The 143,555-nt window shown below is 39.4% G+C and overlaps 10 protein-coding genes, 1 long non-coding RNA gene and 3 pseudogenes across 15 annotated transcripts; 7 read left to right on the plus strand and 7 right to left on the minus strand.

Moving 5' to 3' along the window:
• Positions 1–1,834: 1,834 nt before the first annotated feature.
• LOC133738963 (serine/threonine protein phosphatase 2A 57 kDa regulatory subunit B' kappa isoform) lies at positions 1,835–4,765 on the plus strand. Its single transcript, XM_062166665.1, has 2 exons — positions 1,835–3,751; positions 4,080–4,765. Exons 1-2 carry the CDS (start codon positions 2,519–2,521, stop codon positions 4,434–4,436), a joined length of 1,590 nt encoding a protein of 529 aa, XP_062022649.1. The 5' UTR covers positions 1,835–2,518; the 3' UTR covers positions 4,437–4,765.
• Positions 4,766–5,261: 496 nt separating this feature from the next.
• Positions 5,262–9,241, minus strand: LOC133739341 (cyclin-A2-2-like). Its single transcript, XM_062167092.1, is given in 12 exon segments — positions 5,262–5,674; positions 5,676–5,708; positions 5,948–6,082; positions 6,170–6,319; positions 6,413–6,446; positions 6,528–6,604; positions 6,778–6,853; positions 7,170–7,303; positions 7,545–7,637; positions 7,889–8,022; positions 8,432–8,705; positions 8,933–9,241. Coding segments are annotated over 12 exon segments (1,521 nt in total). The 5' UTR covers positions 9,236–9,241; the 3' UTR covers positions 5,262–5,596.
• Positions 9,242–13,183: 3,942 nt separating this feature from the next.
• LOC133738150 (photosynthetic NDH subunit of subcomplex B 3, chloroplastic) lies at positions 13,184–15,794 on the minus strand. The gene is made up of 6 exons (XM_062165599.1): positions 15,610–15,794; positions 15,398–15,511; positions 14,926–14,979; positions 14,368–14,430; positions 14,082–14,144; positions 13,184–13,759 (listed from the first exon to the last, which is right to left on the minus strand). Exons 1-6 carry the CDS (start codon positions 15,769–15,771, stop codon positions 13,724–13,726), a joined length of 492 nt encoding a protein of 163 aa, XP_062021583.1. The 5' UTR covers positions 15,772–15,794; the 3' UTR covers positions 13,184–13,723.
• Positions 15,795–15,997: 203 nt separating this feature from the next.
• On the plus strand, positions 15,998–19,281 carry LOC133738149 (pentatricopeptide repeat-containing protein At5g11310, mitochondrial). Its single transcript, XM_062165598.1, has 2 exons — positions 15,998–16,574; positions 16,919–19,281. Exons 1-2 carry the CDS (start codon positions 15,998–16,000, stop codon positions 18,145–18,147), a joined length of 1,806 nt encoding a protein of 601 aa, XP_062021582.1. The 3' UTR covers positions 18,148–19,281.
• Positions 19,282–20,131: 850 nt separating this feature from the next.
• On the plus strand, positions 20,132–24,937 carry LOC133740539 (protein TIFY 8). Of its 2 annotated transcripts, XM_062168496.1 has the most exons (6): positions 20,138–20,706; positions 21,416–21,606; positions 21,709–22,160; positions 22,260–22,347; positions 24,068–24,296; positions 24,622–24,937. In XM_062168496.1, exons 1-6 carry the CDS (start codon positions 20,439–20,441, stop codon positions 24,708–24,710), a joined length of 1,317 nt encoding a protein of 438 aa, XP_062024480.1. In that variant the 5' UTR covers positions 20,138–20,438; the 3' UTR covers positions 24,711–24,937. The 2 variants fall into 2 exon arrangements, with proteins under 2 accessions (XP_062024481.1, XP_062024480.1); XM_062168497.1 differs by lacking the exon at positions 24,622–24,937 and having other exon boundaries at positions 20,132–20,706; positions 22,260–22,449; positions 24,068–24,207.
• A 14,795-nt stretch (positions 24,938–39,732) lies between these two features.
• Positions 39,733–42,519, plus strand: LOC133739915 (gibberellin 3-beta-dioxygenase 1-like). Its single transcript, XM_062167731.1, has 2 exons — positions 39,733–40,621; positions 41,689–42,519. Exons 1-2 carry the CDS (start codon positions 40,143–40,145, stop codon positions 42,278–42,280), a joined length of 1,071 nt encoding a protein of 356 aa, XP_062023715.1. The 5' UTR covers positions 39,733–40,142; the 3' UTR covers positions 42,281–42,519.
• A 2,451-nt stretch (positions 42,520–44,970) lies between these two features.
• Positions 44,971–45,732, minus strand: LOC133738029 (uncharacterized). The gene has a single exon (XM_062165469.1). It carries the CDS (start codon positions 45,730–45,732, stop codon positions 44,971–44,973), a length of 762 nt encoding a protein of 253 aa, XP_062021453.1.
• Positions 45,733–48,383: 2,651 nt separating this feature from the next.
• Positions 48,384–51,476, plus strand: LOC133738030 (gibberellin 3-beta-dioxygenase 1-like; annotated as a pseudogene).
• A 7,870-nt stretch (positions 51,477–59,346) lies between these two features.
• On the plus strand, positions 59,347–81,870 carry LOC133738031 (gibberellin 3-beta-dioxygenase 1-like; annotated as a pseudogene).
• A 9,246-nt stretch (positions 81,871–91,116) lies between these two features.
• On the plus strand, positions 91,117–94,338 carry LOC133738033 (gibberellin 3-beta-dioxygenase 1-like; annotated as a pseudogene).
• Positions 94,339–96,447: 2,109 nt separating this feature from the next.
• LOC133739072 (uncharacterized) lies at positions 96,448–99,770 on the minus strand. The gene is made up of 8 exons (XM_062166786.1): positions 99,561–99,770; positions 99,334–99,447; positions 99,079–99,249; positions 98,905–98,984; positions 98,420–98,567; positions 98,137–98,217; positions 97,273–97,395; positions 96,448–96,851 (listed from the first exon to the last, which is right to left on the minus strand). The coding sequence occupies exons 1-8, from the start codon at positions 99,585–99,587 to the stop codon at positions 96,807–96,809; spliced, it is 789 nt and encodes a 262-aa protein (XP_062022770.1). The 5' UTR covers positions 99,588–99,770; the 3' UTR covers positions 96,448–96,806.
• Positions 99,771–114,102: 14,332 nt separating this feature from the next.
• Positions 114,103–115,834, minus strand: LOC133740454 (probable 2-oxoglutarate-dependent dioxygenase AOP1). Its single transcript, XM_062168413.1, has 3 exons — positions 115,306–115,834; positions 114,694–115,009; positions 114,103–114,468 (listed from the first exon to the last, which is right to left on the minus strand). Exons 1-3 carry the CDS (start codon positions 115,683–115,685, stop codon positions 114,208–114,210), a joined length of 957 nt encoding a protein of 318 aa, XP_062024397.1. The 5' UTR covers positions 115,686–115,834; the 3' UTR covers positions 114,103–114,207.
• A 7,215-nt stretch (positions 115,835–123,049) lies between these two features.
• On the minus strand, positions 123,050–130,039 carry LOC133736676 (transcriptional corepressor LEUNIG). Of its 4 annotated transcripts, none has more exons than XM_062164266.1 (19): positions 129,892–130,039; positions 129,499–129,771; positions 128,950–129,047; positions 128,735–128,844; positions 127,691–128,104; positions 127,529–127,614; positions 127,154–127,232; positions 127,002–127,071; positions 126,738–126,787; positions 126,225–126,536; positions 125,880–126,065; positions 125,529–125,774; positions 125,321–125,420; positions 125,079–125,188; positions 124,746–124,895; positions 124,290–124,445; positions 124,069–124,185; positions 123,601–123,807; positions 123,050–123,503 (listed from the first exon to the last, which is right to left on the minus strand). In XM_062164266.1, the coding sequence occupies exons 2-19, from the start codon at positions 129,528–129,530 to the stop codon at positions 123,360–123,362; spliced, it is 2,667 nt and encodes an 888-aa protein (XP_062020250.1). In that variant the 5' UTR covers positions 129,531–129,771; positions 129,892–130,039; the 3' UTR covers positions 123,050–123,359. The 4 variants fall into 4 exon arrangements, with proteins under 4 accessions (XP_062020250.1, XP_062020248.1, XP_062020247.1 ...); XM_062164264.1 differs by having other exon boundaries at positions 125,321–125,447; XM_062164263.1 differs by having other exon boundaries at positions 125,303–125,447.
• Positions 130,040–135,210: 5,171 nt separating this feature from the next.
• On the minus strand, positions 135,211–136,342 carry LOC133741123 (uncharacterized). The gene is made up of 4 exons (XR_009861630.1): positions 136,020–136,342; positions 135,875–135,941; positions 135,371–135,469; positions 135,211–135,274 (listed from the first exon to the last, which is right to left on the minus strand). It is a non-coding gene; the product is annotated as an uncharacterized LOC133741123 (long non-coding RNA).
• Positions 136,343–143,555: the final 7,213 nt, after the last annotated feature.

A 143,555-nucleotide genomic window follows, 5' to 3' on the forward strand; every position in this document is an offset into this window, starting at 1 on the left:
CTGCAATTAAAATCAGATTTTGTGGGTAAATAAAAGGAAAATTTTATTCGCACATTCCTAAATACTTAATTTTGATTTCTTATCCTATCATTTTATTAAATACACCACTCAAACTACGTGAATTATCCTCAAATCTCAAAATTTTATATGAAATCACTATATATAAATTAATATTAAAATCATCATGCTAAACTTTATCATAATCACAACATTCTATATATATCATAATGAATTTAAATACGTTTAATTATCAAAATCATCATAATAATTTTAATTTTCTTTCAATTATTATCATGAGAGTATGAGACCTGTACAATTTTAACAATTTTGTTATTCAAAATTGCTGGTAGTCAAGATTGTTGAAAAATAATCAAGAACACATGAAAAGGATCCCAACTAGGTTCATAACTACATTATTATTATTTTCTCTCTACATACTCAATTTCACTACCACCACAATGCACATACTCACCATGAGCCTAGATTTTCTTGTGAATTTAGGTTTATGATTGTACATTTGCATATTCTAGCTCTCCTTAGGTTAACACCCTAGCTAGTGAAAGGAATCCAATCCTCGTGGGTTCGACAACCTTTCTTAAATCCCTATACTATTACTTGGACCCCTAGTTATACTTGAGGGTAGCTATTTGGCTAATAATTAGTTTTTTTTTTATTATTCATATAATACAGTAGATTGCCATATATGTATACACACACACACACACACACATACATACTTTTTTGTCACTGATTTAGTCATTTAGCATTATAGTTGGATCCATATATACATCCATTGCTTTTAAAGAAGAAAAAAGAAAAAAAAATTAACCTATAAAAAACATCATAAGGACTCGTAAAATATAAATAAATACTAGTAAATCAATCCATTATAATCAATCAGAGTCCATATAGAATTTAAACAATCCGTTGATTAAGTAAATCTATGGATTATAAAATCTCAAACAAAATCTTTTAAAATCTAAATTGAATACACCCCTAAGAGACTATATGTAAGACCCCATGGTTTTACAAACCCGGTCAATGGTATGCTTTTCTAAAACCCACGACATCTATAGTTAGTAACCTAATTGACACATATATCTCAAGAACATGTCGTCCTCGATGAGTTTATATATTACTTCATCTTTATTTAAGTGGATAAAAAACATTAAAACTATTAAAACTAATAACTCAATTTCCATACCGCCTCTTACCACTTGGGCTAAAGCTAAACTCAGTATCTAGCTATTATTCCAGGGAAAACACCAGGCTGTGCCATTGCTAAATTCCTTACATGGACCATTTGGTGTTACGTGCCACTTATATGTGTGTTCTATCCATATACACGTACCATCTCTCTGGTACTCGTAGATATCAAAATAGTGACCATTGGAGAGCCACGCCATGAAAGACAGGACAATTGATAAATTTGATGAATGAAAATTGTCAGTCTCATTATATATCCCCAACCCAAGTTCTTCAAATCTTCGCCAACGAAAAGCAAACAACCTACGTTTTTTAAAGATCTTTGATCTTTTACACATCACCAATCTCTATTATATCAGAAAGCATTTCAAGATGTCAAAATCCCTCCTATTTTTTTTTATCAAACACAGTGTGATCTACAAATTGAACACTTTGCCTGTCAAAACAGCACAAGGGAATCTACCATTCTATCTTAAGTGGTACCTTTCCATCAATCTAATCACCCAGCTCACACAAAATGGCAAAACCCATTTACACCCACCAAATAATAATAATTAATAAATAAATGGGGGTAAATAATATCATGTCAAAAAAAAAAAACAAAAACAAAAAATTACACCCAATTTGTCTTCATTGACACCACTGTCCTAAAGAAACACCCTGCATTCTCCGATAAACCGCCACCATTTTCTCGTCCACCGTGGATCCCAAAAACAAAAACCAAACAGAGAGGTCAAAAAAAAAAAAAAAAAAACCAAAGATGGGTCAATTTCATTTCTCTTTCATGGAGATCGATCACCCTGCACAACCCACAATAACAAAACAATAAAGACTCTCCTTTAGATCTCCATCTCTGAAATTCTGTCTCTTTTTTGTTTCCCTCCCTCTCTCACTTGCAAAATCTCCTTCATGCCTTTCAGATTCAAACATTTGCAATAATCCCTCTATGAAATATCTCCCCCATGTACATTTATATCTCCTCCTCTCCCTTTCCAAATTTATTGAGAAGTTGTTTCATGTTTGATTGGTGAGCTAGGCTTTCAATCTCTAATCTTTGGTTGTTTTCAGAATCAAAATCATAGGTAACACCACGTTTTCTCAAGATCTGAAATTTCATCAATGCCCTTCCTTCCCAATTTCGAATCTTTACCTCTCCATCACTTCCAAAATCTCCCACATTGCTTCTGTGGTTTTTGGCCCAGATCTATGACGGCCATCTAGGTTAGGTTAGGTTAGGGTTTCGCAACATTTCATATGGGTTTGATCTGAAAAGCCTTCATCTTTGGTTTGATATTTCAAGAATTCCTCCACAATGCTGAAGCAATTCCTGAGCAGACTCCCCCGGAAAGCCGTTAAAGGCGACTCCGGCGACCGGCCCGAGTCGCCGCGCACCAGCACGCCCCGGTCCAGCTCCCGGACCGGCCCGTCGGGCCTGAGCGGCGGCGGGACGGGGACGCCTCGATCCAATGGTAATGGTGGTAGTAGTAATAATCATAATAGTAATAGTAATAACATTTCGGGCCAGGCCCAGCAGCGGCCCAGCGGCCCAAAACGCATGTCCTCGGCGGTGTTCCCGGCGAGCGTGGTGGCCGGAATCGAGCCCTTGGTGCCCTTCAAGGACGTGCCGGGTTCCGAAAAGATGAACCTCTTCGTGAGCAAGGTGAGTCTTTGCTGTGTCACATTTGATTTCACAGACCCAACTAAGAATTCGATTGAGAAAGATGTGAAAAGACAGACATTGCTTGAACTTGTGGAATTTGTGTCATCTGCCTCCATGAAATTTAGTGAGCCTGCTATTCTGGCCACCTGTAGAATGTGTGCTATTAATTTGTTTAGAGTTTTCCCGCCTAATTATCGATCGAATTCGGGTGGTGGAGAGAATGAGGATGATGAGCCAACCTTTGATCCTGCCTGGCCACATTTGCAAATTGTGTATGAATTGCTGCTCAAGTTTGTTACTTCTTCGTGTTTGGATGCCAAAGTCGCAAAGAAGTATATAGACCATGCCTTTATTTTGAGATTGCTCGAGTTGTTTGATTCCGAGGACCCTCGGGAGAGGGACTGCTTGAAGACCATTCTGCATAGGATTTATGGCAAGTTCATGGTTCATAGGCCGTTTATTCGCAAGTCGATCAACAACATATTTTACAAGTTTTTGTTTGAGACTGAGAGACATTATGGGATTGCCGAGCTTCTGGAGATATTTGGGAGCATCATTAGTGGGTTTGCATTGCCGTTGAAAGAGGAGCACAGGATATTCTTGTGGAGGGTTTTGATTCCCCTGCATAAGCCAAAGAATCTGGGGTCTTATTTTCAGCAGTTGTCATACTGTGTCACGCAGTTTATAGAGAAGGAGCCGAAGTTGGCAAGTGTTGTTATAAAGGGTTTGTTGAAATACTGGCCGATAACAAGTAGTCAGAAAGAGGTGATGTTCTTGGGTGAGTTGGAAGAGATTTTGGAGGCAGTTAACATGGTGGAATTTCAAAAGGTTATGGTCCCCTTGTTCTGCCGGATCGCATCCTGCATTAACAGTTTCCACTTCCAGGTAATTTTTCCCTTCAACATGTCTACAATAGTATAATGTTATGTTTGTTTCTCCTTCAATGGAATATGCTCAATTAGAGTTTGCACTTACTAGTTATATAATCTTTCGGAATCTAATACAGTTTGTTAAGGAATTTATGATCGCTTCATGTGTTTGTGGAACTTTAAAGGATTATGAGGATTGTGTTCACATCAAGTAGAACTTTAATGTCGGTAACAAGTAGAGCAGGACTAATGCCAAAAAGTCAGCATTTTGGAATGCTTCAAACTTGGTCTAAGCTTATTCCCTTGAAACGAATTTTCAGTTTATGTATTCTTAATTGTTACAGGTGTCTGAAAGAGCGCTCTTCTTTTGGAACAATGACCACATTGTCAACTTAATTGCACATAATCGTCAAGTCATTCTGCCCATCATTTTACCAGCCTTGGAGAAGAATGCCAATAACCACTGGAACCAAGCAGTACTCAACTTAACTCTTAATGTTAGAAAGATGTTTGTGGAGATGGATGATCAGCTCTTCCTCTCCATCCATGCCCAATATATGGAAGAAGAAGCAAAGCAAAGCTCGGAAGCTAAGAAGCGGAAGGAAGCATGGGAACGGTTAGAGAATGCAGCTAGTCTCCAGCCGGTAACTGGAAATACTGCTGTTTTGGTAACTCCTCTGGCAACTTCAATTGCCTGCTGAAATTAACTTATGAACTGAAATGACATCCCCAAGCATTCTTTTTCCCTCAATATCCTCTCGTTTATTGGTGGCGGTGGGAGAATCAGAAGAAATGTATGGAAATGGCTGTAGTTTGGGGTGGGATTTTGTTTTTGTGATGGTCCTTTGACAGCCAGTTGTAACCTTGTTTCCATTGTAATCCCCAGAAAGGTTTCTGGGCAGGGTCATGCAGTGACATTCCACAGTTTTCTGTACTAATAGCTTAATTGGCTGACCCGTTTTTGCCCTCTGTAACCTTGTATCTTTTTCCGATGCTCAGATATGATCAGCTATTTCTTTCTCGGATCAAATTATACATCCATTATAGACAAGGCTACACTAAATTTATTTCATCAGGCGCATCCTAGAGGGACTCGAAATTGAGACTTCTCCCTTAAATTCAAGCTTTATTTGATGTTTGGTAACTTTATCTGAAAAAGAAATGGAGAAGTATCTGTAAATACTTGTTTCTTAATTCTCAAAAATTAAAAAATTGGGGGGATAAAAATAAATAAATAATAATAATAATAAATAAAAAAACACTTTGGCCTTGATTATATTCTCCAACCCGAACATAAAAATTGAAAGTTGTGATTTTTCTGTTGAGTAAGAAAAGTATAACACTCTTTAACGGAAAACAAAAATTTGATGGAGGAAATAGGAAAGGGGTCGATGAAGAACTATGGCCATTAAAAAAGTTTCTTTGAAACAGTGGCCAAGGAGCAAGGACAGAGGTCCTTGAAGAGATGTGTCAATGTCATCCAAGATAGAATGCCATTAATAGGCTACATTAAAGGAAAACCAAGCTAAATAGAACCAGAATTCTTCTTTTTTTCATACATGTAGGTTTTGAGTACAATAACAATGAAGGAGCTACATTTCTTGTTGCAATTTTGCAACCCAGCACATATTGCTCTTAGAACTTCCCATGTGCTGAGATGAGAAGTTTTAGTAAATTATTATGCCGAAAGGGCACATACATAATTTGGTCTGTCCTAAACTCTAAACAATGATGTTACAAACAGAGATCTGGAAGCACCAGAATGAGATAATCTAACAACAAAGGACGGACAGAAAGTTAGATGGAAAGTCAATGCAACTTTCAGTTTGGAGTTCTGAATCGCCCTCAAAGTACCGGACTGTTAAATATACTGCTTCGATTCCTCAGGCCTTAAAGAATAGTCAGCAAATTGTTGATCTTCAGAAGAGTGAACCAACCTTTTGTGCAGAGATCAAAGTAGCCACGGATTTGAACTGCCAGGTGAAGAACTAAATCAGAATACTAAATCTCAATGATGAAAAAGTAACCATTACTTTTTAACATTAAGTACTGTTTTTCAGGGATCTATTGATCCTGCAGTCCTATTGGTAGTTTTTGTCTATATTTTGTGAAGCACGAAAGGACCGTCAGATTTTCTGAGCTGAAATGAAATGTAACGTATTCTACCCAAAGTTGGTCACTTGGAAACAAATTATGATATATAAAGTCATACCTTCTGGTGTCTATACTTCTCACGTATAGCATTTAGGCAACAGCCTTTGGTGTTCAATTGCAAATCTTCAAGTGCAATAACTGAAGTGTGGAGCTCTGATGTTTTGTAAGAGGTATAGTGTTCTAAAGTCGGGTTCTGCCAGAAATAAACATGAACATTTTTCTCAGACAGTTTTGAATTCAAATAAAGAGGAAAACCTTGAATACAAGGAGAAAAACAGACCCATGGATGGTCTGACTGATTAAGTGTCCATCTGGCAAGGAACACAGCAGAGGCAGCGATGACGGAAGGTAGGAACTTCAAGAAGCCATATTCAACAATAGTTAACTCTGCTAAATAATTTGCCAAGAACTCCAGTTCAACACAAGGAACCTGCATATATTTAATTAAAAAGCAATCATTTTCCTGTATGGCAATTATTTTATTACAATGTAAAATGGGGACAACAAATACAATTTAGAATACCTTATAAGAAGCTTGTGCCGCTTGAACAAACCTCCTGAAACCCAAAAATTGGTTTACAAATCCATCTGAAATGGCTTTTTGTGAACAATATGGATAAAATGTGGTGATGCATTACCTAAGAAATGTTTTCGTGGTTGGAACAGATAACTGGAAGTGCAAGAAATTTAGTACTTCACTCTCCATTTCTAATACCTGCAAGAATTAAATAGGAGCTTCACATATCAGTATATCTTAGTACTGATATCATTAGAAAGGAGGAATATTCAAGCATGACTTTGGGGATGCCCATGTGAACTATAGAACTAAAATTTAATTTGAAGCAACTTAGAACTGCATAATTGCATGTCATGTAGCCAAGAGCATACCTCTTCTCTTGAGTAAGTATTGTCCGTGATGAGACAAAATTCTTCCACTCGTGGTGCAACAATTTCTTCATACTTCCTTCAAGTCATAACAAGAAACACACCTTAGGTGTCAGAATGAGGCCATATTAAGAATTTAGATATAATGACAGTATGATGAAGTGCATTCAAGCTATTAAATATATATATACACCTCAAACAATATAATGCTACAATATTCTTATTGCTCCTTATTTGACACATGTACACACACCACATGCATGACTTCATCAAATAGCCTAAGTAAACATTAATACAAAGAATTTTTTTTTTTTTTAATGAAAGTAAACCTAAAATTTATCTATGTAACTACTACTACTACTACAGTCCACCTATTCACCAATTATAGCACTTACGAGGCAATTAACATGCAAGTGACTCCAAGCAGCTGGAGCCTTTGCTTTTCAACAAAGTTCTGTGAGAGAAAGCGATCAATGAGATTCACAGTGAGGTAAAGTGTATCAGGAACCAGCTTATATTCTTCAGAAACCTGAAAGAGACGCAAGTTATTAACCGCAAAGCATATCTGAACTCAAATATGTATCATAATAGTAAATGAAGTTTCTTGACCAGGATAAAATCCCTTTAGAATCAGGTAAGCAACAAGCCGAAGGGAAAAGACATGGCCTCTATTCAGTAAGAGGAGTTTATTAGGGGTGCCTTCATGCAAGTGGAAGCCATATCATAGCAATTTAATACCAATTTGGATAAGAGCATGTAAGGGTACTGACCTCCACAAGCCAATCAATCAAAATTCCTCGCATGCTTGGAGTGATATCTTGCTGCAAGGTTTCCATATAATTAGTTGATGGTCTTCGCTCTATCTGAGAAAGTAGAATTTCGCTAAAAGTCAGAATCAGTTATGTTTATGAAGGACAGAATGTTAGTATCTGAGAGGTCCTTTTTCTTTCCCCATCGCATTAGAAGCTGGATATTATGTCGTATTGAAATCAGATATTGCATATTTGAAAACCTTGTGTTTGTCTCATACCTCAATACAAATAATCATTGAATTTGCAAGAATCTTATTACATTTAAATAACTTCATGCTATAGTAAATGACTGCAACACAAACCTCTGTAAGCCGTATATTACTGTATATATCAGGGGCATACAAGCTGCATGCTAGAGGATCTTTTAAGTTTGCGTCAATGTCCACGATGTCCAAGTCATTTGAGGATCCCAATCTCTCGCAGACCATATATTCTTCTGCATAGTCCAATCAAAACATCATCATAATTTGCTAATATGAACGTAAAAACAGAAGTCAGTAAACTAGAGATTATTACTGCAACGGATCAGTAATATTCCTTGTTTAACAAAGGACATTTCAGTGTTGCCAAACTCTTTACCAGCTGGCTGATTCAATTTTCACGTCCCCTTTAAAACAAATTCTTAACTATGTAACTGAGATTCAACACTAACAAGGTTAAGTTTTTCAGTATGAAGTCTCAGGGCAAAAGGCATGTATAGGTTTTATTAGCCATCCATGGCTTAGGAAGTATCCCTCTCTTATAAAGTAGAGGCATGCAGAATGGCTAGTGTAAGTTGGTCAGTTGACAATGACACAGCATATACTGTTGCACTCCAATAAACAAATCGAAAGCACCGAATTTACCTTTCTTTTGAGGCCTCTGAAGTTGAGCAGATTTAATGGAATGCTGTATTAGGTCTGCTCCTCCATGTTGTCTCAAGGCATGACACATGCTCTGGGGTAATAGCTCTTCTTTCACTTGCAACTTTTCTGGTGGTTCAGCCACCCTTATTTTGGATAATTCCTCAGCTAACTTTGTTTTTATGTCATCCTGTGCCATTGGAAAATGTTCAGCAACACTTGGATTTGAGGCTACCTTCACCTTCTTTGCAGGCCCTCTTCTCGCCTGCTTGCCAGGCTATCAGCAGAAATACCAATAAAACCATGAGTCAGCTGAATGTTGATGTATGTATGTTGGGTTTGATAGGAAAATAATGAAGCATATCTGATCCTGTGCATGCTTAAATAATGTTTACAGTCATTTAAACTTATCCGATCCGATGTTTATATACATGACATTCACTGACAATTCAAACTTGCATATACATGACATTAGCCATTAGGAACTGAAATCTCTGTACGTACCTGAAGTTGAGATGCATCATCAGTCCAGTCGACATTTGAATTCGTTACATCTTTAAGCACTGCCCTTCTTTTGTGCTGCAAGCCGATGGTGGAAACTAGAGAAGCTGGTGCCCCCCCGTGTTTGGAATTTGCTGGAAGAGCTCGTTTCTGGCCTTGGCCTTGTTTAAGAAGAGATTTTGAGGAGGAGGCAAGGCAGAGGCCCTCTGCTGCTGATGTGGCAAAGGCTTTAGCCCGTGCTCTTGTGATTCGAACAGTAGGCTCTTCAACTCTGGCAGCATGCCTTGTATTTTCCTTATTCTTCATCTCTTTGCACCTACGCCGCCTCTCGCCTTGTAGACTCACTGAATTCCTGCGAGTTTTATTTTGAATAAGTCAAATTATATAGTGTAGTTCAATGCAAACAAACAAGCATAACAAATCAGGGAATCAGATATTCGATAACTTGTAATCTCCTCCTCATTATCAATATTACCAATCCAACCATTTCCTAATCTTTCTTCTTCTATATATTATACTCTGTTCTGTTTTCCTTTTCACAAAAATCCATCTTGATGACTCTTTGACAAAAGGATCGATCTCATTCCATAACCAAACAAGACTTCTTTTAAGCTCACCACTGCACTAATCAGTCAGTCGATTGCTGCTGTTTATTTTTTTTTTAATTTAATTTAGATGAGACTTCAAACCCGGTTCTGAGCCCTTGATCGAGAGACAACTCTGCCTCTTTTTCTCTGACACATTTTCTTTACCAAACCAAGCTGAAAATTTTACTTTACCAAACCAGAAAAAAAAAAAAAAAAAGGAAGAACCTCCTAAAATCCAACCCAAAAACCCTAATTTTCTCCACCAATATATCTCACCCCAAAACCAAAAGCATTTGACAAATTTCAAAACCTCAAAACAAACCAAAAAAGGAAAAAACAAACCAAAACAAAACAGCCAGCCTCCAGATCTACGTACGCACCCCGCAAAACGCCGCCGTTTGGGTCAGCATCCGGCGAGGACAAGGCTCGAACACGTGGACTGCATATATGTGAACGAATGATACATGCGTCTCTGCGTTTGGCCGTGAATAGTATCGGAGCTGAGGTGCTTATAGAGTCGGATCGGAGCTCCGACAATGCCTGTGACGGTCCGAATGGCTAGGTCGGAGCTACAAGGCTCAGCCTCGGAGACCGAGAAAATGTGTGGAAATGAAGGAGTGAGAGGGAGTGAGAAGGAGAGAGTGTGTGTGTGTGTGTTTGATATAAGGGGAGAGAGAGAGACAGAGAGGAGCGTGAGCGGGACAGGTTACAGTTTGAAACTTGAAAATTCCATATGGAAAGCCAAATATTAAATTTTTTTTTTTGTGGGAATTTTATATTTTTATTTTCTAAATTCTGAAAAGAAAAACAAAGCAATATATTTCTGTCTTTTCTGTTTATAGTCTTGGAATTATTACTGGTTTTCCTTGTTTAACTCATGTGATTCATATGAATGATTTGATTATGTGAATGTGAATGTTACTTTTGCACATAGTCATCCCTCTTGCATCATTAATCTAGACATAAATATCGTCTTAATAGATATCGTTATGTCGGTTTAATTTCAATCACTTCACCAGTCAATTTTTTAGATTTTTAAAATTTTAGAAATTGCTAGTGTAAAAGGTTTTTTTTTTAATTGAAACTCGAGAGCTAAAAATGTTTGAATTTTCATAAACTGATATGCGCGGTTTACAAAAGAACGCAAATGTTCGGCGATCCGCGCGTTTATGACTTGAAAATTGGTTTGAATCTGAATACAATGTGTTTGGTAAGTATGATCTTGAGAAAACGCATCCACCTAACAATATATTTCGTAAAAGCATTTCTTCAAGCGCTAAAATCTTTCAAATTTATAAAACAACCTAATACACGAGGTTTATAAATGATTGTACACATACTTGAAAATTGGTGAATTGAATACATTGTAGTGGGTATGTAATCTTGAGAAATACACCTTAACTTTATGAATAGATTCTGTAATCGACAAAACTTAAAACTCATCAGTCCACTTAAATTTGATTCCTTGAACTCTTATTTTCATTTTCTTTTTTCCTCAGTGTTTCTCCCATCCCTTGAATCATGGATTTTCCATGTTACTACATTATCTTCATTCTCATTATGGTCATAATTTAAGCATGATAATGTGAAATGGGTTTTGCTCAATAAGTCTAGAAGTCTAACCACCAATTTGATTATTAACATAATAACATTTGAATCATTTTATTTTATATACCATTGACTCTGCTGCAAGCAAGGGCACGCTGACCCTAAATTTTGGGGGTCTTTGAAATTTGAAAAGGGATCTTCCAATCCTTCTGTCTATCACTCACGCTAGGCCGCTAGCATAGCTAGATGCCAATAAAAAGGGGCAAGACTGTCCCAGCTCCCGAAGTAGGACCCTTGAATGAAGGCTCAAGCCTACCCAACCTAACCTCACCATATCTTATACCATGTCTAGTCTTCATCACATCGTTAACCACGTCTAGAACAACCCTTTAACCTAGGGAAAGCTATGCCATTTTAGTTTTTACTCAGAGTAGATTCTGTTAAAAAATTTCAATTTTTGATTAATAGTTTTCACTTAATATTGTGAGGCCGAAATGAGAACTAACGTCATCTAAGATGGGAAACACGGGCTTGTTATAATCTTATTATTGATTAAAATCTATGCTTTCTTTTTTTTTAGCGAGAACAAATCAATTATAGTTTTACTAAATGTGTTTTGAAGTAAGGATTGATGCAGATCTAATTTGTACTTTAGTAAAGATCGAACTGGTCAAAATTGAAGTTGCATGAACTAAAGAGGAAAATATAGCTTTTTTTTTTTTTTTTTGTTGGTCTGAAAGAGTAAAATATAGCTGAAACTACAAAATCGAAGATGTAGTTTAACATGACAATGATTATCGGCGATTCTACGACAAATATAAGTAAAAATTTCGATTATGATTTGATTATGCAATTTTTTATGGATATTTTTGTTAAACAGATATAGAAAATTAAGCTTTGACTAATGCATATTGATAATGGTTGATCAAGACATGTATCCAGACAAACTGATTGATCGAAGACAAATTGATACTTTCTTTTTTATTCAAAGACAAATTGATGATGACAATTAGAGTGCGCCAACACTAATACAGACAGTTTTGTGATGTAAATTATGATTGGTTTTAAAACTTTTTTCCTCATTAGGGAGGGAATTGAAAAACAAAAAAAAAGTCGATCAAATTTCATATGATTCTGAGCTTTTTGAACCATCAGGCCTCTCATTTTGGCCAATTGAGGATTGGAATCATAAATCAACTCAACTCAACTCAATTAGATTTTGAAAATCTAACTCAGCTAAATTAGGGTTTTTCTTCTACATTGGAATATCATGTGTGGGATTATTGAATTCATTGCTTTTAATTTGAGCATAAATGGAAAGGGTTTTAAGTTGTTTTATTGCTAATTATTTCCAAAATTCAGGTGGATATGCCTAATAAATTGGTTTTTGTGGTTGTTACAGCCTCTGATTAATTGGTTTTAATGGCTGTGGAAATGGCACATTCAATGTAAAATGTTCATGGCTTAAATAGGATTTAAAGATTTTGTTTTGTCCAAGGAAAATGGGAATTTATGGTAACCTTAGGTTACGGATGATCCAGTGATCCACAACCACAGAGATTAAATGATTTTGCATTCAGTAATTTATGGATAGCTGAGTATTGGAGTGAATCTATGGAAGAAAATCTAACCTGAATCTAACCTAAACCCTAAACCCTAAACCCTAAACCCTAAACCCTAAACCCTAATATGTTAAGCAGAAGTAAGAAACCTCCATCTCGCTGGTCACAAAATCCCGTCGTTATTAGCTAGTGTGTCTGAAACCCTAGCAGAGCGATTAGACTATTTCGCTTAAAAACTGTTATAAGGCTACATTTGTACTTGACAAATACCACTCATTACATGTATAAGACAGAAAACAAAAAATGTTCCAAGTTTCTTGTTATTATTCATGAATTTTTGCCTTTATGGGATCTCTTTTTTACTAACCTACCAGCCCATTTAAACTTTGCAGATCAAAAAGATAACAGTGGTCCATTCTATCTACAGTCATATGTTGTGGGCCAACAACTTTTCTCACCCACTGAAAGTCCAATTGAAATGAAGTCTCTCAAAGTCAGTAGATGAGGAATTCTAAATAGACAAAGAAAATTTATGAAAAAAAAGGGTACTTCAAAAGTTCAAACAAAGGACTAATTTATTTGAATGATGAATGTAATACAAACATTTCAAACCAAAAGAAGATATTAATACAGATATTGACCTATAAAGGTAGGAGTTATAGGGAAGACAGTGGATGTGGGCTTTTGTCATACCACAACTTTACAAGAGCCAAAGACACCCATGTTGCGCTCCTCCCTTATCATCTTCTACACTCCACATGCATCATGTTTGAACTCAGAACCCTTTTTTTTTATGAAACTTCTAACTTATTCACAGAAAGTATGGAAGCTTACATAGACACTGGTAGGTTTTGCAGTTCAAATCGAGCTTTCGAGATCATGGATTACAATACATTTTGTAGTGACAGATGATGATATTGTCTTATAGATGTCTACAAATGGTATTGTAATAGTGATACAGACCTTCAAACAAGAACACTAATTCTGTTATGTTGGTACTCAATGGAGTAACCAATAACATATATATGAGAACATTTGCATTCCAGGCTAAAGCATTTTACCATAAGGAGTAATTATAACAATGGCATGATACTCGGTTACTTTTTCCACTGGGGAATCCTCTGAACAAGAACCTGCAACCCAAAACCAGAAGCATCTTTTAGAAGAATAACAAGAAAAAGTAACCCTAGTTTCAGATTCACAATTCACACAAGTTAAACGGATGCAGCAAAACTAAATGAAGTCTGATAAAGTAGATATTGTTTTTCCAGGAAATGAAGATTCTGTAGCGCATAGAAGAGTGTTGATTTCTTAATCGTCAACACGTAATGACAACATTGCTTTTCAAAGGGGATTATACAATTTGTAAACATATTATGGAACTTTTAGTGCACTAATTGTCTCAATGCATTACATCAAATGGATAGCACATAAAAGGAGAAAAGTGAAAAGTACCTTCCCAGAATTTTCTTTATTTCCCACTATAGTTTGGCAAGCTAGTCTCCAAGATTCAGGTTTCTGTGTGTTTAATTTAACCAATTTCAAAACAACCAGAAAGTTCATTAGTATGGGCCACCAAACGAGAAAATCCAAACGCCAACAAAGTAATTCACATGATTTGGGATTAGCTAAGTGCCTCATTTGTTATATCACATTACAACTAATATTTTCTTTTTTTGTTAATGTTCATTGTAAAATAGGAAAGAAATGTCAAAATTTTACTGTCTTCGGAGAGACTTGCCTTTTTCAAATATTTGAGTTCAGTATTCGTTCTTTCATTCAAAAGATCCTTCCCATCAATAATCTGCACAAAAATCATGGATGCCACATAAAGATGAAGAATTGAAGACCATTATGACTTGGAGCTTTGCTTATGGATTATAAAAGCCACAGAGTCAGTCATTGATTTTGATGTTGATACTATATGTATTGACACTTTGGCAGATGAAGCAAATCCTACATTAATATTGTAATATGAAAAGCAAATAATCCATTTGGACTCTTAGTTCGTTGAAAAGTAGTCCTTGTTAAGCTTCAAAAGTAAAAATGCGAGTCGAGTCATGTGAGGGTAACATGGAGCTTACAGAAACTTCTGTATCAAGAAAAGAACCAAGCTACCCTGTTCATCAACTTTGCCCAAACACTTGAAACATTATCTTTAGTATCACTAGTAGGCTAACTAGTGATACTAGAATGTGTAGGAAAACTCATAAATCACAACCTTGCACCTTCCCCAAGTGTCAATTAAAAAAAAAAAACTAGAGGAAAAGTAATATTACGAATGCTAGAATATTCGTACCTCTACAATGCAAGTCCCACAGCTTCCTACACCTCCACAGTTCATCAGCTTCCCCTATTCAAAATTGGAATACCCTTTCAGAACATTCAATCCCCGGACACACAAAGTGTCCATAATGTGTATCATGTAAATATAAGAGTGCTAAACATGTAATTCTCTTGTCACTGCCAGATGTGTATAATGAGAGACGTATCATAGTACTCTAAGTAGCACACCTGGATGAAACAGAAATCACTTGAGGCTTTTATTACACACTAAATATGGAATTAAACATGCTATAATCATCTCTGTGATTGTGGTATTTTTTTGGGCTGGCTACATCAGCAGGCCCAGAAGTCATAGCATAGCAAATTGTACATTGGGCCGGCCCAGAAACACACAAGCGCATTGTCCATATGGGAAATGACTAAAGTAGGCGGTGGGGTGCAAAGTGAGGTGGTTAAATAATGACCAGTGAAAGCAAGGCACTCACATACGTGGCGTAAAGCTGGATCTTGTTATCCGACATTATGCTCCTCAGGAGCTTCTCCCCACTAATCGCCGTCGCCTTCTCCACCGCATACGACCCGTCGTTCGCCTGCTTCGGCTACATCCACCACCACCAACAACCAAACTCTCACAATTTTGCTATAAATTACACCAAATAGAAATTTCGGGGTTTAACTAAATGTGCGCAGTGTGTACCGCTATGAATTCGAGCTCGATTTCCGGCGAACTTCCCGCGCAGGAGACCGACTTCCTTCTGGCAAGAAAATTGGTTGGCTTCTGGTAATTTCCGGCGCCGGAGAATCGGACTGGCCCGAACGACGTGGCGTTAGCGAAGTACATGCAAGCCGCCATCGCCATGCTTGCTTGTTTTGCTCTTTTTCCTTTCGCTCTTTAAAGTTTAAAGTTTAAAGCTTAAAGCGAGCAGCAGCCAATTTACGAAAGGGGGTATTTTCGGAATTTCACTTTTGAAGCAACAGATTTTGGAGCTCCGTCACTGTGAGACAGTTAAAAAGTCACGGAGAGCAGCTCATCAGCGTGTAGAGAGAGAGACAGACTGTAGTTCATCTTTCAGTTGTTGTTTGTTATGCCCTCACAGAAACCCCGCCATTTTCTCTCTCTGGCCCTCCTCATCTTCTTCAAGCCAAACCCTAACCCTAACTTTAACTTTCGTATTCTCTCTCTTCGATCCTTCTCCGACCAATCATGGCTGTCCGTACCCGGAAACCCCCTAATCCAGTGGCCCTCGCTCTCACCGCCTCCATCTCTCCCTTCCCCTTCCCCTAACCCTAATTTTGACCCCAAATTTTCACAAAATGACTTGTCCGCAATCGCTAACCTGCTCGCCGACCCACCCGGTCCATCGCTTCGGACCGCATTGGACCGGGCCGGAATTGACCCGAGTCCGAGTCTGCTACAGGCTGTGTTCGACCACTTTGATTCGTCTCCCAAATTGCTGCACACGCTGTTTGTTTGGGCTGAGAAGCAGCCCGGGTTTCGATGCTCTGCGACGCTCTTCACCTCCATGGTCAATGTGCTTGCCAAGGCTAGGGACTTTGAGTCTGCGTGGTCTATGATTCTTGATCGAATCGGCGGACATAAGGAGCCTGGGTTGGTTTCTGTAGATGCATTTGTCATCATGATCAGACGGTATGCTCGTGCAGGTACATTTCTTAACCCAATGTCGTTGTGATTCTACTGTGAAAACTTAACTGTGAGTATGCAATTTTATATGGACACTTGGAGTTTTATAAATTTCACTTAGTTTCGAGCTGTAGAATGGATTGAATTCTTTGAAAATTTAGTTAGTTTTGCATAATAGTTTGAATGAAAATCTCAACTTGGATGCATTACTTAGATGGGGTGGTCCTGAAATTAGTTTGGTTTTTGCTGGATTAGGAGGTTTTAATATGCATTTGCCTTGGACTTGTCATTGTTATGTGACAGCTTCGTTTGCGTTTGCTTTTGATTCGATCATCCTTATTTGATGGTGGTGTATCTTATGCAGGTCAACCCCAATCAGCAATTCGTGCTTTTGAATTTGCAAGTACCTTAGAGTCATTTCTCAATTCTGAATCAGAAATGAGTTTGTTTGGAATCTTACTGGATTCCCTTTGTAAGGAGGGTCTTGTGAGGGTGGCCTCGGAATATTTTGATGGGAAAAGAAAGTTGCATCGAGATTGGATTCCATCGGTTCGGGTTTATAATATACTGTTGAATGGATGGTTTCGAGCGAGGAAGCTGAAGAAGGCAGAGCGGCTTTGGGTAGAGATGAAGAGAGACGGCGTGAAACCTAGTGTCGTGACATATGGTACACTTGTAGAAGGATACTGTCGGATGCGTCGTCCTGAAATCTCAATGGAGTTGGTGGGTGAGATGAGGAGGGAAGGAATTGAACCAAATGCGATTGTGTTTAATCCAATAATTGATGCTTTGGGGGAAGCCGGGAGGTTCAAGGAAGCGTGGGGGATGATGGAGCGGTTTTCAGTTCTGGAATCAGGCCCCACTATTTCGACGTACAATTCTCTGGTAAAGGGCTATTGCAAGGCCGGAAATCTTGTAGAAGCTAGTAGGATTATTAAGATGATGATAAGCAGGGGTATTGTACCAACTCCAACAACCTATAACTATTTCTTTAGGTTCTTTTCAAAGTCTGGGAAAATTGAGGAAGGAATGAACCTTTATACCAAAATGATTGAATCTGGGTATACCCCAGATCGTCTTACTTTCCATCTTCTGTTGAAGATGTTATGTGAAGAGGGAAGATTGGATTTGGCTGTTCAAGTTAGCAAGGAAATGAGAACTAGGGGATGTGATATGGATTTAGCCACGAGTACCATGTTGATTCATTTGCTCTGCAAGATGAATAAATTTAAAGAAGCTTTGTCAGAGTTTGAGGACATGATATGCAGGGGTTTAGTTCCGCAGTATCTAACTTTTCAGAACATGTATGATGAACTAAGGAAACAAGGAATGACTGAAATGGCACGAAAGCTGTGCGCCCTGATGTCTTCTGTTCCTCATTCAACAAAGTTGCCGAATACATATGTCAAAGATAGAGATGAATCTCATGCAAGGAGAAAATCTATAATTCAGAAGGCTGAAGCAATGTCTAATGTGTTGAAAACTTGTTCAGATCCAAGAGAACTTGTTAAGCACAGAAGTTCGCCGGAGACTGTTGAATCAAGAGCAAACCAGTTAATAGAGAATATTAAGACAAAAGCTAACATTAAATGATATCCTTTATCTCTGTTCTTTGGTAATAGCCATCAAGGTTTGGATGCGGTGGCAATCTTCGCAAGGAAGGTAAACATCAGTTAACTGCAGATGCAACAGTTTTGTTGTTTGTTGTAGTGTAGTAAAATGTTCGCTTATATAGTTTTCAGCGGTACCTCTCTTCACATCTAAAGCTAGAATATAGAAGTTTGTACATATTGGATTAATGTCATTCTCATGATCCTCATCATCCCTTTGAAATTTGGCCATGTTGGAATGGATTCACAGTGTTTTGCACTTATTTTCATTGCCCTAGTCAAATCATCATGATGAAAGGCCTGTATGGGGCAATTGGGAAAAAGCCTGAGGAGATGGATTACATTGTATTGTCATCAGATTTGCTTTCTCCAGATCTTAAGATCTGCCTTTATCTTTTGTTGGCTAATAATAATCCCCTTTCAGTTTACCCCAATTTTTCCAAAGATAATAACAATCCCCAGAACCCATTTCCTCATTCGGCAAAAGCATCAAGATTTATCCTATACTGTAGGCTACAGTAGTTGCAGTTGTCCGTTCAGATTGTGCTTGGGGTACTTGTTGAGTAGGAATCTTTGAGTCACCTCACCAGAACTTCCAAGACAAAAAAAAACGAAGATTAAGAACAAAAAAGGAGGAATGATTACCTTAAGCACAAGGACTTGGTTACCAATTACCCAATAGCCACTTGACATTTGGAGGGTTAAGTTATGATAATCATGTGTTTTAATTAACACTTGGTTTTCAACTTATCGATTTTTGAGTGAGTTGGGCAAGAGCTTTGCACGATGCCCCAAGTCGGAAAACGACGGCATCGGGTTTTTTTGGGTACAAGTAAGAGGAGAAGAGAAGAGCATCTGCATCTGGTGTGATGGATTATGGTGGGTGCAGTCAACAAAGGTGCTTGAGAACAGAATCTGTGCTTCATTATTCTCCCCCCACTCGTCACTTTACTCTCTCCACAACTACATTGCTTGCTGAATAATAATAATAGCATAGAATTTATCTCGTACTCAAGACAATATTTTAGGTATCTCGAAACTGAACTGAAATCTCAATAATTTCATTTTATTGATGTTTCAGTATCTTCGAAATTAGTTTATGATATTTGATTTTTGATATTTTTCTTAAATATGGAATGTTTATATATCTATCAAACAGTTTTAGAATCTGAATTCAAGGTTATGAATGTCATGAATTCTAATCGTATTTATAATTTAAGTATGAAACTAATGTAATGTCTTCTTTTTGTCATTGTAACCCCATTTGTTTTCCTAGGTGAGTGAGTTAATTGCCTCTAGAGTGAGAGTGAGATTGTGGAATGTCTATAGTCTTATCCAATATCCATAGCATGACCAAGTTGCTATGGAGTGGTTCTATCATTTGATTTCCCTTTATGCACAACATGGGTGTGAATGATGAACATGTTTGACAAACCATTTTGATGGAGAGCAAAATGTTTGATCGGAGAAATATTATGGTTTTGTTCATAGAAATTGTCAGAAATTCTAAAATTGAATTTGGAGTCTCGCTAAATCATGTGTTATTATTATTGTACAAATGTTGTGTTTATTTAACAACGATAACTATTCAGATGAGACAATAGTTGTAGCTCGAGTGACATAAAATCATCACCATGAAAGAAACTATAAGTTCAAATCAACAAGATTTTTTATATAAATTTATAAACTTCATCGCTATAATTTAGATGGTATGTGAAAAACTTAAGAATAAACCACGATAAAAGTAAAAAACTTTGCTTCCATCTACACAAAATGAATTCATACTTTCAAAAACAAAGAGATTGACACATTCTAAAACCCTTAAACTCATGCCTTCATACCAAAAAAATTTCAAAAATGGGGATTCTTTCATCAAATAGGCATGAAAGAAAGAAAGAAAAGTAGATAGTGTCAGGGTGCCACGTTGGTGCTTACACCCAGACACAAACCCCATTGCATTGTATTCTATACACTCTCTCTTCTCTCTCTGTCAATGCAAACAACAAAAATAATTGCCAGAAGAAAACACACAAAGCACTTAAGCACACACCTTCCAACCCCCAACATATATTCTCTCACAGAAAAACCAAACAACCCTCACAGCATTTAATCAGAGAGAGAGAGAGAGATCTCAGCGCAACTCAAGAACCCACCTTTTGCTTTTAATTGCTCTCTTTTCTTTTCTTTTATTTTTCCTTTCCTGAAAATCGCGCTCTCTTTTTCTTCTCTTTACACCCCACACTGCACCAGAGTGAGTGGTATTATGGGTCTGAGATGGCCGTACTGAAAATGGCTCTGCCCAGCAACAATGCCAGTACCCAAAAGCAGCAGAAGCTGAAGCAGGAAGAAGAAGACCAATTAGTGAAGCCAATGTTTCATGACTTTCTGGGTATGAAGCCTTCTACTGATTCCCCTGTTGTTTTGGGCCCAAAAGGATCCGATTCCAGGCTCACTGAGGCATCTCCCTCCGCTTCTGCTTCACTTGGGGGATCCTCCGGCGGTGGCCGTGGGCCCATCTCCACCACCTCTGATCTGGGTTCCGGTGAGTCACTCCTCATTTCTCAGAAAGACTCTTCCTTTTTCTTCAAGTAAAGAAACCCATCTTTTTATTTTTATGTTTTGTTAAATGATCTGAAAAAAGGTTGCGTCTTTTTTGTATTTGGGGGATTGATATTCGTGGGATATAGGAAGTTTGCAACTTTATGATGTGGGAGTGAGTAATGAGTGTTTACATGCAAATAAGAAAGATGGGGTTGTTGGTTTATGATTATGTTATGGATTAGTTAGTGACTAGGTCAGTAAGGAGTTTGGCAGCTCTTGTTGTTCTATCGCTATGTTGAATCAATGGAAAACTTTTCGCTTACTTTTCTCTTTTGGACTCTCTTTATGGTTGTGAGCGTTGTTTGGAGCACTTGGAATTAGGTTTGCAGGTGATACTTGCTTTGTGTACATAGTGGTTTGGATTTTGATTGTTGTGTACATTTGAGGCATGGGGAAAGTTGAGAGCAGTTATTGAAGATGTGATTGAGATGTAGCAAGGACCTCTTTATGATGAGTATTTGTTTAAGATGAAGTGTATGGCTTTTTCGTCTATGAGTTTAATAAGTTAAACACTAACTAGCACTTTTGACGCCGACTGTTATATTGCATTGCTGATATATCAACATATCTGATGTGCTTATCCTTTCTGAGATGGAGATTCTGTACACTTAACTTCTGACTTTTATTCGTTTTCTCATTATATTAACTAGAAAGACAAGCTGGAAATCATCTCGAGGGGGTTCCATATTATGGTCCAAGAAGCGATATTTCTGGGCCTGAGATAAGTAACAGGATACTAGGCAGTAAGAGAAGTAATTCAGACTCTACTTTTATGGGTTCGTCCAGAGATGGGATCCCTCATATGGGTCCCGACTCCCTTGAGAGCTCACATTTGATGAAGGTAGGAGTTCACATGAAACAATCTTTGCTTCCATGCTTGCATGAGCCAAAAACCTGTCTATGGTTGCCTGATCTAATGCTTGGTATTTATCCTGAAATTCAGATGTTTCGAAATGGAACTGGGGGAGAGCGACCTAGAAGGTCCATTGACGATGAAGCAGTCTTTGCTACCCAGCCAATGAGGCCAACTTCTGCTAATCTCATATTTCAGACTCCACATGGTGGTAGAGTTGATAACAATATTTCCAAGTGGGAACGATCTACTCCCATGAATTTGGGTGGTGCAGTGCAATACCCTCCACGAGGAGGTCATTTTGCACCCTTTGTTCATCAATTGCCTTCTAACAGATTTAGGGATGCAAATGCTGGTGCAAATAATATATCTCAATTAGCCGCTGATGAGGGGTCTAGAACTGGAATTAAAGGGCCAGGGATTTTGAGTGCCATCAATGCTAGCAGTGGTGCTTCTGATAGAAACTCATCTGTGGTGCTGCCTAGCGGCAGTAGGCAGAAATCTGGGACTAATACTTTAGAGCCAGAACCTTTGACTCCAAGGTATCTTATTGCACAGTAGATATTTTTTCTTCCATTTGTTGCTATTCTTTGAAGTAAGGAACTTGATGCTGTATTTTTCTTGTCCTGTTGTTATGGCAGTCGGCATGGATTTGCATCTGCGAACCAGCAGATGACCATATTTTATGGCGGTCAAGCTCATGTTTTCGATGATGTCTACCCAAACAAGGTTTTTCTCTCTTACTCTTTTATTCTAGTAAAGAGAATGCCCCCTTTTATTTTCATTTATGGCGGTTAAGCTCATGTTTTCGATGATGTCCACCCAAACAAGGTTTCTTTCTCTTACTCTTTTATTCTAGTAAAGAGAATGCCCCTTTTTATTTTCATTGTGTGTAAACAAGCTTTGTAAAGAAGTTATATGATTGATATCAACATTGGCTGACTCACGGCATGATTGCATTTCGATAATATCAATTGGCCCAGTCTGTAGAATTGCATTAGCAATGTATTTCTAGAGAATGTGGTTTTGTCTAACCCTACTCATTATACAGTGCTATGTGCACCTTCAATGCATATGCTATCAAACGTTATTAACGTTTCTTCAGCTTAATTTTTGAGGATGGTTGTGTTTAGTAGTTAGAAAATAAAACAGTGTATTTTTCGCATATAGAATTCCTAGCTAGCAGAAACCAGGTAGTATTTGAAGATATTGGGGAACTCTCATTGGACCCCTTTCTATTGTGAAGTTATGTAGCTGAAAATTGAAAAAATGGGACAAGTAGCTTTCTCCATCAGGTTCTCAATAATTGAGGCTGATGAGTTTATCAGTAGAAGTCCCTAAAAAATTTTCATACCGCATGAATTATGTCTGTAGTATTTATCTGCTGTTTGGCCACAAGCCCTGTTGATAGGGATTAGGGTCTTCAACCCATTTGTAGTGCCTTCACGAATGAATATAGGACAGATGTATGGATGCTCACTTGGGTTAGTGGGGTGTCTGCAATGATGTTGCGAGTATTTCATTTTCATTTGCACTGGTTTTGCTTGTTATTGCAGTCAGGTTTTGTACTTGCATTATTCTTGCTGTTGCCTGGTTTTGCTTGTTATTTTGATCAGGTTTTCTACTTGCAGTTCCATTTGTCTTGGTTATATTTAGTGACGTGCAAGTCAAACTATCATTTATTACATCATTGTTGGATGTGATATGATTACTACACGCTTCTACACACTTCATTACCAAAAATGAGCTCTATGCACTTCACTGCCAGATTTGAAGTGCTTTTATTGATTATGTGGTAGGTAAGTGTAACAAAGGAAAACTGCATAAAAAAGTGATTATCCTATAGATATGTGTCGGTAATATCATAGTGAGTCAAACAATTCATGTTTGGTGAGAGGAAGTTCATTTCTACATAAATTTCATTTTCGGTGGTGAAGTTCTTCATTTCTTTTTTTTTTGGCAATCATTCTTGTGGTGGAGCATTAGTGTTTTACTTTATACATTTAGCAGTGGATTTCCTGTACGATTATCTATCATTCATCATCTTGCCCTATTGGCTTCTACTATTATATTGTGATGAGTTAGTGTTTTACCTTTATTTGTCCTTTCTTGAAATCCATATGAGATCAAGTCCCAAATTGAGAAGACTGGGAAAAAGGAGCCAGAGAGGAATTGCTCTGGTTTGGTTTGAGAAGATACAAAGGCTTAAAGCTTTTTATTTTTGAGTGGTTCAACTCATGCTATCAACTATCAAGTCTCTGATGTCTAGATTTATGCTCATTTAAATTTGGTCAATGGTGATGTAGCACAAACAGAGACAATTCAATCTTCTACTTTTCGTGAACGATCAATTGTATATTGGCAATTTTGTTTGAACTCGATCGTATTTTTTCCATTTCCCTGTTTCTAATCATTTGACATGACATTTTGTGGTCACTGTACTTTTCAGGCAGATGTCATAATGGCCTTAGCTGGATCAAACGGAGGATCTTGGTCAACAACCTACTCACTAAAACCTACTGTGAAGCCGGGTAGTGAAAGTCACATGCCTAGTGGAGAGGTTGAAACTGGTACAGCAAGTAATGTAGGGTTGGTACGAGAATACCGTGGGAGGCTATCTATTCCTGGAAATTCAAGTCCTGGAGTGGGGTTTGCTGATCGGATATTGACAGCCGCAGGTGATCTTCAAAATTATTCTTCTATTTAGTTTTATGGTTTCCATTAGGGCATTAGGGTTATGTGCATCTCTAGTTGGCTGTTTGAGTTTGCTAGGGAGATCAATGATTACCTTCACCCACGATGTTAGCCATCATTCATGATCCGGCAACAGAAGTCAGGGGTCAAACTTGGTTTCAGATAGATAGTTTAAATTATGTGTGATTTGGTAAATTTCAATGATTTTTGTGATGACTTGTTGTATAAGCAACTTTTACTATGATCATTCAATGCCTTCAATTTTTGTTTTTCAGTATTATGTCATTGACTACTGGTTACTGGTTGTAGGTGGCCATCAGGGCAGCAATTTAGCCAAAGATACAAGAAACCCAGTTCAAGCTACAGAGCCTGGTTCTAAAGAGAAAATTGAACTGTGATGTTAAAGAGTTTTCATTTTTCAAATTCTAGGATACAGTAAAATTTTCACCTTTGTAGCTGTCTAATTTTCCAGTTTGGTCTCGGTGTTTCTAATTTATACACTATTGATCATATAATTTTGAATTTCTTTTAGAGCCTTGTGTTGAACCACTACTGTCACCATTACAGGTTGTAACAGATCTTCTCCCCAAGCTTGCAAATTTGAAGTGATTTTCCTTTGCAGAAAGCACGTATATATTCTGAATGTCAAATCAAGTAATAACTGGGTTTCATGCAGGAAACCAACTTTACCAAAATCATTTCCAGATTATAGATTGATGGATAATGGTCGAGTAACAAAGCGCAAGGGCGTCTTTGATAGCATTTATGACTAGAACTAGCGGATTGTGAGAATTTGTATCGACTGGTGGTCCGTAATTCATCAACATTTTCGTAATGTTGAAAAGGTCCTCGAAACTCTCCTCTCTAAAGATTAAAAAAGAAAAGAAGAAAAAAGAATTTACAAAAATATATTATGTTCAACGAAAAAAAAAAAGGTAGTTTTTTAGGTTGAAGAATCAGAAGGAAAGTCCTTGGGTTAAAAGCTCACTTTTGTAGTGCAGTGCTTTCAGAAGAATCTGAACCCAGGTAATGATACTTTCCTACTTCCTTTTGAAGCAGAGAATAACTAAACCCTTAAATTGTTCTATAACACTCTTAAGTATTGGTGATTCATCATATTCAGCAGAGAGAGGAATGGCTGGGCTGTTCAACCTAGGGCATTGGGGTGTAAAAAGTAGAGTACGCTGTAGAGAAATGATGGTCGATTCTTAATTCTAATGTATGTTTGAAACTGAATGCACAAGGGCCCGACGGCACAGATAGGTTTCGACTCTAGTTGGGACGATCTCTTGCTGCTGCAGATTCAGAGAATGTTGTATCGATACTGGTTATGGAAACACTAGCTTGTCAGCATTCAGATCAGGTCAGTACGTACGTTTTACATTTTGTTTCATCAATAACATCCGTGTTTGCTATCCTCACAAATCTTGTTTGGATTTAACATTGCCTTTAAGCTGGGATTGTAACATTCATGTTTGATTTTTGACTTGGAATAGTATACTATAGTCGTGAAGCTATGGAACATGATTGAGATTATGGCTCTTTTAACACAAGAAGGACCTAGCTGTGCTAGCTGTTACAGGTTTGAATGCCTCGGCAAGTCTAGGTAAGTTTGTCAAGCTATGAGAGTGAAAAGGATTTTCACTCAGTAACTCAGATTTTGACTATGATGTGATCCCCAGAAGGCCAGAAAACAAACTTAGAGATCCATGGTCAATTGGTCATGCACTCATGCTTCAGTGTATTAAAACAAGGACCAACTAGTCCAGAACAGTTACAAGGCCCACAATGGACATGGGAGCAAAGAAAAGTACAAAGCGCAGGCCCAACATGGAGCTCAGTCAACCATCTCCGGATCTGCACGGAAATCAATTCCTACTGAACTTCAAGACGGTGATGATACTTACCGTCTTAAAAGTTCAGCGACCACATTCCACAAAGGTGATTCTGCAACCGATGCTCCTCCATAGATTCCAACATATAAAACCCACTCTCCAACCCGGTACCCATACCAACACAATGTTGTACAAAGTTTTTTTCCTACATTCTCATTGGAGTTCTTGGCATTTGAAGCATGCAAGTTCTTGCATAAAGGCCCATCTTTACAGTTCATATGGATTTCTTCCTTGTAAGTGCAAACTTTTGCTTTAAACTTTTTCTTCCATTAGTGTGGCGTTAATTTCCTTGATTATGGGATATGCGATTCCATTTCAGCAGTTGACTTGATTAACAATATTATTGGTGAGGGCATTGCCGCCTAAGACTACAGAATTAAGGAGAACCACCCAAAACTCATCCTTACTCTTGATTAATTATCTCAAAATTAATCAAAGGTTAATGATAACAAATGATGACTATGGTCTGCAGACATTGACCATGTATATGGACTTTTCTAGTTTCTCATACCTACGTTACTTCTATTGCAAGCCTACTCGGTTTTTTAAGCTTCTAGCTAGGGATGTCCTAATCATAAAAGAAAGTTTCCACATACATTTTCCATCATGAATTTTGTCTCAAGTAAACTTTCTTCATATGATTAAAAACCTAAAGAATTGTATAGTCTAACATTGTTTCTTTCTTCTGCTAATAATAATAATTATACCGGCGTGAGGTTAAACCTCTTATCTTGACTGAGATCTAATCATCTTTTCACAAAATAAATAAACAAATATATAAAAGAATTCTAACTAAAAGAACATTCATTGATCGACAAAGTCTCTCATGCTTGCTGACTAGTTTCTGCTTTGTTAATTGCCACTAATGAATGGTTGTGAGACGGCATTTTGAACCCCGTTTAGAGTTTCTGTTAATGAAGCCACACATGGGTGTGTGCAAATGTGCCGATTTTCTTAAAAGAAATCTAGAAATTAATATCAATTGATGATAAATTCAAATAATTCATCCACATTGGCATTAAAAAAGATAATCACCGAGGAAGTAGCTCCAAGAAAGTCGGAGCAGTGCGAAAACCCTAGGAAAATTGTCAATGCCGCGTCCGGCGGCGCGTCCATGGGACGTTGTCGTTGGACGGGCGAACTGGCTCTGTGCGCTCACCGGTGAGGGACAGGGGTTCAGGGGACGGAGCAGGGGGCTGGGAATGATCGGGTCGTGTTCGGAGAGGGAACGACAAGCAGAAGGGGTCCTCCTTGTTCGTTTCCGATATGCGCGGCAGAGGTTTCGAGCAAGGGCGGTGCGGCGAAGGGGTTCTAGTGCGCGGCGGAGGCGGGTTGCCGTTGCGGTTTCCCCTGTTCTGGGGTTGAGAGAGTCTAATGGAGGCTGTGGTGATCGATCCTATTTCGAATCAGGTTTTGGGTTGGAATCCAGATCTAAGACGATCCGATCGGCGAAGTCAGCTAGCGGCTATGGTTCGGTGTGGCGATGTGCTCTGTTGGAAGCCGAGGTGCTGGTCCAGCAACACAGGCGGGTCAACTCCGACCCGCACTCCTTTGCTTGGTTTCTGGGCTCTTGGGTCTGCCCTTGGCTGCTAGGCCTAATCTGGTGGGCTGACTATTTACTTTATTTAAGGAATAAGTTTTATATCTTTTATTTAGATTGTTTTGTTATTTTAATTCGACGTGGCTTTATGCCAGTAATAAGTCCTTACCCTATTGTGGTAGGGCGACGTGGGCTCTGTCCCGGACTGCACACCTTGTGTGCCTGGTTTGCCCTAGGAAGGTGGCGAGTTCCTTGCTTTGCCAAATGGTCGCAACCTCCTAGTGGCAGGTTGAAACTAAGTGTCATCGGATGCAGTTTTCGGTGGCAACATAGTGGGAAAGCTGATCTTATTAGTATATTATGGCTTCGAGTAAGCTTTTACTTTCCAGTATGTCACCACATTTGTAAAGTGAATAGAGTAACCCAATGTGGCATCTTCTCTAATTGGTGCTTGTTGGAATACATAGTTTTTATTGAGAATCTCGTTATTATCTCAGGATATTCTCTCTATGCTTATTGTAATTTGGGGTTCAGGTTTCATGTCCCCCTCATGTATTCTCCAGTTTCATTAATGATCAAGGCTTAAGGGCAGCCGTACTGTCCCTCTTTCAAAAAAAAGAAGAAGAAGATAATCACCATCTATTAAAAAATATTAATAGATAGTAATGAAATTATATATTATACCCTATGATTCACATGTAATGAGTACATATGGAAATAGGAGATTTGGCTCTTCATGGTGCTTAACAAAATTCAAAAGAACCGGCCGGCTCCAATAAAATGGAATCGGACCTGTAAATTAGAGATGAATAATAAGGCCGGTCGTTGAACTTGTTAGAACAAATTTGTGGGTATGGATTATGAGAGAGTTTATGCTTCTAAGGCATGTTGTAGCAACGCTTTTCTTAAGACATTATTTGCCCCACTATCAAGTGTGCAAAGGGGATAATCAAATATGCCTCTAGGATACAATGAAGCCCAGCACAATGCTGTTGTTGATCGGCTTCTTGCACTTACCAAGATCAACCTAAACACTCAAAAGAAGGTTTACAAGATGGCTCAAAGTTACTAGAAATTAATTGTGCACTATTAGTTTCTAGTAGTTTTTTATGTAATAAAACATGAAAATGGTGAATATTGGAGGCTTAGATCTTCTTAGGATTCTCTTGGGACTCTCTAGGATTGTCTCATTCTATAGAGAATGAACCATTTTTATAGAAGTATATGTACCACTTCAAATGGTAAGGTACATTTTCATTTGTATCATTTGAATTTTGGTCATATTACTTCACTCAAACAAATCCAAAAGGTGCAAACATAAATGACACCTTTTCATTTCTTTAATAAATATTATATTTTGAAAATCTCTCCAACAATCCTTTACCATTTTCAAAATATAAAGATATAATGAAAATACGGTTTTAAAATCATTTTGAAAATTCTTGAGCATAATCTTGCAAAGCTTAGTACATAAACTAAGGTGTCTTGTGGACTTGAACCTTAACTTAGTGAGAACACATCAAAGTTAAGTCAGAATGGCGAAGTGGCCTTGGCTTTGAACTTGCGATTCTATGTGACTTAACGGGACACATTTCACACACTATCTTTCTACTCCCTTTAAAGTGTTTTTACAAGCCGACACGTGGATTGATCTTGTGTCTATATATATCCTATTTCATGAGTGCTCTAGAGACTAGTCCAAGTAGCATAGAAGGCGTGTAATACCCCGGAAATTCGTTATTATTTTCTAAAGATTTTCCGGAATATATTTTGTGGTTGTTGATACGAGTACGTGGTTCGGGAATGGAGTGGAATTATTTTCAGACGAATAATTATTCAAATTTCACAGTTTTAGGGGGGTCACGAAGTTTGACTTTTTATACGATGGGTTTCTCCAAAAACTTCATTCACAAAAGTTGTAGAGCGCGTCAATACGAGTTAGTGGTTATATGGAACGCGGAAATTGGAGTTCGTATGAAGAAGTTATGGTCATCGGAAAAATTTTCTATTTTGGTTAAATAGAAAAATTTCCAGAAAAATTCAGAAAAAACCTAATTTCCGTTTTTGGAAACTTTTTTTCTCTCTTTTCTTATGAGCTGCAGTAGGGGACTGCTTTTTGTTTGCCAATTTCTTCCTCCTCTGGCCACCGTTCGATGTGCCACTTGTTCCATTCTTTTCGCCTCACTTCCCTCTCCAAGCCTGTGGCAGCTTCGTCACTTGATTCGAGCCGTGGACGACGCAGCAAGGGCGGAAGGAGGAGACGGCACTGCATTCGAGGCCTCATCGGAACTCATGTTTCTGGCCACCTCAGGCGGAGTTTCTTGAGGGCTTTTGGAGCCCAGAGGACGTAGAAGCTTTCTCCCAAGGTGGCTTGTAACGATTCAACTTGTGGAGATCGAATTTTGGAGATTGTGATTCTAGGGTTCATCGGGTCTCTGAGCTTTCGAGGTAAATTCCGACCATATGGCTTCAATTTAGACTTTGTGCTAGTTATGAATGTTGATGTACATGTTGAGAGGAATAGTTTGGCATATGTCTTGCCGCCCAATCAGGAGGTTGGTGGCGGTGCTGCCACCGCCTGTGGCGGCGTTTTCTGGCGGCTTCCGGCCACCTTAGGGACAGTTTCTATTTCTGATTTTGATCTACTCGTCGATACGAGCATTTTGATATATAACACTTAATTTTTGGAGATCATATGAATTTGTTAGGGCTTTTAGCGATTTCTATTCGCTCGGTTTTCGATCCGTGAGGATCCGACTGTGCAATCGACTTGTAGCTTTGACATATCGATCGTAGAAGTATTCTGGAGACTTTGGGTGGTCTAGGATGAAGTTCCGCCTAGATTGGCGTTACTTTCAGGGTTTTAGTTCAAATAGGGGTTTCAAACTTTAATCGCTTTGTGTTTGTGTACTGAGATGTGACCGTATGTGATTAGGTATTTGATGAAGTATTCTTGGACGGATATTTTGTGATTCTATTATCTCTGTTCTATATAAAAGACGCAGCAGGATTGAAGTGAGTAATCTCACAATGTTCATTTACGAAAGGAAGTTATCTTATCGTTTTGGAAGTTATTTATTTAACTGCAAACTATAGTTGGTATTAGTAGCATTCCTGAGTGAATAACTACGTGTGTGTGTGTGTGTGTGTCTATATATATATATATATATATATATATATATATATATATATATATATATATATATATATACAGTCCGGCTACACTAAGGATGTCCTTAGTTTTTCTTAGGTACGAATTTCCGGTTTTCACCCACTTTCCGATCAAATTTTCACATCTTAACCGTTCAGTTTTTAGGTCATAATGTATAGATCACCTCTGCAAAATTTCAGCCAAATTGGTGATCATTAAGGCATCCAAAACTGTAAATTACAACAATGTAAACGAACGGTTCCGGTTCGACAGATTCGGTTCGTTCGTGTAAATTGCAGTTTTGGACGCCTTAACGATCACCAAATTGGCTGAAATTTTGCAGAGGTGATCCATACATTAGGACCTAAAAACTGAACGGTTAAGATGTGAAAATGTGATCGGAAAGTGGGTGAAAACAGTAAATCCGTTCCATAAGAAAAATTAAGGACATGCTTACCTGAGAAAAATCATATATATATATATATATATATATATATATATATTTACGTGAAATATGTATATTCTTATGGGTTGATGGGTGATTTAAACATTATGTATGGCGGATTTCATTCTATTGTTTTGAGGCTTGACTTTTCGGGAGACAATGGGTTAAGAATTGAGAATTTCTATTGTTTTGAAAAGTATCAAGATTTGGTGTGAGTGGCTTTAACGAGATTTGAAATGTTTTGATCAGACGACCAGGGGTCTGAAGATCTGAGAGTCACAGGTTGTGATTTCTCCTTTTGATTTGATTTAACATTTTGGGTCCAGAGTGACTTGCTTAATGTTTTGAATCTGACGACTGGGGGTTTGAAGATTTGGAGGTCACGAGGTGACATCTTCTTTTAATTTGGTTTAACATTTTGAGTCTAGAGCAACTTGCTTAATGTTTTGATCTGACGAACGGGGAGGTCTGATAATTGGGGGTCACAGGTGGTGACATCTCCTTTGAGAGTTGAGTAACATTTTGGTCTAGAGTGACCGTTTTGAAATGTTTTGATCTGAAGGTCGGGGACCTGAGGATTCGGGGTCGTTGGGAGTGACCTCAGAGTTTCAATTTATATGATTTGGTCACTGAGTTGACTTTTATTGTCCAGGTTGGACGAAGTATCATATTAGATTTGTTAGGTTAAGGAAAAATTTCAGTTTAGTACCCTGAGGTTTGGGGGTAACATCATGTCAATCCTTGCGCTTTCAATTTGATCAGCAACACCCCTGTGCTTTCAATTTTAATCAGCCGTATCCAATTTTATTTGTTTCGTCCAATTTGAACGTTAACTTTGACTGAGGGGCCTACTTTAGGGGCTAAAAATGTCATTTCAAATACATTTTCTTCTTTTCTCCTCCTCTCTCTCATCTCCGATGGTTTCTCTTTCCTTCTCTTTTTCTCTCCTCCCTCTCTCTGGGCCGCACGACCCTCTCTCTCTCTCTCTCTCTCTCTCTCACCCACGCACTGCCACCGCCTAATATCATGGCGTCCGACCACCAATTCTTAACACCGCCACCACTACTCGAACTACAGCACAAACCCGACCCAAACCCAAAGAGAATCGATGATTGGTACGAGCCCAACCACCGTACACAGCCACCAATCCTTGCCATCTTGCTTCCTCCAATTCTGGCAACTCCTTCAGCACACCGCCATAACCGTTTGACTCAGACTTCGCCGGAGATGAAAACCGAGAAGCCTCGCTGCCAACCTGAAGCTAGACGACGTCATTCGCACTTTCACCAGAATCTGGGTTTCTGGCAGGATTAATTCGCCGTCTCCGGCCACATCCGAGTTGCACGACCACCATGGATGGAACGAGAGCTTCGTTCTCCACCAAAACCCTCTGGTCTCAACCTCTGATTTTGACCTGAGACGCCGCACGCGCCGCCTCTGGGGAGTGGTCCACCGCAGCTACGCTGTGAATGACTGTCAGATTTCTAGATTATCTTAGGTAAATTATCATCCCTTGTTCTCTGTTGGAGCTGCTGCTTGATGTGGAGTGAAAATCCTAATTTGATATTTTATTTTGGATTGTGTGAAGTTTGTTAAATTTGGCATCTTGGAGATTTGGAGGAGTTGTTGGTCAGTCAGTGTCGGAGTTTGAATTGTTGAGTTCTGGAAAAATTGGAGTTTGGAGGAGATCTAGGGAGCTATATGATCAATTTCGATATGTAATTGGCTAAGGTATGAATGATGTAAAATTTGGTATTGGATACAAACTCGTTGAGGATTGATGGTCAGTTGTGTTATGATTCTAGAGTTGCGAATGGTGGTTGGTAGCGGAATACAATTAGGACAGATTGGTTGCTTGCATTGTATGCTGATTGTAAAGTGCAGTAGAAAGTGGTGATTTGAGTTTGTTTCAGATTTGGGGTTTTTGGTTAATTTGTAGGTGAATTGGGTTTCTTGTATGGAAACTCGGAGCCAGAAACTGGCGGAGGCCACCTCAACATTCCCTTCATCTTCATCTGGATTTGCTGGGTACCGAAGATAGTTGCGGGGAGAGGAGGATTAGAGGAAGAGAATAACAAGAGTTTATTTATTTATTTTTATTTTTTTAATGTGGAAATTAAGTGAAATGTCGAATTTACCCCTTTCTCTGGGCTCACTAGTTGAGTTTGTCGCTGCCAGGTCAGCATTTAACGTCCGATTTGGATGTCTCAAAAAAATTGGGCACGACTGATTAAAATTGAAAGCACAGGGGTGTTACTGATCAAATTGAAAGGGCAGGGACTGACATGATGTTACCCCCAAACCTTAGGGTGCTAAACTGAAAATTTTCCTTAGGTTAACAATAGATATGATTTGTTGTGTTGTTGATTTTCATTATCCAAGTTGGATTGATTTATCATATTTTAATTGTCAGAGTTTCAATTAATATGATTTTGTCACAGGGTGACTTTTGTTGTTTTCTTTTGGGGAAAAGAATATTATTTTTGGGAAGCATGGTATGTGTTCCTTTTTCTCGAGTTGAAAGGTTTTCCTCGTTTGGTGAGAGTTGTGTGGGTTATGTTTTGAGTTACTTATATGAGATTTCATAAGCTTACCGGTTTGTTGTATGACAACCCGGTGCACTATTCGATGGTGTAGGGGTTAATCCTGCAGGTCAGGGTAATCGTGGCTGAAGCTGGTCCTGATAGTTCCAGCCTTACAGTAGGAAGCCAATTTTGTGACTTTACTGTTGTTAAGACTTCCGCTTGTAGTAAGCTCTGAGGAGCATTTACTTATTATTTTGTTGTGGCAATTTAATTCGTAAACTTGTGTAATATATGACTCTACGGAGCGAGTATATATTGACATTGTGGGTTCAGGGCATCAGTATATACTTGGTTTAAAAGGAAATTTTTTTTCCAGGTATTTTGTATTGATGGCTAAACCATCACGCATGTATAATTATGAGATTATATATTGATTTTTAATTGTGTTAAAAAATCGAGGCGTGACAAGGCGGCACCCCCTTCATACTCATATAGGTAGACATGGAGTATCCGTGTAACTATAGTACTTTCAATTATGTTTATTAAGAGAATTAACTCAATCTCCACCATACATTACAGGTACCAAGCACTACTTTACCTTTGGATGGATATTATATATATGTAGAAAGATATATTCATTCATTTTTAGTGCTTGCAACCACTACATATGATGTACTTTGCTCATTGAACTCAAGGCTTGATATTTCAAGTGTTGAGTTGAGTTTCCATCATTGGTGATCAAAATTTTGGACTTCCCCATCCCATTTGATGTATCACCCATCAAATCCTTGTAAATTTAAAGATTTACAAGTGCTTTTGTTAATTGTCAATCAAGTTTAAATCATGACCTTAGAATTAATGGGTCTCACCGTCAGTTATAATTTATATTACATAGCTATGTCTCAATGAACCGGTAATCAACATTGTCATTATTTACTTAGCAAATGCCCTTTAATAGTGAAGACTGTCTTATCCATAAACTTAGGATCCGTCTAACATTTTGATTTGAATTTTCTATTGACATTTCAGCTAGTATTATGCCAAACTGATCTTTATATTAGATGATATACTCATATTCAATACTTGAGTATTCACAATCCATAATCTAGCTATAGACGCTTTCAAGATGCTAGCTTATTACTTTTCGATGGATATCATGCAATGAAACTTAATTCACAAAGGCTTTTAGTAAGCTTGCATTTATGATATGAATTAAATACTTGTTACTCCTCGTACTTTTCCCTGAAAAACAGTTTGGTCCCTCGCCTTTTAAATTAAACTGAATAGTCCTTATTCTCTCAAATTCTCATATAACAAGTCCAAAATGATCCGAAATGATTATTATGCCCCTCATTTCCTATTATTATTATTATTATTTTTATTTTTTCTCTATTTTTTTAATTTTTCTCCCCTTTTTTTAAATATTTTCTCTCTCCCTCCTCTCTCTCCCTCGACCTCTCTTCTCCTTCTCTTCCTCTGCAACCACCGGAGAACACCTGCGCTGTCGATTCTCTTCTTCATCATCATCATCTTCCCCATCAAACTCTAGTGGCCGCTTTCCCTTGGCAATATCGACTTTGAGCTGATGAAAAGTCATCATGTAAGGCCACTTGCTTTCTGGCTGCTGCTGCTACTGGCAAGAGCTCGAAAACACCCTCGAAAGCAAGCATAACCGACCCTCCAACATTTCTCCTGAGAAAAAACAAAAAAATCAATGGAAAAGCCACAGACCCGATTCCATTCAAATTCCACAGCTGAATTTAGAAAATCCCAAGCACCAAGTCCCAGCAAACAGTAAATACGAGAACCTATTCAGAGAGAAATAAAACCCAAAATCCTTTAAAAGCAATTTTTAACAACTGGATTGAATGAATTCAATGAAGAACAACTTGTGCAAAACTTTGAGATTTCTGAATCCAATCCAGGTGAACTAACTGAGGACAAAATAACAATCTTTGAAAAGACTTCTTTTCCTTCTTCTTTTAGTGGTTGAGAAAGTCAAGATGCCATATAGTGGAATCAAATTGCCAAAGAAGAAGACAAACCCAGAAACCAGAATACAGGCAATTCAAAAGAACAATACTTCAATGCAAACCAAAGCTAAAGATCAAGAATTTGACAATTTCCCTTTTTCTTTTTTCCAAATGAAGAAACAAGAATCCACTGTATTTGAAAAAACAAAAATTTCTGGTGTGGACGGAGGATCGGACGGTGGAGAGGGCGTGGTCGGTGTGCTGGAGGGAGGAGAGCTGGGAGAGGAGGTCGGAGTGGCGGGAGAGGACCTCGGAGCGGAGCTGGGACTCGAGGAGGCGGATGGCGTTTTGGAGCTTCTCGGCGGTGGAGGCGGGGGAGCCCGAGGAGAGGGCGGTGCTGGTGTTCTCCGGTGGTTGCAGAGGAAGAGAAGAAGAAGAGAGGTCGAGGGAGAGACAAAATATAAAAAAAAAGGGGAGAAAAATTAAAAAAAATAGATAAAAAAAATTAAAATAATAATAAAAATAGGAAATGAGGGGCATAATAGTCATTTCGAATCATTTTGAACTTGTTATATGAGAATTTGAGAGAATAAGGACTATTCAGTTTAATTTAAAAGGTGAGGGACCAAACTGTTTTTCAGGAAAAAGTACGAGGAGTAACAAGTATTTAATCCTTACGATATTCATAGAATCAACTAGTTATTATCCAAATAGAATCCAACTAGCACACTGAAGCAATTTTCTATCATAAAATTTTCTTGAGCACCCTTGCATCCAAATCTTATTGTGGTCTCCAAATGATTTAACGTGCAATAGATGAAAGTGTTACAATTCCATCTTCTAATTGACTAATGCTTGTCTATTAATTTCCTCTTCTCCTCTCTTGAAATTAATAGCCTCCACCAATTTTCAGACGTGGGCATAAACTCTCTAGAATGAAAATTTTCATTGGCTAAATTAATGTCTTAAGATTGTTAGAACAAATTTTATATGTAATAAAACATGAAAATGGTGAATATTGGAGGCTTAGATCTTCTTAGGATTTTCTTGGGACTCTCTAGGATTGTTTTGAGATTGTTCTCATTCTGTAGAGAATAAACCCTTTTTATAGAAGTATATGTACCCCTTCAAATGGTAAGGTACATTTTCATTTGTATCATTTGAATTTTGGTCATATTACTTCACTCACACAAATCCAAAAGGTGCAAACATAAATGATACCTTTTCATTTCTTTAATAAAAATTATATTTTGAAAATCAAAAGTGTCAATACATATATACGATTAACGATTCACTCCCTTCAAAATGCACTTAATTAAACAAAGTTCTCTTCCACTAATAATTTGTTACCCACTTGAGCTTCACATTTCCATTAGATCATTGGTACGTGCTAAACATAATGTGAGTTTTTGCAAATTTGGTCAACCAGTCAAGGGACATATGACCTCTCCAACTTTATCAAAACACAAAAGCAAATGGCCACTAACAATATCTACTACGTGTAGTTGAAGGTTTTGCCCCATCCAATAGCATAGATGTCAATGATCTTCTCAAATCATGTAAATAGTTCTTGTCGGCAAATAGTGACTACTGTTGATATGTACGTAGGAGTGTAGGACGTCGTAGAGAAGTTCCATGCTTCTCCCGGGTCCCGGCTATGGATTGTCAGCCAGTGAAATGTTTAGAGTGCATGTCGAATCTCACATCGAAAATTCAACAGCGTTATGCACAGGGACGGAGCCACTTGAAGGGCTGTAGCTCAAGGGAAAAATTGGGCCAAAAGCTGCCAGGTATGGGTATAGCCAAATAAATAAATAAATAAATAAAAAAACTAATACTTTGCAATTGGGTTGCAGTCTTGCAGACTTGCAGCTGTTGGTCCCGATTCCATACCCTCCAGTCTCACTCTCTAGTCTGAGTAGTCTCTCCCCGAGTTCAGAACTTCAGATCGGTGGACCCTAAACCTGACCGAGCCACCTCCATATTCAGAGTTTCAGTCCGCCTGACTGCCTGAGCTACCTCCTCGGCTCCTCCGCCACCATTCACCGAGCCACATCCACGGCTCCACTACGGTCTACATCTCTGGAATCTGGATTCTCTTCGACTCCATAGTGTCTGGCGATGGTTGTTTCTTGGTGTCATCCGACTGAGGGGAGGTGGCGGAGGTGAAGGCACCGGACCCTGATAATCAGGGATCATCCAAGTGACTGTTGATCGAGTTCATCTCTATGATGCCGATGAATTGGGAATGAGTTGATGTTGATAATTGGGAATGGGTAATGGATTGATGTCGATAATTAGGAATGGGTTGAATCAGTTGATGAGATTCATTGATATTATGCAGGTTTGGCTATAGAGACATCAAAAAAAAATTTTTGGACTTCGCCCAAAAAATTTAGCCCACCCCATCGTCGAATCCTAGCTACGTCCCTGGTTATGCATTGATAATGTATAGCACATTTTGCGTGATAACACTTCATTTAGTTGTTCGGCCGCAAGCCCTTCATCGCTTTGTTGGTGGAAAGTTTTGAAACTGAATGGTGATCTAGTTGGACATCAACACAGTGGGTATTGAGGAGTGTCTTGTTGTTTAACACATTACAAGAGTGGTTAAGGCCAAGAGTAGACTGGAAAGAGTCAAAAGACCTAGCTAGGGTGAAAAGTTACCTGGCTAAGGCCAAGAGTAGTTATGATCTCAATAGTACTTGCTATATAATCATATTTAGTACAGCTCGATCAAAGTTATTTATAGTGTTACAAAATATTCACACAAGAATAAATTAGTTGTACACAATATGAAAAATTTTATAAACTTATTGTAGATAAATCCTATTTATATACAGCTCATGCCAACAAAAGTGTCTAATTTTATTTGATGATTTAAGATGATCAATATTCTCGATTCTACAACTTATTGTAGATAAATCCTAATTGTATATGGTTCATACCAACAAAAGTATCTAATTTTATCTAATGATTTAAGATGGTCAATATTCTCGATTTTATAATAGGCCTTATTCTATTTTTGAATTATAAAAATTTAAAACTAGCTAAAATTCACTACTTTTATGGGGCTACTGGCTAGTAGCTGCTGCTGTTGTTGTTGTTGTTGTTTTTTTTTTTTTTTTTTTTTTTTTTTTTTCGGGTCTGATTTTATGGGTGTAGACTAGGAACAACCATGCAAGCGTTGGCTTATACTTTTCTCTTCTATTTCTGAGTCGGATTTCGATCACAAAGATTAGAATTTACTTCCTTTTTTGGGGTAGCAAGCTAGCTAGAAACAACCATGCACGCCCTGGCTTATTGATCGACATGAAAGGCAACTAATTTTCACGACGCAACTAGATCTTTAAGCTAAATATCCTCGTTACTTGATCATATTTCCTAGTTGTACTTGTACACAAGATCGACAAGGCATGCCATATATTGTCCCTATGCAAAAGCAAAACAAAATAGTATTAATTTTCTCTAGGCCTTCTCCCTTATCATGGTACCATGAGTTTTTTTTTTTTTTGGCTAAGAAATGGAACCATGAATTAACCTCTTTCTCATTCAAGTCTCTGGATCCGATGAATTATAAGGTCGACCAAAAGAAAAAATAATAAAAAATGAGTTGTTGTTCTTTCTTTTGTCTCTTTTGCCCACACATTATTTCTCTTCCCCAAATCCCTCCAAACCCACAAAGGACACAAATCATCCAAAATTCTGCCGTCCTTCACATCTTTTATTTTGTACCTTAAACAATAATATCACCCCCTCCAATCAATTATTTTAGTTCTATACACACCCCACCAGTACTACTAAGTAGTACACACTAATCTTAGAGCTCATATTAAATTTTCCCCAGAAAATAACCAGTTTTACCCTCGTATATGACTACGGAAATACAAAATATATTATCGTCTCTTGGTCACCATGAAAAGCTAATGGTCGATCATCTTCCGATTGGATCAAAGTTTATAATAGACTCATTCGAGTAAGTCCCAATTAGGGATTTGAAATAAGTTTGACTGTCAACCATTTGATCTTGATTCCAACGGTGATCAAGAGATCAAAACTCTCAGCTCTATATATATTAATTACTGTCCTCTCTCGTATACAGAATCTAACTCGGGACTGCACTAGCTCCATTTAGCTGTCAAATCCCATTATAAATATGTGCATTACCTTTCTCACATATATGAATATGTAGGTGTTTTTATCTCTCAAATCATAACACATGCAAAGACACTCTCATTGAACCTTGATCTCTTTCCTTGATCACTTGGTCCGTTTCCACTTTCTCCCAAGAGTACTTGCTCATGGGTGCTCTATCAGACTCCTCCAGAAATCACATCATCCCCCTTGACTTCGCTTCAGTCCAAACAGTGCCTGAATCCCATGTATGGTCGGAATCCGATGATGAATACCGGTGTCCTCCCGGCGTCCGCTCCGGTACAGCTGACCCATGTTTATCCGTACCCGTCATCGATCTCTGGGATCCGAATGCCCCGGAGCTCATTTTCGAGGCATGTGAGAAATGGGGTGTTTTTCAGTTGACGGGTCATGGCATTCCGGCAAAGCTTATGGAGGAGGTGGAGTCTAAGACTCAAAGGTTATTTTCTCTCCCCGTTGACCAGAAATTGAAGGTCTTAAGATCCCCGGGTGGCGGCACCGGATACGGCCGGGCTGTGATCTCGCCGTTCTTCCCGAAGCATATGTGGCACGAGGGGTTTACTATCAGGGGTCCTGCAGCAGATCATGCCAAGCAGCTTTGGCCCCATGATTTTGAAGAGTTTTGGTAAGTCTTCTGTACTTCCATGCACGTAGGCAAAATGACAAACTCCTAAAGCTAGCTGCATTTACATCATGCTTTCTATCTGGAATATTTCCTTCATTCTTTAGGAAGCAACTTTAGTTCTAGCTTTTCATGGGTCCAATGTGTATTTTGCGGGTTAATGAGGTTCCTATACATCCAAATTAAATTCCAAACGCTGCCTCTGCCTCCTAATTTAAGTTTTGCTTCGACGTATACAAACTGATCGAAAGCAAATAATTGTGAAAGAGTAGAGGTTACAACTAATGGCCGCACCGTGCAATTAATTTTTAACGGTAAATGCATGCAAAACCTCATGCGAGAGAGAACAATTTCAATTATGAGATCTTCCGCACCGAAATCAACCATTAGTTTCTTTCTCTCTCACACAATAAACACGTTGATGGTCTTTTTGATCATACAGAAGTATTTGATTTAGGGAAAAAGAAAAAAAGAAACAAAAAGAGAGGAAGATTGGAAAGCGATTTCGATTAATTGCAAGTGTCATTTACTAGTAGTCTAGTACTACTCCCTCTTTTTTTTGGGGTGAAAAAAGCCTTTACAAATGTCTTATTTTTACTTTAAAATGTGTCAATGACGTAATATTTATAATTTCTGATTTTTATATTCATTCTAAAGGCTAAATTTTGCACACACTGAACACTTTTTACGCGTAAAATGATAAATCCTTAAATTCCATTGCACATGTCAACTTGTCAACTAAGTATTTGTCAAATATACCATAGAATATTGCTATGTGCCATCCGATGTGCAAAGCAATATTTATATACGTAATGCTTTTTTCATTTACGATATATGTTTGTTCAAAGGCACTTGATATGAAATTAACAAAGCCCCAAACGTAAATCATTCTTAGACACCTAGTAACGACCAAACATCTACTGAAAGTGGTCTATTTTTTTGAGGTAAATCCTATGGATCACGTAAAATCATGACATTACGTAACTTTCAAAATTAGGTACCTACATCCATAATCATTATCTTCAATTAATTAATTAACTAATTCACATATTCTTGTTCCTTTTTTGCAGTGAGACAATGGATGATTATCAGAAGCAAATGAAGGCACTAATCGAGCAACTAATCCACATAATCTTGAAATGCTTGAACATTAATCCCCAACAATTGAATTGGCTTAAGAGTCACTGCTCTGGTCACGAAACTAGTACTACTCCCGGCACTGCTTTGCAGCTAAATTCTTACCCTCCCTGCCCCAACCCTAACCGAACCATGGGTCTAGCACAACATACGGACACTTCGCTCATAACCATACTCCAAGCTCAGACCAGCGGCCTTCAAATCTTCCGAGACGATGTGGGATGGATATCGGTGCAACCCGTATGCGGTGCACTCACCGTTAATATTGGTGACTTCCTCCACGTTCTATCCAACGGCCGAATTGTTAGCGTTCTTCATCGTGTGCTGGTGAACCCGGTCCAACGATTCTCAGTGGCCTACTTCTATGCTCCGCCTTCAGATTTTGTTGTCTCGCCTCTTCTCTCCAAGGCTTTGGGTGATTCGGGACAAGGCACCGTTGCACTGTTTCGCACTGTTACTGCCAAGGAGTTTATTGATATGAAGGGCAAGCATCTTGACCGAGCTCTTTCCTTGATTAAAACTTAAAATGGGAAATTACTGATGACATTTCTAATTAAACTAGCTAGGTCAAATTCTAAGGGGGGTCTTTTGCGTGCATCATGCCACATACATGCAAGCAACTATTCTTGTTTTCATGTTCGAAAATGACAAGGATCACCATCATTGTTGGAACATATTACACGTTACGAGTTTAATTAAAATCAATAATTTTCCTTTCATTTCCTAATGAGAAAATTGTCTTCAAGAGTTAACTTTCATAAGAATGAATTCTCCTTATATTTGCGAGTTATTTTTTTCTTTATTTGTACAAAGTAGTCCTTAACTCCTTATTAATCAAATACTTTCTCATCTACTCAGTTAAAAAAGCATAGCTTAGATGAGAAGTGCGACAATGAATCAAGATCGAAAACAATGTTTGTTGAAATAATGAAAAAGTATAACATAAATTGTCCCGTTACAATTAATTCAAGACTTTCAAAGTTGAAAGCTGCGAGAACATCCAAATAATTTCACCATTCGGGGATAGTAAGCTTATTAAGATGTACCCACGTTAAGGAAATGTAATGAAACTGTCTCTCATCATAGAGATGCCTCAAGTGGTTGAATTGTTTGTTCTTTCTTTTGTCGTAATGATCAATTAAAGAATACATTTATGCCGTAATCCCTCCAAAACCACAAACTGACACAACCACTCCCTCCCAACGACAGCCGCCCGGCCTAGCTTACCCAGCTGTACATCATTAACAACTAATTAATCGTTCTAATTAGATTTAAAATTTTATCATATAGACTAAGCTGTAACAGTGGTGTACTTCCTACCTTTATTTTATTTAGTCAATGAAATCAAAAAGCGTTGTGATTTAGATCCTCAAAGTGTTTTTAGTAGTGTTTGACATAACACTATCTTCGATGAAAGAGTAAACAAAATATATAGTTAAAAAGTGCTCTATCATTAACGGAGGGACTTTTAATTTAGTGTTTCCTAAGGAAACATTTGATATAAGTATTTCCTCAAAAAATATTTCCGAGTGCATTTTGAAAGGAACTTGTATTTTTGGAAACACTTGGTGGTGTTCGGTAAGGTTTTTATGCTTATATTTTCAATTTAAAAAAATGAATATATGATGAAAATGTATTCAGTGACTTATTTCTCAAACTATGAAATAAAAAAAAAAAAATTTCAATTTTTATTTAGAGAAACTGAAGATAACACTTTGATCCTTTTTTTTTTTTTTTTTCTTTTTCCTTCTCGTAGTTTAGAAAATGTAGAGAATATTTTTTCACACTAAACTATCGAACACATTTCAAATTTGAAAATAACAATCTCGTTTTCTTATTTTTGTTTTTAAATATTGTTTTAGAAAATCATTTTTAAAAATGTTAAAAAAAAAAGGATTAAATACTCGTTACTCCTCATACTTTGCATGAAAAACAGTTTAGTCTTTATTCTTTCTAATTCTCACACAATAGGTCCTAAAATGACTATTATACCCCTCACTTTTTATTTTTTATTTTTATTCTCTCTCTCTCTCTCTCTCTCTCTCTCTCTCTCTCTCTCTCTCTCTCTCTCTCTCTCTCTCTCTCTCTCTCTCTCTCTCTCTATATATATATATATATATATATATATATATATATATATACAGATCCTATGCAGAGCGGAGCTCCGCTTTGAAATTAACGTGTGAAGTTCGAGTTTTGGATCACTTTTCGGTCGCATATCCACGTCTCGACCGTTCAGTTTTTAGGTACTAGTGTATAGATCGTCTCTGCAAATTTTTAGCCAAAATGATGATCGTTAAAGTATCTAACTCGCTTAAACCAATGGACGGATTGAATCTGTCAACCTGAACCGTACTAGCTTTAAGGCAATTATCAATGCCTTAACGATCATCATTTTGGCTGAAAATTTGCAGAGACGATCTATACACTAGTACCTAAAAACTGAACGATCGAGATGTGGATATGCGATCGAAAAGTGACCCAAAACTCAAACTTCACACGTAAATTTTCAAAGCGGAGCTCCGCTCTGGATAGGATCTGTATATATAGAGAGAGATATATATATATATATACACACACACACACTATATATATATATATAGTATGTGTGTGTGTATATATATATATATCTCTCTCTATATACACACACACACACATATATATGTGTGTGTGTGTGTGTGTGTGTGTGTGTGTGTGTGTGTAGAGAGAGAGAGGCAGAAAAAATAAAAAATAAAAAGAGAGAAAAATAAAAAAAATAAAAAGTGAGGGGTATAATAGTCATTTTAGGAATTGTTGTGTGAGAATTAGAAAGAATAAGAACTAAACTGTTTAATTTTAAAATTTTGGACTAAATTGTTTTTCATGCAAAAGTATGAGGAGTAACGAGTATTTAGTCCAAAAAAAAAAAACATGGTATTTTTAAGAGTGAGCACTTTTAGAACAAAAACTAACTTTTAAGTACGAGTATTTCTATAACATAGCTTGGAACGGCAACATGTTTTCTCCTAAAAGTCCCAAACTATGTACACTTCTTTACATGAAAATGAGAGACAAAAAAGGGTGTTCAAGCAACAGGATGTTTACAAAAACTCGAAAAGTTGAAGAATATTAACCACACAGATAATTTCATAAGAATAAAAGTGACTATCTGTTCTGCATGTGCAAATACATCTTTTTTTTTTGAAAGAGAGGACGTCGTATTTCATTAAGAAGTACTAATTGTTACAAAATAAATTGCTAAGTCCAGGAGGGACATGCCCACTCCAAGAAATCTGCAATCCTGAAGCCAAAGCATACTTAGCTAGCTTGTGAGCTAGCATATTTGATTCTCTATAAACATGAGAGAAAAAAGAACCAGCTAAATAAGAAATAGACAAAGAAATGTCATCAACAATTCTACCCAACTGCGAGGTATCATCTCCATCCATTTGGATAGCTTGAACCAACTGCAGGCAGTCTGATTCAAAAATAACTGGAGCTAGAGAATTCTCCTCCACTAGCTTGCAAGCTAATCTGCTTGCCAAGGCCTCTACCACTATTGGCTGCAACACATCAGAACACTGACCGCAAGCACCTGCCACCACCATGCTATCTGCATCTCTTACTACTATCCCTAACCCTCCCCGGCGTGTGCCTTGATCAAAGGCACCATTGATATTCACCTTAAGCCAACCTGCAGGAGGAGGACTCCACGGCTTAACCTGCCTCCCCAATCTAGGTGTCACACTATGTCTGGCTACCACATATGATTGCAATATAGAATTAGTATGACAAAAGACCTGTTGCACAGTCCTTTCCTTTCCAACCCAAAGTCGTTGGTTTCTCTCTTTCCACACTCCCCATAACAACATCAGCAAAAAAGCAAAAGCACGAGGTGTGACTAGAGTATAACATAGAGCAAGCCAATCTAGCAAAGAGCTTGGTGGAGTATGCAAAACCGGAAGCAAATCTGGTGCCAACCCAATGACATCACGCATAAAACAACAATCCCTACTAACATGAGATAGGGTCTCCTCTTCCGAGTTACAGAACAAACAACCATCCTCAACTGTGACTCTTCTACTTCTGAGTTGAGAAGCAGTTGGGAGAATAGAAGCACAAACTTTTCAAACATGTACCTTAACCTTTCCAGGGATAGGAGCTGTCCAAATAAACTTCCAATGACTCGGATTGGAATTAGAGGAAGAGCCACTAGTGAGCACAGGATGTAGTGAAGCAAATGTAATTTTATATGCACTCTTTGTAGTAAACAGACCTTTCATATCAAAATGTCAAATTAGTCTATCTGGAACAATGCTTCTACTAAGCGGAATGGAGCAAATTAGTAAAGCTTCATCCGCAGTAAAATTTTCAGAAATAAGCTCTTTGTTCCAATGACCATCCACCATCAGATCGCTAACTAACACCAGAGGAGAGGGACCATACCTTATTGGACGAAACAAATTCGACCTTGGAATCCAAGGATCATCCCAAATCCGAATAGAAGTACCATTTCCAACCTGCCATCTAAGACCCGCTTGTAACACTGATTTAGCAGCAAATATTCCTCTCCAGCAAGCAGAAGCATGAGTAGGTGTAGTAGCATTTAAAAAAGAAGAGTGTGGAAAATAACGAGCTTTAAATAACCGACTTACCAAAGAACCCGGATACCGTATCAGTCTCCATCCTTGCTTGGCAAGCAAGGCTAAATTATGAGCATGCAAATCTCTGAAACCCATTCCACCCTCCTCTTTGGAGCGACAAAGACGCTCCCATGACATCCAATGAATTTTTCTTTCATTAGGTTTGCTGCCCCACCAAAACTTAGCGCACATTTGATGTAGATCATCACAAAAATTAGTTGGAAGTAAAAAACAACTCATAGCATAGGATGGTAGAGCCTGCGCTACCACCCTAACCAACAAATCTTTACCAGCTCCACTCAAGAGCTTACCTTGCCAACCAGCTAGTTTCTTACTCAAGCGTTCTTTTATATAAACAAAAGATTCAGTCCGATTCCTCCCTAAGTAAGTAGGAAGTCCCAGATATTTCTCATGCTTGACTTCAATGGCCACACCCAAAAAACTTGCCAAAGAAAGCTTATCAGCCTCAGGAACTCGCTTGCTGAACACAATGCTACTCTTAGCAAAGTTAATCTGTTGACCAGATGCCAACTCATAAGCATTAAGAACAGATTGCATATGCTGACATTCACTTAGAGTGGCCTTCCCAAAAAGAAGACTATCATTAGCAAAGAGAAGATGGTGAATTACCGGAGCACCCTCACAAATTTTGATCCCCTGTAGCTCACCATGAGTAACTTTACGTGCCAGTAGAGCAGAGAAAACCTCAGCACATAGTAAAAATAAATATGGTGACAAGGGGTACCCTTGTCGGAGTCCTCTGGTAGGAGTTAGATAACCTCTTGGTTGGCCATTAATCAAAAAAGAGTACCTCACAGTAGTGACACATTTCATGATAACTCCAATCCAATTCTCATCAAAGCCTAACCTGTACAGTACCGCTTCTAGAAAACTCCATTCCATTCGATCATATGCTTTGCTCATATCCAACTTCAAAGAAAAAACACCCTCTGAGCTAGAGTAACAGTTATGGATAAAATGAGACACCTCATTTGCCACCAGAGTTATGGATAAGATGTGCAAATACATCTTGAAAAGGGAGTAATTTTATAAATGAAATCGGTACCGAAAGTAAATAAACTAATTTATTTATTTCACATATTTATGAATTTCTTTGCATTTACTAATATAGAGGAATCACAATGTGTACTTACATGAGCATTTGTCAAGCATAATTAGCTAGAATAAGCCACGCTCACGCTACCGCCAGCGGTACCAACTGCCACCAACTGGGTGACCTACGAAAACACAGCCAAGCAGGCTACCGCCTGAGCCTCGGCTCACCCCTAGATCACCGCTGACGCGCCACGCCAAGATAGCATCAGAAGCTCCAAAAGTTGGGAACTGAAGCATGGCAGTCCCACATCGAAAACAAGGAAGAGGTCAGCCTCTTTCCAACCTATAAAAGGTTCTCTCATCTCTCCTTATTAATTACGCATTTACTACTTACCTACTGTTACGTTGTCAACATAAATACATTGACTAACTTAGGCATCGGAGAAGAGAAGACCACCCAGTGCGGTCTCCCTTTGACGCCTCTTTGTATTTTACTTGACAGATAGCAGGAGTCTAGACCATATCACAAGTAGCGGTCCGCCTATCGGATCAGCATTAACTAAAGTGCAGCTACCGCTGAACTTTAGACATTAACACAATGTAAGCTATGAAAAGGAAGTGATTGAAGGATTGAACTCCTTGTTGTCATTACGTAGTGAAAAATAATGTAATTTTATGTCGATTCGTTCAAAATTTATATCGATTCAATTTATCTACTCTTCAATTAATCCAATTAAGTAAAGTTTTTCTATTCAATGTAATATTATATATTGAATAATATATATGCACTATATATGTAATGTAGTTTGATAACATACCATATGCATATATATTATAGTATACAAAATCCATAAGGAGTACATATATTGGTCTCTCTCGCTCTTTACATATAGATATGCATATAAATGTACATGGAATGCTGTCCAAAATATAGATCACATTCCACGAATATGAGTCACACATTGGATAGCGCTGCATGTACGGGTCACATTTCATCATATATAGGATGGTAATTCATATATCACACAGTCCGTAGGTATATATACAAGTATATATGAGTGGACCTTGCAAGCCTGATCTTAATTTGCTTCTGTACGTGTTCTTCTAGGTACTAAGATTTACTAATGGCTACTCCTCAGGACCTGCAAGCGTATCATCCCTCTTGATTTTGGCTCAGCCAAGTCAGTTCCGGACTCCTTCGTGTGGTCCCAAGCATCCGTTGAGGTCCACTCCAGCGATGGGTTAACCATACCCATTATTGACCTCACGGCTCCGAATGCCCCGCAACTCATAACCGAGGCATGTGAGACATGGGGTATTCTCCAATTGAAAGGACATGGAATTCCAACTAAGCTTATGGAGGACATGGAGTCTTAGTGTGAAAGATTGTTTAGTCTCCCAACTGACCAAAAAAATGAAGGCCTTAAGATCTCCAGGCGGGAGTACAGGATACGGCATCGCCCATATGCAGTCCTTGTTTTCCACCACCATATGGCATGAAGGGCTTACCATCATGGGGTCTGCAATTGATCATGCTAGGTTGCTTTGGCCTAATGATTATCAAGGATTTTTGGTAAGTACTCTATGAGCATGCAAGTAGAGAAAGCGTAACAAATGTGTTACTGTTTAAAGGCCAGATTACATTTTGGTTTTCATAATTTGGAGCGTTTTTATTTTTGTTCTTGCCATATCAATTAGGCAATTTTAGTTTGCTAAAATTTGTAATCATAACGAAAATCATTTAATTAACTTCGTCAATCTTCCAATTATATAGATGAAGTCTCAGCCAGTCGGATTTTATGATTTGCTGTGATCAGCGACCTATGAGATTGATATTGCTAAAGTTAATAGCAGTGTTTTCAAATGCGAAAGCGAAGGCGAAGGCGACCACTTAGAGCCTCGCGAGGCGAGTGCCTCAAGGCGTTGAGGCGATCGCTTTTCCCGTAATTATTATAATAATACACTACATTTATAAATAATATGAATATACTTAAATAAGGTTCCAAACAACACTCATATAGGAAAATCCAAAGAAACATGCTACATTTTAAGCATTTCAAGAGTCAAGAAATAATTTCAATGGTTCAGAGCAGAGCAACTAAAACCGATTTGAGCAAAACCCCAAACCACATTCAATGCCAAGCTGATCAGCCACAAACAATCAAGAAATCCGTAATTTCAAGAATCCATATATCCTTATATTTCGATACTTCAAACCAGAAATTAAAGCCATATTACAAAAAAACTCACACCAAAGTCATGAAGAATCTGAGTTCTTTACCTCAATGAAGCAGTCATGGAAAAAGAGACGCAGCAACTGAGCCGAGACATTCCTCTGCTGGCCGTAAATCCAAGCCATCTTCGACCTCACAATGGTCTCTGCCTGAGGGCACAAGGAAGCATATAATGAGTACCGAGATATAGAACTCTTGAAGTTCAAACATATAGAACTCTCGTGGATCAATTAACACCATGAATTGGACATTGATTTCATCATTCAAGCTTAAACACATTAAAAAGTCAATGACAACTCTTCCTATATTTCAAAATTGGTTGCAAACAAAGAACTCAAATACGAGACTAGAATTACAATTAAAGAACCAAAATTTCTCATACCCATATGAGATGCAGATGATACCAAACACCATTGATACCCACTTCAGCACATAGTACCCAAAAATCCCAAAAAACTTCATTTACAGAGCTTACCTTCACTTTTTTGGGTTCCAATAGAAATCGTACTCCAGATTCCCCGATGCCTCATCCATCATCGTTTCGGTGTGGAACTCTTCTCGCCTTCCTTCGCTAGAAGCCACAGAGACCAGAGTGACCTGCGACTTGTCGGAGGTCGCCGACGACGAAGAAGAAGAGAGAAAAAGTTTGCTTCTGAATCTGATAGAAGTAGACCTGACTTATGTCGACTTCGTATGGGGGAAATTAAAAAGAAAAAAGAAAAAAAAGGTCAAAACGACGTCGTTTTGAAGGAAAGAAAAAGAAAAAAAATGACCCTCGCGTCTTCTTCTTCCTCGCACTGCCGCCTGAGGCGCCGCTTCTGCAAAAAAGCGACGCTCCATCGCCTGGGCGACCGCTTTTCCAGCAGCACGTCTGAGTTTGATCCGGCGAGGCTTTTTCTGGTCGCCTCACACCGGAGCGCGCCCCAGGCTCGCCTCGGCGACGCCTTTGAAAACACTGGTTAATAGTAATAGAGGCAAAAATGAAAAATGTCCCAAAAATGAGAAAAAAATGCAATTATGAATATGCATATAATTTGGAAGGGTTTATATACATGACAAGTGGATTAGATAACCCCATTTAGTTAACTGAATGAGATGGTTGTATCTGTACTTAGAAAATCAGAAAATATGGACTACTAGCTTTTTGTTTGGAATTGAGATTCGGAGTTGTGATTACAGTGATAAAATTAATTCTTCATTTGAATGATTTTATAGTGATAAAATAGATAATTATCAGAAGCAGATGAAGGCCTTGGCAGAGCAACTGATGCACATCCTCTTCAAAGCCATGAACATTCCTTTAGAAGAAGTCAACTGGTTGGATGGTCCAACGAACAGCAACGGCTGCAATCTGGCTCTACAGCTGAACTCTTACCCTCCATACCCTGGCCCGACGCGAACCATGGGCCTTGCACCACACACCGACACTTCCATAGTAACCCTGATCCCAGCTAAAACCAGCGGCCTCCAAGTCTTCAAAGAAGGAGTTGGGTGGGTTGCGGTGCATCCCTTACCCGATGCACTCATCGTGAATCTTGGTGATTTCCCCGGCATTCTATCCAGCGGTCGATTCATCAATGTTCTTCATCGTGTGGTGGTGAAACCGATCCAACGCTACTCAATGGGATTCTTCTTTAGGCCCCCAATGGATTTTGTTGTGTCACCACTTCTGTTGAAGGATTTGGGTCTGAGACAAGTTACTTTGCATCGTTCAGTCACAACAAAGGATTATCTTGCCCTGAAGGCCAAGCATCTTGAAAAAACATTTTCTCTCATTGAAAATTAAAAGACATTTAAAATTTTTCTACATTAGGGATTTAGGGCAAATAAGTATTTTGCATGAACATGCAGAAAGCATAGCGAGTTGCTCTTAGCCTCAGGGCTGAAGCGTAAATTTGTTTTTCCTGTTGTAAAACAAACATAAAATAATTTGAGAGAGAGAGAGTTTAGACGCAGAGAATGGAGTGTGTGTCTTATTCATCTCACTATGAGGAGTCTTATATAGGGCTACATCTTGTGTACAAAAGGTAAAACATCAATCACTCATACAATTACGAATGTGTCAATCGCTAATTAGAAGCATATCAATCGCCAATCAATAGTAATGGCATGCATCAAGCAATACCTATTGCATGAATAGCCATATCATTTACAACACTCCCCCTTGGATATTCTATGTCAATAGTGTTGGTTTTGCTATGCACTTCTAAGTTGCCTCGTCAAAAACCTTGCCAAGTAATAAAAACCCTGTGGGAGAAAAACAACCTTGGTCGAAGGAGAAAAAGAGCACAACGCGCGTGAATGTGGAGTAGTCGTATCACAACAGAGATAGGTGAAGTCTTCTTATCAGCATCGTAAGTAGATAGTATGTCTACGAGAGGTATGCATTAGAGTTGCTACACCAAAACCTTGCCCGGTAAACCCAGTGGGAGAAACCCGTGGTCGAAGAGAAAAGATGAGCAAATGCATATATGTCAAATCAAAGCATCTTCCGGATGCAGTAAGTGGGGTGACCATGCCAAAGATGTGCCTCGTCAAAACCTTGCCAGGTAACAAAACCCAGTGGGACAAAAATAACCCTGGACGAAGGACGAAAAGAGTACACGATGGTCAAGTGGGTATGCTTCAGGATACTCCCCCTGAAAATTACATTTCAGGTAATTCAGATAGTTTATGTAGACCAATACCTTGGACATGCTTCTGGAATGTAGACTTTGGTACTGACTTGGTGAAGAGGTCTGCACGATTGTCTTCAGATCGAGTCTGCTTAACTTCAATCTTCTGATGCTTCTTGTTGCTGATTGAAGAAGAACTTCAGTGCAATATGTTTGGTGTTGTCTCCTTTGATGAAACTCATCTTTATCTGCTCTATGTAAGCAGCATTATCCTCGTAGATAATGGTTGGTTCATCAGTGGTGGAATGCAGTCCACATGTGCTTCGAACATGCTTTGTAAAGGCTTTTAGCCATGTACATTCACATACTACTTCGTGAAGAGCTAGTATCTCAGCATGATTCGAAGAGGTAGCAACAAGTGTCTATTTCGTAGACCTCCAAGAAATTGCAGTATTCCCAATGGTAAAGACATAACCAGTTTGGGAACGTGCCTTGTGCGGGTCTGATAGATAGTCTATATCATCATATCCAACAAGGCAAGCATCATTCTAAGGATCAAGGGGGTTTGATCCATTCCTTGATGCGTAGGGATAGAATAAGCCCATATCCGCCGTACCTCTAAGGTAGCGAAAAATGTCTTTTATGCCATTCCAGTGGCGGCGTGTTGGCGCAGAGCTATATCTAGCTAACAAGTTCACTTCAAATGAGATGTCCTATCTAGGGCATTGAGCCAAGTACAATAATACGCCTATTGCACTTAGATATGAGACTTCTGGCACCAATATCTCTTCGTTATCATCTGCAGGACGATACGGTTCTCTCTAGACTTCAGACGACCGTGGGTGTGCTTGCTTTTATCCTCATTAAAGCATCTTAACATCTTCTAGATGTAATTTGGTTGATGGACCAAAATTTCATCTGCACTGTCCTCAGACTTCAGGTCGAGACAATAATTTGTTCTCCCAAGGCCTTTCATCTCAAATTCCAACTTCAGGTGCTTTGCGGTTTCCTTGATCTCTTCAGGAGTATCAGTCAAATTTATGTCATTGACATAGACCGCCACAATTCCAAACTAGGAACTTGCTTCCTTAATAAACACGCATGGGCATAGTTTATTATTCACATATCCCATCCCGATTAAATATTCACTTAGACGGTTATACCACCTCCGTCTGGATTGTTTCAATCCATAAAGTGAACGCCTTAAAACTAATAAAGAGCGTGTTCCGTGGTCTAGAACTATTTGCATCGGGTATATTAAGTCATTCAGGAACTTTCATGTATATCTCTGTATCGTGATCCCCATAGAGATAAGTTATGACCACATTCATAAGCTGCATATTCAGTTTTTCGGAAACTACTAAACTGATAAGGTAGCGGAACGTTATGACGTCCATTACGAGAGAATACGCCTCCTCGTAATCAATCACAGGGCGTTGAGAAAATTCTTGCGCCACTAGACGAGCCTTGTGTATCACAATCTCTTTTTTCTCATTACGCTTCCTTACAAATACCCATTTAAATTCTACGGGTTTAACATGGGGAGATGTAGGAACAACAGGTCCAAACACCTATCTTTCTCTTTGTCAAGGAATTTAATTTGACCTGGATTGCTTATTTCCTTTTTGGCCAGTCGTCTCTACGTTGACATTCATCAACGGAGCGAGGTTCGATGTCATTGCTATTTATAATTTCGGTAGCTACTGCGAATACAAGTATATCATCGATGATAATCTCATTCCGATTCCAGATCTCACTTAAGCATGCATAATTTACCGAGATTTCTCTATTCTCGGGAGTGGGTTCAGACGTTGGAGCGTCCCCCAACGTCGTCTCTTCTAGGACGGACCCATAATCCGGAATTGTCTCGTGAGATGGATCAGTTGAGATCGCGATGTCTAGTGGATTCGTTGGTGCCAGTTTTACCCTCTTCCGGGGATAAGAATCCTTCGAACCTAGTGGTCTACCTCACTTCTGTGCAGGGACATGTGACTGGTTAGCCGCCATGGTCGTACCTCGTCCATCTGGGGCGACGCGTCCTACAGGGATATCTATCCTTGCAGGCACATTTGCAGCAGGTATATGTGATCTCGTCACTTTAGCTAGATCAGAGAAAGTGTCTCTATAGATCTAGAATTGTCCGCACTTCAGTATTTTCATGCGGTTTGGGGATCAAGATGAGACATTGTGGGGACATTCCATGTTAATTCACGCCGTTCATCAGGAACGGTGACGTTCTTATCTCCCCCTAACGGCGGGAAGACTGTCTCATCAAAGTGACAATCCGCAAATCTAGCGGTAAAGAGATCGCCTGTCAAGGGCTCTAAAGAGCACATAATGGATGGGATTCATAATCGACATACACGCCCATCCTTTGTTGAGGATCCAATTTTGTACGTTGTGACGGCACAATTGGCACGCGGACTGCATACCCAAATGCGCGTAAGTGCGAAACATCAGGTTCGTACCCAGTCACCAACTGTATCGCGGAGTAAGGTTGGGTAGCAGTGGGCCTCAACGGGACCAACGTAGCTGCATGCAAGATTGCATAGCCCCACACAAAAACTAGAAGTTTGGTGCGCATTACCAAGATTCTATTTGCGAGACCATCTTGGGTGTGAACATAGGGAACTATATGTTCAGCATCAATCCCAAGGGATATGCAATAATCATCGAAAGACTTCGATGTAAACTCTCCGGTATTATCAAGTCTTATTGACTTTATGGGATAATCCGAGTGGTGAACCCTTAATTTCATAATCTGGGTAAGAGTATAGCAAAAACAGCGTTTTCTTGTGGACAATAGTGTAACATGTGATCACTTTGTCGATACATCAACCAAAACCATTAATATTTAACTGGTACACATGGTGGTTGGATATATATGTCCACAAATTTCCCTTGCATTCTGTGCAGAAAAATGGTGGTGTATGTACTAGTCTTTGCATATGATGGTCTAGTATGGCATAGCGTGTCATTATATACAAGACCCTTATTCAGAAGGGGATGCACCTGCGATGAATTGAGGATATGGTGCATCATACTTTGACCTGGGTGTCCGAAACGGTCATGCCATAGCAAGTAGTTGCTTGAATTAGTTAGCTTCTAGCTAACAGATTCCAATTTCTTCAATGTACGCTTCTGGCCATACACTTTGGAGGTTATGCAAAGATATTACACTCATTTTTCTCAGTGGTTTCAGCGTGATAACCGTTGGTTCGAATATCCTTAATACTCAATAACGTTCTTCTGGAACGTGGAGATTATAAGGCCTCATTAATGGTAGGTTCAGTACCATTGGACAACATATAGTGGGTTTTGCCATAACCCTCTATCAGGTTGGATTGACCTAATACGGTTGTCACAGAGGTATGAATAGACAATAAGTTTGAAAAATATCTCCGATATGGGAGTATGGTGTGCGTAATAGCACTTTTAACCAGACAACAAACTTCCCCACAAAATATGCCTATTCATTTATTTAATTCAATGGATCACATGTATGAATAATTTTATTGAATTAAATATATTCGAACATAACCACATTTCTATAATCCAAAATAATTGAAAACATAAATCACCAAAATCCGAAGATGTTTCATTCATTAAGATGAAATAGATATGGCACAAGGGGCCAATTATACCCATGTCTTCGGGTTCTAATCCTCGGTATGTTTAGTAACTGCCTGAAAATCCATGATCTCTAGTGTGGAATCAATAGAAAATGACCCTTTAATAAAGTTGGTATTTCGAGTTCCGTGACCGGAGTAATACTCATCTACTGCTTAGGCTATCGCACAACAGGTGCGGGACCAGCAGTCAATTCCTCCACATTGATAACAAAGATCATGCTGATTCTGGTGGCAGCGGGCCGGACCAGTGTTCCTTTCAACTCGGGCTTGCTGAGTTATGGCATCATGGTTCCTACCACGTGGGCCTTGGCCACGTGGAGCTTGATTATATGGCCTCTTGGGCTTTGGCCAAGTGGCAGACGGTCATATGGGCTAATTTCGTTCTGCCAATCATGTCTTGCTTCAAGCAAGAAAATGGTCATTTGATGGTGAAAGTGCTCTTCTAGAGCGACCCAAAGAGTCTGTGTATCCTCTTCATCGGATACTCAACTTGGAGTGTTTTCTCCATATGTTTCCTTTGAAAATTATGGCACTCATATTAAAAGTCTCAATGACGACATTGTTAGCATTGATTGTTGATCTTATCTTCTTTGCAATCAGATGAATTTTCACATCTTGAGTTCACTTTAGATAGTTTCTTCTGGAGACCTCTAAATCAACAAAGTCAAACATGTTGATCGAGATTTAAAATTTCTTACAGGAAAGGAACAAATAATATTAGTGCCTTGGGTAATATCATCCATAAGCAAGTAATGAGAACTTCAAGTTCTATAACATGGTATGAAAAATCGGATTAGACATGTAAAATCTACTGGTTTTATCGTGTGTGGTGAATTTATGAAGTAAACTTCAAGTTTCTTAAACGGCATTTATCGAAACTACAAGTTCGATATATGTATGAACTACTGGTTCATTTAGAACTTCTAGTTCATTAGGTACCTGCATTTTCTACACATATATTCTAGTGCGAAAATTTAGACAAGTAACACAATAATATTGAATTGAGCAAATTGAAATAATCTCACAAATTTGGATAAATAACAGTCACAAATTAATTGAGATATTAATTGCATGCTACTAATTTAACATATTAACTATCACACAATTATGTGAATAAATGCTTCTGGCAATTAATTACACATATTAGATATGGTGAATCTATTTACAATATGAAATCATTTTTCCTTTTATTTGATTCTGCTGGACCAAAGGAGTGGGCTTGATAGTGAAGCCTATCGGGCTTAGTCTGCGGGCTTGTGACCCGGGCTTTCATGCGTAATTCAAATGGTGTGTGAGACCTGCTGGGCTGCTAGGTCCTGCTGAGGGAGAGTGGGCCTGCTGGGCTCAGGCTAGTCTGCCAAGGAATGAAAAGTTATTACTCAACCCTTTCGGTAACTCCAATTGAATACGACCAGGTAAGGAAAGATGAGGTTTAGGTGGAGCGAGGCTCGCTTAAGTACACGGCCTCATCTGAACCTTTCCTAGACATCGCATCCAACTGGATGAGCCTAGTTTGAGAAGATTCATAACTTTTGTCATGGTAACATTTAGTGAGCTTCTATTCTGGCCTTGCAACTTGGGCCTGAGCTTCTGGCTAGAATTTGTTGCTATGACTTTGGGCTTGATTTGAGCTTCTGACTCAGCCTCTATTAATATTCACGATTATAACATAACCAAATTCAATATATGTTTTTAAATCGTAACATAAATAAATTAATGCAGCGGTTATATACCTAAGGAAATGGGTTCAAATCCCATTAATGCTTCTGGCATTTCATATAGGTAATAAATTTGGGCAAATGCTTCTGGCATAATGTTAATGTAATAATCGCGTAATAAAAGCTTATAATGCTTCTAGCATAAGGAATTATAATGGTATAATTCAAATTTGTGTAATCGAAATTTAAGCCCATAATTCTTCTATCATAATTCATGCAATAATTTAGAATTGTCTCAATGTGATAATGAAGTGATTGTGGTAATGAGCATAAATTACTATGGTAATTGCTTTGGATAAAATCAATCAAAATCAAATCACGGGTTGATCAATCACCAATTAAATGGAGTTGAATCTGCTTCTGGCAGTATTAATATTAAATGGTGGTGATAATTACCAATTGGCCATAATGGCACAGTGGACAACATGCTAGGCTGGTACACACTGTGGCTGGGTTCGAATCCCAGAAACTGCACAATCTGTTTTTTTTTTCTTTCTTGTTGAATTGATGTTACTGATATTGATTTGGTACTACTGGACCAAGTATTACAGATATATAGTTGCAGTCCATAAATTTTTCTCTTTTCTTTTCCAATCAAACAATCCCAAACACATGAACAAATATATACAAATACGTATACCAAGTAAATAAATCATGTAGGATTTGCTAGGGTTCATGCATTATGGTGATTTTTCATATTCAATCAATAGGCTCAATAAGCAAGAAGCATGAATATAAAATTAGATTTTGGAAAACATTACTTGATGAAGAACGGAAGAATCTTCAGCTTAGGTGTGCAGAACTGAGAAGGTTGTCTTCTCAGCCAATCCAAGAGCTATTCGCCTCTTCTGAACAGCTCCCACTTCGAATGGTGTACTGGTCTCAAAACGACTCCAATAAGGCTGAAATTTGGAGGTCAGATAGAAGAGGCAGAGACGAACAACTTTGATGAAGGAAAGATTTTGATCTGAGGTCCTGATCAAGAGGTTTCGGGGCGTGGAAACAGGCTGATCTGCACAGGAACTGGCGTGCTGCTGTGTTGCAGGGGCAGCAGGCGTGCGACGATGCTGCAGGGGCAGTAGGGACTGCAGGGAGGCTGCGGCAGGGAGGTTTTTTCCTGGCTAGGGCTTTGGTTGATGATCCTCAATCTTGTCTCAATGGTAGAACTATTCGTGCTGATAACGTGTTGTAAAACAAACATAAAATAATTTGAGAAAGAGAGAGTTTAGACGCAGAGAATGGAGTGTGTGTCTTATTCATCTCACTATGAGGAGTCTTATATAGGGCTACATCTTGTGTACAAAAGGTAAAACATCAATCACTCATACAATTACGAATGTGTCAATCGCTAATTAGAAGCATATCAATCGCCAATCAATAGTAATGGCATGCATCAAGCAATACCTATTGCATGAATAGCCATATCATTTACAACATTTCCATTGCTCTGTATCTTTGAAACTCATGAAAATGTTTGGAGTTTCACAGATTCCAAACACTTATTTGATAAGTTAATGTAATTTTTTTATTTTAAGACATGCAAAATCTTTTTTTTTTTTTTTTTTACATCAGATTGCATATATTGAGCCCCCAACAAATTCAGGTGTGTCTCTTAATGAGGCACAGGGTGTTTTTACTTGAGGTCATTAATAATTGTTGGCTGTTACAACATAGGTGTTTTTGGCTGTTGCTAAGAAAGAACAAGGAGGTTTAAATGAGGCAGTTACCATATAATTACAAAGAAGCTGATTATCTTTTTGGGTCATCTCCGTGGTTGGATCCTTCTGTTCTACAAGGACAAGTACAAGGCATGCAATATGCTTAACTAGGACATGACATTAAGCATGAACTCAACTTGTTTCAAGGGATAAAGCCTTATCAAAATTAAAGAAACTTTGGCAGGTTGCCCTGAAAATGTGTGTATATTCTAACCAAGTTCACATGTAAATGCACTCTGAGTGAAAGAAGCTAGCCTCTTTCTTTTGCTTGATCTAGTTTGCTCAGCATAGGTTTCTATTCCTCCTCAGTATTGCTCATGGCAACTCCATCGGATCAAACCTACAAGCACATCATCCCTCTTGACTTTAACTCAGTGAAGTCAGTGCCGGACTAGTTTGTGTGGCTTCAATCCGATGCCATTCAATCCGACGACTGGTTATCCGTACCCGTTATCGACCTCATGGATCCAAATGCCCCGAAACTCATAGTTGAGGCATGTGAGACATGGGTTTTTCATTTGAAAGGCCATGGCATTCCAACAAAGATTATGGAGGAGGTCGAGTCTGAGGCTCGAAAATTGTTTGATCTACCCATCGACCAAAAACTGAAGGCCGTATGATCTCCCGATGGGTAGAGTGGATACAAAATCGTCCCAATGCAGTCCTTATTTTCCACCTTTATGTGGCATGAAGGGCTTACCATCTTTGGCTCTCCAATTGATCATGCTAAGGTGCTGTGGCCTCATGACTATCTGTAAGTATATTGGGCTATTACCATTCAACACATGCTCTCCCAAGGCTGCTAGGAGATCAAAAGTCGCAAAGGATTAGGAGAATATTTCTCCTTCCTTTCCAGTGACTCAAGGCTATAAAGGAAGATTGCATAATCGGATCATCAAGAGGAAATCAAGGAAATCATGCTCACTGATCTTAAGATGAAGGTGTCTTTAATTCATGATTCTAAATTGATATGCATAGCTTTTAATTGATCTGAAAATCTCATCTGAATTACAATGCTTTCAAAATGCATATCCGATAGAGATATTGATTACAGTTAGAAAAGATTTGGTTGCATATTCAAAACAGTTTTAAAACCTTTCCATGTTTATCTTATTCGGTGATTAAGAAGAGATTTGATTAAGGGGGAGTCTTGCTCCTCTATATAAGGTTTTCAAACTGATTTATGAAGGTAGAGTTTTTGTGTATCAAAAAGTGTTTTCTTGTGTGACAAATGTTTACACGAATCATTTTCTGAAAAACTCTCTTTACATGTTATATGTCTCGTTTCCTTGCATACTCTGTCACTTGCATATTTCATTGTCAAGATCAGTGAGATGTTGATATCAAGGAAGATTGGAAGATAGGCTCATATTGATTGTGTGGTGATTAAGTAAGAAGTTAGATGAGTTATAAATCAAGTTAGCATTTGTTGCTAAGTGAAAGTGATTGTTGTGAACAACACTACTTGTATACTGTAAACTCAATTGATTTATAGTGGATTGATTTTCTCGTGTTGGCTACGTTACAAGCCACGCAGTGAAGTTTCCTCAGTGGAGAGGTTTACACTGCGTTAGCAAATTGTTGTATTGTCTTTGTGATGCATATTTGATTCTCAAAGCAGTTTTCTTAACCTGTTTGTTCTATCTAGTTATTACACTATCAACAATTTTGGTATTAAAATTGCACAGGCTCCTAAAGAAATTGTAACAAAAACTTTAGACCAAATTACACTTCCCTTCGTCGAAACCATTTTCTACTTTTATCACATAACTTTCATTTGGAAAATGTTAATAATTTTAGTCTAATCCTGAATACCGTCAAATTTTTAGATAGAAATTCAACATAAAATGCCAACACAAGAGATTAACATAAGCTGTCATGACGAACTTCAGTCGAAATAATTGACAAGGTTAAGTTAGAACTTAGAAGAATTTATGTCCAAATTATGAAATCTTCATCATTAATTTATTAGCTTACACCGTAGTTATTAATTCAAATTATTGAATTATCAAATAATAACCTCGTGTTTAAGGAAAACTGAATTGGGAGAGAATTGAGTTGTACTTTCATTGATAATAGGGGCCTCTTTATATAGAGGATTACAAACATAGAGATAGAGTTGTACATGGAAACATAATCGTACATTGATTGGATATCTCCTAAGATTCTCTGAGAATATCTCTAATATAAACCCTATTTCAACTAGAGCAAGTAACCTTGAGTTTGGGCCAGACACATATTCTGGATTTACTTGAACACTCCCCCTTGTGTCGTCCAAATGTGGTGCTTCTCTCGTTGCCTCGCTAAAAACCTTGCCGAGTAACAAAAACCCAGTGGGACAAAAATAACCTCAGTCGAAGGGGAAAAAGAGCACAACACACCCTTCACGTTTCGAGACCATACATGTAGACACCTTTGCCTGATGTCTGCATCTCCCCTTGATGACAACGGTCATGGGAGTTCGGATAACTTCCGCAAACGATGCTACCAACATGTTTCCCGAAAGTGGAATTTAGGCAATGACTTAGTGAGCAAGCCTGCCGCACTGTCCTCAAATTGAACCTAGTTAACTTTAATCTTAAGGAGAGTCTGTTGTTGCTGATTATACTTAGTGTGGTCGCTTTTGATGTAGCTTTGCTTCAAAACAAGCAGCATTATCCTATATGCTCGTAGGCTCATCTGTGGTAGACTTCAAACCACAATTGTTTGAACATGCGTAACTATGGATCCAATCCATATACATTCACGAATCACTTCGTGAAGAGCAATAATCTCTGCATTGTTCGAATATATAGCGACTAGGGTCTGTTATGTAGACCTCCAAGATATCACGGTCTTTACCCATGGTGAACACTTAACTAGTTTGGGAACGACCTTTGTGTGGGTCAGAGAGATACCCAATATCAACAAAACCTTCCAAAGCACATGTTGTTTTAGGATGGGGATAGAGGACGCAGGCCAGTGTTGGCGGCATTCCTGGTGTGTGATGGATCCGAATCCATCATCTTTCTGTAGGAATAGAACAAGCCTATATCAATCGTACATCTCAAGTACTGAAAGATATCTTTTAAACCAATCCTAATGGCGTCGCGTTGGCGCAGAGCTATATCTTAGCTAACAAGTTTACTGCAAATGAGATGTCTGGTCTTATGCATTGGGCTAATTACAATAATGCGCCTATTGTACTAAGTAAGGCACTTCTGCCTCTAGCACATCTTCGTCATCATCCTTTGGACGAAGAAGATCTTTTTTAGTATCAAGACTACGGACAATCATGGGGGTGCTTGAATACTTGACCTTGTCAAAATGCCTAAGCATCTATCGACACGATGCTCAAGTTCCTAACCAAAACATAATCGTGTTCTCCCAAAATTCTTCATCTCAAACTCGGATTTCAAGTGTTCAGCGGTTTCCCTTAACTCTTTAAGGGCTTCCAATGAAGATCATGTCCAACATGAACCGCGATAGAATCCGAAACTTGTTATAGAAACGCGTGGGCATATCATTTCCCAATCAAGTAGTCACTTTAGTGAGCGTTTCAATCTTATTGTAAATGCGCTCCGTGGTCTAGAGCCACTTGACTTAGGTAAATGAATTTCACCATGAACCTTCATGTATATTCCGTATCTAGATCCCTATATAGATACGTAGTGACCACATTTGTAAGCTACATGTTCAGTTATTCGGAAACTACCAAACTGACAAGGTAGTGAAGTGCAATGACATCCATTACGAGAGAATATGTCTTATCGTAGTCGATTTCAGGGCGTTTTGTGAGAAGCCTTATGCCATAAGGTGTGATTGCCATCTCTTTTTCTCATCACGCTTTTTAACGAAGACCAATTAGTAAATAGGTTTTATGTTAGGAGGTGTTGGCATCACTGGCTCAAAAACCTTCCTCTTCGTTAGAGAATCCAACTTAACCTGGATTGCATCTTTCCATTTAGGCCAAATCTCTCTACGTTGGCATTCATTCATCAACGGAGCGTGGTTCGATATCATCAGACTCAACAAACTCAAGCGCAACGAAATGCGCGATTACATCATCAATCATGATGGAGTTTCTATCCCACGTCTCATGTACACTAGTGTAATTTTCATAGAGCTCTATATTCTCAGGAATAGGTTCTGACATTGAGGCGTCCCCTAATGATAACTATAACCCGGAAGATACTCATGAGACGGATTTTGAGTGTCGATGATAAAAGGATTGCAGTGTGCCAAAGTATCCTTTGAACCCACGGGCCTCCCATGCATCCTAGTTGGGGCCATGGCTTGTAACGCCGGAGTGCCACTCTCTTTGGAGTTGGCGCCATGCCTACCTCCGTGTAGGGTGGCGCTACGTCCTCTCATAGGGACGTCCTTCCTTGCAGGCATGTTTGCAGCATATTTGTGTGATCTCGTCACTTTAGTAGGGATCGAGATGAGACATAGTAGGGACAGACCACGACAATTCCTGTCGTTCTTGCTGAACATCTGTGTTCTTATCTCCCCCTAACGATGGGAAGACTGTCTCATCAAAGTGACATCTGCAAATCTAGCGGTAAGGAGATCGCCTAGCAGGGGCATGAAGAGGCGGACGATTGTTGGAGTCTCAAATCCAACGTAATTGCCCATTCGTCTGTGAGGACCCATCATAGAGCGCTGTGGCAGCGCAATTGGCACATAAATGGCACACTCAAATATGCGTAAGTACGATACTTGTACCCAATCACTAGCTGTAACGCAGAGGTAGATTGAGTGGTGGTGGGTCGTAGACGAATTAGCATAGCTGCATGCTATATTGCATCACCCCAAGCGGATATTAGGAGATTGGTGCGCATTACCAATGTCCGGACTACTATCGTAGTCGTTTCCGCGAGACTATTTGGATGTGCTCATGGGAATATGATGTCCAACATCAGTCCCAATGCAATAACCATCGAAGGTCTTCGATGTAAACTCACTAGCATAGTTAAATCCAATTGACTGAATAGGATGATTCGGGGATTAAGCCCGTTGTCATATGATATGTGCTAGGAGTGTAGCATAAGCAGCATTACAAGTGGACAATGGCACAACACGTGACCAGCGTGTTTGCGTGTCAACCAATCATCATGAGATATTTAAACATCCGCAAGTTGGTTGAATCAGTCCACAGAATCCCCATGGATTCTATGTAAGAACAGAATAAGTATTTTCATATCCTTTGCATAGGACGGCCTCAGTCCTAATTTCTCTAAAGAACGGGCTTTGTAAAACGAGCGAGAGGCTTTAGAAGCAACCAATGAGGATTTTGGTTGGGTCTGAGCGTCGGAAATGCTATTTGAAGCAAGTTAGTGATTGCAGCATCACCTGGGGTGCCATCACCATGATGGACTCCATCCATGGCGTCATGGATAGGGACTATCCCAGCACTAGGCTGATGGTGGACGGCAGCGACAGCGGTCACACTTAGTCCAGGAATCAACTGTTGATTTATGCTTCATTTCACTCGAAAGAAAGGATGTGCGTGTGAAGTCTTTTATAGACGGATCATCATATTATGACTAGGATGATCTATCCTGTCGTGACAAAGCCAATATGTGTCTAAATCCAAGAGATCTTCTCTCATAACTTTATTGGATTTAATAGCTCGAATAGTGACATAGAGTCTACTAGAGAGACACATAAACTTCTGTAAGATGCGCATTTGTGCGCAATCATTAGAGGTATTGCAAATGAACTCATTTCCTTTCTCTACATGCGTTTTCGCATGGAATCCGTTGGCTATTCATAGGTGCGATTTGCCCTAATAGCATAGAGAGTTTCTGTGACAGTAATCAAGGTGCCATTTGGCAAGGGGAACTTGGGTTATTCCATGTCCTTGAATTAATTCCGATGGCCCAGCCATCGTAGTCTAATATGCTCAGAATCATAATGAAAAGAACTTAAAATTTTATTCATAAGCCAACGGAGTTACATCATTGTCTCTTTGACCAAAGAAAATCTAATCCAAAATGTTAGCTAATGCAGAACAATGGTAGTCGTCTAACTTCTTTAAGTAATTCCAAAATAAATGTGACCAGGTGAGTAGAGAGATGTCGGTGGAGCAATGCTCGCTTAAGTACCACTAATCTCAGAACCTTCCTAGCCATCACACTTACTTTGGGTGAGCCTACTTTGAAGAAAGACTAAACTATTGACATTTACTACAAAAATATATGGCAATTGCCTATTACATCTCTTGGAAAAATAAAGACTTAAACAGAATTGGCGATCTATTGATCCTAGCTAGATTTGTAGTCTTCAACCCTTGACTCTAGATCATCTTCTTGATTGTTAATGCTCAGAATACCGCCATATGATGTCGGCTTCCGATAACGTGAACAAGGGTCCAATCTTCCTATATGTGTATGGTTCGTGAAATCCCGCTAATCTGTCAAGAGAAATACAACGGCGTCAAGAGGGGAGACCGCGGTTGGCGGTCTTCGCTGCTCCGATGCTAAAGTTAAACGATGTACTTGTATTGACAAATGTAGCGGTAGATAGCTATTGAATGCGTAATCAATGATGACAGGACCCGCCCCCGAATTTCACCCTGAAATCTGAAGTGGCTCTGCGAGGTCCACATTAGAAGAAATTCTTCCAAAAATTTGGCAGAACTTCCCCTAAAATGGACTACCCAAAACCTGTAGAAAGTAAATTTACACTTCTAAATCACTCATCCTTATTCTCCTGGAGCCATCTTGCTCCTCAAATCACAACATCGTCCAATTCACATAACACCAAAACGCAACTTGAATAACATTAATCCCACATGTAATCAGAGCAATTCTAATAGAAAGGTAAACAAGGAAAACCTAATTCAAAGGCAAACGTGGAAGCCATGCTGTTGAGTATGCCTCAATTCTATGTACGCCCGACCTCGAACTAATTTCACCTGCAAACTGGGCATTTGAAACTAAAGGGCCCAGGGGAAAGTATTGAAAAAAAAACACGTTAGTGTGAGTGGACAAAAATAAATAATTAAGATGATTTAAATGAAGCAAACTTGAATACTCTCCCACTTATTTAAATTTATAAAACCTCGATGCATGCAACGTTTATAAAACATATTTCTTTAAACTCAAAATCTCGTGAAAACATACCAGCCCCGCTGGTTAAGAGATATCGGACTAGGCCCCGCTAGTCAAGTAATAATAGGATATGAGGAAGAGATATCACCATACGGGTAAAGGAGCCCCTTAGGCTCTACCTACCCTCTACTGCCACCCACACATAGATTGTGTGAGGAGGAGAACTAATAACCTCGACTACCACTCACGTGAGGAGGAGAATAAACTACCTCAACTGCCACTCACAAACACAAAGTAAGTGAGGAGGAGACCTAGTATTGGACCCCGGTATGGTAAGGAAAACATTCGAAAACCAGTAAATCCATAAAGGTTCCCCAATATCTCACGAGAAAAGATATCTTCCAATGACGTGGCCCCACACGCCAAAATAGTCTCGAAGTCATAAACAAATGGGCAAGAAATAATAAATAATTATAATTTCCTTAGGAAATCCCATTTCCGATAATATTCTAGAAAATCTCAAAATCATCATTAAGGCATTCCCAATGCCAAAACCGAAAGTCGATAAATAAATAAGAAATATAACTCCAACGAAATTCCATTTTGAAAATCTTTTAGAAATCTCAAATTGACGAATAGAAATATATTTAATTCCGAAAACCACCTCAGAAATAATTCGTCGAATATCCATATCAATCATAAATTCAAATCCGAGCATAGAAACTCACGTTCGAAAATCATGATGGAAAATCCAATCAAAATTCCAATAAATTTTCAAAACCAAATAATATCCGAAACTAAATAATATGCTCAAAGAATAATATGATAATTAAATAAAGTATTAATTTAAGAAACAACGCATGCATCAATTCTTAAAAACAAAAGTCCACTCACAGTACTATTCCGACGATCACGTAAACGAGTTCCTTCGTCGAGCAGTAGCTCGATACCTCGCCCTGTACAATATTATAATTCGTGAATAACGATTCGGCAATTAAATACGATTCTAATATCTTGTCCTCCTAAATCAAACTTCCAATTTCTTTTCCAATTTAACCAAAACTTCATCATTAACACCAATTCTTTAATTCAAAGTTTCTAGGGCAAAGTGGAGAGAAATCCAACGGTGGAATTCTCGAAAATCAATAACCAAACTATTAAACTTTGGAAAAATTCCTATCAATATCCAAACCTCCTCCAATTTCCACCAAACTTCACATACAAGCTCCACAACATTTATAGGATTTAACTAGCAGAAAAAATTGAAATTAAAAAGCTGCCCTACGTGCCGCCGCCGGCGACCACAGTGGTGGCGCCGCCGGCGACCACAGTGGCCACCAAAAATTGACAGTAGCTGCAAAACAACAAACCCAACAAATTTCTCAACTGTAACAAGTTCCAATTTTACCTTTAAGAGCTCAAATTAAGCCGATGAAGAAAATCCCAGAAATCAAGCTTCAGACCCTAGGATTTTCTTCGTCGATTCGACCTTCACGATGCAAATCGGAGCAAGAGGCCTTAGGGGAAACGTTTGCCGGCTCGAGGCGCTCCCTTCGATCCAAGTTTGGTGGTCAGAGACGGCCGGAAACGGTGGAATCGCCGGAAAAACCGAAATCGCACCCGGAGTAGATTTTGCTTCGAATCGAGGTTTTCCGGCCAAATCGTCGAAAGCCCAGGGTACCAGCGTGTAGGGAAGGGAGAGGCGGTCCTAGAATGACCGATGGCATGCCGTCAGGTGGCCAGAATCAGAAGTTACGCCGGAAATTCGAAAAAAAACCCCGAAACCGGTGGAGGAGAGATCGGGGGAGAGGAGAGAGAGAGAGCCCGGTAAGTTTCCAAAATTGGAAACTTACCACAGTGATTTTCCTTTTTATAGAAACTTACATGAACAGTAACTTTTCCTTTTTCGCTTATAACTTTCGCATACGAGCTCCGATTTTTACGAACCACATATGCACGCGCTTGGTTTAACATCCTCTACAACTTTCGTGAAGAAACTTTTCTTAAATTTTGACCCGAACAAAAAGTCAACTTTTAGGGCCACTAAAAGTATCGAAACAACAGTGAAAGTGAAAGTAGTTGTCGTTTACCGTCCAAATGACTAGTAAACGGGTAAATTAAGATACGGGACGTTACAAATGAAGAGAGAGAAGTGGACCTTTTATAGGTGAAATAGTGAGTTACCTCACTCTTTTTTTCAATGTGGGACTGATACCCTTCAGTTTGCTGAGTTTTGGTTCTTTTTGCGGAGACAACTTTGGGTGGCGCGTGTCGGCGCGTTAAGGCATGTTTCGGCCTTGAGTTAGCTTGCCGGCGGAGGTTGTCTTGCTGTGTTTCCAGAGATCACTCCACTGAAGTCATACCGCCAATGTGACATGGTTGGGATGTGTGAACCCTTGGCGGTAGAGCTTGCCATTTTGAATATTGTAACTTGTTGCCCTTCGCACCAGTCGTCTTGCTTCGACTTTGTCGGATGGCAATGTGCCGTCACGTTTGTAGTTGAGTATCTCATCCATCCAAGTTGGGCCTACCTCGATGGTGTAGATTTCCGCCAGAGTTTTGGTGATGCTAGGCTTATCGAGGGTCTCCACCCTAGTATCGACGGGACTTTGATGTGGCTGAGCTGTTGCCAAGCGTGCCAGGGAGTCAGCTTGTGCATTCTTTTCGCGGGGTATTTGCGTGATGTTGAAGAAACTGAACTTGCCGAGCAGTGTCTTGGCGTACCCTAGGTATGTCGCCAGTTGTTTGTCTTTGACCTAAAAAATGTCGTTTACCTGATTGACCACCAGCTGTGAGTCACTGAAGATGTTGACACTTTCTGCTCCACAATCGATGGCCAGCAATAATCCTGCGATAAGTGCCTCGTACTTCGCCATATTGTTGGAGGCTTTGAAGTTAAACTTTAGGGTGTATTCTACGTTAAGTCCCCCTAGCCCTGTGAGGATTATTCCGGCACCGCAAGCCTTGGAGCATGCTGAACCGTCTACATAGAGGTCCCACTGTCATTGCGTCTATGCCTGTGCGGCCTCAGGTTGCTGCATGATGTCTTCTGACATTACATCGGTGGCATGCTCAGGTTGTGGTTCCGTTAACTCTGCTATGAAGGCAGCAACAGCCTGTCCCCTTATGGCGGTTCTTGGCTTGTAATCGATGTCGAACTCGCTTAGTTCTATTGCCCATTTGCTAAGGCGTCCTGAGTGTTCCGGACTTTGGAGAACTTGCTTTAGCGGTTGATTTGTGAGAACATGGATTGTATGTGCTTGGAAATATTGGCGTAACCTCCTGGCGGCCATTATAAGTGTTAGCGCCAGTTGCTCAAGTGGCGGATATCTTGTTTCCTCTCCATTCATCCCCCTGCCGATATAGAATACCGAAAATTCTTCTGTTCCCTCCCTGCGGACAATTGCGTAGCTGATGGCAAATTTGGATACTGCTAGGTAGATGTATAGTGTTTCACCCGGTACCGGAGTTGAGAGTAGCGGAACAGAGGCCAAATATTCTTTGTGGTTTTGAAACGCCGCTTCACAATCAGGCGTCTAGTCGACCACTTTGCAATGGGACAACTTCATTGCCTTGAAGACGGGTAGGCATATGTCGGTTAACCTGGAGATGAACCGGGATAGAGCCGTCAACTTTCCCTACAGACTTTGTACCTCAACTTTTTTCTCTGGAGATTTCATGTTTATGACTACCTGTATTTTGTCGAGATTAGCTTCTATTCCCCGCTCACTGACTATATATCTGAGGAACTTGCTGGCGGTTACGCCAAAGAAACACTTCTTTGGATTCAGGCACATCCCATATGCTAGCAAGATGACAAAGATGATGCGGAGGTTGGCTACATGGCCGCTGGCTATTACGCTTTTTACAAGCATGTCGTCGACATATACCTCAATGATCTTACCCAAGTGTTCTGAAAACATTGCGTTCATCAATCGTTGGTATGTGGCTCTGGCATTTTTGAGGCCAAAGGGCATGACATTGTAGCAATACAAACCCTTGTCGGTGGTGAATGTTGTGTGCTCCTGGTCGCCGGGGTGCATCTTTATTTGGTTGTAGCCAGAAAAAACATCCATCATACTGAGTAGCTCATGTCCTGCTGTTGCGTCAACCAATTGGTCAATGCGAGGTAGCGGGTAGCTATCCTTAGGACATGCCTTGTTTAGACCTTTGAAGTCGACACACATCCGCCACTTTCCGTTAGGTTTCTTTACCATTACCACGTTGGAAATCCATTGTGGATAATGAACCTGACGAATAAAGTCTATGTCGCGTAACTTGGTTACTTCTTCCCTGATGGCCCGATATCTTTCTTCATCAAATGCCTGTCGCTTCTGCTTGACGGGGTAAAAGGCTGGCTTGATGCTGAGTTTATGTTGAATTATGTCGGGAGAGATTCCTGGCATGTCAGCGTACGACCATTCAAAGACTGCGGCGTTCTCCTTGAGAAACTGGGTAAGTTCAGCCGCTATCTCGGGGGAGAGTTGGGCTCCGATATGAACAGTTCTCTCTGGGTGCTCATCGGAGATGCTTACAATGCGGAGCGACGTCTCTGGGTTGACGGGCTCTTTTTGGTAGTATTTTTCCTCGTCATCTCTGGGGTCATCAATTTTGTCGGTCAACTGTGGTGTATTGGCTACTGTTAAAATTTCATGGCGGCCTCTTGATCTTGACACTGTTGTTGAGTAACATTCTCGTGCAATTGATTGGCTTCCCTTTACAGATCCAGTGCCGTTGGGTGTTGGGAATTTCATGAGTAGCATGCAAGGTTCTAAAAAACAGCCTAGGCGGCCGACTAGGCGGCGCCTAGGCGTTAGGCGTTAACATCCCGTTTCGATTTTGGCCTGGGCGACGTGATTAGGCGTCGGGCCTCTAGGCGGCCGCCTAGGCGGGTTAGGCGGAGGATAGGCGGCCTAGGCGGACTTGTTGGGCGCTGGGCGGACCTGCTGGGTGCTGAATTTTTTTTTTTTTTTCTTTTGAATCTGGTCATGTATCAAAAGGATGAAGAAGAAGATTCAAAACTCCAAAGCATTTAGAGACTACTCTGTGAACTAAAACCCAGTCCTCGACTAAGCCCTTGATTCAAAATTGAGAACCCAGCGCCAGCGACTTGATTGGACGATGGTGGTTCCGGCGATGAACCAGATGAGAGAGAAAGCTAGGAACCAAAATTCAAATCTTAAATATGATCTTATCAATTGATCGATGACTGGAGCTTTCCTTGGTGAAGACAACAAAGATCTTAGGTGTTTGGTGGTCAATTTTGGCAAGAGAAAGAAGAAGGATGACGAGAGAGGTTATGTACTTGAGATTGCAGAGAGGAAAATGGGAGGGATGAGAGATCAAGATTCTTCTTCTAATCACACTTAATTGAAAATGACAATTATGCCCTTAAACTAATTAATATAATTACAACCATAACACTCTAATGAAAAAGTGGGAGATAATTAAAACTAAAAGCAAAGAAAAAAAAGCTTTAAAAGGAAAAATACACACACTTGTTTTATATATATATATATATATATATATATATATATATATATATATATATATATAATAAAATAAAAATAAAATAAAATAATAATAAAAAACCGCCTAGTCCCCGCCTAGGCGCTAGGCCCCAAGCTACCGCCCGACTAGCGCCTAGCGTTTTTTAGAACTTTGGTAGCATGTATCCGGCTATGATGCATTTGAGTTTGTTGAGAGCTGGGCGACCGATATTGGCGTTGTATGAGCTGAAGCAATCTACCACAATGAATTTGGTATGTATTTCCGCCGTACAGGGGATTGTTCCGACCGACAAGCGCATATAGTCTGACCCCAGAGGTTGGGTCACGTCGCCGGAGAAACTAAGTAGTGGCTTGTGGTCTTGCAGGAGTTTGTTGTTGCGTTGCAGTTGCTTATAACAGCCGTTGAATATGACATTGACAGCGGACCCGCTATCTATCAGTAACCTTCCTACGGACCACTTGTCGAGAATGGCATCTATCAGAAATGGGTCGTCATGAGGTGAGTGAATACCTCGTTCCTCCCCCTCGGAGAAAGTGATTGGTTCCCAGCCAGTTTTTGCCATTTTGGCTGACCGGTCATAGCGGATATGGAATACCTCTTTTGGGTGGTTAGCGCGCTCATAACGCTTTCTTGCTTTGTGTGATAAGCTGCCTATGAAAGCACTGCCATCAATGGTGTTAATCCGCCACATTGGCTTGATGTTGGCGACAACCGGAGGTTGTTGTTGGACCTTATACTGCTCCAGCTTTCCGTCGAGGTATAATGACTCAATTGCAGTCTTGAGTGCATTGCAGTCGTTAGTGTTGTGACCGCTATCTTCATGGTGTTTGCACCATTTGCCGGTGTTTCTAGGTTTTCCTACTCTGGGGTATTTTCTTGGGGGTGGTGGTGGGATTTGATCTTTGCACTGATCATATATTTCTTCATATGACGCTGTTAAGACTGCAAAGACCTCAAATTTTTGAGCATTTGTGGCGGGCTTTTTTGGCGGTTGTCGCGATTGTCGCGGCGATCATTGTGAAAAAATCTGTTGCCCTTGTTATGATACTGTTGATCCTTTTGCCGCTTGTCCTGGTAATTACCCTGCTGCCATTACCTTTTTTTGTCATTGGGCGGCGTGGTTATGTTTGGAGTGGTGGTGGTGTTTCCTTGTTGGAATGTGGCGGGTTGGGGGTTTTTAAGTGGAGTTTGTGGTGGTGTGGCGCCATAGGTGTTGTATTCAGCTTGGGCATGTAGGACTGCCTCATTCATGACCACCACTCAATTGCAGTTGAGGTGATATAGAAAACTTGCCTTGTGGAGTCCCTGCTCGAAGGCCGCCAGCGCCAAGGTTTTGTCAAGATCTCGACATCTCGATGTGGCGGTCCTCCACCTTGTGACATTTGATTTTAACGACTCATCAATACTTTGGTTGATGCTGAATAGTTGGACGGAGTTGTGGTAACCGTCCGTCATGAGAATGAATCTCGACAGAAATGCGTTTGACAGAGTTGAGAATGAGTCCATGGAACCTGGTGAGCATTCGAAAAACCAACTCATTGCCTTGCCATCCAACGTTTCGCTGAATAGGTGACAAAGCGTTGCGTCATAAAATCCCTTGTTATTTGTCACCTTCTTGAAAGTATCCATGTGCACGAATGGATCTGTTGAGCCGCCAAATTGGGTTATCTTGGGTGTTTTGGCATATGTGGGTCTGACGGTTTGTAAAATTCTGGCGATAAATGGACCAGGTCATGCCGCAAAGAGTGGATTATGCGCTATTGGTTGAGTGCCAGCCTCAGCTCTGAGTAACCTTTCCTCTAGCTCTTGCATTTTTTCCAGTATCAAGGCGGTGGCGTCGACAGTTGGTCTCGGCATGTATTGGGTTGGCGTCACAATCTGTTGTCGTGGTGCAAGCATGTTTCCGGTTCCCCTTTGTTGACCGGCACTGAACGAGTTGTCGTATTGCGGTTGTGAGTCCGCTACCAACTGCAGTGGTGGTGCAGGTCTTAATCCCGCCAGTTCAGCTGGGTTTAGAGCGACACCCATTGGGATTACCGGTATCAGTGCTACCCTTGTCCCTGTGCTTGGACTAAGCCTTGCGCTTTGGGAGTGCTCACTCTGGGTTGGTCGTGCAGTCGTTCCCAGTGCTTTCTTTAGCTCGTCAAATTTGGACAATAGCGTCGCCACTTGGTTTTGAGCTTCCGCCTTCTCCCTTCGCTCCTTTTCCCGCTCTTTGTTTGCGTTGTGCAAGTCTGCCAAGGCTATCTCTAACATAGCAGCAAGGTCTCGGCCTTGTGTCTGACGGCTTGTGCCGGTTTGGTTTTCCACGACAGATTGCGTTGGGAGTGCCCCGGGGGTGTTGATATTTTAACCGTCTACGTTACTTAATTGGTGTGGTAAATAATTCACGATTGACGGTTGATGGGTTGGTAGGGTTGGGCTGAGGGTTGGCGGCCTGATATGCTTGGTCTCCGACGCCCTCGCTGCTGCCGCTAGCCATGGTAGGTTAATGGGAAATGACTCTTAGTTCAAAGATTCCCACAGACGGCGCCAAATGTTAATGCTCAGAATACCGCCATATGATGTCGGCTTCCGATAACGTGGACAAGGGTCCAATCTTCCGATATGTGTATGGTTCGTGAAATCCCGCTAATCTGTTAAAAGAAATACAACGGCGTCAAGAAGGGAGACCGCGGTTGGCGGTCTTCGCTCCTCCGATGCTAAAGTTAAACGATGTACTTGTATTGACAAATGTAGCGGTAGATAGCTATTGAATGTGTAATCAATGAAGAGAGAGAAGTAGACCTTTTATAGGTGAAATAGTGAGTTACCTCACTCTTGTTTTCGATGTGGGACTGATACCCTTCAGTTTGCTGAGTTTTGGTTCTTTCTGCAGAGACAACTTTGGGTGGCGCGTGTCGGAGCGTTAAGGCATGTTTCGGCCTGGAGTTATCTTGCTGTGTTTCCAGAGATCACTCCACTGAAGTCATTCCGCCAATGTGACATGGTTAAGTATGAGTGTTAATTATGGCCGACAACTGCTATGTATGTACATTGATCTTCTTGTTCCACATCGTGAGCTTCTTTTGGTTCACAATATGCTTTATAGGCGATGACAATTTCTTCACGAGCTCTACAATTGTGTGCCCAATGACCAAATACTCCACATCGAGAACATACATCTCTTTGCTCATACTCCATTGATTGAGGCGCTTTGAAAGCGTCATTTAGATGGCTCTTAGTGTTGGCGGCGCCACCAACATGGCCAGAGGCGTTGCCTCCCTCTCTATTTCCACGTTTACCTCTTCGGTTTCATGTTCGCCTATTTTGGCGGTTACCTTCCCAAGTAGAGCGATTATATGGACCAAAACGTCCAGAAGTATCCCTAAGATTAGGGTTTCGCTCTTGGCGCCCTCTCTTAGGGGAGCGACTATAATTGGATTCCGGAATATGCTCTGTTTCCACGGATATCGAATTATAGTTCTTCACAAGGATGTTGTCATGCTTTTCAGCGACATTCATAGCTCCAATGGGCTCATGAAACCTTGTGATCCGCCTGCAGTAACATCGATTCGATAGTTCTTAGCAACCATCAATGCAGAGACGGGGAAGGTAGAGAGAGTCTTCTCAATCAACATCGCATCGGTGATCTCTTTACCACAGAATTCCATTAAGGATTTAATGCGAAGTGCTTCTAAGTTGTAGTCAAGAACTGACTTGAAATCACGGAAGCGGAGGCTATGCCATATCACTTCTAGGTTAGGAAGCAGGGAGTCACGGACGTTGCCAAATCTTTCTTCGAGTGAGGCCCATGACTTGATACACATTTACGCAAGCGTACGTATCATTGTCAAGATAGGGAAATATTATGCCCAAGTTTATCGTACCACGGGGATTAGTGGTTAACCCACAATCCTTGAGTAATCGGAAATAAAGACACTTAGCAAACAAAGAAAAGAAAAACAAAATACATAAAAATGTTAATCTAAGGCACCAAGCCTTAGCAATGCTCGGCTTTGATTTTCACCAAAGCCTAATCAAAACTAAGAGCCTAGTGATGAATATTTACAATGAGTTGGAGTTCAATATTTTGGGAGTTGATTTTAGATTAACAAAATATAAAGCAATTAATAAAATGCAAAGAAATTAATAAAAGTGTAACCAAATAAATGGGAATGTCGGGTGCTAGGGAGGTTCCTTCACCCAAAATCTCATGTGTCGGAAGCTAATCTAATGTAGATGCAAATTCCTACTTTGGCGGTAGTCGTATCCAAAGCGGTTCAAGGCTCAATGACCCAAATTCCCTTTCATGGTATTTCTACTCCGGTTCAAGGGCCGTAGAAACTCACTTGGCATGAATTAGAGCCGGTTCAAGGGTCACTAGTTCACATCAAGAGGCGTAGAGATCGAGGAATTAGACTACTAAGTGATCCGCCCGCGCAATCACGCAACGGGTGTAAATCACCATGCTTATAACCCCTCGAATACGAAATTGAAGGTTTCTAGCTTAGGAATTAGAGGAAGTCAAGCCTCTAACTCCATCCTAGACATGCTCAAAATACACACTCTAGAGTTGACATGCATTTCAACCCAACAATAATTGAAATAAGCATCCATCATATGAAAATTGCATCATTACATTAAATTTAACATCTTTTACACAAAATTTGAGTTAGGGAGACAACCCTAACCCCCAACAAGGGAATTACTCACAACTCATAATTATAGACATCAAGATTACAAAATTCAAAGAGAGAAGAGTATAGAAGTGTGGGAGAAAACATGGGTAGCCACAATTAGCTAGAAAGCTAGCATGACTTCCCTTGAATTACAACTCCCACAAATACCTAAAGCTTGAATCTTGTAGCTCTTGATGAATCTTTGAAACTTGTGTGAGAAATTCTATGAATACCCAAAAGAAAACTAAAACTATTATGAAAAATGGAGGAGAATGGGAAAGAGAGCAGCCCAAAGGGCTGCCCCCAATTCTGTGCGGCGCTGGAGGTTCTTAAAGCATCAACAATGGGGACCTATATTTGGGTCCAAACTCAAAATTTGAGTCCAAAGTGTAGGAATTGAGCTGCAGTGGGTCGGAAAAAATTGGACCTAATATTGCCGGAGACCCAAATGTGAGAGCAAATATGATCCAGTCTTGGACCCAAATTTGTGGGACCCGCCACGTTCTGTTTGCTTATGCATGCAAGGACATGCAAGTGAGGTTTGGAGACAGAAAAGCTGCAGCACGTGGCCTATGGGATCAGAAAAAAATGGGACCCACACTTATTTGAACCCAACGACTCTTTCTGTGTTTAATTAAAGGCCAAGATTGAATGTTTAATTCAATCTAACGGCTAGAAATAGATTCAATTAATTATATATAAATTTATTTTACAGTTTTTTTTTTTTTTTTTTTTAGAAACGTAAAATTTTGATTTTTAATGATAAAGTAGCCGTTTTGCAACGGCTTTGTGATGAATTTTTTGTTTTTTTTTTAATGTTGCAACGGTAAGTTTAGAAAAAAAAAATTAATTACTTTTTCTATATAAACTCATTTTACTTCACCATTTTTCTCACCCACTGTCACTTCTTCATTTTAGTGATCATTTGTCTCTTTCATTCATTACTCTCACTCTATTGTTCTTCAAAAAAAAAATTCAATATGGAGAATTCTGAAAAGACAATAAGAGGGCTTGCATTCTCCGGTCCAGAAGACGACGCACTATGCAAGACATTTTTGTATGTAAGTCAAGATTCTGCTATTGGGTCCGGGCAAACAAAGATTGTATTTTGGCAACGAATTCATGCAAAATGGGAAGAATTGTATGTTGCAGAAATAGGGCTTGCCCCAAAGAGAAATCCAGGTAGCCTCCGTTCTCGATTGAAAACTATAAAAACTCAGTGTACTAAATATGCTGCAAGAGTAACAGAGACAAAACGAAGACGGATTAGCGGTTTTACTGAAGCCGACATTGTGAGTTTTGTTCATCCACAAACATAAAGTAGAAGACTCAAATATGAATTTGTTCCATAGTGGCAAGATTTGTGTTTTGGACCCAAATTTGAGTCTAAAAAAATGAGTCCAAAATATGGGTCCTAAAATAAGTCCTGCACCACTGCAGCACCCAATAAAAGTAAGTCCTTTTGTACACTATTCAGATGGACTCAAATTACTATTCCAGCTTATTTGGACCCAAATTTGAGTCAAAAAAATGAGTCTCCACTGCTGATGCTCTTAGGGTCTAGGTCTCTGTTTCGGAGAGAGAGAGAATCATTTATATCTGTGGCTGGGGTCTTGAGGTCGAAAGAAGAGAGGATGAGATAAGATGTGGTAATGTGGCAGCTTAAGAGAGGGAGAGAGGCAAAGGAAAGAATGGATTGAGTCGCGTGTGGAAGAAGAGAATGACTAAAAGATGGTGCGACTATGTAACTTAATTAAACCAAAAGGAACATGCGCAACTCCCTTTGTAATTAAACCAATTTTTGGTTTAATTAATAATTAAGCTACCACCCATTTTTTTCAATATAAACCCACGTGTAATTAGATTAATTTTGCTGCCAATTTCTTCCTTGTCTCATTTTCGCCCATTTCAATATGTTGACTCGAGGTTGACTTTCATCTTTTTGTCGAAAATTCAATTTGCTTCAATTGGCACCATTTTCTCACAATTTCCGTAACTCCGCTTATTTCCTACAAAATAAATAAAAGTGGATTAATTACATAATAATTGACATGAGGATTAACTTAATTCTAGTGTTTTAGATATAATTACACGTATATAAATGCGTGTAATCAACCCACAGCCTTCTGGGGTCTTCTTCATTCATACACTCATACTGGAGCGAATCATCCATATGACGAGTCATTAGGATGATGGCTTTCGCCTTATTTGCCTCTAAGGCTGCTCTATTTGCTTCCAAAGCTTGAGCTTGCTCAACAGTTAGCACGTCCTGGCTAGGCTCGAGAATCGTATCTAGGATTCCATCGGCCTTGAGATGCTGGCGGACATCACAAACTCACCTGTGATATTCAGAGCCAGTTAATCCCAATGGAGCAAAGTCCAATTTGTTCAGGTTACTCATCCTGAAAGAGAACAAGAAAAATGGTTAGTTTCGGAGCGGAAAAAGCTACCACGAAAACGTATAAAATTTCTGAGCGTAGTCACTTCCAAGAAATTAGGAATTTCTTAGCATAATCGCTTCCAAAAAATTCAATTCCAAGAGGTATTGGATTAGATCGAAACAATGACGTAAATGGTCGGTCATAAATACAAACTCTAAGTTTAGAGATCTCAACAAGCTCCAAGCTTGGAGTGAGCACAAACCCCCACAGGTCGACTTAATTAGGTCTCCTCCCCTATGATGAAGAAAGAGGGGTAGAAGAAGGGAGTTTGCAAGTCTCCGAAAAAGAAGAGAAATTGAATTAAAAAACGGGAACTTTTAGTAAAAAATACCTTGAAATAGGTCGTCGGAAAATTTGACCGGAATAATTTGCCTGAAAAGTCGCCGGAAAGTTGACAGATGCTGACGTGGCACTGGGGTCCGCTGCTGGCGTGGTGGTGGGTCCTTGCTGCTGACATGGCGGTGCTGACTTGTCAGTGGGTCCCTATGATGACGTGGCAGTGGTTGGGCCACGGCTTGGGCTCGACTTGGACTGCGGCTTGGGCTGGCTCCTCTTTTTTTTTTTCTCTTTTCCTTCTGCCGAACGATTCAGGCGGCCGGTTCAGGGTTTTTCTTCCAGTTCTAGATTTCTGGGTTTGAGATGCTACTGCTGGAAAAATTTGGTAGCAATTGGATGTCTAAAAGGTGGTGAACCGATGGAATATTTGCTACGGGTGGTTTGGAGCTTCCGGTGGCCGGTTCGAAAGGTTTCAGGCCGGTTCTTGGGGTGGCGCCGCCGGTTCTGGACTCCTGGGAAGGAAGGCTTCAAGATGTGCGGCGGGGGCCGAAGGGGTTTCAAGGTTTTGTATTCGGATTTAGGGTTTTTGCTTCTTGAATCAGGGTTTGGCTATTTATTTCAGGGTTAGGGCTTCGTGCTGATAACGTGTTTAAGGAAAACTGAATTGGGAGATAATTGAGTTGTACTTTCATTGATAATAGGGGTCTCTTTATATAGATGATTACAAACATAGAGATAGAGTTGTACATGGAAACATAATCGTACATTGATTGGATATCTCCTAAGATTCTCCGAGAATATCTCTAATATAAACCTCATTTCAACTAGAGCAAGTAACCTCGAGTTTGGGCCAGACACATATTCTGGATTTACTTGAACACCTCAGCTGTTTTTGTAGTGACATAATAGATGATTATCAGAGGCAAATGAAGGCATTAGCCGAGAAACTAATGCGCATCCTCTTCAAAGCCTTAAGCATTCCTGTGAAAGATGTGAATTGGATTGATCACTTGATGATCCAACTAACAGCAATGGCTGCAATCTGGCTTTACAGTTGAACTCTTACCCTCCATCCCCCGAACCAACCCGGACCTTGGGTCTAGCCGGGCCCGCACACAGACACCTCCATTGTAACCATACTCCGGGTTAAAACCAGCGGTCTCCAAGTCTTCAAAGACGGAGTTGGGTGGATTCCGGTGGAACCGAAACCCGATGCACTCATTGTGAACCTTGGTGATTTCACCCGCATTCTATCTAATGGTCGATTTATCAGTGTTCTTCATCGTGTAGTGGTGAAACCGTGAAACCAATCCAACGCTACTCAATAGGATACTTCTTTAGGCCCCCAATGGATTTTGCTGTGTCACCACTTCTGTCGAAGGATTTGGGTCCGAGACAAGTTCCTCGGTATCGTTCAGTCACAGCAAAGGAGTATCTTGAGCTAAAGGCCAAGCCTCTTGAGAAAGCATTTTCTCTCATCGAAATTTAGATGGCCCGACTTTTATATAGTATTATCTAAATAAAGGCAACAAGTATATTGCAATGAACATGCATAAACCTTTCCATTTGCTGTGTAGTTGTGTTGTATTTTTCTCTCTATCTCTGACTCATGGAAAGGTTTCCTCCAATGGCGGCCGGTGCCGGCCTCCTCTCTAAGGGGAGTCCTTCTCTCCACGTTGTACGGTCTGTCCTCAGCCCTCTGAAGCCAAAGTTCAAAAAATCAAAGCCAACCTCTCTGTCGAAGGAGATCGATCGACCAAAGACCTCTGGAATCCTGAGTGCTTGTCGAACTCCGATAGTGGTTATTCGATGGTGATGTGACCCTCCGATGCACGGTGGCAAGGAAGGAGGTCGTTGTTGAACCAGGGCGTGCCCGCCATGCAGGGCGCGACTTAAGACGTTGAAAACAGTGTTTTACTCAAGTCGGATGCATAGATTCTGGTAGATGCAAGAGCTGGATCTTCTAGCAGTGGGGTGATGCTTAGAAAGCAGGTGGAAGTTAACCTGGATTGGTGGTTGACTGTAGTGGTCCGGGCTGTTGGTGGCGCGACGCTGATGGATCAATCATGGTAGAGGAAGATTGAGATCCGACCTGACTCACCTGAGGGTAGTGCAACGAGCATGGCAGTTGCTTTGAGGCTGATTACCGGTGACGTAGAGGCGGATCATGTGCTTCGGCCTGAGATCTCAAAGGCAACAGCGGCGGCGAGCGGTCAAAAAATTGCAGCGGCGATCTTGGTAGGCAACGATGAGGGACTGCCTTCTCATGAATGGGTGTCCAAATCCAGGTTGTAGCCAAACACAAGATGGAGGCCCAAATCAGCCTGGGTGTCCAACTTAATTTGGTGCCCTTGCTGGTTTTGGATGGGGTTATTGCCCAGGCTGGGACCCAATTAATGGCCTCTGGCTCTCTAGGGTTTTGTATTTGGGATCCCGGAGGATTACTCTAAAAAACTACGCTTAGGTTGTTTTTTAGCCTGCATATTATGATGTTTATTTTACATCTTGATAATGGAAGCTTCTGGAGCACCGCAATTGAGCGCATTGGCAAAAGAAGTTTTCACACAAAATTATCTCTTTGTAGGGTAATGTTGTAGTTTGTTAGGCTCCTTGATTAAGTGAGCTTCGATGCCTTAAGTGAATGGTGCATGATTCTCGTTTCTGGGAAATTTGTAAGTGCCGTTCTGACCTACGATTATCAATGAAATCTTCATTTACTAAAAAAAAATGGAAAGGGTTTTGGATCTACAAAATTTCCAAAACCTTATTTAATATTTTGATTCAATAAATTTTAATGTATGTTCAAAATTTTTTTTTGATTAAGTTATTTAGAATCAGTTTAATTAATTAGATTAGAAGGCACATGTTAAGGAGATCGGCTGTAGTGTTTTCGGTATATTCATGCATCAAATTAGAGGTGTTTTGTGTATTATACCTCTAATTGAAATTTTAAATCAAAAATTTAAATCAAACAATAATGGATAGTAAATTATCACATATTAAGGTGTTTTAAAATTTCTGTCTCTAGTTGAAATATAAATAAATAATAATAAGTAAATAAAAGATGCGGCTATTGTCACCGTAAAATTTTCTTAGTTCACCCTGTGAACATTTGAATTATTGAAAAACTATATTACTCAAGTGCAATATGACTAATTAATATGCTAATTTTCTAAAATTCAAATCTGTAAAAAAAAATTAAATACATAACCAATTAATTAAATACAAAGGCTGCTTAATTTCTCATTGGATAACATTAATATTTATCTTCTCACCCGAATCTAAATTTATTACTATTTTTTTTTGTCTTTTTTTCCTCATCATCGTTAATTCGTTATTCAATTAACAAAATCATTAGTGTTAACTTCATTTGCAATACCCTTTGTGAACACCGAAAATAAAAATTTTAAACAAAAAAAAAAAAAATCATTCTCTTCTTCATTGCTCACAATTGTTAACTTACTAATCTTTTGACATGGATTGAAATAGACAAACATTGAAACTGAAAGAGAAAATTAAAAAAATGAAAGTAAATCAGATTATGATTTTGTTAGAATATTTTAGTTTTTCTATTTTTATAAATTAAATGGGAGATTTTTGATAAAAAAAATTTCTATTTTAATTGGATATGTCATATAAGGATATTTCTAGAAAAAAAATGAGTTAGGTAAGTAAATTTAATATTGAAATTAAAATTATAGGGTGTAATGAGCAAGTAGGGTGAACAAAGAAAATAGAAGGGTGACAATAGCCGCACCCTTAAATAGATTATAAGTTTTGGTAAAAAAAATAAAAACAAGCAATTTGTTCAAGTAAATCCATAATATGTGTCTGACCCAAACTCTAGGTTACTTGACCTAATTGTAAGAGTTTTGAATTAGAGATATTCTCCGAGATATTCATAGATATCCGATTATTTGTATGATTATCTTTCCTTGTACAACTCTGTTTCTATGTCTTGTAATCCGCTATACAAAGAGACCCTCATTATCAATGAAAGCACGACTCAATTCTCTCCCAATTCAGTTTTCCTTAAACACGTTATTAGCATGAAGCCCTAACCCTAAACCAAATAGCCAAACCCTGATTCAAGAAGCTAAATCCCTAAATACGAATACAAAACCTTGAAGCCTTTTCTGCCTCCACCTCACACCTTAAAGAGCTTGATCCCAGGAGTCCAGAACCGGCGGCAGAACAACCAGAACTGGCCAGAAACCTACCGAACCGGCCACCGGAAGCTCCAAATCACCCACAGCAAATACTCCACTGGTTCACCACCTTTCTGACCTCTGATTGATCCAATTTTAGCCAGCAAAAACTCCTCAATCCAACGATTCAGGAATCGGAAGAAACAACCCAAAAACCGGTCTAGAAGTTATTGAACCCGCAGCCAAAACCTACTGCAGAAAAACCGGCAGAAGAAGAAAAGAAAAAAAAAGGAAGAGGAGGCGGCCCAAGCCGCTGACAAGTAGGCCCACTGACTTCCCTGGTCCACCTCGGCGACACGTTAGCAAGCCACGTCAGCTCCGGTAACAGGTCACCTCTTGCCACTTTTCCGGCCACCGCCGGCGACTTTTCCCGCCATTTTTCAGCGACTTTTTCCGGTGACCTATTTCAAGGTATTTTTTACTAAAAGTTCCTGTTTTTTTAGTTTTTATTCAATTTCTCTTACTTTTCTCGGGGACTCGCAAACTCCCTTCTTATACCCCCCTTTCTTCATCATAGGGGAAACCTAATTAAGCCGAACTGTGGGGGTTCGTGCTCACTCCAAGCTTGGAGCTTGTGGAGTCCTCCAAAATTAGAGTTTGTTGAGAAGAAATGATCGACCGCAAACATCATTGTTTCGATCTAATCCAACCCCTTTTGGAATCGAATTTCTTGGAAGCGACTACGCTCAGAAATTTTTATTGTTTTCGTGATAGCCTTTTTCTCTCCGAAACTAACCCTAATCTTTTGTTGTTTTTCAGGATGAGTAACCTCAACAAGGTGAACTTTGTTCCACTGGAGACAACAGGCGCAGGATACCACAAGTGGGTCCGTGATGTGCCCTAGCATCTTAAGGCTGATGGGATCCTAGAAACGATCCAAGAGCCAAGTCAGAACGTGTTTACTCCTCAACAAGCTACCGCTTATGAAGCGGATAGAGCTAAGAGAGAGGCCAATGAAGCTAAAGCCATAATTCTCATGGCAAGACACATGAATGACGCGCTCCAGAATGAGTACCTCAATGACGAAGACCCTAGAAAGCTATCGATAGAACTCGAGCAGCGGTTTGGCAACGTTCGTGAGTCCTTGCTTCTAGATTTAGAAGTGAGATGGCATAGTCTCCGCTTCTGTGACTTCAAGTCCGTAGTTGACTACAATTCGCAAGTTCTTCGTATCAAGTCTTTGATGGAGTTCTGTGGCAAGACCATCACTGATACGATGTTGATCGAAAAGACTTTTTCTACCTTCCCCGTCTCTGCACTGATGATTGCAAAGAATTATTGGATCGATGTAAATGCATGACGCATCACAAGATTTCATGAGCTTATTGGAGCCATGAACGTAGATGAAAAGCACGACAACATACTTGTCAAGAATTATAACTCTAGACCCGTGGGAGCAAAGCCAATTCCGGAGTCTAATTATAGTCATGCCCATAAGGGAGGGCACAAGGAGCGAAACCCTAAGAAAAGGGATAATTATGGACATTTTGGTCCATATTCTCATCCCAAAGAGAAAGAAAACTGCCATGATAGGCGTGCACGGAACCGTGGAGGTCAACGTGTGAAGAGAGAGAGAGGCAGAGCCTCCGGCTATGGTGGTGGCGCCACCAAGGATCATAGTCGTCCCCAACGCGCCTCGATCAAGGGTGCCTGACCATGATGATGCTTGTCTTCGATGTAGAGCGTCCGGACATTGGGCCAAAGCATGTAATGCACCCCAGAATGTTGCTAACACGTACAAGACGTATCGTGAAGCAAGGGAAGGAAATTACATGGAGCAAGAAGATCAAGATGACGATCTCGCTCTAAGGGTTGAAGACTTCAAAGGCCATGATCCAGAGACTGGCAACTGGCAATTTTGATTAAGTTTTTTTATTTTCCAAGAGATGTAATAGGCAATTGCCATATATTTTTGTAGTAGATGCCAATGGTTTAGTCTTTCTTCAAAGTAGGCTCATCCAAAGTAAGTGTGATGTCTAGGAAGGTTTTGAGATTAGTGGTACTTAAGCGAGTCTTGCTCCACCGACATCTCCCTACTCACCTGGTCACATTTATTTTGGAGTTATTGAAAGAAGTTAGATGACTACCATTGTTTTGCATTAGCTAGCATTTTTGGATTAGATTTTTTTTTGTCAAACAGACAATGATGTAACTCCGTTGGCTTATGAATAAAATTTCGAGTTCTTTTCATTATGACTCCATTTTGATTCTGAGCATATTATTTTGTGACTATGATGGCTGGGCCATCAGTATTAATCCAAGGACATGGAATAGCCCAAGTTCCCCTTGCCAAATGACACCTTGATTACTGTCACAGAAACTCTCTACGCTCCTAAGGTAAATCGCACCTATGGATAGCCAACGGATTCCATGCGAAAACACATGTAGAGAATGGAAATGAGTTCCTTTGTAATAAGTCTAATGATTGCGAACAAAAGCGCATCTTAGAGAAGTTTATGTGTCTCTTTAGTGGATTTTAGGCCGCCACTATTCGAGCTATTAAATCCAATAAAGTTATGAGAGATGATCTCTTAGATTTAGACACATATTGGCTTTGTCACGACATGATAGGTCATCCTAGTCATGATATGATGATCCGTCTACTAAAGACTTCACATGGATATCCTTTCTTTCGAGCGAAACGAAGCATGAATCAAAAGTTGATTCCTGAACAAAGTGTGACCGCCGCCGCTGCCTCCGGAGCTGTCGCTGTCCACCACCAGCCTAAGGTTGGCACAGTCCTTATCCATGACGCCATGGATGGCTTCCATCATAGTGATGGCCCCCTAGGTGATGCTGCAATCACCAACTTTGCTTCAAATAATGTCTCAGACGCTTAGGCCCAACCAAAATCCTCATTGATTGCTTCTAAGGCCTCTCACTCGTTTTACAAAACCCGTTCCTTACGTAAATTAGGACTAAGACCATCCTATGTAAAGGATATGAAAATACTCATTTTGTTCTTACATCGAATCCATGGGGATTCTGTGGACTAATTCAACCAACTTGAGGACGTTTAATTATTTCATAATGTTGGTTGATACACAAACACGCTGGTCACTTGGTGTGCCATTGTCCACTTGTAAATGCTGCTTATACTACACTTTTAGTACATATCATATGACAACGGGCTCACTCCCCGAATCATCCTATTCAGTCAATTGGACTTGACAATGCTTGAAAGTTTACATCGAAGACTTTCGATGGTTATTGCAATAGGACTGAAGTTGGACATCATATTCCCATGAACACACCCAAATGGTCTTGCGGAAACAACTACGATGGTATCTCAAAAACTGGTAATGCGCATCAATCTCCTTATATCCGCTTGGTATGATGCAATATCGCATGCAGCTATGCTAATTCATCTACGACCGACCGCCACTCAATCTATCTATGTGTTACAATTAGTGACTGGGTACGAGTACCTCATACTTACTCATATTTGACTGAGCCATTTATGTGCCTCTTTCTTCGCCACAGTGCACTATAATGGGTCCTCATAGACTACTAGGCAAATACGTTGGATATGAGACTCCAACAATCGTCCGCCACTTAACGCCCTTATTAGTCGATCTCTTCACCGCATGTCTTGTGAGTGAAGTGTCACTTTGATAAGACAGTCTTCCTATCATTAGGGGGAGATAAGAACACAGATGTTCAATAGGAATGACATGAATTGTCGTGGTCTGTCCCTACTATGTCTCATCTCGATCCCTGTTACAGTGACGAGATCACACATATCTGCTGCAAATATGCCTGCAAGGAAGGATGTCCCTATGAGAGGACGTAGCGCCACCCTACACGGAGGTAGGCATGGCGCCAACTCCATAGAGAGTGGCACTCTGGGGTTACAAGCCATGGCCCCAGCTAGGATGAGTGGGAGGCCCGTGGGTTCGAATGATAGTTTGACACATTCCAATCCGTTGATCATCAACACTCAAAATCTGTCTCATGAGAATCTTCCAGATTATGGTTATCATTGGGGGACGCCTCAACGTCAGAATCTATTCCTGAGAATATAGAGCTCTTTGAAAATTACACTAGTTTACATGAGACGTGGGATAGAAACTCCATCATAATTGATGATGCAGTTGCACATTTCGTTGCGTATGAGCTTGTTGAGTCCGATGATATCAAACCACGCTTCGTTGATGAATGAATGCCAACGTAGACAAATTTGACCTAAATGGAAAGATGCGATACATGTTAAGTTGAATTCTCTAACGAAGAGGAAGGTTTTCGAGTCAATGATGCCAACACCTCCTAACATAAAACCTATTGACTAATGGGTCTTCGTTAGAAAGTGTGATGAGAAAAAGAGATGGAATCTGGCCTTATGGTGCAAGGCTTCTCACAAAAACGCCCTGGAATTGACAACGATGAAACATATTCTCTCGTAATGGATGTTATTGCACTCCATTACCCTATCAGTTTGGTAGTTTCTGAATAACTGAACATGCAGCTTATGAATGTGGTCACTGCGTATCTCTATGGGAATCTAGATACGGAATATACATGAAAGTTCATGGTGAACTTCATTTACCCAAGTCAAGTGGCTCTAGACCACAGAGAGCGTTTACAAAGAGGTTGAAACGCTCACTAAAGTGACTACTTGATTGGGAAGGGATATGCTCATGCGTTTCCATAACAAGTTTCGGATTCTATCGCGGTTCATGTTGGACATGATCTTCATTGGAAGCCCTTAAAGAGTTAAGGGAAACTGCTGAACACTTGAAATCCGAGTTTGAGATGAAGGATTTTGGAAGAACACGATTATGTCTCGGTTTGGAACTTGAGCATCGTGTTGATAGATGCTTAGGCATTTTTGACAAGGTCAATCCTTCAAGCACCCCATGGTTGTCCTTAGTCTTGATCCTGAAAATGATCTTCTTCATCCAAAGGATGATGACGAAGATGTGCTAGAGGCAGAAGTGCCTTACTTAAGTACAATGGGTGCATTATTATACTTAGCTCAATCCACAAGACCAGACATCTCATTTATCGTTAGCTAGATATAGCTTTGTGCCAACGCGACACCATTGGATTGGTGTAAAAGATATCTTTCGATACTAGAGATATACGACTGATATGGGCATGCTCTATCCCTACCGATAGATGATGGATTCGGACACACCAGGAAAGCCGCCAACACTGGCCTGCGTCTTCTATCCCCATCCCAAAACGATAAGTGTTTTGGAAGGTTTTGCTGATGTTGGGTATCTCTTTGACGCACACAAAGGTCATTCCCAAACTGGTTAAGTGTTCACCATGGGTAAGACTGCGATATCTTAGAGGTCTACAGAATAGACCCTAGTCGCTATATCTTCGAACAATACAAAGATTATTGCTCTTCACAAAGTGGTTCGTGAATGTATATGGATTGGATCCATAATTACGCATGTTCGAACAATTGTGGTTTGAAGTCTACCACAAATGAGCCTACGAGCATTTAGGATAATGATGCTTGTTTTGAGCAAATGAAGTAAGGCTACATCAAATGGGACAACGCCAAGCATAATCAGCAAGAACAGACTCTCTTCAAGATCAAAGTGAATTAGGTTCGATTTGGGGACAGTAGGGCAGACTTGCTCACTGAGTCATTGCCTAAATTTCACTTTCGAAAAACATGTTGGTAGCATCGTTTGCGGAAGTTATCCAAACTCCCATGACTGTAGTCATCAGGGGGAGATGTCTACATATATGATCTCGAAACGTAAAAGGTGTGTTGTGCTCTTTTTCCCCTTCGACGAAGGTTATTTTTATCCCACAGGGTTTTTGTTACTCGGCAAGGTTTTTAATGAGGCAACGAGAGGAACACCACGTTTGGGCGACACAAGGGGGAGTGTTCAAGTAAATCCATAATATTTGTCTGGCTCAAACTCTAGGTTACTTGACCTAGTTGTAATAGGGTTTTGAATTAGAGATATTCTCGGAGATATTCATAGATATCCGATTATTTGAATTGTATGATTATCTTTCCTTGTACAACTCTGATTCTATGTCTTGTAATCCTCTATATAAAGAGGCCCCTATTATCAATGAAAGCAGGACTCAATTCTCTCCCAATTCAGTTTTCTTTAAACACAATTTAAATAGTCCCACATTTTTAGATAAAATTAATCATGATCTTGGAGAAACTTTTTGTTTTTGGGTGAATATTCTATAGGATTAGAGCATAATCTGTAATCAGTTTATAGTGTTTAATTTATTTTTTTTCACTTTGCCAATTAATCAACACTTTTATATTTATAAGTTATTAATTAGAGTCTAACACTCACATGTTAAAATAATTAGAACCTTACGAAAACATCAATGACTAAAATAATGTCAAAGTATCAAATATATTGTAAAAAAAAATATTTCACATCAAGCCCCCAACAAACTCAGTAAGGCAACGAATGCAATGTACCTGCATGAACAAAAACTATCCTCTTTGGTTGAGCACTGACTGTATCAAGGATGATGTAGGGCTAGTTTGGGATTGCAGTGACTTAAAAAAAAATGTTGCTGTTGTGTTGTGAGAATAATCAGCTGTGAATTAAAACAGTTTTGTGTTTGGTAAATAATATTTTTAAAAGTGTTGTTAGTATATAAAACAACTTCAGAGCATGTTTTGATCCACAACAGCTTCTAAAAGCAACATTTGGGTTGCTTCTAAAATCTGCTCCTAGTGACCTATAATTTTCAATTAAACCTACTTTTTATTTATTTACCAAACACAATAAAATCTAAAATTTTAAACAAAAGCAAATTTTTAAACAAAATCTAAAATCTAAAACGAAGCAATCTCAAACGGGTCGTAATAGCCTAATGCTGCACTGGACGACTTTCATCCTCTTGTAAGTTGTTTATCCTATTAATTAAAAATTACCTTTCTAAAAAAAAAAAAAAAATCAAGCGTCTTTTAACAAGGCTGAAGGTGGCAAGGTGCCACCAGATTAAGGGCTAGTTTGGGATTGCTGTGACTTTTAAAAAAAACTGTTGCTGCTATGTTGTGAGAATAATTCGCTGTGAATTAAAACAGGTTCGTGTTTGGTAAAAATTACTTTTTAAAGTGCTGTCAGTACATAAAACAACTCCAGAGCGTGTTTTAATTGAAAGCAGCTTCTAAAAGCTACATTTGGGTTGCTTCTAAAATCTAATGTCAGTGACCTATAATTTTTAATTAAAGCTGTTTTTTATTTATTTACCAAACACAATAAAATCTAAAATTTTAGACAAAAGCTGATTTTTTTTTAAAGCGAAGCAATTCCAAACGGAGCCTAAGGTGTCTTAAGGACACATGCAAGACATGCGCAAGAAAAAACAATTGGGTTTAAACGAGGCAGTTTTAAGGTTTTAATTTCCAATGAAGCTGATTTATCTTTTTGTGTTTTTCCTGTGCTGGAGAGCGTGCAGAATTCTACAAGTTAAGGACATTTGCAACTCATGCAAAGCCAGTACACAACAATTTTCATAAATGCAATTAACTGTACCCTCGTTTTATAGAAATGCATATATTCATACATGAAATCTGATTCATTTTCATATGTGGGATAAGATTCCATATAAGGATCACCGGCTCTCTGTCTATAACCATTCTGAGTAAGTGAACCTAAAAGTAGACTCTTTGCATCTTAAGAATTGGTTATGGCTACTCCGCCGGATCAAGCCTGCAAGCATGTTATCCCCCTCGACTTTGGCTCAGTCAAGACATTGCCCGACTCATACGTGTGGCCTGAATCTTATGAAGTCTACTCTGGTACTGATAACTATTATGGTAATCGACCTCATGGATCCGACTGCCACAGTACTCATTATCCAGGCATGTGAGACATGGGGAGTTTTCCAGTTGATAGGTCATGGGATTCCTAATAAGCTTGGGGAGGATGTGGAACCTGAGGCTCATAGATTGTTTGCTCTCCCAGCTGACCAAAAATTAAAGACCTTGCGGACTCCCGGCGGGGCCAGTACCGGATACGGTAACCCGCCGTCGCTGGCCTTGCTTCCCTGGAAACTGTGGCATGAAGGTTTTACCAGTATGGGGTCTCCAGTTGATCAGGCTAGGGTGCTTTGGCCTCATGACTATCAAGGGTTTTGGTAAGTCGTAAAAGACCACGAATTACAATGTCCATAAATGATAGTTACTTTAAAATTTTAAATTTTTGTTTTGCTACAAGTACTGATATTACCCGGAAATGATGGAATAGCTTTTTGATATTCTGCTTTACTATTATTTTAGTGGTTTTAATCAATGTTTTCATCTAATTTTCTTTGATATTGAAATTGGGTCTATAATTCTATGTATTGGTTGTTATTTTTAAATTGTTAGACCTTAGATATTTTCGTTATATTCTATATTTTAGTCATTATGTGTATATTTTTAAGGGATATTGAACATTTACACAATTTGAGCCTAAAAATTGTCCACTTACTCCACCAAGAGTTTTTTACTCCCATTTACCCAATTTAAGAGCATCTTTAGCAATACTAGCCATTTTTGAGTCAAATTGTAGCTAAAGTATCTAAAAAGTTATTTTAGCTAGCTACTTTAGAATTATGTCTGCATCAATGCTCTCTATTTTAGCTAGTTTTGAATTTATATTATTTTTTAAATGAAGATTAAATAGTTTAAATGTATTTATAAATTACATAAAATAACTTAAAAGGAATATTTTAAATTATAGAGAGCCTCATCCTGCTCTCTATATTTAGGAGCGAGATAGCTAAAAGTTATAATAGAGAGCCACTTAGGAGTCTGGTGCAGCTGCTAAAATAGATAAAAAGCTAAACATGCTCTCCAAAATAGTTAAGGAGCCAAAATAGAGAGTCTGCTAAAGATACTCTAACATTTATTGACAGTTTTGCCCTCATTTTAATTAATAAACTACACTCATCTCAAACTCTCTCTCTCTCTCTCTCTCTCTCTCTCTCTCTCTCTCTCTCTCTCTCTCTCTCTCTCTCTCTCTCTCTCTCTCTCTCTCTCCCCTCTTCGATCTCTTCTCTCTCTCCTCCTCCCCTCTCCGATTTCTTAATCAAAACACCCAAATTTGAAAAACCCAATTTCTTAATCAAAACCCAATTGCGATCACTTTTCGATGGACTCGGTCGGTAAGAGCGCTGGAGCGGTGACTCCGATCAAAGAACAACACAGCTCCCGATCCAAGAAGCAAGAAAACACTAGAAACTCCGAGAATCTAAAGAGTCTCTCCCGGCCCGAAATCAGCAAAGTCCCAGAAATCGGATTCCAAGAATCCAAACAACCCGAACCCGGTTTTCCAGTCGTCCCGGAAGAAGATCCGGGAGAGGAAATTCGTGGTGGCGAAGAAGAGAGGGAAGGAGGACAATCCGAATCCGAATCCGAATCCGAACCCGAACGCCGAGTGCATGTAAACCCTAAATTACCTAAAGCGGATCCTTGTGTTCTTGGGCGACGGGATGGGCAAAAAAAAAAGTTATTAGAGGGCAATAATATGATTATTGGTATTATTAGGAGGCAATAATAAGATTATCTATTTGGATAAACCTCCTAAAAATTTCAAAATTAAAAAATTAAAAACATTTTCATTTTTCACTAATTATTGATCCCCAATAAACTTGTTATTGGGGGGCAATAACTTTTTTATTGGGGGGACAATAATATCCTTCGGTGACCTATAAGATCTCCGGTGAATGATGAACGGAATCAGGCGACCGGTGAGGGACTCCGGCGGCCATTGATCGAAATCCGGCAACCGGTGATCGGAGTCCCGTGCCTGTTGACCGGAGTCCAGTGAAGTCTATGTTGACTTAGAGAGTGACAAATAGAGGGAGGGCAAAATAGTCTCAAAAATATACAAAAAAATAATAAAATACTTAATTGGGTATTAGGGAAAAAAATATGTATTTTGTTGGGTAAGTGGGAAAACTTATAAGATGTTTGGGTAGGTGGGGTTAATGTAGCTCAAAATTGGGTAAATAGACATTTTCCCTATTTTTAATCAGCAAAACTGCAAAATCAAAAATTAAGGGTTGTGATCAGTATAATTTCTAGAACCGGGCATTTACAAAGAGACCAATTCTATTATTGTCAGCGTTGTATATATCCTTCATGGTTAGTTAGAGTAAATAACTTGCATCTAATTGACTTATTTGTGTTTTTGCAGTAATACAATGAATGGTTATCAGAAGCAAGTAAAGGCCTTAGTAGAGCAACTAATCCGCATCATCTTCAAATTCTTGGGCATTTCTGAAGAAGAAGTGAATTGGTTTGATGATCCAACTAATATGTGTCATGCTGCTTTACTGCTAAATTCTTCTCCTCCTTGCCCTGACCCGACTCGAGCTGTAGGTCTAGCACCACACACTGACAGTTCCTTATTTACCATACTCCACTCCCGAACCGAGGGTCTCCAAATCTTCAAAGATGGAGTTGGGTGGATTGCGGTGCAGCCCATTCCTGATGCACTCACCGTGAACCTTGGTGATTTCCTCCGTATTCTGTCCAATGGTCGATTTGTCAGTGTTCTTCATCGTGCGGCGGTGAACCAAAAGTACCATCGGATCTCGGTCGCCTACCTAATTTGTTCGCCTCCAATGAACTTTATCATCTCCCCCTACTCTCTAAGACCTTGGCTGACTCCGGACAAGTTCCTAAGTATGGTCCGATCACATTGAAGGAGTACCGTGATCTAAAGGCTAAGCATTTTTGAGAGGCTCTTTCTTTTGTTAAAACTTAAAATTTATGATTGAGTATTTATTTTTTCAAATAAAGTCGTTGATGGGTTTCTAGGAGTATTAGTTCTTTCTTTCGGAACTGTAAGTGCTCTGTACCATTTGCGATGAAGAGCTAAACTCGTCTAATGCTCTATTTAAAGTAATAAGACACTTATCTTTTCTTTGCTATCAGCATTACTACTTTCTTCTCTTGTATGGATTTCATCTTTTGTTTATACACATCAGTACTTTGTTGCCACCCTAAAAGTTTCGTTCATTGATTTTATTTGTTTTAGTTTTAGCTAGGTTGAATACTTTGAATCAGATTTGCGTAGGTTTGTTTTTAGTTTAGAAGTAGCGTACTTACTTTAACTACAATCGAATCAAATCGCATGCGCATGCATAGATAACCTAATTGACCTTGATTAACCATAAAGTATAAACCACCTAGATTGGCATTTGGGTAAGCGTTCAATTAATTTTGTCCATCCCTTCTTTGAATAAGAAGAAATATTGGTCTCATCTATGACAATTAGTTGTAGCTATCAAAGATGACCGATTAATATTGTATAGATTATGTCCGTGCCTTTCACTATGCTTATTTCCATGTCTAGAATTTGTCTTCTTGAAAAATCCCATCGCCGTCCACAGCGGTGACCCAAAGAGGGTACACGGATAGATTGAGCAGATTAATTAATTGATAATTAGAAACTTCGATCCACACATGTTATATTATATATATGTATGTAAACTATTTCGGCAGGAAAAACTAAAGTAGTATGTCCTAATCACAGAGTAGGCATAATACGTCTCGTAGAATCATGATCGATTGATCGATGAAAACATAAATGTCATTGTTGCTAGTTGCTACATCGTCTTTGTGTTAAAAGAGAGAATAGTACAGTTGATATTAATCAACCCTATCTGATATTCCATTTTTTTTTTTTTTTTTGTCAATGTATCTGACATTCGATTGAAGTCAAGAACATGCTTGCACCCTGACTTTATGTGGAAGATGTTCCAACAAATAAGACACAATCGGTCACGTCAATATGGAAAGAAGAAGTTAAATCGAGAAATCAAAGCTTGTTTTGCTCCTTCATCGTTTATAATATATTTTAATCAATGAAAAATCATCACAATAGAGTCTGAATATTTCAGGACTATTAACTTTCATACCTATATTTTGAAAATTATCAAAATGGTACCTGACAATTTAAGTCCGACTCAATTTTCTTATCTGAAATCTCTAATGACGTTATGTCCGTTATCTTTTCAAGGGTATTCTTGTCCTTTCAATATTCATCTTCTCCATCTGACTTTGCTTCTTTGTGCTCTTCCTCTTCTTCCTTTCCGACCCCAAATCCTCCTCATCCTTCTGCCACCACAACCCGAATCGAAACCCCTCTTCTTCTTCTTCTTCCTTTTCTTACTAAGCTCTTCACAGAACTCCTCCTTCCTCCCAAACTTTTCTTACTAAGCTCTTCACAGAACTCCTCCTTCCTCCCAAACTCAGACCCTCCTCCTCCACCATTGTCCTGCTTCCACCAACAATCCCTCCGTGAACTTCCCTTAATCCTCTTCCCCCTAACCAATTCTTTCTCACTGTCAATACTAAACTTATCGAAACCCCCCTCCGGCGACAAAGCCGCTGCATCCACTGGAGACGCCTCCAAATCCGAAATCCGAACCACATAGCAATCCGGCGACCAGCCATCTTCCAATCCACCAGTCACCAACTCAAAACTCATGCTCTCCTTTTCCAAGATCGAACCATTATCATCCCCAATGGCCACAACCACTTCAAGAATCTCTTTTTTCTCAGTCTGTACCTCATCTTCTTCCTCCCCAACTGTGACATTCTTTTTTATTCAATTTCAACTCTTTTCTACTTTTCTTTAATCTTTTACTATTTTTTGCGTTGTATAGGGGCTTCGATGATGGCATGAAACCTCCGAACTTGTCGGAATTCTTGGAGGCTTTGTTCCCCATGGAGGCTAGGGCCATGGTGAGGGCGGCGGTGAGGGTGGAACAGCGTACTTCATCGGCGTCTTCTTCTTCTTCTAATCACAGTTGCAGAAATTTGGAATACCGGATTTACCCCTCGAAAGTTAACGGGACTAACATTTTTATTGTTGCTAGGTACGAAAATTGAATCGGGCTTAAATCGTAAAGTATCATTTTGATATTTCTCAAAACATAGATATAAAAGTTAATAGTCCAAAAAAATTCAAATACTGTTCGGACGATTTTCCCGTCAATCAATGAGTAATTGTTTACTAGGAGTGAAGATCAAAAATTTCATAAACGACAACGATATGAAAAGAGCATGATTTTGAATTTACAACGATATCTAATTATCTCAAGAATAAGACAACACCAATCAAGTTATTGATTGAATGTGTAGTGTATTTTAATCTACAACAATTTCTAGTCTGTCGTATCAGACTAATCAACACTATCAACTATATCTACTTCATAAATGAGAACAGAATGCAAGAAGCTCAACACGAAAGATGTTTGACACTATGAATTGTATTTTAATCTGCAACAATTTCTAGTCTGTCGTATCAGTTAAACATTCCGCTGATGAGCAATGGCAAGAGCGGGTTGGACGTCTCCACTTCACATGCTCCAGAGATGTTCTAAATGGAACTTTTTTGGAGTAGCTCGTTCTTTGCACATTCCTCCTGGAAATAGAAAGATCTAATTTCAGAAATCTGTAATCATACGATAAACTAGAGTAGCTTATAGATGATTTGGTGAGAATCAGGACAATCACACATCCAATTTCTGCCAAATTGCAAAGCAACACTCAACAATTTTGCATTGTAGAGACTAATGAAAATGACCTCGCCACACAAGTATAAATACCAAGATACTGCAATATTTAGACCACCCAGAAAGAGATGGAAAAAACAGTTGGTTTTGTTTTCTAACATGTCAAGAGTTCGCATACAAGGAATTCTCTTCAACTAGCAGCACTCCATAAATTGTTATAATCAATACCAGAAAATAGTATGTATGAGATAGAAAATGGCGTATTTACTAAGAACTGTTCAGTGTCAAAAACATATCTATTATTTGTGATGCCATGATTAAAGTGTTTACCTGAAAAGCTTTTAAGAGGGAATAACAGCGTCTTTGCTCTGCAGTTGCTGCAACATGCCTTGCTTTGAGAGCATCACAAACTTTTTGCTCTTCTTGAAGCCCTTGTTCTACCTTTTTCAGCTTCTGTAAAATGGATTCAGCAATACACACACTTAAAGCTAACTAGAAGTACCCATCAAGGCAAGCATGTTGAAGCTAAAGAGGCAAATGTAATAATAGGTATGTAGATAGTTGAACTCCTCAGAATACATAATCACATAAAGCAGAATATGTTATGAGAATCAATGATGCTTGGCTGAGTCAAGTTTGAGAAAAAAGAGCATCATTCCTTTGGAATCCTAATCCTTTATGAATTTGTGTGTGTATTTGCGCATGTACACGGAGTAGACTTGAATATGAGTATTGGGTGTGAATGTATAAGCACATTTAAAATCCATTTAATCCTATAACACTGCATACATACTGAATTATGTTAGCTTTACCTTGTTTGTCTCTCTAATAGCTCATTTAACTTTTAGCACTTGCGTTTTATCTTGTTCTCTCTTAACATGATTGGTGCCTCTGTTGGGTTCTACGCTAGAAATGGCACACCCACCCGCCCACAGACCCACACACACATCTCTCAGGAACTAAATTCTACCTCTGCAAGAATTGCAGAATACTTTCAAGGCACAGTTTGGGTGTTCTTTAAATCTGCAACAGAAAACACACAAACACACACACACACACACACACACACACACCTCTCAGGAACTAAATTCTACCTCTGCAAGAATTGCAGAATACTTTCAAGGCACAGTTTAGGTGTTCTTTAAATCTGCAACAGAAAACATGCACACAAGTTGACGACATTTTGACATTTACCTGTTGACTGCGCTTCATAATTCCCTCCATCGAATTGATGAGTTTCATGCGACCATCCATGCTAGTGAATGCATCTTGAAACTATACAAAAGTTTTCATGCAAAATCAGTGAGTAACAATTACAATAGAATTATAACCGCCAGGATTTAAAATCACCCTGCATAAGAACAAAATATACAAAAGGAAACTTGAGGAAAAACCCAAAAAAAAAAATACTCAAAAAACAGAACAGGTAAGAGGATGCTGATGGGTAAATGTGCAGCGAAGTTCTTTTTATCCATACCTGCGAACTTATTGAATTCAGCAAAGATGCTTCCTTTAGCATCATTTCTTTTATCTCCAAAAGTGCATTGTATGTGGCATAGTATTTACGAGTCTGTCGAAGTTTTCCTTGAATTTGAGCATTCAATTCTGAAAGCCGGTGATCATACCTTCAGAGCAAAGGTTAAGTCAGTACATACTTAATTGATGCTTTTCAAGTCCACTCAATGCATCTAAATTCTTTTGGCTTTTTTATGGCCCAAAAACACCAAGAACCAAAATGCTAGATTGAACTCTTAACAGGAGAAGAGAAAAGGTTAAGTCAGAGCATTCAATTCTGAAAGCTGGTGATCATACCTTCAGAGCAAAGGTTAAGTCAGTATATACTTAATCAATGCTTTTCAAGTCCACTCAATTCATCTAATTTCTTTGAGATTTTTAATGGCCCGAAAACACCAAGAGCCTAAATGCTAGATTGAACTCTAACGGGAGAAAAGGAAAACGTACTGGACAAATTCTGATTGGCATGGAACATCATCAATCTTGCGCTGTACTGCCAACACTGCCCTTAATCTAGCTGCAAGTTCCTACACATATTACCATTTACATCACTATACTTTATTAACATTAACAAAGTCTAGCAACCAATCAGTCATTGATTTGTGAAGAAAATAAAACTACCTTTTTAGCTAAATCAATTTTCTCCTCTGATTCACTCAACATCCGATTCAATTTACCAGAGAGTGATTGACTATCATACCCATTTTCTATTTGCTCCTCCAATTCATGAACTTCAGCATCCAATTCAGAATTACTTACAGACTCAACTTCATTTTCTTCCCTCTCCAGCTCCTGTAAATAGCCAGAAAATCAAAACCCATCACCAAAAAAGACCAAGCTCAGAGTATAAACACAGATATGAGAAAAATATCAAACCTTCAATGACTTCTTAAGCGATACCAACTTGTCCACCACGGCTTTAGCACCTTCATTATCAATTTTCTCTCTTAAGCTTTGCAATTCATTCATAACAGTGACCTTTCTCTCAATCTGGCAGATAACCACATCATTAGTACCAAAGACTTTAACTTTGCCCAGAAAAAAACGAAAAGAAACCATCTTTTTGCTACAAATTGTGATGCATACTTGACTAGTTTACTAACCAATTCATTCAGGTTTTCTTGTAGCATTGTTGATCTTACAAACACAAACAGAAGACGACGATTTGGTGTTGTGAGTTTAAAGGGACGCGAGCAGTGTCAAACTGGGAGTCGGTGAGTTTGTGTGATCTTCACCGTCGCCGTCGGTTCTGTTTTACTTGTTGAGTGCGGGTTGAGAATACAAGAAACAACGAGGAACGAGCTGCTTTCTGGGCTCAAAAACTTGGGCTTTCTTTCTTTTTAGTAAGGAAATTCGAAACAAATTGTCATTAATGACACTTGCAATCGGAAAATGATTTTTTTTTTTTTTAGAAGCAATCGGAAAATGATTTAGATACCAAATTTTTATATAAAATTTAGATACCAAATGATGTGGCAGTATGCTATTTCTTCTACTTATTTGAAATTATTTTTTTTAATTAAAAGAGGATAAAATAATTTCACTCCTACTCCCATCGTGACTCGAACTCAAGACCTGGATTCTAGGCAGTGGGTGCTCTACTTATTTGAAAATTTTGATCACATGGAAATGGAAATTTTATCTTTTAAACAAAAATATTTTACTAAAAAAAAAATGTTAATTGACTGAATATATAGATAAATGAACAAACTCAAGCGTCAAACTCTACACCTCTTAAGTTGTTATGTTTCTATCCTAATCAAACTCTCTGCCTCTGTTATGTTCACGTAGGTGGGCACCACCATTACCATGGTTGAAGCCACCAAGTTATTTCCATACCTGCCAAGAAATTATTTACCCATGATTCATAAAAGAGATGTTTTCTTATGGAGCACTTCTAATGAGGACCACTAAAATGATGACTAGTTAAAGACTTTCTAATCAACGGTTTGGAAGACTTACTTTTCGATTGTATTACAACAAATCAAATGTTAGATGTTTATGTATGCATGAGTAGATCACTTACGAAAATTTTCTTCTAAATTATTAATTGTTAAGATATCGAACTATATCAAATTAATCAACGAACCAAATCTGTCATACATGAATCGTTCATGTTCATAACTGATGTATCATGATTATGAATGCTTTAATAATTTTCAATTTGGTTGAAAATTACACAAAATGATCTAGACATAAATATCTAAACATCTAACGGTTGATTTGCGGCAATGTGATCGAAAAATGAGTCTCACATAAAAAATCATCAACTAGTCCTCATTTTAGTGGTCCTCGTTAGAATGACTCCCTGATTTCTCATATTTACATAAATAATAAGGGGAAAAATCCCATAATTTGTTATTATTTTTGACGAATTCTCTTCTAGCAATCAAAGAAAATTAGGGTAGGACTTCAATAAGAAAGAAAAAGCCTCAGTTCAAGAAAGAAAAACACAATCGTGTTTCTCCTCTCTATGAATCTTTGATTAATCATCAGTTTGTCGTGGTAGGACTTATAGTTGACAATCATGGTATGAAGAAGTATACTGCTGTTGTAAATGATAATGACTATTCATGCAATAGGTATTGCTTAATGTATGCGATTGACAGACTCGTAATGTATGCGATTGACATACTTGTAATGTGCGATTGACATACTTGTAATGTGCGATTGACAGACTCGTAATGTATGCGATTGACATACTTGTAATGTGCGATTGATCAGTATAGCTATTATGTATTGCCTTTTGTATACATGATGTAAACCCCATATAAACCTCATGGTGAGATGAATACAATATAATACAATTTTTCAAATTCTCTACAACACGTTATCAGCACGAGCCCTAACCACAAGAAAAAAAACCAAACCAGAAAATTCTTCAAAACCTGCCACTGCCACCTTCGAGCCTCACTGCCGCAGCTCCTAGCCCACGCTAGCCTCACCTACGCACCTGCCCCTGCAGCACCAACGCACACCGATTGCATCCTTCTTCTTTCCTGTGCACGTCCGTCTGCTTACAGGCTCCGAAACATCTAGTTCGGAACCTCAGATCAAAATCTTTTCTTCATCAGAGTTGTTCGTCTCTGTCTCTTCCATCTGACCTCCGAATTTCAGCCTTATCGGAGTTATTTTGAGACTGGTACAACAATCAAAGTGAAAGCTATTCAGAAGAGAATCTGCTCCGAATTTCAACACGTAAGTTTTGTAATTAAGGTTGCTGCTTTCTTGTATTTTAAATTCCTTTTATTTTTTGCACAATTTTGGAATATATGAACAGGATTTTAAGTATTTAATAAAACGGAATTATGGGGATTCACGCTTAACGAACTAAGAGTGTTCGTATGAACTAAGAGTGTTCATAATGCTCGGACTAAGAGCGTCCGTAATGCTCGGACTAAGAGCGTCCGTAAGCATCAAATTGTGACCATATTAAAACATTATTGTTTGGTCTAATCCAAAAGAGATTCTTGGAAATTGTTTTCTTGGTAGCATAGCTCGGAAATCTTATTATTTTAGTTTTCGTGGAAGTTTAGCTCTGAAACTAATATATCTTCTCTTCTTATTTTCAGGATGTCGAATGAACCTAGACTCGACTTTCCCATGCTTGACTCAACAGGCTCGGATTACCACAGTTGGGTAACCAATGTTGAGAACCACCTCACTTTAAAGGGAATATTACCCATAATCCAGGCACCTAACCCGGATCGTGTGTTCGTGCGAACACCTACAAAGCATGCTCAAGCAGTTATCTTGATGCGACGCCATATGGACAAGGCACTCAGATTGGAGTATATGTTGATCAAGGATGCAAGAGAGCTATGGGTAGCGCTAGAAGAGCGTTTTGGCAATGTCCAAGATTCCCTCCTCCCTGACTTGAAGGTTCAATGGAACAATCTGCGCTTTACTGATTTCAAGTCTGTTGCTGAATATAATTCAGAAGCTCTTCGCCTATAGTCCATGTTGAGGTTTTGTGGACAACATGTCACAGAGCAAGAGCTAATTGAGAAAACTCTCTCCACCTTCCCCGTTTCAGCCATTGTGGTATCAAAGCAATACCGTACTGAAGTCAATGCTGGACGGATCACGAGGTTTCATCAGCTTATCAATCTCATATCTGTAGCTGAGAAACATGATAACATACTCGTGAGGAATTATAATTCAAGGCTCATTGGAACTAAGAGCGTTCATGAGGCGAATTATAATGCACCCAAAAGAGGGCGCAAGGAGCGGAACCCTAAGAATAAGGGATATGAGGGACGTATGGGTCCATATAACCGCCCTAACCAGGAAGGAAACCGCAAGTTTGGTGTGGATACACGTGGTGGCAATGCCATACGTGGGAGAGGGGGTCGTGGCAACCCTGGCCGTGGTGGTGGCGCCATGGCCCGTGGTGGTGGCACCATGGGTCATGGTGGTGGTACCAACCCTCATAGGAAACGCCCACAACGTGCACCTCAATTAAAGGAAGGCAACCACAATGATGTGTGTCATCGATGTGGATCAAGTGAGCATTGGTTCAAGCAATGCATGGCAAGCGAGCAACTAGCTGCAAGATACAGGGCATACAGGGACCTGAAGGAGCAAGAAGTGTACCTTGCAGAAGAAGAAGAAAATGGTGGAGACGTCCATCTCACCATAAAGGACTTCAAAGCTGACGATGAAGTGCACAAGGATGCCGTAGACTTTGATTAGATTAGTCCTCTTATTTTCCAAGAATTTTTGTAATGGCAATATGCCTTAGTCAATAAATGACAATTGTATTAAACTCTTTCTTATGTGGTGCACCCAATGAAATATGATGTCTAGGAAAGTCATTGAGATTAATGGTACTTAAGAGAGCCTCGCTCCACTAACATCTCTCTCTACTTTCCTGGTCATATTTGATTGGAGTTACCAAACAGATAGAGTGACTACAATGTGTCTTAGTTTGATTTTATTTTGGATTAGACTTTTTGGGACCTTTGATGTAATCATTGGCTATCTTTATTAATAAAATATCGTATTATTATTCGATGTCATGGATATGTTTTAATTTCGAACTTTATTATTTTTCAGTATGTTTCCTGGAGAGTTGGAATGCCTTGTTGATAGTGGCACCACACATACTATATTGCCACATAGGCAACTATTTCTATGGATGACGCCTAGTCGATCTTCTGTGACTACGATGGCTGGACCATCACAATTGATTCATGGTTGAGGACCAGCTCAATTTATGTTGCCAAATGGCACAAGTATTAATGTCACCGAAGCTCTATATGCTCCTAGGGATGGAAGGACCCTATTGAGTTTTAAAGATATAAGAGTCAATGATTTTCATGTGGGAACACATTGTGAGAATGGACAAGAGTTCCTTTGCATCACCTCTAATGACTACGGGCATAAACGAGTATTAGAGAAACTTATGTGTCGATCTAGTGGGTTGTATGCAACCACTATTCGAATTATTGAATCCAACCATATCATGAGAGATGACTTATGGGATTCTTACACATATAGGCTTTGGCATGACCGTTTGGGACACCCAGGTCGTGATATGATGATCCGTATATTAAAGACTTCACACAGACATCCATTTTTCAAAACAAACAGAAGTCATAACCAAAATTCGATCCAAGGTAGGGCTGGCGCCACTACCCCCTGCCGCCCAAAAGTGGTATTGACTCCACCAATACCTCCTTGGTTCCTTTTTCTACTTCTAAAGTCAATTGTGACTTCGTGGCTCAACCGGATACTTCCCTGGTTGCTTCTAAAGCCCCTCTTTCGTTTTGCAAAGCCTACTCTTTAGCAAAATTAGGATCGAGACCATCCTATGCAAAGGACACTAAGGAAAATATTCCATTCCTACAAAGAATCCAAGGTGATATTTGTGGGCCTATTCAACCAACTTGCGGACCATTTAGATATTTTATGGTGTTGGTTGATGCATCGACACGATGGTCACATGTCATGCTATTGTCCACAAGAAATGCTGCATTTGCTAAAATCGCACAAATCATTAAATTAAGGGCTCACCACCCTGATCATCCCATTAAGTCAATTCGTCTTGACAATGCTAGAGAGTTTACATCAAAAATGTTTGATGACTATTGCATGCAAGGTTCTAAAAAACGCTAGGCGCTAGTCAGGCAGTAACTCGGAGCCTAGCGCCTAGGGGACTAGGCGGATTTTTATTTTTTATTTTTATTTTTATTTTTATTTTTATTTTTATTTTTATTTTTATTTTTATTTTTATTTTTATTTTTATTTTTATTTTTATTTTTATTTTTATTTTTATTTTTATTTTGATAACATATAATTATATAAATATAAATATATATTTATTATAATTTTTATAACAAGTGACTCTCTTCCCAAAAGGGATATGATTGATACACATTTGATAGCTTAATTTGTATAAAAAAGTAAAAGACCAATGTCATGAGACTCATGAGTCATGACCAAGAACGGTTATAAAAAATGATAAAATGAAAGGGTTAAAAATAATAAACAATGCTAGCCACAAACCACTAAAGGTGAAACCACTGCCTCATATCAAAATCTCAGAAAGCTTCGAAGTAAAGGTTCAAGATTAATGGTTCTGCTTCATCTTCCCAGAATCCCAGAAGCCACATCTCACCTCATCACCGACTTCACCCACTTCTCAAAATCCAAACCCCCAACAAAGCTAAACCCATCTTCATCTCCACGCTCTTCTCCTCCCCGGCCCAAATCCTCTCTCTCAATCTCAGAGCCCATCCCATCTCGCCTCTCGAAGAGCGATACCCAACTCGAAATCCCGGTCAAGAAGCTCTTCGTGCCACCACAGATGCAATCCGATCACGAATCGAATTGTCAAGTTTGGTTGATTGGGTTCAAGATTGAATTTGTTAGGATTTGAATTTGAAATCTTTGTTATGATGGATTTGTCGATTAGTGGAATTAATCTGTTGGGTAGGTTTGTTTTTGAATCATGGTCGTCGATTCCGGATTCGAGTTTCATGATGGAGAACGAAGCGAGTTGCTTACAGCATACACCAGAGGTGGAAAAAAATTCCAGAATCCAGCGCCTAACGCCCAGCCCCGGCGCCTAGACCGCCTAACCTCCGCCTAGACCGTCTAGGCGGCCGCCGAGAAACCAAACGCCCAATTCAATCGACTAGCCCGAAATTGGATCGGACACCCGGCGCCTAGCGCCTATACGCCGCCTAGGCGGGCGCCTAGCCCGTTTTTTAGAACCCTGATTGCATGTCCATTGGGATTGAGGTTGAACACCCTGTTCCTCATGTTCACACCCAAAATGGTCTCGCAGAAGCTGCCATTAAAAGACTTCAAATGGTCGCTAGAGCATTGGTTATGCGCACCAATCTTCCTGTTTCTGCTTGGGGCTATGCAATATTGCATGCAGCTGTGCTCATTTGTCTGAGGCCTACTGCCACTCAACCTTTTTCTGCGTCCTAGATGGTTACTGGATATGAGCCTGATGTCTCACACTTACGCATATTTGGGTGTACAGTTTATGTGCCGATTGTGCCACCACAGTGCACCAAAATGGGTCCTCAAAGACGATTAGGCATTTATGTTGGATGTGACTCTCCAACCATTATCCACTACTTAGAACCCTTGACAGGCGATCTATTTACTGCTAGATTTGCTGATTGTCACTTTGATGAGACAGTCTTCCCGTCGTTAGGGGGAGATAGGAACAATAATGTTCAACAGGAACGACAGGAATTGTCGTGGTCTGTCCCTACTTTGTCTCATCTTGATCCTCGAACTGCACAGTCCGAAATTGAAGTGCGGAGAATTCTCTATCTTCATAACGTAGTAGACTCTATGCCTGATGCGTTTTCTGATATCGCTAAAGTGACAAGATCACATATACCTGCTGCAAACGTGCCTGCAAGGATTGATGTCCCTAAAAATCATGGACATGGCGCCACCCCTAGGGGTATTGGGCATGGCGCCGCCACCACTAATAGTGATGGTAATATGGCTCAGGCCAGGCTCCCAGCAAGGAAACGTGGGAGGCCCAAAGGTTCGATGGATCCTCGCCCGAGAAAGAAAGCGAGTTTGGCACAGAAAGATCCATTAATCATCGACATAAATAGCCCGTCTCATGAAGATATTCCGGATTATGGTTATGTCCAAGAGACATCATTGGGGGACGCTCCAATGTTAGAACCAATTCCAGGGAATAAGGAGATCTCCATGAATTACACTAGTGTACATGAGACGTTGAATCGAGATTCTATTATCCTTGATGATGTGTTCGCATATTCTATTGCTCAAGGAATTATAGAACACGATGATATCGAACCTCGCTCCGTTGAACAATGTCAACGAAGAGCAGACTGGCCTAAATGGAAATATGTGATCCAGGTTGAATTGGATTCACTAACAAAGAGACAGGTATTTGTGCCTATAACGCTGACACCCCTAAGTATAAAGCCTGTTGGCCATAAATGAGTCTTTGTTAGAAAGCGTAATGAGAAAAATGAGGTTGTTAGATACAAAGCCCGCCTTATGGTGCAAGGTCTCTCACAACGCCCTAGAATTGAACGAGGAGACATATTCTCCTGTAATGGACGTTATAACGTTCCGCTACCTTGTCAGTTTGGCAGTTTCCGAAAAACTTGACATACAGCTTATGGATGTGGTTACAGCATATCTCTATGGGGATCTAGATTCAGAGATATATATGAAGGTTCCAGATGGACTTCAATTACCCAAGTCAAGTGGCTCTAAACCACGGAGCGCGTTTTCAATAAGATTGAGACGCTCACTATATGGATTGAAACAATCCAGACGGATGTGGTATAACCGTCTAAGTGACTACTTGATTGGGAAGGGATATGAGAACAATGAAATATGCCCATGCGTGTTTATAAAAAGGACAAGTTCCGGATTTGCAATTGTAGCAGTTTATGTCAATGACATGAACCTAATTGGAACTCTAGATGAGTTAAAGGAAACTGCTAAGTACATGAAATCCGAATTTGAGATGAAAGATCTTGGGAAAACACGATTTTGCCTCGGACTAGAACTCGAGCACCGTAGTGATGGGATTATGATCCATCAGTCAGCATATACCCAAAAATTATTAAGGCGCTTTAATGAAGATAAAGCAAAGCCTGTGAGTACTCCCATGATCGGTCGTAGTCTTGAGCCTGAAAAAGATCTGTTTCGTCCAAGGGATGAGGACGAAGACTTATTAAAGGCTGAAGTGCCCTATCTAAGTGTAATAGGCGCATTATTGTACTTAGCTCAATGCACAAGACCGAACATCTCATTCGCAGTAAACTTGTTAGCTCGACACAGTTCTGCGCCAACACGCCGCTATTGGATTGGCATAAAGACAATCTTTCGATACTTGAGAGGTACGATTGATATGGGCTTGTTCTATCCCTACAGAGAGTAAAGAAATAACGGAAGTGTGGGATCGGACTCCACAAGGCAAAACGCCACCTTCCGTGCTCCTCCTCCCCTCCATCAAAATGACAATGATGTCTTAATGGGTTTTGCTGATGCAAGGTATCTATCTGACCCTCACAAAGGTCGCTCCCAAACGGGTTATGTTTTTACCATGGGAAGCACTGCGATATCTTGGAGGTCTACAAAGCATACCCTTGTTGCCACTTCCTCAAATCATGCAAAGATTATCGCTCTACATGAAGTCGTGCGAGAATGCATATGGCTAAGGTCTGTAGTTAGACACATTCGAGGAACTTGTGGTTTGAAGTCTACCACAGATGAACCTACATGCATTTATGAAGATAATGCAGCTTGTATTGAGCAAACGAAGTTAGGTTTCATCAAGGGCGACAACACCAAGCATATATTGCCTAAGTTCTTTTACAATCAGCAACAACAAACACTTCTAAATATTGAAGTGAATCAAATCCGTTCAGAGGATAATGTAGCGGACTTGTTTACCAAGTCGTTACCTAAATCCACCTTCGAGAAACATGTGAAGAGCATCGGATTAAGAAAGTTATCCGAACTCCCATAATTGTAGAAATCAGGGGGAGACCTTGACATCAGGGGGAGGTATGATGTCTACATGTTCGACCTCGAAGAGTGAAGGACGTGTTGTGCTCTTTTTACCCTTTGACCAGGGTTATTTTTGTTCCACAGGGTTTTTATTACCTGGCAAGGTTTTTAGTGAGGCAACGATCAAAACGTCATCGCCGAGTTTGAGCGGCACAAGGGGGAGTGTTGAAGGATGTCGACTACTCCACATTCACGCGCGTTGTGCTCTTTTTCTCCTTCGACCAAGGTTGTTTTTTCCCACAGGGTTTTTATTACTTGGCAAGGTTTTTGACGAGGCAACTTAGACGTGCATAGCAGAGGCAACACTATTGACATGGAATATCCAAGGGGGAGTGTTGTAAATGATAATGACTATTCATGCAATAGGTATTGCTTAATGTATGCGATTGACAGACTCGTAATGTATGCGATTGACACACTTGTAATATGCGATTGACATACTCGTAATGTATGCGATTGATTAGTATAGCTATTATGTATTGCCTTTTGTATACATGATGTAACCCTATATAAACCTCATGGTGAAATGAATACAATACAATACAATTTTTCCAATTCTCTACAACATTAACGGCTTTTTTTTTTTTTGGTCTCAACTCAATCTCTTTTCTCTTCGATACACTTGACTTCTCCATGTTTCCTAGAATGTTCTGATATAGTCATTGTCTTGTTCCGAGTCAGGTTCCACAACTCGAAAGACTGCAGTTTAGGGAATGATCAAGTTTCCACCGAAAAATGTAGTGAGCAGTACCTTACGTACTAAAGAGAAATATTGCATAGTTGACTTACCCCGTAACAGTCAACGACTAGAAGTGAAGGATATCTAGGATAGAAAACACAGGAATAGAATTTATTCCTACCACAGCTCAACTCATGAACACATTCACATTCACTTCCTGATTTAATTGTCCAAACTCTGACCGAGTCTTCACTAACGTACGGATGCAAGAAATTCACTAGAAGGCTTCCAGCTGACCAGATTGATAGGCTTAGTATGTCCCTACATAGACGGGCAGCACTATCAGTAAATACGGCAGATTTATAGGAAAGATGAACTGGCATTGAGTATCTGAAGTTCTGAACCCATTTTCTTCCACTTATCAAGCACTTTGTGTAACAGATGAACTGCTTCTTTTTCTTTACTTATGAGTTTCGTATGATGAGTGGCTTCTTTATTGAGGGTTTTATTTATATTGCACAGCTCTTGAAGTGCCAATGACATGAAACCAAATACACATTTTCCTACTGTTTATCTTTTAAGATAGGGAAAAAGAAGGAAGAGAAAGGTTGGAAAATCCAAAAAAATCCATGAGGTTATAGAATACAATGTTTACTATAAAACGCTAGTATAGAACAAAAGAACTATAAGGTTATGTTATACAATGTAAACTAGAATACGAAGTATTTATATCCAAGGTCATCCACAGCAGTCCTTCCAAATCTATCAAACCATGGTCTGCTATTCCGAACTCTACCTGAATTTCCATGTTAAATATTACTTTTTTCTCAAGTTATTCATTGATCGTCTTATATATCTGTGGTGACCCGAGAGGGGGGTCCCACAGCGCCGCGACCCCGAGCCAATGAGAAATCGACATGTCACGCATGACATCCCGATGACTCATTAACCCGAAACCGCAAGGCCTTTTGGGTTTAGTTGGTTGGTTCACAAAACATTTTCTTGGACAAGTCATTCTAGCAACCAAACAACACATTTTCAAAAGCGGAATTCGAAATGGGCTAAGAGTTTTGGGCTTGCGATCGGAGTCCAATTTGGAAGATAAAACAGATCAATAAGTAACTACAAGTATGGGAGACGCGCCTCAGGGTTACGGGTCTCCCGGAATTTTTGTAAACGAGTAGGAAGTAAATAAATAAATTTAAAAAAAAGTAACTAAACAAGTGATTTCAAAACCCAACAAGGGACCAAAACCTTCTTTTAAATAAGTCAAAGAAGAATGCGCCAAGCCGAGCCATATGCCTCATTCGTACGCTCCCCGACCACATGCTCGAAACCTGCACACTATAGTAGGGGTGAGCTTTCGTCCTCGCATGCCCAGTAGGGGCCGACCCAACCATGCTAGGTTTGAAAAATAATATACTTGAAAATATTTTCTAAATAATATTGTGCACGTTTATTGAAAAATGCTTTAAGAAAAGTGGCAACCACAAACATTTGTTTTCTTTCATAAAACATATGCAGTATGCTTCACACACTTGGAGCTCCGAGATACTTATCTGCCGGCTAAAGTAAGATAAATCAGTGACCGACCTGGTTCGTCCTGAGTATGAGAACCAGCCAACTACCCTGTAGTCATTGTGACTACAAGTAGCGAAAGTGTCCATTTCCTGGCTCTGAGTCTCCTATGACTGGTTCACTGTCTGTACTTACCTTTCCCCGACAAACATAGGAGCACAGCCCCCTCCGGAGGTTCACGGTTATTGACACCGTGGGATCCCTAGGAATCAACGCGTCTAGGTCCCATTCACTTTCAGGTCACAAGTACACACATACAAGGGTACAGTATCTCAACATGCAAGTCTAGCCTCGGTTTTCACAATTTGCAATTATCAGTTCTGAAAACACATGTATCACGAGGCATCGACTGATGAACAACCAAAAACGTTCTTGCAGGCAACATACTATCTTAGTAAAGCATTCCACATATACTGAAAAGCCTCTAACAAGGAAGGGACAGCTCACCCTACCTGGAATTGGAGTGCTTGCCCACATTCGGGTTCGTTCCCGACTTTCGATCCTTTATCCAAATCCAAGTGCACATGCTCGGGTCCTTTATAATAAAATTAAACCAATAAGTAACTTGTGTTGGTAGAATTTTCCTTTAGTTGATAAATTCTATTATCCATTCCCAAACAATCCAAATCCAAATGATATAGCATTTGAATTATTTAGGATATGGTTATTATACTTAGCACTTTCACCTTCATTTCTTTAACCTTTTTACTTTAGAAAAGCAATTCACAATTTCCATTCCCGAACAATTCACTTAACGTAGTAAGCTCATTCGAGAGATGGTGATCACACTTCTTTCCATGTTAAAATTCTGGTCAACCGGTTTGACCTCATTTTATTTAGCTTTTAAACCTTAAGCAATTAAATAACAACTACCATTCCCAAACAATCCGAATGATAAAGCATCTGAATCATTTGGGATATGGTGACCATACTTGACACATTCACCTTCATTTGTTTATCATTTCTATTTTAAGGAAACAAATGATACTTACCATTCCCAAATAACTTCGCCACTTTAAGTCATTCCGGGATATGATAAGATTAGGATAGTTTAGATTGTACCTTAACAAATTTGGCTTACTTAACAAATCAATTTAACTCAATCCATTTGCACTTTCTTTAACAAAACCAAATGATTAATAGCCACAATTCCACTTATAAAATGTCACCATAATCAAACCAAACCACCACTTGGTTAACCATTGCATCATATCACCACCACTACTCTTTTCCATTCATTTAACCATTATCAATTCCCTTTTTCCCCATGCCAAAATTCCATAATAATTCAAGCAACACAAACTAATTTCGCTTCAACAATTTCCGAAACCATATCTTCACTAGTACAATAATGCAAGGCGAAATATATCCACACCAAGATACTTACCATTCTTCTTTTCCAATTCAGAAATTAATTCTACGTAACTTCATTCCACCACCATTAATCCTTCGAACTCCTAGCAGGTGAATTATGATCAATAATCAACCCATAACCAAATTCAAAATCATTTTGAGTTTAAGCTTCTTACCAATCCTGGACATAACCCAAACTGAATCCAGCAGCTCCTTTCCTCCAAAAATCCCAATTTTCCCCAATTCCAACAACACCTCACACAATCCAAATTAGACAACAAAAGTTAGGGATTTCACTTCATGTCGAATCAGATGCTCCAACGAAAGAGGAAGCACAAAATTACCTAATAAAGGCAGTCGGAAACTCCAGCAGCCCAGAGCAGCGGAGCTAGCTGCTCTCACGCACCAGCGGTGGCGCGTGAAGCGTGTGCGGCGGCTCTGGTCGGAGTCGGAGGTCAGGACTAGGGGCTTTGATGTTTGACGAGGTGCTGGTTCCGTTCTTGAAGGTGGTTTCGCTCGGTTTGGGCTGGAGGTCGGAATACGAAGACATGCAGATTCGATTTCCGGCTATGTGCGTTCGACGTCTTCTGGTGATGGGATGTTGGGGCTTGATGTTCGACGCTCTCTGAGCTCACTTGAGGCGGCAGTGTAGTGAAGGGATGGCTGGGAACCGGCGAGGGTCGAGCAGCAGTGGCGTTGCAGCCTTGGTTGGTCGTGCGCAGAGGCTGCCGGCGATGTATTTCCACGGTAAGGCTCGGGCTTGGATTGGTTTTGGATGCTGCGTCGATTGGTGAAGACGGTGTGGGGAGATGGTGGCCGGAGATGGAGTCTCCGGTGGTGGCAGAGAGAAGGATAGCGGAAGAGAGAGGCCGGGTCGATGCATGGCTTCGATCTCTTATGGGTTTAGGTCGGATTGAGGTGGTGCTTCGATTGGTGGTAGCGGTGATGTGAGGAGGTGGCCGGATGATGTGGTTCCGGCGATGGCAGAGGGAGAGGACGAGAGAGTGAGGTCGGGGAGAGAGAGAGGGTGCGGCCGAGAGTGAGGGAGAAAATGAGAGTTTTAGGTGTTAGGGTTTTCCAAGTTTTCTATTTATACTTGTGTACGTGAAACACCAATTTTACCCCTACGATGAATTACGGAACTCTCCTAGCTAATTTCCTTCGGGTTTTGGGCTCGAAGCTTTCCTTTCTCTCATCCTTAGTAATTTCTCGACTTCGCCTAGAGTCCAAACTCGATTTCGTAATAATCCAAAACTTGGTTACAACTCAATTTACCTTCCTTTCAAATTTGCTTCGACGACCATTTTGCTTCAATGAACTTTAGTAACCTTCTAGGCCCAAAACAAAGGGCTCTGGCCCAAACTTAGATTATGAGGCCCAAATCGTGATCTCGATACCAAAATAATTTCCAAAATCACTTCCTTCACTTAAATCACCTTGTGGGAAATTCTTATTGGCGAAAATTACCTTCTAAAAATTAAACAAAAATTTTCGGGGGCTCACAATATCTTAGTTGGTTTTAGGCAGCAATGAAAAGCATTCACTAAATTCATTTATAAACTTCCAATCATCAGCCAAATCTAAAATAGTATTTACTTGACAAAATGGCATGATTCCCTTGGCCAATGGACATCAGATGAAACCCAGCAAACCTTATATATCAACCTGCTATCATTAGCTTCAAGTCTTTACTTTCTTGTTAAAGATTACATTTTCCGGTTGCACATTTCTTTAGTGGTTGTCTTCTATCACCTTAGTTTTAGGCAGCAATCAAAAGCAACCAGAGCATCAATTCAGAACAAATCATTGAATAAAGATTTGCACAGAGAAGGAGCTGAACCCTCTAGACTGCCAAACTGGCTTTGATGACACAACATATATCATGTCAAAGAAGTTGGGAGGAATTAAACCAATATGAAAGTTACTATTCCACTTCCAGTTCTTTTACTAGTTGAAAAAAAGTACCACCATATAGTATATTAGAGAGGTCAATGCCCAAGTTGGATAGACAACAACCTTTATTTTAAATATTTCTAATGCTGGTATTCTGCATAAGGTCTGCAGACTGCAGATACAAATTTGTAAGCTCTTTGGTAATTAACATATCAAGTGCTAATTCCAGCATATGCGAAAACTTGCTTTTCTGGGTCAATACCCCTTCCTTTTTCCGAAGCGAAGAACTTGCTAAAATCTGTATAATCAAAATCTTTAAGAATTTGGGGATGTTCTTCATCTACTAGCTCCTTTTGTGCCTTAATGATGGAACCCTCCAATGGAACTGCGAATACTCCTAAAGAAAATCGTTCTTTTTCTCCACGCATCATCACTCGATGCTTCACAGAATGCATTCTTCCATTGCTCCATGCCTGCAAATCATCATAAGTTTGCAATTGTTAACCTATATATAACTTTTACATGTCACACATCAAGGCAAAAGACTTCGAAGTTGTTACCAAGTTGCATAGATCTTTTTCTCTCTGTTTTTGAGAATAAGTAGCATAGATCTGTAACTTATTTTGCTGTATATACATGTTCTAAATGTATTCAGATGTATTTAGATTTATGTGTATTTTAGTTACAAAAGTCTATACCATGAGGGAATCTGCAACAAGAAAGACGAAGGAACGAGGAGATAGAGACAACTTGACCCATTGTCCATCCTTTGTTTCAACTTCAAGACCTGAAACATGATCATCACAAAGAATTGTGCCCAATCCCTTGTCAGTGTGAGCCGGGAGCGCCAGAGTGTAGTCCTTCGAAGGAGGTGCCAGGTATTTCATTATCCTTAGCAGTGTCTTAGACTGCAAAGTCGAATTTGATTTCTCTCCCAACCCATAACTATCAAGAATCATCAAGTTAATCATATCTTTCAGCTCATCCAGCTGCTTCATCATAGAAATGATAGTGCTGCAGTTGCAAAATAACTACATGAACAAGTAAAAACTCACGAGTATAACCATAATTTAAGGATGAGGTAACATTGCACGATAAAGCAAGACCATAGTATATTGTTAGACCAACAAAGTGGATAAATGGTAACATGGTAAATTGAGCGCAAGAATGATTTGATACCATGTTAGACCATCAGTATTGTAAAATCAAAGTTAATAAACAAGACAGGCGATAGATCAATCAACAGTGTATAGATATCAACCTTACATGTTGAACAGTTTTAAGTCTTAACATGAATAAGATCGACTTACCAAAACTGGTCATGACCATTAGGCGATATTTCTTCTGTCAAGCTTCTAAGGGATTCATAGTTGGAGGCTTTCTCTAGGCCAAAGCTCTCATACAACGGAGCCCGGACACTTGGTGCAAGGTAACCCTGGTAAGGCTTTGGATTAAGGTTCTTCTTCTTTTTCTCAAGTGGAAGGCTGAAAAGTTGCCTTGACACAGAGAAGGTTTCAGCTCTTAACTGCGGAGGTATCTTATCATACACTATTTCAAAGCAACCATAATTTTCACAAGCCTCTCGAACCATATTGCACAGATGGTACCATTCATCAGTTCCTCGGTCCACCTCCCGCGAGTTGATTGTGAATGCTATGGCTGGAATCTGGTAATGAGAATCTGAACCCATTTTCTCCCACTTATCAAGCACTTCCTTTGTATTTATCCCCTTTGTGTTTCCAACGAATTGGTTCTCGCTCTCTACTTTGGAACTGTAATTCTAGTGATGAATCTTTTGTTGAGGGTTTTATTTATATTGCACGGTTCTTGAAGTGACAATGATTTAAAACCAAATACCATTTCCCTAGTGTTTAACTATAAACTTGATAGAGAAAAGGATGGAATAGAAAGGTTGGAAAACCCAAGAAATTAATCTATGAGGTTATAGAATACGATGTTTACTATAAAGTATGTTAAACGATGTAAACTAGATTACGAAGCATATTCAAGTTGGCCACAGCAGTCCTTCCAAATCTATCAAATCATGATCTGCTATTATGTCTCCACTGTTGAAGGAAATCGACTTATGTGTGCCTAATCAAACTAGGATTAGTTTCATGATTGTAATAGGAGAGAATGTTCTAGAATTTCTAGTCCTATTCGGAATAGTTTTCCTTGTAACATTAAAACATGTATTTTGTAATCCCTGTATATAGGGCTCCTATTCTCAATAATGAAACACACAATTCTCTCATCAATCTCTCTCATTCTTAAACACGTTATCAGCACGAGCCCTAACCACAACAACCAAACCCTCCACTGTGAACTTTGCTTGCACCTAGCCCGCGCTAACCACACTTCCGCTTCACCTGCTGCGCATCTGCTGCTCCCTACACCTCCACACTGCAGTCCGCTGCCCCTGTAGCACCTCTCGGACAAACACACGTCCCAGCTGCACCTGCAACCTTCTCGGCCAGCCAACCAGCCCACCGGTCTCACCTTCTCTGCCATATTCCACCGCTGTGCGCAACCTCCAAGCCAAGCATTACCGAGCCACCTAAAGTTCTCCATCTACTCGACCTATATCGCCTCCAAAACTTCAAGAATTCAAGACTCAAGGTGTCAAGCTTCGAATTAATAAGCAAGTTTTAAATTAAAGTTCCCGCTTTTGAAATTTAAATTTCTTCTTCTTTTTCTCGGGGACTTGCAACCTCCCTTCTTCTACATCCCACCTTTCTTATAACGTGGGTTCGATTCTTTAAAAAGCGAAATCGTGGGGATTCACGCTATACGAACTAAGAGCGTTCGTAAAACACGAACTAAGAGTGTTCGTGAGCATCGAAATACAAACGAACTAAGAGCGTTCGTAAGCTTCGGACTAAGAGCGTCCGTAAGCTTCGGACTAAGAGCGTCCGTAAACATCGATTTATGACCATATAAACATCATTGTTTCAGTCTAATCCAAATATTCTTGGAAATCGATTTCTTGGTAGCATAGCTCGGGAATCTTATTATTTATTAGTTGTCTTGGAAGCTTTGACTCTGAAACTAATATTCTTCTTCTTCTTGCTTTCAGGATGTCGAAACCGAAGCTCAACTTTCCTATGCTTGATTCAACTAGCTCGGAATACCACAGTTGGGTCACGGATGTTGAGAATCATCTCACTTCAAAAGGGATCCTACCCGTAATTCAAGCACCAAACCCTGAGCTCATATTTGAGCATACGGCTACGAATAATGCCACCGCCCTCATCTTGATGAGACGCCACATGGATAAATCACTCCGATTGGAATACATGGCAATCAAGGATGCTAGAGAATTATGGGTTGCGCTAGAAGAGCGCTTTGGTAATGTCAAGGATTCCCTCCTCCCCGACTTGAAGGTTCAATGGAGCAATCTACGATTCGCTGACTTCAAGTCTGTTGCTGAATATAATTCAGAAGCTCTATGCCTCAAAACCATGTTGGGGTTCTGTGGACAACCCGTCATGGAGCAAGAGCTAATTGAGAAAACTCTATCCACCTTCCCCGTCTCAACAATTTTGGTATCCAAGCAATACAGAGGTGAGTACAATGCTAGACGGATCACGAAGTTTCATCAGCTAATTAATGTTATGTCTGTAGCTGAAAAACATGATAATATCCTTGTGAAGAATTATAATTCAAGGCCTATAGGAACCAAGAGCATTCAAGAGGCGAATTATAATAATGCACCCAAAGGAGGGCGCAAGGAGTGGAACCCTAAAATTAAGGGACAAAACGGACGTTTTGGTCCATATAACGTCCCTACAAAGGAAGGAAACCGCCAAAATGGAGCGGGAACACGTGGCAACAAAGGCCAACGTGGGAGAGGAGGACACAAGGCCGCCGGCCATAGAGGTGGCGCCATCGTCCAACACGGACGTCAATCTCGTCCTCATGCACAAGATGCATCTCAATTCAAGGGAGTAAATCGCAATGATGCATCCCATAGATGTGGATCTATTGAACATTGATTCAAACAATGCAATGCAAGCAACAAATTGGCTGCACATTATAAAGCATATAGAGAAGCAAGAGATCAAGAGGCAAATTTTGCCCGATGAAGAAGAAGATGATGGTGACGATGCCAACGTTAATCTCACCATAGCGGACTTCAAATTTGACAATGTAGTGCACAAGGATGCTGCAGATTTTGATTAATATAGTCCTTTATATTTCCAAGAATTATGTAATGGCAATTATGCCTTAATCAATAAAATGACTTATTGGATTAACTCTTTCTCACTAGGCACACCTAATTAAGTGTGATGTCTAGGAAACTAGTTGAGATTAGTGGTACTTAAGAGAGCCTCACTCCACCGACATCTCTTCCTACTTTCCTGGTCATATGTAATTGGAGTTACCAAATGGTTTGAGTGACTACAATTTGTCTAATGTTTGATTTTTATTTTGGATTAGATTTTGGTCAAGAAACTTTGATGTAATCATTGGCTATTATTAATAAAGTCTCGATTTATTTTATTCAATGTTTCCCGGAGAGCTAGAATGCCTCGTGGATAGTGCAACTACACATACAATCCTTCGAAATAGGCAATTATTCCTATGGATGACGCCTACTCGATCTTCTGTGACTACAATGGCTGGATCATCTTAATTGATTCATGGTAGAGGGCCAGCTCAATTTATGTTGCCAAATGGCACAAATTTAAATGTCACCGAAGCTCTTTATGCTCGTAGGGCAGGAAGAACCCTTTTGAGCTTCAAAGATATAAGAGCCAATGGTTTTCATGTGGAAACACATTGTGAGAATGGACAAGAGTTCCTTTGCATCGCCTCTAATGACTACGGACATAACGAGTCTTAGAGAAACTATTGTGTCGATCTAGTGGGTTGTATGCAACCACTATTCGAATTAATTGAATCCAATCATGTTATGAGAGATGATTTATGGGATTCCGACACATATAGGCTTTGGCATGACCGTTTGGGACATCCAGGTAGTGATATGATGATTCGTATATTAAAGACTTCACACGGACATCCATTTTTCAAAACGAAAAGAAGTAAAAATCGGATTTTGGACCAACAAGGAGCCCCTGGGCCTCATGGCGCTGTCCCCCTGCATGACCGGCCTTCACAGGCCGGCGCCGCCATCCCCCTACTGCCCAAGAGTGGCTTTGACGCCACCTATGCTCCCATGAATCCAAATTATACTTCTAAAGTCCATTGTGACTTAAGGGCTCAACCAAAATCCTCATTGGTTGTTTCTAAAGCCCATCATTCGTTTTGCAAAGTCTGTTCTTTAGCAAAATTAGGATCGAGACCATCCTATGCAAAAGACACTAAAGATAATATACCATTCTTGCAAAGAATCTAAGGTGATATTTGTAGACCTATTCAACCACCTTGCGGACCATTTAGATATTTTATGGTGTTGGTTGATGCATCGTCACGCTGGTCACATGTCATGCTATTGTCCAAAAGGAACGCTGCATTTGCTAAACTCCTAGCCCAAATTATTAAGTTAAGGGCTCACTACCCTAATCATCCTATTAAGTCTATAAGACTAGACAATGCTGGAGAGTTTACATCAAAAACTTTTGATGGTTATTGCATGTCCATTAGGATTAAAGTTGAACATCTTGTTCCTCATGTTCACACCCAAAATGGTCACGCACAAGCCGCCATTAAACGACTATAAATGGTTGCTAGAGCATTGGTTATGCGCACCAATCTCCCTATTTCTGTTTGGGGCTATGCAATATTGCATGTAGTTGTGCTTATTCGCCTGAGGCCTACTGCCACTCAACCCTTTTCTGCATCCCAGATGGTGACTGGGTATGAACATGATGTCTCACACTTACGCATATTTAGGTGTGTAGTTTATGTGCCAATCGTGCCGCCACAGCGCACCAAAATGGGTCATGAACGACGATTAGGCATTTATGTTGGATATGACTCTCCAACTATTGCCTGCTACTTAGAACCCTTGACAGGCTATCTCTTTACAGCTAGATTTGCGGATTGTCACTTTGATGAGACAGTCTTCCCGTCGTTAGAGGGAGATAAGAACATAAATGTTTAACAGGAACGACAGGAATTGTCATGGTCTGTCCCCACTCTATCTCATCTTGATCCCCGAACTGCACAGTCCGAAATTGAAGTGCGGAGAATTCTCGATCTTCATAACGTAGCAGAATCGATGCCTGATGCGTTTTCTGATATCGCTAAAGTGACGAGATCACATATACCTGCTGCAAACGTGCCTGCAAGGATTGATGTCCCTAAAATTAGAGGACATTAACCCATCTCAAGGGTACCTGAGCATGGCGCCAACATCCCCTCCCATGGTGACATTGTGGCTAGGCCCACGGCTCCTGCCAAGAAGCGCGGGAGGCCCAAAGGGTCGATGGATTTTCGCCCAAGAAAGAAAGCGAGTTTGGCACAAAATAATCCATTAATCATCGATGTAAATAATCCATCTCATGAGAATATTCCGGATTATGGTTATGTCCAAGAGACATCATTGGGGGACGCTCCAATGTCAGAACCAATTCCAGAGAATAGGGAGATCTCCATCAATTACACTAGTGTACATGAGATGATGGATAGAAATTCTATTGGTATTGATGATGCTTTTGCATATCATGTTACAAAAGGAATTATAGAATATGATAACATCGAACCTCGCTCTGTCAAAGAATGTCAACGAAGAGCGGATTGGCATAAATAGAAAGATGCAATCCAGGCTAAATTAGATTCACTAGCAAAGAGACAGGTATTTGGGCCTATAACGCAGACACCCCCAGATATAAAGCCTGTTGGCCATAAATGGGTCTTTGTTAGAAAGCGTAATGAAAAAAATGAGGTGGTTAGATATAAAGCCTGCCTCATGGTGCAAAGTTTCTCACAACGCCCTGGAATCGACTACGAGGAGACGTATTCTCCCGTAATGGACGTTATAACGTTCCGCTACCTTGTCAGTTTGGTAGTTTCCGAAAAACTTGACATGCAGCTTATGGATGTGGTTATAGCATATCTCTATGGGGATCTAGATTCAGAGATATATATGAAGGTTCCAGATGGACTTCAGTTACCCAAATCAAGTGGCTCTAAACTACGGAGAGCGTTTTCAATAAGATTAAAACTCTCACTATATGGATTAAAACAATCCGGACGGATGTGGTATAACCGTCTAAGTGATTACTTGATTGGGAAGAGACATATTAACAATGAAATATGTCCATGCGTGTTCATTAAAAAAACAAGTTCTGGATTTGCAATTGTAGCAATTTATGTCAATGACATGAACCTAATTGGAACTCTAGATGAGTTGAAGGAAACTGCTAAGTACTTGAAATCCAAATTTGAGATGAAAGATCTTGGGAAGACACTGTTTTGTCTCGGTTTAGAACTCGAGCACCGTAGTGATGGGATTTTGATCCATCAGTCTGCATATACTCAAAAAATTCTAAGGCGCTTTAATGAAGATAAAGCAAAGCCTGTGAGTACTCCCATGATTGGCCATAGTCTTGAGCCCGGAAAAGATCTGTTTCGTCCAATGGATGAGGACGAAAAATTATTAGAGGCCGAAGTGCCCTATTTAAGTGCAATAGGCGCATTATTGTACTTAGCTCAAGGCACAAGACCGAACATCTCATTCTCTGTGAACTTGTTAGCTCGACATAGTTCTGCGCCAATACGCCGCCATTGGATTGGTGTAAAGACAATCTTTCGATACTTAAAAGGTACGATTGATATGGGCCTATTTTATCCCTACAGAGAGAAGAAGAATGATGGAAGAATAGGATCGGACCCCATTAGGCATAGCGCCACCGTCCACCATAACACCATGGCCGGCCATATTGCCGCCAGCGCCGCCGCCGCCACCAAGGGTGGCCGGCCTCACCCACCTCTCTTACATCAAAATTATGGTGATGTTTTGATGGGTTTTGCTGATGCAGTGTATCTCTCTGACTCTCACAAAGGTCACTCCCAAACGGATTATGTCTTTACCATGGGAAGCACTGCGATATCTTGGAGGTCTATAAAACAGACCCTTGTTGCTACTTCCTCAAATCATGCAGAGATTATTGCTCTACATGAGGCCGTGCGTGAATGCATATGGCTAAGGTCTGTAATTAGACATATTCGAGGAACTTGTGGTTTGAAGTCTACCACGGATGAACCTACATGCATTTATAAGGATAATGTAGCTTTTATTGAGAAAATGAAGTTAGGTTTCATCAAGGGCGACAACACTAAACATATATCGCCTAAATTCTTTTATAATCAGTAACAACAATCACTTCTAAAGATTGAAGTAAATCAAATCCGATCAGAGGATAATGTAGCGGACTTATTCACTAAGTCGTTACCTAAATCCACCTTCGAGAAACGTGTGAAGAGCATCAGATTGAGAAAGTTATCCGAACTCCCACGATTGAAGCAATCAGGTGGAGATATTGACATCAGGGGGAGTTATGATGTCTACATGTTCGATCTCGAAGAGTGAAGGACGTGTTGTACTCTTTTTCTCCTCCTCGAGCTTGTTTTTGTCTCACATGGTTTTTCACTCGAGCAAGGTTTTTAACGAGGCAACAGATGAAGCGTCACCACCAAGTTTGAGCGGCACAAAGGGAAGTGTTGAAGGAAATCGACTTATGTGTGCCTAATCAAACTAGGATTAGTTCCATGATTGTAATAGAAGATAATGTTCTAGAATTCCTAGTCCTATTCGGAATAGTTTTCCTTGTAACATTAGAACATGTACTTTGTAATCCCTATATATAGGGCTCCTATTCTCAATAATAAAACACACAATTCTCTCATCAATCTCTCTCAAATCTCTCATTCTTAAACGTCCACCAGAATTTCAGTGTTAAACATTAAATTTTTCTCTAGTTATTCATCGATATTTTTAAATATCTTGGTTTTAGGCCGCAATGAAAAGTAGCCACCAAATTTATGGATAGACTTCTGATCATTGCCAAAGGTAACAGCTCGAGTGAGTTGAAAGAAATCTGAATTTCTGAATTCAATCATGTATTAAACATGGATGAAACCCAAAGAGAATGGAAGCATAAAATTTATATAAAATTGTTTGGAACGTTACAAAGATGTCCATAAAGGATGACCAGGATCTCCAAGTTTTACTATTACAGTAATATGCAGACAACAACAATAATATTACTAAGTCAGTTTCGGGGGTCATGTGGAATCGTTCAAGATCCAAAAAGGCAAAGGACGGTGATTAATCAAGCAACCAAAAGACATAGACTACAAGCATTGGATCATGATCAGTAGAAAACTATCCTATATTGCAAAGTGCAGTTAATCAGTGTACCGATATTTCCTTGACAAAAAGAGAGTACTGATCATTTTACTTCCAGAGCTTAACCCACTTATCATGACTAGCCGAAGCAACCAAACCCGTTACGGTTGACACAGCCAACGAAGCAATAAGACCTTCATGTGCTGATAGAGTCATTGTCTTGTTCTCTTGCATGTTCCATAGCTCCAAAGACTGCAGTCCTCAGATAGAAGAACACATTTTATGAGTTTCCAAATTAAAATGTAAAAGAAAAATACAAAGGACTTGGAACTGTGCAAACTTGACTTGCCTGGTAACAACCAATGACCAGCAGTGAAGTATATGTTGGATGGAAAACACAGGAGTCAAATTTATTGCCATTACAGCTCAATTCATGAACACATTCCCCTTCATTTCCTGATCCGAAAGTCCAAACTCTGACCGAGTCCTCACTCAGGGATGCAAGGAACTCACCAGAAGGATCCCAGCACACACAATTAATAGGCTTTGTATGTCCCTATGTTCCGTTCGCACATTTTAAGTAATAGAGTTGTGTTACATGAAAATATTAGAAGGAAATAATTGACGAATTCGTAGAAGACATTAAAACACCATTATCCAATACAACAGATGCATGTGATAGCAGAAGGTTACTCGAGTATTTAACGATTGCAGGACTCGAGCAGGTCCAACATGTGGGAATAACGTCATTATTACAGACAAAGCCCAAGAAAGAATTCATGTTAATATCGTATGAAGAACAATATGTTTAACTGACCTGTAATGAATGCCGACATGCCTGTGACTCCACATCCAGTATAGATACAACATTCTCAGCTGCTGCAGCAAGATATCTTCCAAGACGAGGTTGGAATCTCACCTGAGTCGTCCCACCCTAATACATTCAAGCAAATTAGAAATTACCAAACTGCCAATATCTGAGAACCACCAGTCCTAACCCACTCAACTTCTGCACCCCTAATATGCTGTACACGGTACCTTGAACACTCTTGCACAGCTGCCATTGTTAATACTCCAGTAGCGTATCTCACCATCCCCATCACAAGAACATATAAGGTCATCCTTGTTCGGGTGGAAATCTACTGACATCACTGATGCAGTATGTCCCATGAATGTACGAAGTGAATAACCAGGCTGCAGATTAAGACATAAACAGAACTTTCTTACAACTCATTACATGTCAACTGAAATGATCGGAAAGATTACTTGCAAGAATATAGACCACCAAGAAAAAAATTAAAATGGTTAACCAGCAGAGATAAGCTCATACTGGAAAGATTTCCGAAGATAAGGGTAAGAAACAAATCTAGAAATATTATGATTACTCAAGATCGAGAAATATAAATATTGATTACTCTAGACATGTTCGATAACAGAGCACAAGCTATGCACAATATGACAATATGATGGAAAAGATCAGAATATTGCACTCACATTATCAGCATCCCAGACTCTGACAGTTTTGTCGAATGAAGATGTTGCAAGACGTGGAATGCTCGGACTGAACCGAACATCAGTTATCAAAGCTGAATGTTCTTCAAGAGTAGATTTTGACTTCAGAGTATCAGTGTACCATAATACAGCCTGCAACATATATTAACAAGCAGTCTTAATAAGCAAAAGCAGCACCAGAAAGAAGTCACTGCACTAGAGAAACAATTAAACCAGTTTCCCATTTATGTTTCCAAAGAACCAATTAGTCAATATGGAGCAGAATTGAGTTCTTTCCAGATCTCTTCTTCGCAATGTAGAAATCCACTCACTCACCCTTTTATCATGGCCGCCACTAGTAAGAAGTTTTCCATCCGATGAGAAGTGACAACTAGTAACTTTGCTTGTGCTTGCTTTAACAGAGTTTACTTCCGTAAATGTGAACCCTTGAATCAAATTCAAATTAAAAGGTGAGAAAGAACAATTGGATCATTTTTGAGAAAATTTTCTGGCATATAATATGTTTAAGATCGAAAGCAAGTATTCATGCAATACTGTACCTTTGCTGACATCCATACCTCGACCAACAGCATCTCTAGGGTCTGCATCATCATGAGATAAAAAAGACTCCACATTATCATCAAGAGATCCATCCTCCACAAATCGATCCATATCAGCCTGCAATTCAAGATCTTTATCATCCCACTGCCAAAATGGAATGCCAATGAGAATACATGCAAGGATTGCCAGTTCCTTCAAATACAAGAAGCTGAAGAAGCCGCTCACCAGTGGATTTGAGGGTGAGGTGAGCGTACCAGTACCATCAGCACCAAACATCATCAGAGGCTTAGAGGAACCACCACTATGGGGTAAGGCAGGCATTGATATTACATCACCAGGAGTGTGGGTTGAAGGAGTGGAAGGGGCTGAACTCGGGGAAGGTCCAGCTGTGTTTGCTGTTCCCGTGCTATTGGCAGGGCCTGAAGATGACACTGGCTGCTTTCTCTTCCTCCCAGGCTGGTTTTTTGAGACCTTATAATTCAATGACAAGACTATGTTAGGAGCCTTCCCTAAAAAAATGTTTAAGTACATAAATTAATGGAAATAATATCTATCTATAATAACAAAAGGACAGACCTGATCATTTCCTCGAAAAGAGTTCGACATGCTAGCATCCATTGTGATGCTGCCAGCACCCCCCATTTTATCTTGCTGATGAGGATTATGATTTGAACTTTGCAACTGCTGAGCAGAAAGAGCATGCTGCTGAAGCTGTTGTTGTGGATTACTATTCTGCTGTTGCTGTAGTTGAGCCAATTTTAACTACAAGTAAACAGGCATCTCAGAAGCCAAAGTAGCAAGAATGATATGAGCATGTGGAAGAACAGAGGAAACCACTTCCACCATATAACCACTACAACTACAAGCACAAAGAAATAAATAAAGATAAATATATAAAAAATTAAATAAATAGAAAAGCACCTTCATCAGCATATCTGTATCTCCACGAGGCATCATAGAGCCTGCAGCTTGAAGAGGTGATCCTACATTTGGCACTACATCGCCAACGGAATTTGAAAGGCCATCCTTTCCAAGCCCCATACTTCGATTACTCAATAGCATTCTTAGTCTTCTACTATCATCACTGGCAGATGGGGATGTCAAATTTTGCTGGGCAAGCATAAGTTGTTGCTGGTGTTGTGGTGTCAGCATTTGAAGCTGATGAAAGGGCTGGGGAGCTTGTATAAAAGGTTTTTGTTGCTGAAGAAGTCCAGAGCGAAGTTGATCCAGACCCTAACAAGAAGGAATGAAGTTAACAGTTTTAAAAAATGAACTCATAAGCATCAGATATACATGTATAACAAACAATAATGAGTTCAAATATAACCAAGAATATCACTTTAAGATTCTTTATTTCAGAGAAGAATATCCAAACACAAATTAAAACTATTCTAGCAAAGACTAGGAAGTAAATAACAGTCATCAAAAACTTACTGTGAGTGGCCATCCTTTCAAAGTCAGATTGTTACCACCCTGATTAGACCCTGAAATAAAATAACCGTATGTGAAAGCAGCAAGTATCAATATGCATTATCATAAAATTCTACATTATTAATTTTTTTTTACAACTCCCAAATCATCTTTCTATAACAGATTTCAAACATCAAATAGACTATACTAAAGAAGTGTGGTTGATACTTCTAATGATCTTTCAAGAGTCATCATAGTAATACATAGATATGAGCTGAACAAAAATACCTGGAATTCCCATCAATGATCCCTCGGGAGCTCTTGGATTCAATACAGGATTCATTTCTGTCTTTATATCCTGATTCATGTTTAAGTCAGTAGACCAAAAAAATAATAAAGGAAGCATGTAATGAGATGAATTTAAACAAAAAGGAACCTACCGGCGTAGATCCTGGCAGCTGCTGATTTCGAGCTTGGACTTGTTGAGTCATCCCACCGGCTGTACCATGCAAAACTTGCCTGAAACAAAGACTTAGCATGTTTAACATCTAAAACACTGAATGACCGAGCAGTAACTTGTTTCAGTAACATCTCATGTAACTTGTTTCAGTAACATCTCATAGTTTTCCATGACATATGCAGTCCACAAAACCAAAATTTATCATCAAATATATGAAATGTTTCTATAAACCATAAATTTTCTGTCCAAAATAGAAGATAAATGCCAAGTCTAAACAAAAACATGACATTTGAACCAAGAGACTTAAAACAGATCCATAAGAACAAGAAAAAAGTCAAAAATTACAGAAAATCACCCTGAAGGCTGACCAGCTGCTGCAGCTGACTTTAATATTGAAGCATGATTTTGATCCAAAAGCTGGCCCACATTCTCACCAAATCTCTGCAGTAGATAGTTTCTAATATGATCAGAAAACAGTTGAATAGTTATTTTCAAAAACTAAGGATAATTCACCTACCTTTAGAGATGCATCATCCAAAGAATCTCTCTGAGGGAGTTTTAATCTTTCCTCGTACATCTTTGTAGCCATAGCATTTGCTGTTCCAGGATTTTGTCGCATGAGAGGATCATTTCCAACAAGCCCATTTGTATTTCCATTTAAGAGATGGGCCCCATCTCTTCTCTGTTGTGGCTGTTGTTGTTGCTGTGGCTGTTGTTGTTGTTGCTGTGGCTGCTGTTGTTGTTGCTGCTGTTGTTGCTGTTGTTGTTGCTGCTGATGTCTTTGCATCAGAATCTGCTGCATTTGCATGTGTTGCTGTTGCTGTTGCTGCTGCTGCTGCTGCTGTTGTGAGTGTTGGGGTTGCTGGGATTGTTGCTGCTGTTGTTGTTGTTGTTGCTGCTGGTGCTGCTCCCTTGCTTTAATGAACTGTGTCTGCAGTTGCAATATGTCATGAGATTCAATATGAATTACATTTGTTAATATATAAAATCTATTACGACTACCCTTCTAAGGCTTCTGAATTCCAGTCCACTATCCATGTCAAAGGTACCAAAAGGACATCAATGGCTTACTGACCATAGAAAAAAAAAAAAAAGACTTCTATAGAAAATGTACACTTAGACACGATACGATATGACAACTTAAACCGAAAGGGAAATGATATACAGACAAAATTCAGATTGAATGCTACTGTGTACGCAATAGTCATAATAATGAAGAGTAAAACAGCAATTAATATGGCAGCTGACATTCGGAGCAAAAGTTCATGGGATAGACCAACAACTGTTTAATCGGAGAATGTAACAACTGTTTAATCGGAGAATGTAACAGAGCAAATAAAATAAATCTCAAATTCTAACTCCAGGATAGGAGCTCGATTTAGTTCATGAAATAGATAAGTATCTGACTCCCCTGACAAAAGAAGAGCATTCCAAAAATTTGTAAACATAACATCAAGCATGGAAAAAGTCTACACATGAAGGTCTCTATTTCCCTCTCTCAGTAACTCTCCTTGTAAACGATAAATGGCCTGTGTAAGCAATTTAACACTCTCAAACTAACCTCGATGTAAGATGCAGCAACCTCTGAATGCTTCTCATTGGTCCTAGCAATAAATATATCCCAGAAAACTGACCACCATTCAAATAGAAAACCTCCCGGTGCATCAATAGCTGTAAACAAATTTCATGCAAATTCTTAGAGAACAAAACTGGAAATTGCAGAACATAATGCCGTTGCACAAAAACACTTATATCACAATTTCTGAATATGCTTACCAACGGGATCAGACGACACCTTCCCTTCAGCTTGGAAAGCTTGAGCAGAAGCCTTTAAGTCTCTTTTCACTAGATAATCATGGATATAGACATCTAACCTGTGTTTTGAGGATGCAGAAACACATGTTATATATTAGTTACTGCCATTCAGAACAGGAAAATCAAACTTCAGAGAAAATAACAGCTAAAAGACAATATTTTGCTTCGAGAAAGAAACCCAGATACTACAGTCCATAGGAAAAGAATTGATGTAAGGGACAAGACTCAGTCCAGAAGAACCACATACCAATCATACAGTAATAACCAAAATCAACAATTGCCTAAACTCAAAACAATCAGAAGAAACAAACCCTAGAATACAGTCGTAAAAACAATCCAAGTACATGAAAACAGCTTAAAGAGCAAAACTTTAATCCAAAAAGTTGCAAAAGCAACAAAACCCAGAACCCAAATCAAACAGAAAACAAGAACAATAGGCCATTAAACAGAAGAAAACCAAAAACCCAGATGGGTAACTGAAAAAGAAAGAACTTGGCAAAAGAAACTTACATTTTATCAGCTTCCCAGTTAGTCTGAGACATGCTGATGAATACACAGGGCCCCTGCAATCACCTCACCCAATAGTGTACACTAATTTCAGATTCTAAGAAACAGCTGCTTCTGCTTCTCTTCAGCTCTAAAGGAATCAAACCCAGAAGAGCAAAGTTCCAGACTTTCGATTCGAAATATTAAAGTCCATGCTACAAAAGGAATGTGCAGTAAGAGCAAAGTGGGGAAGAGAAAAGATGTGGAGGAACAGAGCCAGAACCAGAAGCAGGACCTCTGATTTTTACCAAAACCAAAATACAGAGGAAAATTAAGTACTTATACATAAATTTTCCATTGTTTTATACGTATTAAATGAATAAAGAAGGGGAAAGATAGATAGATAGATAGAGATACCTTCAACACAAAAATGGTTTTTTGTTTTTGAGCTTTATTATAGTAGTTGTATTCTTTTTGGGTTTTCTTCTTTTTTATTTCTTTCTTTTTGGGACTCAGAACTCTTCTGTTAGTGTAGGATGTTGGTGGATTGAGCTGCTGTTGCAGATATCATAATGGCTTTGTCCAATGAATTTACTAGATCCGCCCTGCAATCCTGTTACATTTTCGGTCTAGGACCACTGAATCTGAGTTTGAGTGACTGAAATACCCTCTCGTTTTGCCCTATTTGCTCTTCTTTCTGTTACTGTACTTTCAACTTTGTGATGCATTTGTAATTTTGCGTAATTGTGGGTGTAGTTTGCAATTTTCTTTATATTCTTGGATAACGTGCAAAACATTTGTTATTTAACTTATTTTGGCCTTCAAGAATCAAGATTTTGCCTCCCTTGCAACTCCGCCTAGGCCTCGGACTTGCGAGGCAACGGCAGAATCAAGTTCGGACTTGAGATTTTGAGGCTTGAGGCAAAAAATAAAACTGAGTTTATATTTTTTATAGAAAAAGAAAAAAATTATTTACAAAAAAATTGAAAAGTAAAATAAATACACAACATAAAGGGGATTCAAACCGAGGGTAGGAGTAACATAACAAAAAATAATTCAACTTGCCAACTAAACCAATCTTATTGGTTAGTAAAAGACTTACATTTTATTTACTTAATAATTTTTTTAAATACCCACATAAAAAAATTAGGCCCCGACGAGACACCGGACCTAAGACAGCCGACTCACCGGCCTCATTTTAGGCCCGAGTCTGGGCGGAATGACCGAATTGTAGATGTTGCAAATGGGAGAGTCAAAGATAAATGAGGATTAGATCGATGCTTGCAACTGGAATTGAGGTTTTAATTTGAAATGAATGAATGTTGCAATGCTAAAATCAATTATTGTAGCTTGAGTTAGATTTAGACATTAAATGTGTTATGGTATTTTCGTGTTTATAGATAGGCTCATATTATATCATGTAAGGTAACTCATTTTCATCCATGTCTTGGTGAATAATGCAAGTGCCCTGGTTGGTGTTTTATCTATTCCATTGCAAGTCCCTATTAAACCTGCGGCAACCGAGGCCTTGGCTTTGTGGCATGGTTTAAGGTACTGCCAAGAGTTGGGGTTAAGTAGAGTGGCCATACGAGGTGATGCACTCAATGTGCTTAGAGGCCTACATTGTCCTCTGTGGGACTTAAGTGACATAGGTGGAGTATTAGATGCAGTTCGATTGATGATGCATGATTTTGAAATGGTCTCTTGGAAACATGTGAAAAAACGCTACAATGGGGTGGCTCATAAGTTGGCGAGATCGGCCTTGTCCTTGACTCAAGCTATGTTTTGCAAGGATGTTGGACCTCCTTGGCTCCATGAGTTAATTTCTGTCAATTTAAGTTGTTAGTTCTGTGGGAGTTCTCGCATAGAGAATGTTATCCCATATTGATGTAATCCAGTGAGTTAATAAAATTCCCTTTCAATCAAAAAAAATATATATATATGTGATTTCCAAGTTTAGCAATTTTTTCCTTCTAACATTGAAGACCATAATTTGGTGTAACCATTTGTAACCTAAGTACCTAACTAGCATATTTCAAATGTAAATCTCATACTTTGCCTCATTTATTGATGAACCTCAAGTTCTGATAATTTCCATTTTGCCTCTAGCCCTCCCCTAAACTAATTAGGTTTTGATGAAGCCTAACCTCAATTATGCATCAAACTATCATATGTGACCTCACAATTCATAAAGTTAAATGATTCCACAAATGGTCACTTAACTATGACTCATTCAACACTTTAGTTACTCAAGTTTCAAATATATCACTTTGGTCACTCAACTATTACACTGTTAATCACTTTAGTCACTTTGTTAATTTTTTTTTATTAAAAAAAAAATATTTGCCACAATATTAATGATATTTCCATCCAACCAATTGTGAAAAAATTGAGAAATATGTATTAGAATGATTGGGAGAAGTGATTAAAGTGAGAAAAAATACTCCTTGGGTGACTAAAGTGATTGACAGTGTAATAGTTTAGTGACCAGAGTGATATATTTGAAACTTGAGTAACCCAAGTGTCGAATGAGTCATAGTTAAGTGACCATTTGTGAAATTCTCCCTATTCAATATAATTCAATACAATGGTAACCTAAGAGACTTATCCAAGTATGTAAATTCCCAGTATCCCTATTTTTCCTAACAACCACAATTTTTTGAATTAGCCCGAGGGGCGATAATATCATTCATCTCAAACCAGAATATCATTTCCCAACAACCACATGTGTCTACTAATATACAATCTTTGTGTGATTTACCATTTATGAGGATATCTATATCTTCAAGATTATATAGTAGTGCATGTTCAGACTATTAGAAAACTCCTTGTCAATTAAAAAAAATAAAAAATATTAGAAAACCAAAAAAATAAGTGTGTGAAATATACAAAAAGGAATGCTATTGGAGGACATTGCAAGCTAGCTTCATTGATAGTTCAGTTAATGCAATCCAATACAGAGGTAATTTTTAGTCAAATAATTCAGAGATAGAGTAAAAGTTTTACGAGCTTCATTAAAGACACCGGTAAGAAAGATTAGCACATGTGTGGAATTATAGACTATGCTATTATGAGTACAACAACACCAAGTACTCATCCCTTATGGGACAAAAAAATTTCTCACTGATTTTTTAATATTATTGTTAAAAACCATAGATCATGCTCACAATCTGACGCAGTTGGAAGTAACAGGGTTTACAAGCGATAAACCCTAAAAGACATAATTCTGGAATTCACCAGAGAAAGAGAGAAAAATCTCTAATTTTTATTAAATTTGATATCAAAAACTGATTCTAGTACAAAACATAATGGTGCTTATATAGGCATCCAAAACCCTAAATCATAATCTATCAAGAAATCCTAAAAAATCCAAATTAAAAAGGAAACTAAAAACCTAAAATAAAAAGAACGGTCCTTGACCCAAAGCCCCAAAATTAGACAAAATTATCCCACTTACCTCAGTAACAGATTTTTATTCTCAACTACCCAATTTAACATAAAAAGACAAGTTTACCCTCAGTCTAATTAACAAATTATAATTTATGTCACTCATCTCTTACCTCTCTCTCCTCTCTCTCACGCGAACTCAATCTCCTCTCTCTGCCGGAACTCTCTCTCCTCTCTCTAACCGGAACTTTCTCCTCTCTCTCACACCGGAACTATCTCCTCTCTCTCACACTGGAACTCTCTCCTCTCTCACCAGAACTCTCTTCTCTCTCTCACGCTGGAACTCTCTCTCCTCTCTCTGCCGGAACTCTCTCCTCTCTCTCTTCACTCCCGCACTATGTCGGCAACTCTCTCTCTCTCTCCCTCTAGCAGTACGGCGTTGACACTGTCGCGCCATGGAGGCTCCGGGCTTGGAGGAAGAGATCGGAGCTTTCCCCGGTTGCAGCGAAGACACTCGAATGTAAGGCCCAGCCGCGATTCCGATTCTGACGGTCCAGCCCCGATTTCGATTCCGATCTGAGTCTGATTCCGATCGACAAGGCCCAGCAACCCAACGCCTCCAGTTCCGATCAACTTGACGATGGAGGCTCCGAGGTGGTGAGAAGATCGGCAGCGGCGTCGTTCACGTTCACGGTCTTGAAATCCGATTGGGTGCCCATATCAATTTCTTTGTTTCATTATTTTTTTTTTGTGGTAAAATTGGGGCAGAAGGCCAAAGGGAAAAAAAATGGAAAAATAAAAAATTCTATTGGGGCAATCGACGACTATTGCCCCCCAATAGACGTCTATTGAAATGATGTAATCTCTTCGTTTTTTTCTTTAATTAAAGTTTTATTTGTCTAAATTTTGAGAAATTAGTTCATATTCTGACAACCGAAAGTTCTATTGGGGGACAATAGACGTCTATTGGGGGCAATAGACTATCAGGGCAATAGATGTCTATTGGACGGGGGGGGAATAGATGTCTATTGGGGGCAAAAAAACCTTTCCGGTGAGATTTTCAGCAAATTTCGGTGGGCGGCGGCTGGTAGGGGTGGATTTGGTTCCGAACGGTTTGGTTTTGGACCAAAACCGAAAACCGAACCGAAATAGAACTTCGGTTCGGTTTGGTTTTGCATTTTTGAGAATTTGAAACCGAAAACCGAACCGACCCGATCGGTTCGGTTCGATCAGGCCCAGTTCGGTTTTTTTTTTTTTTTAATAAAATCGTTTTATGAACAGCTTAATAAAGAATTTCCATACTAACTTTTTAGCTTTTTTAATCATTTATATATATTTATCTATATCCATGAGCCACAAATCAAGTCCATTTGCTAACAATAATATGGAAACTAGGTATAAAGGCCATTGGAGCCTTCTTCTTAATAATAATAATAATAATAATAAAAGGCCATTGGAGCCTTATTTAATATAAAATAAAAAAATAAAAGAGTAACTCATTAACCATATACAGAATTGAAAGAACCACCAAAAAAGGAAGGAGCAAATCACTCCTCTACCATGTAAACCCAAATTTCACCACTTGAGCTTGTAGATCTCTCACAGGGCAACTTCACTTACTCCTCATCTGTGTAGCAATATTGAGCAATCTTACCGACAAGGTCAACAAAGTAAAAGATAATTAGATTGAAACCGACAACCTGAGGAAAAGACAATTACTATTATTCATGAATCTACATTCTAAACATTTATCAGTATATTTCTGTGCACCTTGAAAAATAATATTGCAAAGAACTATAGCCATTCTCATCTCACTGCAGAAAACCTTTATTCCATAAAGTTCACGGGTAGTGCAACTTACCATATGCCAAAGCAGCAGCATTATGTTCCAAGCATTTTCATCTCACTACAGATATCTTCTATACCAAGACCAGCTTGCAGCAATGGATTAAACTGAGCCACAAAAAAAAATAGATAAAATTATACAGAAGAAAACAAGTTACGATAACTCTTCCACATATACAGCAAGACTCTGGAGCATAGGCATAAAATGGTACGAGTTAAAGGTTTGAAGACCAAGTATTGATCATTGATCTAAAGCTGCAATGAAATGAAAATGTTACTAAAAGAACTTATGCAAAGAGACTAACTAAATAGATATTCACAGCTTACCTCAAGCACAGTACGAGCTAGGTCATGATCCCCATTAGATTGGCCAATTGCAATTGAAGGCTCAGAATCTTCTCTTGGAAATAGCATGAACACAAAGAAATCAGAGATAATAATAGATTTTATATACTCAAGAGACATACATTAACTATATGTAGAAAATAGTTGGTCCATCCCAGACCTGTTGCCTCATCTTCCAACTGGTCAGCACTAAAAACTCAATTATGCTCTTCTTCTTCATTTTCTAAACAAATTCAAAAGTACAATATCATAATAGAGCTGATGAAGCAAACACAATTCGTACTGCATCACAAAAGCAAAAGGAAAATGACGCTCTAACCTTCAGTTGATTCAGGATTCAGCTCAGCACACTCACAAAAACACCATTGCATTCTGAATATGAGCCCTCTGACTCATCTTCATCAGCTCCAGTTTCAATCTTTAAAGTAAAATATAGTAATCAGAAAACCATGCACAAAAATGCCAAATAACATGCAGTAACATTGAATATTACAATTAGTCAAGACCAACAATGTTAAGCCTAGCTCATCATATGGTGAAGATATGCAAACCCTGAATAGGAAAGAAGCAAACTTCATATATACCTGGGTACGTTAACTTGAAATACTTGGTTAACCCAGCAATTCTTTCTTGTACATTTTCACGTTAATCATCATAACCGACATACTTAACTCCCAAAGTTCATAAATTTAAACCCCGAATTACATAACTCCCATTCGAAACCAATCGCACAACCAAAATTATAGATCTTATCATGAAAAATGGGGAAGAATAATATATATGAAGTGTTTCCCCTGATTATGGAAGAATAAGAAGTGCTTACCAACTGTAAAGCTCTATGCCTTCAATCCTCCATATTGCCAAGGAACAGACAACATGAGCTTCTCATTCTAGACACCAACAAATAGCAATATCAATCTGATGTGAAACGGAGTTTAAATCATTTGATAAATAGAAAAAGAGAGTACCTTTCTACGAAGATATTCATTGGGGATGCCGGACTCTTCCGATCTCGTCGGCCCTGTACTCGACCTAAGCTTCTGCCGAAGATGGTCGATCTGGACCTAGAAGATGGTGTTGACGAACCCATCACTCGATAATATAGTTGATAGCGCCGGTGACGACGACATCAACTGACGAAGTGTGATGGTATGTGTGCGATGTGCCTGTGTGATGGAGCCATGGAGGTCTGGAGGAAGAGAGGCGGAAGAGAGAGAGAGGAACTGACGAAGTGAGAAGTGAGGCTATGAGAACCTATTTATATCGCGTCATTAGGGTTTCTGACTTATAGCCAAAACGACGTCGTTTTGGTAACTTCGGTTTTTTTCGGTTCGGTTCGGTTTTTGACACCCTAAAACCGAAAACCGAACCGGTTCGGTTCGGTTTAGTTCAATTTTTTCATTTCGGTGCGGTTTTTTTTCGGTTCGGTGTTTTTCGGCTTTCGGCTCGGTTTTTTTCGGTTTTCGGTTTCGCGAACCCATCCCTAGCGGCCGGTGACCGGAATCCGGCTGCCGGTGACCGGAATCCGGCGAAATTTGGCCGGTGACCGAACTCCGGCGGCCGGTGACCGGGCTCCGGCGAAGTCTCCTATGATTTGTCTCTCTTCCATTTTCTCTCTCTCTCTCTAAGTTTCAAAGGGGTGAGGGTAAAATGGTATTAAAAAAAATTAAAAAAACAAAAAAAAATCTTAATGGTGTATTAGGGAAGACCTCCTTAGAGTGTTTTGGGTAAGAGAGAATTAAAAAAACTTAATGGGGTAAATGGGAAAAAAATCTCTAAAAATGGGGTAATGGACAAAAACCCTAAAAAGAATCCTAAAACAAATATAAGACAAACCTAAAAATATTAAATCCCGAATCGGATAATTAAAACGATACATTTTGGCCTAAATCTGTTAGGGCTCACCAAAGTGAGTCTTGAAGATCTCGTCGTTCCCATTCTGAAAATGTATCATGCGTCTCAAACAGACATTTTGGACAAAAGTTGATCAAATCTGATTCACAGTCAAAACCTAACTTTTTGCACGAGTAACCCGAAAAGTCTAAAACCAAATCTTCTTGAATATTCTAGCGGCTAGTAACTTTATTACGCGTGAGTTACTTATTTTCCAATCACTCTTCTTGATTCTACGCCGCTTATTTGCTTTTATGGTTTTCTGGCTAAATCGGGCCCATTCTGGTCCTACATCTGACGCAGTCGGAAGTAATAGGGTTTACAAGCGATAAACCCTAAAAGACATAGTTCAGGAATCCACCAGAGAAAGAGAGAAAAAATCTCTAATTTTTATTACATTTGATATCAAAAACTGATTCTTGTACAAAGCATAATGGTGCTTATATAGGCATTCAAAACCCTAAATCATAATCTATCAAGAAATCCTAAAGAATCCAAATTAAAAAGGAAACTAAAAACCTAAAATAAAAAGAATCCTAAAACAAATGTAAGACAAGCCTAAAAATGTTACCTATGATGTTCTCTTCTCTGACTCCCGCAAGGGAGGTTTCTCGACGGCTGCTAGGCGAGGTTTTCTTCTCAAGTGGTGGTGGTCTTGTGCTTTTGACTGAGACAAGGGTCTTTGCTCCTGTCTCTAGTCTAATTCTTGGTGGCGCTGGCGGATTTCGACGATGCTCCTTGCTCCTAGGCGTATGCTTATTATTGTTCATCGTCTGCGCTGGCTGTGCTGATGGTGGTGCTGGGACCGCTCTACGATTGGATCGGTTCTGTCGGGATGTGAATTCTCTGAGGAGGATGGAAGAGATGGCGGGGAGCGGCAGTGTCCGTTTCTCTTCCTCAAATTGGCTTGTCTGGGATCGTTTAGATCCGATGGTGAGGAAGGTGATTCGAAGTTGCTCGGCTTGGGGTCTGATGAAGAGTTGTGCCCCGGATGGTGGTTACGCTATCGGTGGCGGGTGCTCCCAGGGATCCTGGCTGTGGGATAAACGGTACGACAGCGGCCTCTACAGCAGCAAAAGCAGTAACCGTATCACTGGAGTTCGGCAGCGGTGCTTAGGAGTCGCAATTGGCTTCTCTCGGGCTGTCGGTAGTCCTCGACGTCAGAGCAGCTTGCGTGGTGGTGCAGGTGTCAACGGCGGCAAAGTTGATGGCTCTATTGGGTTGGCCGCAATGGCAAACCCTAATTGGGATTGGGCTTTGCTTTGGCTTTCTGTTTTGGGCTTGGGACCTAGGAGTGGTTGGGCCTCGAACTGGATGATTTGGCTGCTTCATTGGGCCTTTGCTTTGTTCTGCCCCTTTGGTGTGGGGCTGGTTGGATTGGGGCTCTAGGGCCCTTAGTACTGTTTAATTTTCACTTGGGTCGCAAGATCTAGTTGCTCGGTTGTCACATTTATTTACTCTGTGTTAATGTCTAAGACTTAGCGGTGGCTAAATCTTAGTTAACGCTGGTCCGATGGGCAGACCGCTACTTGTGATGTAATCAATACTCCCGCTACCTGTCACGTAAAATACAAATGGCGTCAAAGGGAAACCGCGTTGGGCGGTCTTCTCTTCTCTGATGCCTAAGTTAGTCAATGTATTTATGTTGACATAATAACAATAGGTAAGTAGTAAATGCGTAATTAATGAGGAGAGATGAGTGAACCTTTTATAGGTGGGGAAGAGACTGACCTCTTCCTTGTTTTCGATGTGGGACTGATATGCTTTAGTTCCCAACTTCTGGAGCTTCTAATGCTATCTTGGAGCGGCGCGTCAGTGGTGATCTGGGGGTGAGCCGGGGCTCAGGCGGTAGCCTGCTTGACTGTGTTTCCGTAGGTCACTCCGTTGGTGGGAGTTAGTACCGCAGGCGGTAGCATGAGCGTGGCTCATTATAGCTAATTACACTTTGGCAAATGCTCATGTAAGTACACTCTGCTTCTGAGTTTCTAGGTTTTGTTAGAATAAAGGTGCTTAATTGTCCTTAAAAGGTGGGTGTACCCGGGAGTGCGAGGTTCTATTTTTCTTTGAATAGGTCTTTTGTATGTCCTAAAAGACTGCTCTTTCTGTCGGCCCCTCTGAGGTGTGTCGTTTCTGGTACTGCTTGCTGAATTATAAATTTGACTGACCTCATTCGATTAAAAAAAAAAAGCCTAAAAATATTAAATCCCGAATCGGATAATTAAAACGATATATTTTGGCCTAAATCTGTTAGGGCTCACTAAAGTGAGTCTTGAAAATCTCGTCGTTCCCAATCTGGAAATGTATCATGCGTCTCAAACGGACATTCTGGCTAAAAGTTTATCAAATCTGATTCACAATCAAAACCTAACTTTTTGCACGAGTAACCCGAAAAGTCCAAAACTAAATATTCTTGAATATTCCAGCGGCTAGTAACCTCATTACGCGTGAGTTACCTATTTTCCAATCACTCTTTTTGATTCTACGCAGCTTCTTTGCTTTTATGGTTTTCTAGCTAAATCGGGTCCATTCTCGTCCTACACCTGACGCAGTCGGAAGTAACAGGATTTACAAGCAATAAACCCTAAAAAACATAGTTCTGGAATCCACCATTGAAAGAGAGAAAAATCTCTAATTTTTATTAAATTTGATATCAAAATTTGATTCTAGTACAAAGCATAATTTATCAAGAAATCCTAAAGAATCCAAATTAAAAAGGAAACTAAAAACCTAAAATAAAAAGAATCCTAAAACAAATGTAAGACAAGCCTAAAAATATTAAATCCCGAATCGGATAATTAAAACGATATATTTTGGCATAAATCTGTTAGGGCTCACTAAAGCGAGTCTTGAAGATCTCGTCGTTCCCATTCTGGAAAAGTTTCATGCGTCTCAAACGGACATTCTGGCAAAAAGTTGATCAAATCTGATTCACAATCAAAACCTAATTTTTTGCACAAGTAACCCGAAAAGTCCAAAACCAAATCTTCTTGAATATTCCAGCGGCTAGTAACCTCATTACGCGTGAGTTACCTATTTTCCAATCACTCTTCTTGATTCTACACCGCTTCTTTGCTTTTATGGTTTTCTGGCTAAATTGGGCTCATTCTCGTTCTACATCACAATCATATGCATACAAGCTTGACAATAACATACAAGGATCAAGGCTTACCTTCAGCTATCACTGGCATGAATTCCATCTCTGCAGTATTGCAAACACGATTACTTGAATATGGCTTTCTGTTACTTACCAACCTTGCTTCTTAATGGACGGAATGGCACGCTAAAAAGTAGCACGCAATTTAACCCTGCAAAATGTAGTTGTCAGTATAGGATAAGCAGGGATCGTTCATTCCGGGGATTGAGGGTACTCCTGTAATTGTGTAAACAAATAAAGAATTAAAATAATAAAATATTATTTACAAAAATAATAAAAAGTCACAAAAACGTGACTGCAGCTCCTACTGAACCGCAGTCGAAAAACAAACTAAAAACCTAACTAAAACAACCCAGAAAAATACGAAAATTTACAGAAGTATACTAGACACGTAAAGTGTCTAGCACACAAAATTTGGGAATTTTTGGAGTTGATTTGCTATGGAAATAAAATACAGAAAAACAGAGAACAGAAAGAAAAACGAAACTGAAGCAGATTTGAAGTTGGTTGATATCAAGATAATGAAACTAGCTAGGAAGGAAGTATCCACCCCTAACAATCACACACAACACACTTTGTCCAATTTATCACCAATTAACTTAGTTGAAGATACTCAGATTGGCTCGGTACGCTTGAACACAACCTATTACTCTTTCTTACCTTGTACGCTAGGCAGGAAGTGCTCTACACCTAGACTATTCCCAAGCAATGCAACCTAAAGGTACGTTTATTAGATTAAACATGCAGAGATCATTAAGTTTGAAAAGAGTTTGAGCAATCACTAGGCATCGCAAATAACTTAGAGCCTTGCTAAACCTAGGATTTTGTTTACTTGCTAGTGAAAACTACCAATTACTTCTCTAGATAATTTGAGGAATCCAACTATTGATCCAGGCATCAAACCATCAAAGTATTAGAACCCTAGCATGCATACTAAGTAGTCCTCCAAAGCATACAAACATAGAATTCATCAATGAGAAATTGGTAAACAAAACCTCAACTTTATTAATTGAAAACAAACCGAAAATCAAAGCATGTTATGGATCATGTCTAGGGGCTTCAACAGCTCCCTAGCTACTGGAAATTTAGTTACACATAATTGGAATCAAAAACACAAAGGAGTTCATGAGAAAGGAAGACAACAAAAATCAGAAATTGGGAAAAATACGATCAATGATCGATCTTTGAGAAACAGTGATCGATCGTCTCTGGTGTGATTTTGCAGTCTTGCTTCTTCTTCTTCTTCTTCTTCTTTGGTGTGTCTCTGGTTCTTTTTTATGTGATATGCTGTGTATGTGGTTGGTCACTCCCTATTTATAAAACATGGAAGGAGGCCCCTTTATGTAGGAGTTGCAAGTTTCAAGGGCACTCTTGCAATTAGGCCAAGCTTGTTTACTTGTTCTATTTGATTTTCTCTTCTTAGGCTGAATTCTTTGACTTGTAGATCCTTTACAGCTGATATAAAACATGCTAACAGCTCATATAAAACGTGTATAACTCAGCAAAGGATCCCCAAGAAGCCTCAAAACAATCTGCCAAGAGATAAGGAAGGTGACTTCCTTATCTGCCTCACTTAGGATTGCTTTTTTAGCCCTTCTTTTAACTCGGTTTCATTTCAGCTTTGAATGTGATTTTTAACAAGATAACAGCCTTGATGTTGATCTTTAAGAGTGTATAAAGATCTTCTAAAAATCCCCTCAACTTGCTGCCCAAAAGCAGCCTTGAAAAGCCTTCAAGATAAGGTCTGTCAGAAATTTCCAGATTTTCCTTATCTTCTGGTCAATTTTATGGGCTTGTACACCGACCTTGTAGCTATCTTTCTGAACGTTTCTTAGGCCTATAATGCCCTATGATATCATTTATTAACGTCCAAACAATATCCTTCCAAAAGACTTTCCAAGAAAGTCTCCAAAAGACAGCTCCAATATGCTTCATAGATAAGACTGAAGGTGGAAAGCTGATCAGGATGCCTACTTTGTGCAACGTTTCTGACTTGATCCTTGACTATTATGATCACTTGATTTGGCTTTATTGTAGTGAAATATCTGGTTTTCACATGTAGTCAAGAATTGCTGCCATGGTGCACTCAAAATATCTTCAAAATGGGGTCCAAATATAGAAGAAAATAAGGCAGATTCCAGTTTTCATATTTTGCTTCTCAGCAACTGTTTTGCACGAAGTTTTCCACAAGCTTCCCTTCTTGTTTCTGACCACATAAATGGTTGTCCTTCATCTTTTGCATCACTATTATATATCTGAGGCTTAACTTGCCACAATTGAGCTCCTATTTTTCCATGGTTGATCCACAAACCTCCTAAGAAAATAACAAAGTTAGTTTGATCTTTTTAACGAAATAACTAAGCAAAAGTGTAAAGGATTAAACTATAAATTCGTCGCATTTTATGCTCCTATCACGGAACTTATGCAAATTTTTGTGGTGGTAACAGGGACCAATTCATCTATATATATATGGGATCACTAGACCTCAGAAGCCTTCCATCAAGGCAGTTATTGAGGAACTAGGTCTCCTAGTTAGATTCTTAATGTAACACTTCCTTGTAGTCTTGCAGACTAAGAATTGGATTACTAACCTTAATGAATTGATACACTGTTTCATTAAGCTACTAGTATTGATTTGGAGTTTGTGTCCATGTTAAACTGGATTTGACATTAAGCTAATCATCAATTTACTTTATGTTAATGTGTGACAAGTCCATATTTGATTCTAACAATTATGTGAAGACATACTCTAGATTTCTCATACAAATCAAGCAACAAATTAATTCCACAACATGATTGTTTGAGAAAAAAAAAAAAAAAAGTCTAGATTGTGTCATGTAGAAAGTTTTGATGTACATGACACATGTTCTAGCTATGCTTGTATAACTCTTGTGAGGTTGCGCTAATGTAAGAAGTTTAATTGAAACTTAAAAACAGAGAAAAAAAGGAGCGGAGATCTGAATCGGTTGACCTATAGTGGTGATCGACCGGTGAAATGACCGAAATTTTCTATATCAATAGTGTTTTACGGTTGCTTTTGTAAAATTTTAAGTAATTCAAATTTCTTAATTTAAATTCTTAGAGCAACTCCAACAGCTTCCCTATAATTTATGTATTATAGGGAAACAAAAGTTAAAGTTTTAACCTTTTTTTCTTCTCCAACTCCAACAGATTCCCTATTTTACAACAATCTCTAAAATCTCCATATTCTTCCTTAAAATTTTAGAGATTGCTGTAAATATAGGGAATTTGGTTTTCTCTTTCCTCACTTTCCCTAAAATAGGGATAGTTATAGGGAATCTGTTGGAGCAAAAGAGACTAATTTTTACCTAAAGTAGAGAAAAATCAAAATATGAGGAAGCTGTTGGAGTTGCTCTTATAGAGCTGGCTATACCATATCCTCGCGCTAGTAAAATGTCAGAATTAATTATTTTTTTCCTATTGAGTCATTCTAGGA

Source organism: Rosa rugosa, chromosome 3 (genome assembly GCF_958449725.1).
Source record: "Rosa rugosa chromosome 3, drRosRugo1.1, whole genome shotgun sequence".
Taxonomy (NCBI): Eukaryota; Viridiplantae; Streptophyta; class Magnoliopsida; order Rosales; family Rosaceae; genus Rosa; species Rosa rugosa.

Coding starts and splice junctions, on each gene's coding strand:
- LOC133740454 (XM_062168413.1), bottom strand. CDS start 115,685: ATGGGTTCAGATTCTCATTACCAGATTCCAGCCATAGCATTCACAATC. Junction 115,010..115,305: donor AATGGTCATGACCAGTTTTG/GTAAGTCGATCT, acceptor TTGCAACTGCAG/CACTATCATTTCTATGATGA. Junction 114,469..114,693: donor TTGTTGCAGATTCCCTCATG/GTATAGACTTTT, acceptor GATGATTTGCAG/GCATGGAGCAATGGAAGAAT.
- LOC133736676 (XM_062164263.1), bottom strand. CDS start 129,530: ATGTCTCAGACTAACTGGGAAGCTGATAAAAT. Junction 124,186..124,289: donor GCTGTGCAAGAGTGTTCAAG/GTACCGTGTACA, acceptor TGAATGTATTAG/GGTGGGACGACTCAGGTGAG. Junction 123,808..124,068: donor CATGTCGGCATTCATTACAG/GTCAGTTAAACA, acceptor AACGGAACATAG/GGACATACAAAGCCTATTAA.
- LOC133740539 (XM_062168496.1), top strand. CDS start 20,439: ATGGCCGTACTGAAAATGGCTCTGCCCAGCAACAATGCCAGTACCCAA. Junction 20,707..21,415: donor CACCTCTGATCTGGGTTCCG/GTGAGTCACTCC, acceptor TATATTAACTAG/AAAGACAAGCTGGAAATCAT. Junction 22,348..24,067: donor ATGATGTCTACCCAAACAAG/GTTTTTCTCTCT, acceptor TGTACTTTTCAG/GCAGATGTCATAATGGCCTT.
- LOC133738963 (XM_062166665.1), top strand. CDS start 2,519: ATGCTGAAGCAATTCCTGAGCAGACTCCCCCGGAAAGCCGTTAAAGGC. Junction 3,752..4,079: donor TTAACAGTTTCCACTTCCAG/GTAATTTTTCCC, acceptor TAATTGTTACAG/GTGTCTGAAAGAGCGCTCTT.
- LOC133738149 (XM_062165598.1), top strand. CDS start 15,998: ATGCCCTCACAGAAACCCCGCCATTTTCTCTCTCTGGCCCTCCTCATC. Junction 16,575..16,918: donor CAGACGGTATGCTCGTGCAG/GTACATTTCTTA, acceptor TATCTTATGCAG/GTCAACCCCAATCAGCAATT.
- LOC133739072 (XM_062166786.1), bottom strand. CDS start 99,587: ATGCTACAAGAAAACCTGAATGAATTG. Junction 98,985..99,078: donor AAATTGATTTAGCTAAAAAG/GTAGTTTTATTT, acceptor TAATATGTGTAG/GAACTTGCAGCTAGATTAAG. Junction 97,396..98,136: donor TTATGAAGCGCAGTCAACAG/GTAAATGTCAAA, acceptor TCCATTTTACAG/AAGCTGAAAAAGGTAGAACA.
- LOC133738029 (XM_062165469.1), bottom strand. CDS start 45,732: ATGCGTGATGTCATTGGGTTGGCACCAGATTTGCTTCCGGTTTTGCAT.
- LOC133738150 (XM_062165599.1), bottom strand. CDS start 15,771: ATGGCGATGGCGGCTTGCATGTACTTCGCTAACGCCACGTCGTTCGGG. Junction 14,431..14,925: donor GTGGGACTTGCATTGTAGAG/GTACGAATATTC, acceptor ATTTTTGTGCAG/ATTATTGATGGGAAGGATCT. Junction 14,145..14,367: donor AACTCAAATATTTGAAAAAG/GCAAGTCTCTCC, acceptor TTAAACACACAG/AAACCTGAATCTTGGAGACT.
- LOC133739915 (XM_062167731.1), top strand. CDS start 40,143: ATGGGTGCTCTATCAGACTCCTCCAGAAATCACATCATCCCCCTTGAC. Junction 40,622..41,688: donor CATGATTTTGAAGAGTTTTG/GTAAGTCTTCTG, acceptor CCTTTTTTGCAG/TGAGACAATGGATGATTATC.